Here is a 110,000-nt window from a genome sequence, read left to right as displayed (position 1 = left end):
CCCCGTCTCACACACACACACACTCTCTCTCTCTCTCTCTCTCTCTCTCTCTCTCTCTCTCTCTCTCTCTCTCTCTCTCTCTCTCTCTCTCTCTCTCTCTCTCTCTCTCTCTTTCTCACAGCATGTCCTGCTGTCATCAATGTTTCACTTGTTCACTTTTTTCATCTGCATACTGTGAAACAATGTAAGAGCATTGACATCCACCACCATTATATTATGAAATATCTGTATTTTATTTTATATATAATTGTTTAGATCCTGTGCCTTGACACTTGAACGTCGTAGAGTGTGTGGTTATAACTTCTATGGTTGCAATTGTACCAGCCAGTTGTTGTCATTCCTTTCATTCCATTGGTTGATTCATCTCAGCACCGGCAGACACCTGTGGGTTGGAACCCAATTTACGGTCAGTGGTCTTGGCTGCCAGGGCCGCACATGGCTAAGGCTGTTGCTAGGCAATGGGGGAAAAGGGGGAGGTGCTAAAAGATTAAAAACCTTGTTTCCAAGAGCAGAACCGGGAAATCAGTGCTGGCCATTCCCTACTGAGACGCACGTTTCCCAACCTCCTCTTTTAGTCCTGTAGATATTGATGTTGTATGCTGATCAAAGTTAATAAGGTAAGTGCTGTTGTCGCCATGGTAACAAAACAAACCACCAGGGACAGGGGCAGCATCATGGAGAGCACCAGACCGGCGGCACCTGCAGACCTCACATTGATTCAGTGGAGTTACAGGGAAGGGATACCTTTAAGAAGGGGAACTCGAACCACCATGAGATTAACAGTACACTAAGGTTACCAAGGCGAGACAAACCATTAATCCATGTCACCACTATAGGTCTTATTTATTTAGAGCTCATAAATTCTTGACAAAGTTTTGAGTTAGATGCTGTATATTGTTCTTGTTTCTATCGACAATCACCAACACAAAAGATGCAGCCCACGGTCAACTTTTATTTAATATTATATAATTTTCACTCCACAGCACTTCTGTAAGGCAGAATGAGGTGAATTTATGAATGAAAACTGAAGGTAACAAAACAGAAGTCAAGGCTTAACTATGATGCACATGTTAAATGAAAACACCTTCATCTTGTATTTCAAAATAGCACTCCGAACACAAGAACATACAACCAACACTAACCGTGTGTGATTGCGTGTGTGTGTGTGTGTGTGTGTGTGTGTGTGTGTGTATGTATGTGTGTGCGTGTGCGTGTGCGTGTGTGTGTGCGTGTGTGTGTGTGTGTGTGTGTGTGTGTTTGTGTGCGTGTGTGTGTGTGTGTGTGTGTGTGTGTGTGTGTGTGTGTGTGTGTGTGTGTGTGTGTGTGTGTGTGTGTGTGTGTGTTTTGCAAACCACACACTTTGGAGACACCTGTGTGTTGTGTCCCTCTAGTCTAGATTATGCTTACGTAAAAACAATAAAGAAGCAGGCACACACAAATTACCATAGTGCCATCTGCATCCATGTATGAATAAAACCAATTAAAACCACGGCTATGGTAAATAGCTTCCCCGTGGTTGGAACGCAGCCGTAAAAGGAGCCTATCGTCTTTGAACACCAGTCCTGATATGCTTCCACTACTCAATGATCGTAAGTCTTGAAGGAGCGCCAAGTGAGCACTCCTGTCACATCCCTCACCCTAAACACGGTTCAACGTGTGTCTAAACATGAGTTTACCGTTGTCAGGCGGGAAAGGATGCAGCCTCTGTACACAGCACCATTAAAGAGCTCCAGCTGATTCGCTTTGGTTCTCATCGGCGCAGGTACGCAGCAGGACAAAAGGGTGGGAGGGGGAGGTGACCAAGGCCATTACAGAGCCGCCGTGACCCCACAGAGTCAACAAAGGGCTGCAGGCTGTTGCCAGGCAACACTTTCTCCCATCAAAGCAGGAAGCGGGCAGCACAGAACATTATTCACAGAGTGGCGCGCCGCACAGAAGATGCTGTGCTGTGTTAGTCCATGGTCCGCTCCTGGTCTGGGAGACGGGATCCCACTCCGAGGCTGGTATAAAACGGCGCTCTAATGCAGCTATATTCAGGAGGGGGAATGGGGTGGAGGGTGTGTTTATTAGGTTAGGGAATCAGTAGAAGTTAAGGAAATAACGGGTGTCGTTGTTGTTATTATCATTATGTACATATCATGCACATCATTATTGTATTGTTTTTCCTTTTTTAGGTTTTCTCTACCAATTCTAATTAATCTCAGCAGGAAACCAAAATATGTATACAGTATATACCAACCTGACCAGACAATAGACACCTTCTGCAAAACAAAATGGCTTCTTCACCTTAGAGTCCTTGCTTGTCTTGATGTTGCCCAAAGTCACTCATCAAGATTGGATAGGATATTGGAATGGATCAAGGTACAATCCTATGCGTGTAGAGTGTGGATGTAACTGATTCTCTATGAAACACAAACAACAAGCTCCGCAGTTTATGAACGCAACCGGCCGCCGAGAGCCCTGCATTCATCCACCACCAAACGAAGCATTAGACGGTCAGAGGAGGATTTAATCTGCTACCTCAGCTGGGCCTGGGGGGCTCCATACTGTGAGAAAATAGTGGAAGTCCATTGGCAAAGTAGCGAGCTCTTTGTGGTTGCCAAGCAGAGCACAGACAGGGACACACGCAAACACACAAACACAAATATAGACAGACACATACACACACACACTCATACACACAGACTACAGAAGATATGTGTAAAGAGATCCAAGGCCTACTATCTTCATCATAAGCCTGTGGGTGGGTACAGTTGAGTAAAAAAATTGCATTGTTTCAACAACTATGAAAAAAAAGGAAATAACATGAATGTAAAAACAAAAGCCAGGGTAGTTATCCCAGTCTTCTGTCATTAGTGGAGCAGTCAGAAGGAAGGAAGTAGTCGGAAATATTACCATGTGCACTGTACAACTGCTGTAAATCCCAAGGGGCAATTTGCAGCCATATACCAACATCGATTAAATAATGAACACTGAGTGATAGAAGTAAATCCTCTCAACAAAACGCAGCCTTTGTCGCAGGCGATGTGGAGAAACACTCGCCTTCTCTCCACTCGTGTCCCGATGATGGAGGGCTCAGCGGGTCAGAAGGCTGTTACACTCATTACTAGTGTTAGCCCCTGCAAAAGACCCCCCAGCACTTTGAGTTACACTGAGTGCACCGCAGCGTGAACACGGAAACGCACAGCCAACGACCCCTGAACCCTCAGCCACAAAGCGTTAACAATTCAGCTTTTGTTGTGCGTCCGGATGCACATAAACAACCTCATCTGTTATAAATACGCACCTGTTTTAAGGGAATAGCGGCCCCATAGTGGGGGATGTTATCAGTTATTGCCTCCGCCAATGAGGTGATGGCGGACAGACAGACACTCTGTCTGAGTGTCTGTCTGTATGTCTGTGTGCAGGATATTATGGAAGTTTAGCACAGATTTCCACCGAATTTAGTGGGTAAGTTGGTCATGAGCCAAGTAAGAAGGTCCTAACTTTTCATGCAAAATGACAAAAAAAGGTGTGACGATGGCCGTGAAATGGGTTTCAGGACACAATATCTCCAAAAGTGGAGTACAGTTCTGCACTGCAACTGGTGAGGTTGGTTATGGGCAGATTGGTCCACTTTTCATGCACATCAGCATATGGAGGGTGCTTCAGTGGACGTCACAAAACAATGAGTTCATGATGAGTGTTAGCTGACCTTCCCAGCCACGCCCACTTCCTATTTTCTTTAAATCTCTTTGTGAGGCGACGTCTATGGAAGCCCATTTCTGCCAGTAAAAAAAACAAAAATGTTGACAATTTAGGCTTGATAATAAAAATGTACCCAGTTTTTGCTTTTTCTAATCAAATACGATAAAAATGCACCAATTGCACTCCTGACCATCCCTGGAAGAAGGGCTCCCCTACACTGCGTTTCTTCTCAAGATTTCTTCCTTGCTGATTCAAGGGAGTTTTTTCTTGCCCGTGTGGGGGCATGGGTAAAGGGGGGTGTCACAAATATTTGGCCTGTTAAGCCCTTTGAGACTGTAATGGTGATTAAGGGCTATACAAATAAAATTGAATTGAATTGAATTGAAATATAATATACATATCCCCTAATTTCGGAAATAGCCGTCATTAGTCATTGGAATCAGCTCAGATTCTATAAGTCTGTTTTAGCTAAGGTCTGCTCTAGTGAGCCCATTTTGTGTATTGTAAATTGAGTGTAATACACAATATATGTTACCCAAACAAGAAAAGTTACACAGTCAATAATAGTGATTACAATTCTCTAAATTCTCAATATAGAAATGGACCTGATACATAGCACACATTTTACATCTGCCTACTTATGTTACTACATAGTTATATCATAAATAAATACAGTTTATTATAATACTCTTGCCACAATAAGTCATACTACTCGCCAAAATCAAAGTGTTTAATGTTTTTTTTTAATAATAATTGAGAGCAAAACGTCATAAAATCAGTGAGTTAAAATTAGTCATCTTTAATTAGCCACTCTGCACCAAATGATTGATCATCCACAATGAACAATTATTTAATCATGTTCAGTATTTAGAATGAATCACACAGTGACAGCCCAGTCCACCTCACGCACAGCACATTGCACAAGATTAGCCCCCCATCTTTCACACGTCCACAGCACCGTCAACGTGCATCTTGATCTGGACGTCTCACGTCAACAGCCCAGTGTGGCACATTGCAGCAGGAGCGCTGTACGAAAACGGTGGCACGTTGAACATCTGACACGGGGAATCTCTCGCGGCAGCAGCAGAGCATGCTTGGGCTTATGCATCTCCACGGCCGAGGAGGAGAGGCTACTGGATGCGTGCTGTTGATTATCGGCAGAAAACGTAACGTGAAGGCCGCCTAGATCTGGGGTTTGTGATAACGACGCGCAGTCTAAAACAGGCCCACATTAAGGGAGTTTGTCATTGGTATTTTATGTATTTACGTGTTTTTTTTGGCGTACTTCCCCACCTGGTGTTGGATGCCGCGGCGTGAAGCAGGATTATTTGGCGAGGAGGATATCGGGTGCTCTCCAATCTCGCCGTGTGCCCTTACATGCTCACTGTCTTTTCCAGAGGACCGTCCCCGGGAAACAAGACGGTAAACAGTACAAGCGGCTCTTCAAATTTAAATCGCGGATTTCTCTATCCCAGTTGAAGGTGGGTACATAGAGGCACTGTTGATGTAGCTTACTCTTTCCCCATCACTCATATGTGTTTTCAGGAAGTGATCGTTTGGTTTTGAGAATGGTGCAATGCAGGATAAGAGCCATGGTTATGGTTAACAGGAATCGTTGCATGAGTAAACACACCGTGCAGCATTGCTTTGTTTATTAAGTAAGTAATTCGCGCTCTTTAATTTATTAAAATGTGCTGACATATTTTCTTTGCCTGCATTTAGTTTCCGTAAGGTCGTGAATTGTAACGTGTGTTGTGTATTTATAAAAGTGGTGGAAAGAAAGTATGGATGGAAATGGTGTGTTAACGTGTGTGGCATGCATGTGTCTGTATTTTTCAGGCATGGTTAATGTAAAAGCAGGAGAGCTGGCGTCTGAGTGAGTTCGGGGAAACGAGAGAATATAGAAAATAAATTGTAGGATTTGTAAACAGGTATGCATGTGTCCAACATGCCCGGCGTGTGTGTGTGCGCGCGTGTGTGTACCTACAAGGTATGTAATGTAACCATGACAATACACATCATACTCAACAGCCACGTTTTTCCCTCACGCACATTTCCTCTTTTCTCGCAGCCCTCAATTAGCCATGCCTGGAAAGCCTCCAGCAGCCGCTCCAGGCTGGGAGCGGAGGGCGCAGTAAGAGGGGGACTTCTCCTGTAACCAGACCAACTCGCACCATGTTGCAAACCCTCCACCAGACCGCCGGTGTCGGTTGTGGTATGTCGGAGACCCTGGCCTGCCTGCGCTGGTCCGTTCTCCTTGGCCTCTCCGTGGCCCTGCTGTGGATCCCCGGGGCGGCGGGCTCGGCTCTGAACTGCCACAAGACCTGCATCTGCGCCTCCAACATCGTGAGCTGCTCCAAGATGAACCTGACGGCCGTGCCCACCGAGCTGCCGCCCTACACGGTGGTGCTGGACCTCAGCTACAACGAAATCACCCGGCTCCGCGCCGAATGGACCCACGACAAACTGGACAAGCTTCAAAACCTCCTGCTCAGCCACAACGGCCTCCACTTCCTGTCCTCGGAGGCCTTCCTGAACGCGAAGCAGCTGCGCTACCTGGACCTGTCGTCCAACAAGCTGCGGCTGCTGGACGAGTACATCTTCGAGCCGCTTGCCCATCTGGAGGTCCTGCTGCTCTACAACAACCACATCTCCCAGATCGACCGGCTGGCCTTCACCGGGGTCAACAGCCTGCAGAAGCTCTACCTGAGCCAGAACCTAGTGTCCCGCTTCCCCCTGGAGCTGGTGGCCGACAAGTCTCGCCTGGAGAAGCTGATTCTGCTGGACGTGTCGTCCAATCGCATCAAGGCCCTGCCCGTCGCGGAGCTCCAGGCGCTGCCGGCGTGGATTAAAAACGGCCTCTACTTCCACAACAACCCTCTGGTGTGCGGGTGCGACCTGTACAGCCTCCTGGCCCACTGGTACATCCGGAAGCTCAACTCGGCGCGGGACTTCAGGGACGACTACCAATGCTACTTGCCGGCGCCGGCACCGGCGAAAACCCTAGTGGGCGTTTTCGAACTGAGCAGCGACTACATGAACTGCAGCACCTTCAAGCAGACGGACGAAGAGGCGTTCCTGGAGCAGACGCTGACCCTGAGCTGCGACACCAAGCACAAGGACATGTCCAAGACCTGGCTCATGCCCGGGAACGTGGTGGTCTCGGCGGGCATCAACCAGACGGCCCGGGTCCTGCCGGACGGACGGCTCCAGATCAGTCCGGTGAGGTCGGAGGACTCGGGGAACTACACGTGTTTCGCCGTGAGCGAGGCCCACAACGAGACGCTCTACGTGGTGCTGAAGGTGCACAACTTCACCATGAACGCCGGCGGGGACTCCCTGAACACGGCCTACACCACGCTGGTGGGCTGCCTGGCCAGCGCCGTGCTGGTGCTCATCTACCTGTACCTGACGCCCTGCCGCTGCTTCTGCTGCCCCGACCGGGGCAAGAAGGGCGGCGACGACAGCATCCACTCGTCCATGATCAGCGTCACTCCCACGCACGACGACCCCGCGCTGAAGGCGGAGCTGGACAGACACGTGGCCTTCATAGACTCCAAGGACCTCCGGGGGCAGAATGGCAAGCTCAACCCCAACGGGGACGAAGAGGAGCCGGACGAGGAGGCCGGCATGCTGGGGAAGGGACGGAGGAGGAGGTCTGTCGCCGAGTCGATAAGCTCCGTCTTCTCGGACACCCCCATGGTGGTCTAGGAGAGGAGATGGACACCGCAGCGGGTGGGGTGTCTGTATCTGCTGTGTTTGCGAAGCGGAGATGTAAACCATGTGTGCGGTCGGCGGGACGGACGGCGCGCAGGAGGGGGGGGGGGTACACTACGGTGGTCGACTCGGGGAAACGCCTCGCTCGGCGACAGGGACAACAAACAGGACCTATCCAGCGTTTGAATCTGTAGCACTTAATTATTCATACTGTGAAAGCCCGGAAATGTAAGCGGGCTGTGGAACATTTGAATGGGTGTGAACCGTACAACAGTGGATTCTGATAGATGTTAGCACTCAGGAAGTAACACAAGCTGTTGCTAAAGTGGTGTATTTTTTGACAAGATGGACGGATAATTGAGATTTGTTAGATTGGAAAACAGGAAATCTTAGCACACACGAGAGAGCATTAGCATAGAGGCTGACTCATAACCCCCATTATGAGAACAGTTGGTGTCATAGAGCATCGGTATATATTATATATATATATATATATATATATTAACCTCCTCTCTCCTCTACCAACACGGGCGCTCCAACATCAGTGTTCACCCGGTGGTGAACATTCGTCATTATTTATTAGTCATCAGCCGTAGAACAGCAGCATGCCAAGAGTTATTTTAAAACCCTGGGCCCTGACGGATGATGGGGCAGAGTGTGGATATCCCTCATCATAGCCCCATTTGTTATCCAGTGTTTCCCCTACATGCATCCAGCAGTGGTGCAGCACTGCCCCCACTGGATTAATAGCGCCACTGCAATCAGACATGCATTATATATTATTATATATATACATAAAAATGTTGCTCGTATAAAATGCTATTAGTTTAATTTGAAAACGTATATCATAGTGGCCCCTAATGCACCCCCTTCAATACATTGTCATTATTGGCATTGGAGAAATTATGTGGAAAAATACTGACAGCCACAGCTATAGTTCTGCTGTAGAATAAGAGACGCATGAGGATACTGTAGGGCGCATTAGCTCATGAATGGCTTTAGACTTAATGTAGGAAGCATTAGGAGAAAATGTAAGCCATGAGTGACTTGATAATAGAAAGTAGCCAATATATGTGATGCTTCAGAAGAGAAGACCAAGCCAAGTCCAAAGCCAAGAAGGATTGCGACAAATCGCAGACTGAAAACTATATCTGTGCTAACATTAATCGCAAATACAATTCCTTGTGTTTATGGTGCATTCACACTCTATCTGATGGAAATGTATCAGAACCCTAAGGGCATCTTGGCTTTTACGAACGCTTTTTGCCCTCATAATTCACATCAGCACTGTGCAGATCAGCGCCGTGCACACGCACATCAGAACCCGGCACACGCACATCAGAACCCGGCACACGCACATCAGAACCGGGCACATGCACATCAGAACCGTGCACATGCACATCAGTACCGTGCACATCAGCAGGGTAGTGCACCTCACGCACCCCTCAGCACCTCTGCTGGATAGGAATCCTAGGGGAAGCACTGATATGTATCCAGTTTGACATGAACATAGTAGTAGCACAGACACTTTGATGAAGTAGAATAGGTTAAACGTAATATAGGTCCTATGAAGCGTACGACAGCACTCCTAATGCTTGTTGTTCTTGTATTCATGTAGTCTATCACTTAATATATATTGATTAGAAGCGAGTTTTATTTGCCTCTTATTACTCTTCAGATGTATGTAATAGCTTCCAATGGTAGGCTGATAGATGGATGAGATTTTTGTATTGATCCAAATGTTTTAGTATTTAGTTATAGTACAGCTGCTGGAAACTAAAAGTTAAATGTTAAGCCTTATACAGAAAAAAAGTCACATTTAGAACTTTTACATGGAAAGATGTTTTTCGGAACGGGCCTGTTATTATTTTTTAGAACGTATTAATAACCTTCTGATCCATTCTTTACAGAGTAAGGTTCTGTGTTCCTTCCTATACATCGTAGGAACGGGCTTCTCATTGTGGTAGAGTCCCAGGGAGGTTCCTCCTTGTACAACAGAGTAACTCTCCTCTTAGACAGCTCATGTTACTTTCTTTGATCATGCTATGAAGAGGTTTAAAATACCTAACAAATGCTTAAGGCTCCTGTCATTATTGTGTATTGTGTATGTATTCCCTACATGCACTTACTTCAAATGCTGATATGTCTACTATTTAGAAAGACCATGCTTGCCGGTAGTCAAAGGTCAAATGTTATGACATTTACACATTTCTCATTGGAAACCTATACCTAGTTTCTGTCTGGGCACATCGACTAAAAAGAGCGGTGTCATTTCATGCTTATTTGTGTTATGGTACAGGACTACCTGTGTGACTAAGAGCTAATTACATTGTTTGATAGTATGATCATTCACTTTGTAGGAGCAGAAAAGAGAGAGTCAGTCTTGCTGTCATGAGTCACCGCACATAGCAACGGCCTCCATCCAACGTCTGTGTGTGTGTGCGTGCGTGCGTGCGTGCGTGCGTGCCTGCGTGCGTGCGTGCGTGCGTGCGTGCGTTCGTGTGTGTGAGTTGTCTGATTTGTACATCTTATTACATGCCTATCTGCAAATTCAACAGCGCCAATTTAGCCAGACGATGAATGAGAGTGAAATGCCTGGGGCTCACAAACGCATTGCCTTTTTCTTTTTATCACATCTGGACTGTGTAACTAACAATCCGTTTTTGCTGGTAATCTTCAATTCTAATTAAATCATTCAGAGATAAATGTAACGACGCTGGGAAGATCACATGCTCACCGACTCCAGTGGTCTCCACAGTCTCTTACTTTTAAACAGATTATTCTGTGGCTGGACGCGTGACTGCTCGGTATAAAAATGAAACATCCTTTGGCATTAACTTAGTGTGTGTGTTTGTGTGTGTGTTCCTGTGTGAGACCAAAGAAAGACACACTTATCAGAGAGGGGTCACCTGAGTCATAATGTCCCCCCCCCCCCCCACACACACAAAAGCACAAACACACACGTGTTCGACAGTTATGAGAAGCTTAGCTTATACAATAAGCCTGAGGAAAGTTAAATTCACCAGAAATGTTTACCTGGACGTCTTATAGCAAGGAATCTAAGTACTTTGAACTCCACTACAAAAAACTATCTGCGTGAGCCTATGATTGACCCAGTGTTATACTCCTGAGGAGTCTGGTATGCTGTCAAAACTGTGGGATGTGTGGAATAAGGAGCCTGAGGTTTTAAGGAGTTTTGTAATAGAGATTGGGTTTGTGAATATAGGTTACCTGCTGTAACATTAGAGTTGACATAGAGCTTGTCAAATGGGGGACCTGTTCTCGACCTATCAAGCCAAAGTCTGCCTTGGCTAATGGGTGGTTAAAGTTGTTATTTTTACAGTCGGTTCCCTAATGAGGAGCTTCACCTGTGTGTCGAGTGTCTAGTGTTATTCAAACAAATCCTAATGTGTTCTGTATAATTCCTCTCAAGCAGCTATTCCTTTCTGTGGCCTGTTGACCTATGTGTTGATCCTCACTTTTCCGTGTTCAATGGTTATGTTTGGACAATGTAGCCGACTAAGAGTATTGTTGTTTCATCAAAATGTCAGTCCTTTTGCTTTCTGTCTGAAGACGGGGTAAGGTCAGCTGTTTCTATGGTAACCTTGACTCTTTGGTATCAGTGTTTTTTTCTCTATGTAGGCAAGCTGATTTTGTTTTTATTAGGGTTCTGCAATTAGATACATAAGAATATCTATGAAGAATAATTCTTCAATGATCATTGTTAGTAAATAATAATACAATTATATGGTAAAATGATAAATTACACAGCGTAGGATTGATTTTCAGGTTTTTTTATGACCGATAATCTCTTCTACACCGGTGCTTTGATAATTTCCAAACAATACCAGGGCTTTGAAAAAATAAAGTACAGTAAATCTTCACATGTCAGACTTTTATATTGCTACCCGTGCAGAAAATACCCCTGACCTGGCGTGATGTGTCAATGTGATTACACAAACATTACTAGACATGGACACATTAAACAGACTGTCACACAGGCTTCAGTGTGTAGGCCCTCAAAACACAAACACAAACAGCCTCCTCCTTCCACCTAGAGTTGACTTGAGGAATAGGATATGTAATACCTGTCGATTCCAAGTAGTAACTATGAAAAGATTATCAGTAAAATCTAAAGAAACCTATATTGCCACATCTTCAGTATGAGTTGGTTGGTTTTTGACTTGGTTGTTTTTGGTCTTGCCAGTATAGCTGAATGGCTTTTGCATGGTATGCTCAGGAGCTCCTCGGACTGCGGGAGGTGTGTAAACGAATAGATGATACTGTAGAAGATACTATATTTAATTGAATAAAGGATTTGTGTTTTACAGGTTGTGCCGATCCCTCTGTTGGGTTGTGTTGTGTTGACCCTGTTTGTTGTGCGAGACTAAATCCCAGGCCCTCCCTGCTGACTACGGGCAGCCTATAAAGGAGGCTCTGTTCCGAGTACAGGCTCTATTCGTACCTCTAGTCTAGGAGGACATGTTCCTTCCTAAAGACCTGACAGTCACAAACACACATCATGACAATGAGATATCAGGCAGATGTTTCGTATGCACTACAATGCATGACTGCTGTTTATAATGTCTGCACCTATTCAATAAATAACTTTTAGATTTTACGTGAAGAATTAAAGGCTTTATTCACACAATTTGCACAACTGTATTCAAAACAGTTGCTCTATATGGTGGCAATGCTATATTCTGCCTTTGATCGATGACATGATTTGCAGCTCGACTCAAACTAAATAAATGGATAGAATAATGTCCATGATGTAGGCTCTGCAAACCAGACCTCAATCGTTTTCCCCCAAACATGAATTTCCTTATACAAATTGTATCGCAGAAATTTCACATTTTCTGCGATAACCAAAATAATTCTTTGCTAAAAAGGATAGACACATTTACTTTTTCGTATTTCAAACTAGCTATCATATGATAGCTAGTTTGAAATATACTATATTTAATTGATATGATAGCTATGTTTGAAATACGAAAAAAGTTTCAAACGATGATCTGAAGTTGGATAACATGTTATTTGGCGCTATCTAGTGGCAAACAACGCTTAATGCAATACGTCAACAATATAATGGATCGTATTACGCACGAATCACCAGGCCACGATATTCCTATTGCCTTTAGAAATATATTTGTTATATAACCGACCGGCAGGGAGCAACCAAACAATGGTCGAAATATAACGCACAGCGCTTTATCTGGAAAAAATTCATCGTAATTAATTGCGATGCTCAAGAAACTAAAGAACACGCCCCAATGTGTATCAAGATATCTGGGTGGACTCACGAGGCTAGGAAATGCCCCAAAATCATAATTATAATGTACAGTATAACCAAGGCATCCCTCATCACTGCATGAAATATGCAGATAGTAAAAACAACTGGAAAATACACATTTCAAAATGTTTTAATAGATGACAAGATATCGTAACAATAAATTCAGATAAAGCAAATTCAATTAAACGATTTATTTTACCACCAGATAGCAATGTTAAGCAACAAACAAATGTAATCCTACATTTGTTTAATTCCCTGATAATTAATGGTAGCCTAACGTACACCATTTCAGTCTATTACAACACTATAGTAGAGTAACACTGAAATAAACGTGTAGTAACACTGTCAAATGAATGTGTACAAAGTACTGAGCACCTTATTCTTAGGGATTTTCATTGATGAATAAATGTTTGTTGATATTTAGTTTCCATAGTGAGATTTAACTTTAGCAGCTTAACACATAGATTGAGGTATTTCATGTCCATACAAAATAATCCAGCTATAACCCATATCACCACGTATACCAAATAGTGTGAATCAATAATAAACACTGAAGTGGCTATCTCGAAGATTTCAGTTTCTATCTCATTAGCGACACCTTTGGCGATAAGCAGTATTTTTTTCTCAGAGATACCAACAGGGGTGCAACAAACACCTAGTTCATAATAAACATTCATAATTCTGCAAGTGCAAGGGCTTCCATCAGTGGGACATAGGCTCAATGACTATTGTGTTACCTCATTCGACAATAGATAGACTTCACAGACATTTATTTACATGCAAATCTTCGAGATTACCACTTTAGTATGTTTAGTCAGACCAACATATCGCAGGTCTTGTGAGGTCTTGTGTTGACAAAATCCGCACATGCACTCATGTCAAAATCACAATTGTAAAATGTATACGTACAAACAAAAATATATCACACACACACACACACACACACACACACACACACACACACACACACACACACACACACACACACACACACACACACACACACACACACACACACACACACACACACAAACACACACACAGAGGCTGTCCTAGGCTCTTCCTCCAAGTAGTCGTGAAGGTGAATTTTCTCTCGATCTCGTTTCTTGTCTGCCACTACAACAAGAAAACCAAACAGCCTTCGTCAGTATCAACATTTTTAAGAATCCCAGAACATTGCAACACACAAATATCAGTTGGGAAATATTGGGCCCGTGTACTAGCCTAGGTGTTTGATTCCAAACCAAAATGGCTTCCATCTCAATTCAATTCCGGTTGCTTTTGATGAAAGTATCTCCTAAAATGACTTAATGTCTAGAATCCATCCTTGGCCTACTAGTAATGTGCGCAACAACCAGCCTATAGTACAGCCGGAACCCATACTCCCCTGTGAACTTACCCTGCAGAGGTCCAGGCTAGTCTCCAGGGCCAGCGCCCACCCGGGTCCCCTTCCTCCAGGAGAACAGGCCGGAGGGCGGCTGACCAGCCAGGTGACGGGACTGGGCGGAGCTCCTGGGCTGGGGGCGGGGGCCGCTGGCCAGCCCCTCGGAGCCGCTCATCTTGCGCTTCTGCGTGGGGCCCCTGAGCTCCGGCCCCCCGGCCCCGGCCCCGCGGCGCAGGGTGGAGTGCGGCGGCGGAGCGAAGGCGGCGGCCCGACTGCAGCCGCTGCTCAGCGACGGGGAGCCCGGGTCCGACGGCTTTGATCCTGCGGGGGGTCGGTGTCTGTTGGCCGGTCCGCGAGGGGGCGTGACCTGGGGGTGGAGGGGAGGTGCGGGGGGGCACCGCCGCTGGTCTCTCTTCTCGTGGAGAGGGAACGTCCTGACGCTGCTTTGGGTCACCATGGGAACCGGCGCTCGCACTTTGGGGGGTGCCCGGCCCGGTCGCCCCCCGGGGAGCCGGGTGGGGTAGGGTCCAGGGGCGCGGGGTGACCTGCCGCCCGGGAGGTTCCCCCTGGGTCTGGAGGGTCCTGAGGAGGGGGAGCTGGGCGGGCCGCAGGAGGAGGTTCTGGGTCTGATGGCCGAGCCCTGGGCGGCGGGGGCGGGGTGACGGGACTGGAGCCCAGCTGGAACCTGAGGTATTCTCCTGAGGACACGGGATGGTGACACGTGATGCTAGGGCCCGTCAACACACTGCAATTTGCATGCCATTGAAGCTTAATGAAAACACACTCAATCCCATCACGTGTTTTATCAGCCTTACAGGGCTACAGTATGTATGTATTCAAAAGTCAAAGTCAGAGTCAGCTTCAATGTAAGTTCCGAAATATGTGCCAGACAAATAGAAGAATCCAAATTGCGTTTGTCTCTGTCTCTGATTCAATAAGGAGGATGGGTATTCTAATGGATGATATTTCCATGGGAAGTGTGCGTGTGTACGATGGCTGGTTTATGCAGCCTCACCCGACCCGAGTCAGACTGATTAGACTCTGGGGCTGGGTGAGGCCGCACACCTGAGAAATCAAGGTGTACAGGTTAAACAAGCCATCTCACCACGAACACTGAGGGAGTTCTGCTGCATGGCAACACGGAGCACCAGCTTATGCATCACTGTCAACAATAAACCAGTTGTCCAACATCAGCGCCCTGTGTCCTTGTCTGGAGGACGAGCCCAGTGAAAGTCACCTAGGTGGCGCGTGTCAAACACCTCGTTGCATAAAGCATGGCCCTTGTTACAATCCACAAACCGTATTTGAAGTTTAACATAAACTAGTTATTATGTCAGACATAATCACATCATAATGTGATAATAATAATCATCAGTCCTCGCCGTCTTCCAGCACGGAGAACAAGTGGTGTATTGCGCTCACTTATCAAACGTCAAACTCCCCAACCCCACTACAACACACTGCCCCCCCCTTGAACCAGGGCTGCCGTGTTCCCCGTGACAACAGACTCACTTCCACAGAGGGGCGTTGACGTGCTGCTCCACCATGTCGCTGAGGGCCAACCGCAGGTGATGCAGGCGTCGGTCAAAGGTGAATACGCTACAACCCAAAGTATGGCTTCCAAAAGTGCATAACTAAAAAAAAGAGAAAATGCATAGATCAGTTGGTCAGCAGTCGAGCAGGGCATTATATTCATATCATATTCAAAAAATGGGAAAGGAACACCGGAGCCGAGGTGAGATTGATTTGGTTATCCTAACATTAGCTTTCAAGCCAATGCAAATCACTTTCTACAAACTGCTACTGGGAGTCGGGAGCAGGTTTCAGCACTCACTCCGAGAGGCTTGGGGTGCCAGGGAGTGGCGGGAATATCGCCATTCTCCTCCTCCTCCTCCTGAGGGTCTGCCTCCTCCTCTCTCTCTCCGCCTTCCTCCTCCTCCTCCTCCTCGTCGCTCTCCCCACTGGAGGGCAGGCTCTGGTTGAAGGGGTAGGGGTGCTGGATCTCCACCTCCACCGCGGCGTCCCCCTCCTCCTCGGCAGCCCTACGGGACGGCTCCCTGGACCTGCGGAGCCAGCCAGGGCGACACATGAGCACCACGCCTCACAGGAAAGGTCAAAGGGCGAACCAGAGGAGTGGAGGGGCTTATTGGTAATACACCCTGGTACAAACAGACTCCCCTGGGTGTGTATTAAAAAGAAAACACAACCAGCCATGCAGAATGTACACATCCACTTGTCAATAGATTAAACGTTGAGAGATCCGCTCCTAACCTGTTTACACGTATAACCATAATGTGCTGATTTTCCCTGCCCAGTATCTCAGAACATCATATTCATGAGTATGCGATACCAGAGGATGGGGCAGTTGGTGCCGGGGCCGCGTTTCACGTGCTTGGGCGTGGCCGGGTCCTGAGGCTTCTGGAGATATGGCGTCGGCGAGTCCTCACTGGCTGAGAGTTTGTCCACGTCGCTGCCTGAAGAGCTGGCCCTCTGCTCCAGCAGCAGCTGGTCCAACGGCCTGCTCCGGCCTTCCACCCTCCTCCGCTGGTGGATGGAGTGGATCTACGATGGAGGAAATCACGGTTGGTAAGTAAAGAGAGGCTGGGAAACTTCTGTTTCTAATTTTAATTTCTAATTTCATTAGAATTTGTTTCACCTTAGTCTTTTTGCTTTTTGGGTCTGAGTATTAATCTGCCAAAAAAGGCATAGTTATCACACTGGGAACTTGGGCATACCAAGATACCTCACACAAGAAAATGACGTTCAAGCAGTGCTTACGGGCTGGGATTGTCCCTGCTACGACACCACTGTACAACGGGGTGCATTGCGGAAGGAACCAAGACAGTTCCTCCACTGTTTTAAATGCTCTACGCATGATGATAGCTTGCGATTGGCTTACAGTGAGGATGCTATGAAAGTGTATTTAAGATGCTATAAAAGTATCTTACAGCAAATTGACACTATTAGAGATGATGATAAATGTATTAGAGCATTACAGCTGATATTAAAGTAAATTCTAGATTGATTATCTTAAAGTGTTACAGTATTACAGTACTAGTATTAAATCGTATTACAGCACTACATTAAAGTAATCGACAGTACTACAGATGAGGTGTATTACATTGCACATAAGCTGTCGCGTGCAGAGCGTCTTCCTAGCTGGATCCAGCACCCCGCAGTGTCTGTCCGGATCGCATTCCTTCTCTGGGGAACGAAAAAACAAACACAGTAGCCAGCGGGTTAGTCAGCGAACAGCATTGACCAAAGAAAGACGTGCTGTACTAGCTGAGATGAATCACTTGACACCCCTTCACTAGAAAGATGAATACAAAACCAAATGCTTCATTGTTACCATATAGAGTATTATCCCCAAGGACATGCACAATCAAAAACAGATCCACCCACTGCCACAAAACATACTGTAGACTTTCTTATGAGTCCGACTGTAGGTCCTCAGGCCCTCAGGCAGAGGACTCTGAGTGGCACCTGAGGGCCCCGTGTCCGTCTTCGGTCTCTCCGAGGTTGTGGCGGAGGAGTGTGACGACGAGGAAGAGGAGACGAGCGCCCCCGGGGTCAGGGGTGGGTGGTCCCGGGGAGGAGCCCTGGTATTAGAGGGGGAGGGGCATGGCGATGAGGGCGGGGCTTCCTGAGGACCTGAAGTCTTGACTGACGGTGAACTGAGAGGAAGTAACCACGACACGTGGGAAGAAATACAGATAATACATGGTTGGATCCATTCATTGTACATCACTGTTGGAGTGTTTTTCTGTACATATAAAAATGTGTTTTTATATGATGTACTGCAGCTTCTAACCACCGGCAAACAGGGCAAAACCGGTCATTTTGACAAAACAAGTAATAGTAATTCTTGTCACACAAAATGGTGCTCCAACATTATTGCGGTCCAGCACAGGCCTGTGTAGTACCTGGCCTCTTCCGTCAGGACTTTGGTGGTTCTGTGCTGGGGTGCGGTTGCTGGTTTGGAGAAGCCGCCAGCCTCCTGAGTTTCCACCTTTTTGTGCTTCTCTCTCGAGGATGGTATCACGGACTGGCGCCCGGGCCGGGGGCATTGCTTGTCGGCTAAGCAAGACGATGGGTTGCACATTTTGATGAGGGCACCATGGCGCCTCTCACAGTGAGCCTCGAACGCCTGGGGTTTGACTAACTGCCCACAGTGGCTGCACACCACCAGGTAGAAGCTGTCAAGGGCCGGGCAGTAGCCATAGATTTTCATATCTGTAGAAAGAAAATCAAAAATATGTTTGACTAAATACATTTCAGAAAAGAAAAACCGTGAGGTAATTCGCTTTGGTTCGTTTGGATTAAGTTGGTGGTTTGAAATACACCCCATTACCCGCACCTTCTTTGGAGAGGGTCATCGTGTCGCTGCCTCTGCTTTCATCAACGGAGTCTTCCTCTTTAGATCCACCTGAATGCAAGGGAAACACGTCTGATGGGAGTTGGAAACCCGAGGTCATAATTTACGGTCATATGTTTTAGATTGAGGACCATATATATTCTTTAAACGTTTAAATATCAGATGCAGAAGCGTTGTTTTGATTTGTAGTGTACATGTAGCCTACTTATGTAGTGTGTACATGTAGTTTGACAGCGGGCACAATGTAGGCCTACATTGTACCAATGTAGAAGATGAATTGTCACGAGAAACTAAGTTTGATCAAGGTTATTATAACAGCTGAGCCCTTACCGGCTAGCAAATTCACAATACTTGTAACATATCCTGCACTAGGACCCAGTGGGTCTTTTGTTTGGGTTGTTTACTGGGTATCGCAGACATTAATCACAGTACAAAGACAACATAATGCGATTATATACAGCGTTTGGGGTGTTTTCTTCACTCACCTTTATCTGTTAAAATATTCCATTTATCTATCCAACAACTCCAGTTTAAACCAACATGGTCGATATTAGGATTGAGCCGATCCAAAGTGGCCATTGCTGCTCTTGCGCGTTCACGAGTTGACGCCATCTGTCCACGCGATACCTTTACGTCATTACACCACAGCATGAAACTCGTGTTCGCATTGGATTATTGTCTGTTAATGCAGATATTTCCATATCTCGACATATATTTTGTGTAAAAAATACTTAAGAAATCATGCATAATAGATTTCATACAATTCAGTTAGCAAAAGCAGCTTTCCCTTTTAATTATGAAACCACGATGCATATACAAAGGGAAGTTTCCAAAAAATTGTTTTCCAAAAAAACCACAAACAACTTTCAAGAAATAAACATTCGGTCTCCATAACTAACATATGGATTAAAACAATGTTGATAAATCAAGTAATTAGTTTGTTAGACATTTTGCATCGTTATTACTAACCGCAATTTAACAAGACAATATGTTATAATCCTACATAGGATACATTTTTAATAACTTCGTTTCTGAATACGATTTTACTGAAATGTTCTGCGACTAATTTTTAACAGCTAACATGCATCATATATATATATATAAACACTTAACACTGTTGGCACAACAAAATCTTCTGATAATATTTAGAAAACACCTCCAATCTTTAAATAAACTTACTAAACAAATGTTTATATGCAAGTTAAAACCCTTTGCCTAATCATTAAGCAAGTGACTGTAACTCAAGAGAAATGGCTACATTAATTAGTAGCAATGTAAAAAAAAACACGAAATACTGGGCGAGTCAAACACTTGAAACAATAGAAAAAATGAAAAGCAGTCCGTAGCAGAAGAGTGACACATATACAACGGTTGAGATCAGGAAGTTTTGTGGTTAAGTGGGCGGGCCTCTCGCCTCCGCGTCTTCTGGCTGATTGGCTGACTTGTGGAAAGGTGTTTCCTTATAAATGAACCAACAGTTGCTTCCCCACAGAATGAGGTTGAGGAAGCCAAAAATCTGCCAAATAGAAATAAGGAGACAGGGGGGCAGAAATCACAAATTATTGAGAGTATGCGAGTGTCTGGCATATGATTTACTGCATAAACATTCACTTCATTTAAATTGAACATTGAATCGTTTAGTCACTTTAACGTAAAGCGAGTTACAAGTGAGATTGAGAACAATCGAAGCATACAATCAAACCAGACGCTACAGGGATCATAACTTCAGGGTTGAATTTAAGATGACGCGACGACGTAGCTCACCACCGAGGCGTTGAGACGGCCCATGTGGGGCACACTGCCCGCCGTGCAATTTCCGTCAGACCTGCAGACATCACTAAGTGCCACTATGCTTGTGGGGCTAGTGGCCCACTTGACATCAGTCAGACCTTTGCCCCAAGCCGAAGACGAAACCAACCACAGGAAGGCCAGGGCTGCAGTCACAAACAGATCCTTGCAGAGAAACAGAAAAGTCACAGCACAGATTAAGCAATATAAACAATTTAATATGATGACACTTGTGGCAAGCAGACTTACAGAGCGGGAGATAGAGAGTAAAGGTTAACCAATTTTCAACGTGGGTTCAAGCTTAAGCAGATCTCGCAGTAGTTTTAAAATGGGGAACTGAGACATTTTTCTGGGTTTCATTTGCCAAGCGCTGTCAAGTGCCTTCACTATCTCTCTCTGGCCGGCCCCCAGAATGAAAGGGCCTCACTTGAAGTCCTCTATGAAGCGCATATATCAACACACAATAAGCAGATCGCTCGCCATTTCATGGACCAGAAAGAATAAAATTAAAAACAACGTCAAAGCCGGAGAATTGGCACATACCACAACAGGACCACGGCTTGTCTTCCTGTACAGGTGTTCGAAGCCCAGATAGAGGACCAACGAGGCTGTGCTGTAGAGGAAGGACAGCACCCCGATGGAGACAAAGAACTCTGCTGACGAAGAGTAGTTGCCAATAAGGAAAGACTCAGTGGTGCCATTCTTACAGTCAGGGACATTGTAAGGATGCTGCATCAACCTAAAGTAGGAGAAACATTAACATTGCCATTAAGTCATGAACATATGCCAAACAAATATCAACCAACCAGCCAGGACTTTGGCGAGACAATGAGAATGATTGAAATGATAGCACAAACAAACCTAAATGGGTAGTTAAAACTGGCAAATATTTCCACGTTGACGCTTCCTTTGCATTGCACGTTGATACTTGTGGTACCAGAAAATCCTGCAGTTGTTGCAAATGCAAATATGGAGAATATCTGCCAAATCAAAGAAAGCGTCAGCAGGAAAGGCAACCCAAACCAGGCCATTTTGGGGTTAGGACCACTTTCACGCATTTGTAGAGGAAATTGATTGATACCAATACATGACACCATATTAGTGTTCTTTTTCGTAGTTGTAGGAACAGGATGTACTAATATCAAACTATGGTATGTAGAAATCTAAAGTTAAACTTATCAACATCGGAAAATCCAGCCCTAAAAAAAACAAAACTGTTTTTACCTGCTTGCTGTCTCTAGCGATCGCCAACGGGTGTGCACACTTTATATTAACATTATACAAATGAAGCGTTAACAACTATATCATATCCATCCATTTAAAACTAACTAGCTACCTGCTGAACATTAACACATGCATCCCAGTGCCGATCTGGGTGTGTTACAAGTCACAAGACGAACAAGATAATCCATTTAAATTCTGACTTGTCTATAACAGTGACCGGCCTACATTAAAAGTGAAAAAAACATACCAATTCCAGAACTCGGATGAATGCAAGGGGCTCCTTCAATGGCCCCAAGTCAAGCGAAAATCTCGACGTCAGAATTGTCTGATGATGATGAAAGATATACATTTACTATAATAAACATGCAATACACATTATGTTGCAAAAAGTTGTGTCGATGTTATAAATATTATTACCTGGGCTACAGATTCCATCGCTCTTTATGATGTCAATATCCTCTTATGGTGAATCAATACTTTCGCTTATATCTACTTTTAAAGTCCGCAACTTGTCTTGTCAAACTTTCTTTTCCAAGTGTCTGAAACTGGCCAGTTGGCACATGTCTGTTTAATTCTGACATGTGACCGCTGACGCTCTTAAAGTGATCTTACATGGGGCAAGAAAAGTTTTTGTAGGACTACCCTTTGGGTTTGTTATGACTGCACGAAATGCATGGCCTCGTGAATGCACATCCTTTCACCAACTCGTATTTGTTTTATATTTAACATATAGGCCTTCGTCCCTTCGTCAGGGTGGTTATTTTTTACTCAGTTTGGGAGTTGTTTATTTTTTGGCGTATTTGGTATTTGGATGTAACCTCTCTTTCCTTCTAAATTAAGGTTATATGACATGAGCTATTAAATAATGTATATAATCACATCATATAAATTGAACTACTTATTGAAAGGAAAAACTGTTTGGCGCAATAACTGTAACCAACACAGGAGGTCGCCGTTTGCCGATCAGGGATTGCGTACATTTTTTAAGCAATGTCGATTGAATAATTGCTCAGACAACTTCCTACTCCTCATCTTAGAAGCAGTATTTAACAAGGGATAAGAGCTTCTTTGTTCGCTTCTTAATAGTTGATGGGCTGCCACTAGGGAGGTGATTCCACGGCTCTGTACCGACTTTTATGATCCCAATAATGCCAAACAACAATCGGCTATATAAATGTTAAGATAAGTATAAGAATAATACAAGATAAGATAAAACATATTTAACAATTTATGCAATATGGACAGTGTAGGCCGAACTTAAAAAGAGTAACTTGAGGAACACTGAAAGGGAAATACGTGATTGTGATGCCTCCCGCATACTGGCAGTGGAAGAACCATTAGGCTGACCGTTGATTTGCACAACACGAATCCTTTCAAACCTGTTCCACAAATCTCTTCTTTGTTTGTCTCGATGACATGGTGTGGTCTCTTGTGCTGTAGGCGACCAAACCAGTCAGACCAGCAGTTCCAAAAACATGACCTAATGACAATGTGATACATCTCCTGTCCTGGCCAGTGACAAGGAAAGTTTTAATCAACCTCAACGGCATGGTGTTAATATGTGGCTTGTCTTCTCCCCCCATTCCCCATAATAGTTAGTCTAGTGAGAAAACATATTTATGCATAAGTATGCCCTCAAAACACCACCAAACCATATAATCTGATACTTTCTGAAACTAAGTTTCCTGTTTTCCTTCGTCACACGATTAGCAGTCATGGGTTCTGGCTCCAAGATGCGCAGCGCACTCAATCGCATGCGCAAATTGAATCAGGGTATGAGGCTGTAGCGCAACCCCCCAAATTAATGCTACACATTTTAATTATTTATTTGGTGGAAATACCGAATGCTCGGTTAAGTGTAAAGATAGGAATATCCCTCACTATATTATTTTATATTTGGAGATAGAGATTTGACCACAGCATGAATGACAATATCATGTTTTGGTCTTTACGTTAACAATTTGTACAATAGACTAAATCAATCATAGATTGCCACTTCATGTTGAAGTAGTTTCGACAACCATATAGTCAGACAACGTAAATAAGTAATTATTTTATTCATAGATTATTCGAGTAACAGAAGTCCAAATATATGTTTATTGCACTTTTTTAATACATACATTCATTCAAATGAATGAATGACAAATATAAGACGCATAATTAATTGATTAGACGCATAAAGAAATGCGAATTACACCATTAACTGAATATTTACTGCACCGGTCTTCGACTCAACCAATCTTGACAACCCTTTGACAGCAGCTGGTCAAATCGTTCGCTCCGACTCCAGCCAATCGGAAGAGTCCATACGTGGGTCACGTGAAATCCTGACAAATCCGAGCGTCGTTATCCTGCCAAGATGCATGTCCCATGGACACAATTTGAGGGAACCTTATAGTCCATCACTTTGGCAACGGAGTAACTCAACGCGAATAACCTGCCTGAACATTGCATACACATTTCTTTTGTGCGTTTTTTGGGCATCCGTCTGCTCGGACTAATGCGGCGTTTCATCTGCTTCACATCCGAAAGGAGAGGTTTCACCTGCCAGCTTTGAGTCGTCTGTGACCCGTGCACACAAAGCCCTCGATAGCTCCGCTGTCAGGACTACTGTGTTTGTGTGTATGTGTGTGTGTATGTGTGTGAGTGTGTGTGTTAGAGAGTGTGTTTGATAGTGTGTGTTTGTGTTTACCTTTGTGGTTGTGCGTATGTGTGCGTGTGCGCGCGTGTGTTAGCGCGTGTGTGTGCGCGTGTGTGTGTTGTCAGCAGTAGCGAAGCAGCAGCGACCATCAATTTCTGCGCAACATTAGGATAAAGCGCACTGTCGTATTTTGTGTGTGAAATCTTGTCATTGGCACACATTGAACAATGGGACTTTCGGGCTACTGCGTGTTGTTTTTATTTTTCACTTTCGCAGTGGCTCTAGATGTTCACCTAGAGCGCCGAAACCTACGGCATCATGTTTTTGTGAGAAACTCTGACATGGATAAAGGATTCCGGATTTCAAAAAGGTCTCTTCCTGCATGGCTTGCACCGACCAACCAGCACACGATAAACAGACGGAGCGCCGACCAAGGAGACACCTGTGAAGCGCTACAAGGATATGAAACCAAGTTGGCTGCCAACACCCACAGTGTAAGTTATCGTCGCTGGTCTAGTAATTCCTCAACTGTGGGATCATTTTAGCGGCAGTGTGTTACGCAGGTGCTGAGTAGCAGAAGAAAACAATACAGAAGAGACCCTAGCTTCGTGTAGTTCTCATTAAAACTATAAATTATGCTATAATTTAAGTTCCTTCAACGAAAATTATACCTTTTCCTGTATCTTTTTAAATTAGTAATAGTAGCCAAGTTATTCTCGTCCTAATGTTATTATCTAATGGTGAGTGCAGCAAAGTTATGACATTATCATATTTATAAACCTTAAACACAGAGTTTAGTTGAAACCTTGTGACAGGCAGTGTGGAAGTTACGTTGTAATTGCAAGCTGTGCCTTTGCATGAAAGCTTCAAAGGGAAAATGTCTGGCCACTTCAGGGCTGTGTGTCATCTCTGTGGGTTCAACCGTGTACACATGAGTCATGACCCACAAAAGAGAAGAACGCCAAACTGGATCAACGTGTTCCGCCACCTTTGGGAATACACGGCAGAAGAAAAATAACAACAGTCAAACAGTTCCACCAGCCGGACACGGTAGCCCGGCCTTCCTACTCTACCCCACCAGGCAGACTTCACTGTACCTGGGGAGGAACTAACCCTGGTCAGGGTCTCAGGGTGTGGCTGCCGCTGGGCCTTGATGCCCAAGATGGTTAGATCCACCTTGACCTTTGGCCCCCTGAAGGTCAGAAGTCCTCTCAACTTTCTGCTCCTCTCTGAGGCTGCCCCCCACCCACCCCTTACCTCCCCCTGCTGGGAACCCCCCCAGAGAGCAGTTTCCTAAGGCCACAGCGGAAACTTAAGGCTTTACGGATGCACAGTGACATAGTGAAAGTGGAGAACCATTGGATAAGATTAAGGATTCCCTAAGGAAGATTAAGGGTGTGTTGTACAGGCAGCCATTGGCCTATCTAGTTATCTATTGGTGACTTCCAGGCCCATGGTGATCTCTGAATAGTTGTGTGTGGGACGTACTGCCCTATTGCCTCTACTTTGGTTGGTGTGGCTCTCTGTGGGGGCTGTTACTAAGGGCCCCATCACTCAACCCCATAGCTAAAGGAATGAGTAAATGGTCAAAATATAATATCCAAAAACAAAATATTGACCTGCGTTACTAGGTTACAAAGAGAAATATAAAACTTTGGAGGACTTGCCATTAAGCTTTTGATTCTACCCTATGCTTGTAGCCTATATGTATACAGATTTATTGTATGTGATGATCTTATGGGTTCTAAAACCAATTCAGAGCTGTGTTAGTGCTTCAATGCTAATGTTCTTTGTTAATTTGACTCATTTGAATGTTGTGTTTTCTTTCTTTTCTTAATCAGCACATCTTCAACGACCTGAGCGGATCTGTTTCACTGGCCTGGGTTGGAGATGGCACAGGGGTAAGTGTTTTGTACACTGGTTTCATTATCCCACCCTCTACTTAATAGGCCCCCAGCCAAACCCCCCCGATACCCCCCCTCCCCCACCTGGATAGTTCCAATGGGACAAGTAACCATAAGAAAAAATAATCATTAGAAATAACCGATATAACTCAAGAATGAAGCAATACAACGCTTAATAACAGGGCAATAACTGCCCCTGGTTTAATAGTGTCTGTGTTTACCTATCTAATACTGGCAGAACGAGTCCAGTGGAATATACTTGTGATATGTGTTGTAATGGCACCAACTGACAATAACAATGAGCCAATGTCTTGAAATAAATGTGATACTATGCTTTCTTGGCAGGTCATTCTAGCGCTGACCACCTTTCAATTACCGTTTCTCATGATCAAATTTGGACAGTCAAAACTCTATCGGAGGTAAGTACCCATGTCTTTCGTTAATAAATAAAAATATTTTCATTATATTAATATTTTCACTTACACTAAAGTCTCACTTTTCATTGTGTTTTCCAGTAATGACTACGGGAAAACTTTCCTGGATGTGACAGAACTAATTAACAACACGTTCATCCGAACAGAGTTTGGAATTGCCATTGGCCCTGAGAACTCGGGGAAAGTGAGTCTTGGAAACATGAAGGATGAGATTGACTCTGCGGATGCGGAATCCGATGATACTGATATCCGATTGTATATCAGGGTTATAATGGTGTTTTGCCACATTCAATAACATTGTAATAGATAATCTGCCTATTAACAAACAATTATCTGTCCCATTTGTCTTATAATATTTGCATACTTATCATTATTTCTGTGTCTCAAAGGTCATCATGACTGGAGATGTGTCCGGAGAACAGGGATATCGTATCTTTGCCTCTGACGACTTCGGGAACAGTTTCACCCAGCATGACCTCCCCTTCATCCCCGTGATGCAGATAACCTACAACCCTCGCGATGCCAACGTGCTGCTGGTTACCAGCAACCATGTAGGTGGAGTTGTTTGTCTTAGTGTGTCTCGGTGCTTGACCACCATTTATGGTTTCTGTCATGACCATATAAGGATAGCTGATTACGGGAAGGCCTTTACTTCCTTGTAACTGCATTTCATTATTGGAATTGAATAATTGCTGACTCGTTGTACTGTATCAAGGTCTATGTCATCCAGGATTGCATCTACAGTTCCACAAGTTTGCCCAGTAAAAGGCTGTGAATTTGTATTCTCAGAATCAGTTGTGGTTGTCCAAAGACTTTGGCGTGAACTGGGTGAAGATCCATGACATGGTGTGCATGGTGAAATGGTAAGAGTCGCTGAAAAAGCCCTTTTGTCTTTCCTTCTTGCTGTACCAAATAATTGGGACCAATGGTGCCTTGACACCAAACAAAGCTCAGAGCAATACTGAATTTGAGGTGGAGTGGGCGAAACCAAACCTTTAAATAGTTTATCTGGAATGGTCCCAGTCCAGGTATGTGAGCAATGAGACACAGATATGTTTTAGTATTGTAGCGATCGCTTTCGTAGATATTTCTTGACATAGTTCCTCTTTGATACACACCAGATGGAGCCCATGAATAGAAGATCTTCTGTAACATGACATGAGTTCGGATAACGTGCATCTAAGTAAAGTAGCAGCCTATGTTGCGCTACTTGAGGCCAGGATGTTGTAGCTCCCCTGGAACGCTCGCTGACAAGCGTCAAGGTTTTAATGTATCTTTCTCCTGCATTTCACATTTCCACAACCAAGTTTCTATTTCAATATAAGCCAAGGCAGCATAATTAAACGTCAGTGAAAACCATGACGATGCAGTCTGTGGAGGGCATGGGGCCTAAAAAAAAAAAAAGTTTGGTTCCTGTTGGTTGTCAGTTGAGGTCATGGGTAGGTAGGGAATTTATTTTATTTTTTTATTTTATTTTTTCCAGTGGCAGCGAATGATAGGTAGGTTGTTTTAATTTAAAAACGAGAAAATTCGCTCATCCTTGTACAGAATGAAGAGGTGCTGTACCAAAACGTAATTATAGAGGTGCTGTACCAAAACGTAATTACATAAAAAAAAAAAAAAAAAAAATTTTTTTATAAAACTCATAAAATAATTTGGGTCGCACATAAATTGACAGGGTCGGTCGGAAACCGGAACCAAACAAAAACATTTTTTAGGCCTGGATGACAACACAGCAAGTAACCTGGTTTGTTTGTCTCAGTGTTTCCTGCTGTGCACCGCTGACTGACTATGACAGATGTAAGCGCTTGTATTCACGGCTGCAGCACCAAGGAGGCTGCCCACTCTCGGTTCTCGCTGACCTTTATATCGTTCCCACAAGGCTTGAGTATCCCTGATACGACCAGTCGAGGGGAAAGTAGGTCGAGTTCAACCAAAGGAGGTTTCTAATGATGTGAAACATAACAATACAGGCAACGTGACGGAGTACGCAAAGTGGCTTTATGATAAACCCTGGCATGTGACACATCAAATCAGAGCGCTAGCTATCCTTATAGCCTGTTAGCCTTACCAATTGTTCTTTCAACTGTTTAGTCATCCAACCATTTTAGCCTAAGGGAATTGCGGTGAATTAAGATACACATCAGTGCAGAGCAGGAAAGGGTAAGGCCTTTTGTTCAATGACTTGTAATCAAAGCCTGAACCTTACCTCCCAGTTGGAAGAGTGTGCCAGTAGAGCAAGGATTGCTTATTATGCATTCCCTGTTTACATGCCACAGTGTTACAAAACCCCATGACACATGCATATATGTAAAATAGGTTAGGCTGCACCTTTGGCAATGCTCACTTGCAAAAGAGAAAAATATAAATTCAAATCTACTTATTATTTTACTGAGATTTAAATGTTTCCTCATGTTGACAGAGATGCTTACTTCATTGTGGAAGCAAAATAATGAAATAGTCAAGCGGGTGAATTTCATCCTTACTGCCCAATTAATCATTGTTCCAGATAAATATATTCACTGAAAGGACAATGGTCATAAATGAAAGCCTATTTGAGTGTTTGGCCCTGTGTGTGCGCCCCTCTTCTGCTTACTTGACTGTGACCGTTGTTTTCTTTAGTTAAGGCCTTTAAACAGCCTTATATCTCTCTGATTTCAGGGGGCCGGAAAACACCATCTTCTTCACCAGCCACCCCAACGGGTCTTGCAGTAAGTCAGATGTTCACTTCATGCTTTCCAACTTCCAACGTTTGTTTATTTTACATCCAATGGTTATCAAGGGTTTAGAAAACCTGCCATATGAGTGCCACATGAGGAAACAATACGTCTACACAGGAAGTATGTCTTCTGAGATTCTCTCATCTCGCAGCTGTTTTGTTTGCATGTCGCTTCGAAAGCATGACTGAATGCAAAATGTAGGAACTGAGTTGTTTTTGTTCTATTTTTGCAACATTATTTATCTTCAGTTTGTATACACATGATGGTTATCGTATGTACACGTGTCTTTTATTTAATCTATCTTAATTATTTCAGAGGACCGAGGGATGTTGGATCTGAAGAGGACGACCGACTATGGAAAGACCATCAAGACCGTGGCAAACAACATTTTCTCCTTTGGACTCGGTGGACGCTTTCTATTTGCGTCTGTAATGACTGGCAAGGTCAGAATGAGATCCAACTATCGACTACAAGATGTTAAGAGACGTGCTTTTCTGCTTGTCGTAGCAGTAGCACAATCCTACAGATAGATTTCCTTCCATTTGGTAGTGGGTTAATGGGACTGTTCTATATAAAATGGCTGTTTGAGGTTAAGCTATGGACAAATGTGGTATGTCGTGTGAAGTGTCAACCAGGTTTGAAACCAGGTGACGTGGTTTTACAGGCTGCATTGCTGCGTCACTTGTTTGCCTGAGTTTGCATATATCTGCATGGGCTTTCGTTCTGCCACTGCCTCCTCTCTACCTCCTTTCCCGTAAACAAAAAACACTTTGGAACGATGGTTTACAAAAGTTTTTAAAGACATATCTGACCCAGTTTTAGGCGTCGACCTGTATCCTATTTTAAAGTGTGAAAGTGAAACAAACCCATGTACGGGGAATTATCTAAAAACAATTGGAGATTGCAAGAGCGTAAAACTGTTGGCAAACAGTAGTTCCTGTCTAACTCTATTGGGCGTATGTGTGTTCAGGGCACCTTGAGGATGATTCACGTTTCGGTGGACCAGGGAGAGCTGTGGAACATGGCCCAGCTGCCCCCTGTGGGCCACGAAGAGTTCTACTCCATCTTGGCTGCCAACGATGACATGGTGTTCATGCACGTTGACGAACCAGGGGGTCAGTTACTCTGAGTTTTCTTGGTCACTATGCGATTGTCATGGTTGGTGATCGGTGCTAACAAGCTGTAAAAGCCATGTCCTCTCCCTTTGTGGGAAGGTTAGCCTAAGCTTAAACCTAACCCTAGGCCGACGGCAACTGATTTACCTGATGTACAATGTACCTGAATCACTAAACACACATGACCTGTTTAGAATAAATGTTCAAACCCCTTTCATATCACTTTCAAATCAAACATATTTGAACCTACTATCCTGCACCAATAGTCAACGTCAAGGTGGCAAGATGTCATTTCGTCCATAACATTCAATTCTGTTTTTTTGTTGGGCAGATTCAGGATGTGGCACCATCTACGTGTCCGACGACCGGGGAATTGTGTATTCGAAGTCCCTGGAGCGCCACCTCTACACCACCATAGGGGGCGACACCGACTTCACCAACGTCACCTCCCTCCGGGGGGTCTTCATCACCAGCACCCTGGCTGAAGGTGAGCACACACACAGGCACACAGGCACAGACACACAGACACACAGACACACAGAAAGAGAGCCTGGCCACATACTTGACCTTTTGAGAAACACACACATTAAGAGCATCTCTGTTTCCCACCGGCCCCATTTCAATATTTTATTAGCTTGTCTAGTTATGGTGGATGCCTCCTACCAAAGGATTGAAATCCTCTGTGCTGTGCAATGCAATGCTATACCATGCTAGGCTGTAATAGGAACCATTCTGTTGTTTTCCCCAGATAGCTCAGTGCAGTCTGTGGTGTCCTTTGACCGGGGGGGTGAGTGGGTGCCCCTAATGAAACCAACCAACAGCCGGTGTGATGCTACGGCCAAGGACCCAGAAAAGGTGACTCAGCCAGAATTCTAGGGTTCAATGGAAGACGTCTAAAGATTAGAGTACAATTTCTGCAGTCAAGTTCTCAATGAAAGGTGTTGTACTCTTTAATGGGGAACAAGGTATGTGTTTAAGGAGGAAGCCAAGAGATTAAACAGCTGTGCTGTTTGTGTGTCCACAGTGTAGCCTACACATCCACGCAGCCTACAGTACCTCCAAGCAACTCGGCGTCCCCATGCTGCCTCTGTCTGAGCCCAATGCTGTGGGTCTCATCATAGCGCACGGTAACCACTCACACACACACACAAGCATGCACCAACGGACACACACTAACCCTCACTACTTCAATTCACTCACTCACCCCACCACACACACATCTACTGAAACTTTGTTAGATAAAACAGCAACAAAGCTGTTTTACTGCAAAGACCAGAAGACCTTTCATTTCTGCAACAGTTTTTCTGTTGTAAAGAAATGAAAGGCTTAGTTTTATTAATTGTCAACTCAAAAACAAACTACAGTAGTATGAGTGCTTGGTCACTTCATGTGCGCATAATAATGAACTTTAATTAGAACGAGGGATAGATGGACTGCAGTATAATTTTGTCAGTGCAAATGCAGTATTTTTGCAGAGAAATTCTGAGAAATACCGAGAAATGTCATTAGATCCTTCAGGGTTTGACTGGGTCCTGCAAGAGACGCAACACTCCAGCTCGCTGCGTGTGAGGCAGAGGCTGCAGGCTTCATTATATCCTAAACAAGTTAGGGTATTTTTGGTTGAAACATTAAACCTGCCTGCCCAAACAAGATAACATCGTCAGACATCTGAGAATAACAAAGTAAAAGTAGGATTTACTTTATCATTCTATGTTTAATAGTTCAGGCATTTTTGACCAATATGTTATTTTTTTTAGCATTAATATATCCTCAGTAACATGTACTTTTCCCCCCAACAGGCAGCGTTGGTGACTCCATCTCCGTGATGAACCCTGACGTGTACGTTTCCGATGACGGGGGCTACAGTTGGTTCAAGGCCCTCAATGGGCCCCACCACTACTCCATCCTGGACTCTGGCGGCCTGATTGTGGCCGTGGAACACAACCCCACCAAGCCAGTCAACCAGATCAAGTACGTCCCGATCGGAGAGGGAGGGGTGAGGTTTGAGCTCGATGGAGTTAGAACACGGCCAAACCGATGGAGGTCTGTCTCTACCGTCGACAGGCGGGGGAAGCAGCAGGGGCTGGGGGGAGGTGCCGAGTTACTGATCATGTGATGTAATCAGGACTGGCTGTGTGATCGAACAAGATGAAATGGTTTGATATTTTTGGGGGTTTTAAAGTCTGGTTTGCAAGACAGATGCGAAAAGGGATAATATTGATCAGCGTTTGTTTGTGCTTCCTCTCCTTGACAGGTTTTCTACGGACGAAGGTCAGTGCTGGGGCGTGTACAACTTCACCAACGAGCCAATCATGTTCACCGGCCTGGCGTCGGAGCCCGGGGCCCGCTCCATGAACGTCAGCCTGTGGGGCTACAGTGACTCGGTCTTCAGTCAGTACTGGGTCTCCTTCACCATCGACTTCAGAGAGCTGCTCACCAGAGACTGTGAGCCACAGAATCATTCAAACACACAAACAAACACACACACACATGCACACACACACACACACACACGCGCACACACACACACACACACACACACACACACACACAAAGTCAGTCAAAATGACCAAATGCAAAAATCGATATAAAATCTAATATTTTATTGCTTATGACTTCTTTATTGACTACTACCCAAGTATTATTTAGGGTTATGATAAGTAAATCATAACCTGAAATGCATGATACGAGTTAGCTCTATAATGTTCAGGTGGTGATAACGACTACGTGCCGTGGTTGGCGCACTCGGATGACATCAGCGATCGCAACGACGGCTGCATGCTGGGCTACAAGGAAAAGTTCCTGCGTTTGAGGAAGGACTCTGTGTGCTTGAACGGACGTCAATTCAAGGTCAACCCCGAGCCAACGCCTTGCTTGTGCACCCTGGATGACTTCCTCTGGTACGATTTTACATATTATCATGAGCCCTTTGTGTGTGTGTGTGTGTGTGTGTGTGTGTGTGTGTGTGTGTGTGTGTGTGTGTGTGTGTGTGTGTGTGTGTGTGTGTGTGTGTGTGTGTGTGTGTGTGTGTGTGTGTGTGTGTGTGTGTGTGTGTGTGTTAAATATTTGGACTTGTTTGAGAGGACTTTGAACTTCGAATCATAATCCTTAATATTGCCATCTCTCCTCAGCGACTTTGGTTACTTCCGGAAGGAGAATAGCTCTGAGTGTCTTGAGCAGCCCGACCTCAAAGGTCAGGACCTGGAGTTCTGTCTGCACGGCAAGGAGGAGAAGCTGATGACCAGCGGGTAAGAGGAGGCTTGCTATGCTTCATTTACATTAAATTTACATTGATACCGCTGGTATCTCTGTGTGGACACAAAGGGAGATTCGACGACTCTTTGTTCTTGAACACATGAGCGGACGATCAGCGAGAGCGCAGAGGCTTCAGTGAGCCGCGGGCTTTGGGTTTCGTTGATGGTGGTTGATAATCCAGCAAACAAAGGAGGAGCGGACCAAAACACGGGCAATGAACAAAGAACCCTTGTTCGCCCCTGAATCAATCCTTGTACTATCTAAATGTCCCCTTGCCCTCCTATGTCCACAGCTATAGAAGAATCCCTGGGGATAAATGTGAGGGGGGGGAAACCCCCACTCGCGAGGAGATAGACCTGCGCACGCGGTGTGTCAGTGACATGGTCGGGCCTGAACTACAGGTACACCTTCTCCTCCGGCCCTTCTGTAACATATTTAATTTGATTAATTCCTGCCTGAGCCCTTAGCACTCATCTCCTGTTTACAATGTCTCTCGTCTCTTCAGTCAGATGTGCTCAAGTCCTCCAGTTCGGCGGCCATCATCGTCACGGTGACCATCGTCATGTTGCTGAGCATCGCGGCCGGTGCGCTCTTCATCAAGAAGTATGTCTGTGGTGGAAGGTCAGTGTTGCTCTCTTGATCTCTTAATACCACTCCTGATGCTCCCATAGCAGGGACCGGGCTTATACTGCAATTGGGGCCTAGAGGGAATTCCGGGTTTGTGGAATACTTCCAACGCAAACATAAATTCACAAACTGATTGTTACCGACCTAAACGATCATTACACGCTTCCAGATCCCCGCCGAAAGCAACATTATTGGTTGAAACAAATATGAAGCAAAAGAAAGTGTAACCAAGATCTGAGCTCACCTGCCATCAGACTTTACATAATTATCTAAAGTCTGATTTATGAGACTAATGTGATCGCAATCCTTCTATGATTCAATGTACCTTACACTATTGTGTGAGTGCCCTGTGATCCGACCAATGTGTTGTGTTGTGCAGGTTCCTGGTCCACCGCTACTCTGTGCTTCAGCAGCATGCGGAGGCCAACGGCCTCAACGGGGACGAGCCGCTGGAGACTGACCACACCCCCAACGGCAAGATCGAGTTCCACAACGACTCTGATGAGGTTTGTCTTCTTCAAAGTGGCAATCTCAAAGATCTCCAAACTTTGTCATTTAAATAAATGTCAGTTATGTCACTGTCTATTGCCGAACGAGGTAGCACAATGGTGGTTTAGCCTATGGCGTACTTCTTATGTATTATGAATTTTAAGAAGCATTTTTTATTTGTAGAATATGTGAGTTATTTCATGAGATTTTTCAATAACATTACTGATCACTATCGATCAGCCATGATTACAGTTATATCATAAATCATTTTAAGCAACGGGCATGTTGAAATAGTTTAAACATATTATACCAAATACAAAGGCAGAGACTATTTATTCTAACTAATCTCCCTTTCCCTGTTGATTAGGACCTGCTGGAGTAGCAGACCATGCCTGGAGAGCAGCAGACTTGGAGTGTGCAGTGGCCTGTTCATCTCTCCAGCCCAGCTACGGTTTCCTTTCATCTTTAATGTGACCTTTTGGCCTCTACCGAAAGCCTAAAGAGTTGGTGTTACTTTGCTGTGAGGCATGAGGTGAAGACAGAATGAACCGGGGTTCCCTGGTGTTGGTGCCTCGGTGAAGGGCGATTTGGCAGAAGAGAGGGTAGCGTTGGAAGTGTCACACTGTTGCTATTGATTCCTACTGATTTGATAATTGATTAAGCTTATTAGTGGCGAGGCTTTGTTTTGTTGTTTTGCTTGAGAATGGCTGGACAATACAGTGAATTAATGGCTGCTGTGAACAAGAGCCAGAGCAATAGCGTTGTACTTTCCGAGCGGCAAAGCTACCAGGCGTTGTTGTTTCACCGGAGAATGATTCTAATACTACTGACTTCTGTTGAAGGTGGTGTGATGTGTAACTATCCCTTTTCTCTTCGTGCACTTGTATATAAACCTTATTTTTCATGTTTTTCACGTTCCAGGAACACCTGAAATTCATTTTGCTAAATGCTTTTTACGGTTACTGGTTATTATTGTGGCTTAGGTACCATTTCTTCCCGCCGCTAAAGCCTCGATTTTACTTGTGCTTTTGTTTTCCTCACAGTGATCATTGCAGGTAAAAACTAAGTCCCTTTAGTTGGATAGCAATAACATGTTTAAATATATATATCATCCACATTCACAGACATTATTCATAACTGATCTAACTGATGTTTGAATTCAGTGTGGATCAGTGTGTAAACTAGTATGTAAGTGTAATACCGCCTAAAGCACAAACTCCTTTGAACACATTTGTAGTTCCATGTTCCTTAAAATAGTCTTACAAATGTAACTGTAAATATTAGTAATGTAACATAATTTGTTACACAAAAATGTATCTTATCACCGCCTAAGCAGTTCTTTGCAAATCAGCCAAATCCTGTTCTACACATGACACACAAAAAATCTACAATAAAACATTGTATGGCGGAAACTTAAAATAAGTAATAAGCACATTTAATATCTTCCGCTATTTTTACATCATGTTACTGTGAAAGTAAATGAAGCAATTGATTTAGACTAATAGAACTAATGAAATAATGAATAATATATGAATAACCATTAGTATGAGCTGACACAACACATGAGCTGAATATATTCTGTGAAAATATAGGACTAATCAAAAATTCTAATTGGACCTGTATTTATGAACGACGACCGGGTTCAGAATGCAGTTGTGTGCCACATATTTCGTAGCAAGTGCTTGGTGCAGTATATGACTAGATCAACTGGATCAGACTGGCTCATGAATACAACCAGTTAGATCTAAACTTAAATAGTAGTTGCACAAATTGACGTATTTAGGTAGAAAACGTATCTAAACAAAATAGACGCTCATTGAAGTCCATTGCATGTTTATTGACAAGAAGGAATGTTTGTCTTTATAGGATTAATCAAGAAGCAACGCGAACATGTGTTACCATGAGACGATAATTGTGTCGGTACCAAACTGACATTGTTTTATAGTCTGAATGTTTGAAGGTCCGACTTTAAAAAGCAGGGAAATGTGTAATGTTTTGGCAATAAAATGAATAAAGGTACATACAATACTGTATTTGTATTCAAGTAAACTGAATAAAGCTGTAGTGACATCTACTGTATAAAATAATACATCATTGTGATGGTTACTGTAAATATACTCTGCACAACGATACATCTTTGTACCCGTTTGTTTCTCTCTACTTAAATGTATATTTGATGCAACTTGCTTTGGGATGAACAATAAATGACCATGGTACTTCTGATCTTTTGGATTTTATTTGATGTCAATGTTTAAGTTAATACCCCTGTAGAAAACAGAAAATAAAAGCACAAAACCTAAATAAATACGCAAAATGTTTATTTGTGAAACTGCCAAATAGAAGGAAGGGACACATTGCCGTTTGCGGTTTGTCATACGACATAATCTGATGAATCGTGATATTACGATTATATTAAGAGGAAGTCCTGCAAGTCAGCTAAATTGTATGGTGAGATCCCTAGCGCTGGTTCACTAAGTCAGTTTTACAACAGTTGTGAAGATACAATGCATAATAATCACTTATTACATACATTCAAATTAAACCATGCATGGTATGGTGTACACTGATTCCTTCTTTTAAAGATACAACCCAATAAACTTAATTTATGATATTGCACCAGAAATAATCGATCAGTTTCCAACATAATTTCATAGGAAAAGCAATTAACTTCAATAATTGATTCACCTAAATTCTGTACAAAAAGGCACCCTCTCTGTCAAAGAAGTCCTTACCGACTTTCACCGCAGGGGAGGGCTTGGTGGTGAGCATCAGCCCCTCAAGGTCACTCTCAGTCAACACTTCTCCATCCCACCTCTCCTCCTCCCCCCCGTCGTCTTCCCCCCCTTCCACTGGTGGAGCACCACGGTGGTCTTCCTCTGATACTGAAGGGGCAGGAGTGAGTCTACCGCTCTCCACCACTGTCGTGAGGGACAGTGGTTTGGGCCGAGTGGCCAGAGAAGCATGACCACTACCTGGGGGGGTTCCACAGAGTTCTCCCCCTCCTCTTCCTTCTTGTACTCTGGGTGTCAGCAGCATCCGATTGGCTGAGGGGACTAGAGTGCCGGCGGAACCACTGGCGCCGTCCCCGGCCCCAAACATGGTGGGTGGATTCTGAGCAGGCAACTGCAGCAGGCTACTCTGTGGCGCTCCACCAGCCGGTAGCCGCTCCGGCTGCTGGCCGAGCCTGGCCAGCACCGAGGCGTCTTGCTTGACCTTTCGTGGGGCGGTTGGGTTAAACTTGCTCTTCAGGACCCTGAGGATGTCATCGGGTGGAACGCCGAAGCCCTCGGCCAGACGCTCCACTGTCCACTCCTCCGGCTGCTCCCGCCGCAAGTACCTAGCGAGCCAATGAGAACAGAGGGTACCATTAGACACAGAGGAGTTCATCATACTAATATACACATGGTGGAGTCCAACTGTGTTGGATACAATCATTACTTTACTCATTAAATGTCAGAGATTGTTCTCACCGGATCTGCTCGATGGTGTCCCAGCTCAGACTGCGTTCTGGGGCCCCTGAGGGAGTCATCCGCCTCTTGATCTTGGAAAACTTCACAGCAATCTTCCTTTTCCTTTCCTCGCTGGAAACAACATGTGACAAACCATCTATTGTGAATTTGCTGCTAATAAGCAGGGTTTATATATTGGAGTATGAAACATGGGGGATTGGCTCTACTGCTTACCTGTGTATCGCATCTAGATTGTCCTCTACATCCACCATGGTGCCATCCTCATTTAACGTATTTTGGTCCTGGGCTTGTCTTCTACCAGGGACTCTCTGTGCAAAGTTATGTTTCGTCCATGCTTTGACATCTCTACTGGCAAACCTACAGCTCTTCGAGGAGACGGTGGGCATCAGTGACAGCGCGCATAGCCGGGAGACCAGCGAGACGACTCCGGCGGGCATGACCAACACACCTCTGAAGGTCTCTGATGGTTAATGTTTTAATTAAAGTTTAGACTACAGGGTAAACAAGCCGAATAGAGTTACCATGCAAATACCTTTAAAATATACGAACCTTGACACGCTGACAGATTATGTTTGGTTGACAATAATGTTACTCATGGATGTTTAACATTGAAAACATGTTTAATCATTAGAACTCGTGGATATCTTTCCTTTACACCAAAAGTTCCGCAAACAATCAGGGTCAAATGTAATGCTTTGGTATTGAATAAAAAACACTGCCATCTGCTGAGAAGGAGGGGATGTGGTTTGCCGTTTCTTCATTTGCATACTGGAAAGCGGAATCAGAACAATATACATAATGTAGCTAAAGCATATCAATGTTTTTTTGGGTGGGTTGTAATTCTAGTTTTCTACTCAGATGTAATAAATTTGATTGCTTTATTACCGAGCTATAACCGTTTATGACTGGACTGTAGAGTAGAATGTCTGCCATCTGGTGGCCATTTTGGAGCACTGCTGGTGTAGATCTGGAGGGGAGATTTTATGATTTGAACGGCCCCTCCCCCACAATGCCCCCACCTCCTCCACGCTGCTGTTGTTTCATTTGCGCCATTTTGTTCGCTCACTTTGGTGATTGGGCTTCAGAGAGCTGTACTCGGGCCAATCAGAGGGACACCGGACAGCGAAGATACGGTAAGGGAGACCCGATTGAAGGCATTGGTAGTTGTCAACACGGATTGGTTTGTCATGGACCAACCAAATTACTAATTCTACAAAATGCCTAAATCGAATAGCACAATGATTGCTAATCGAAACTAATCACAATAGAATACATTGTCGACTACAGACCCGTCTGCCCTTCCTTGGCTGTTGTGTAAATATGATTGCCGTGATTAAGCAAGCTAGCTAAATTCTCTCAAACAAAGGAATGGTTTAGATGGCCGATTACGCGTTAAACACGGCCCGGCGTGAGGGTCAGGAGACGTCGTTTATGTTGGGTACATAACAACAAACGATTCCCGCGAACATGTCCGTGAATCAAGCTATTGATAATACGCCACAAGCTGCATTGTTTAACTTGGGCTAGCCTGGCGGGTTCACGAAAATGACTGACCAAAACAACGCCCCCCATATAGCATAACAAGACGAACCATCTAACGTTACCGCTATTTAATATCCCTCCTTGGAAGTAAAGCGCATAACCATCTGGTGTACATATTTTATATTAATCAGCAATCAAACAAGGGGGGACTGGGTAACGCATGTTTGTATGCCACTAATTCACAGTTCATCAAAGATTGGTTCCAGACTTGACCATATGTATTCTGTATATAATTTATTTGATTAGGACTGACGTTAAGTAGCAATGGAGCAGTACACCACTGCCACCACCACAACTGGGGAGCAGATAGTCGTGCAGACCAGCAATGGACAGATCCAACAGGTAAGCATAAGAGTTGAGAAAAAGCAACACGGAATGTCACAATGAATGCTTGATTACAGCATTTATATATACTGCTCTGGTAAGTACAGTTGGAACTGAGCACAGGAGGATTCAACTGATCATACACCTGAACAACAACAAAATCCCCCCACACCCGCTTTAACACGCTGGTAGATTTGAGTTTGTTGCCAGAGACTAGCTCTCCTGCCTTGACTCCAGGCGCAGGGTACAGTGACGGCTGTGCAGCTTCAAACCGACGCGCCGGTGGTGACGGCCTCAGGCCAGCAGGTGCAGACACTCCAGGTAGTGGTGGGACCGCCGCCCTGTGTCACCCTATCACAACCAGTGTTCCACTCTTCAAGTCTGCATGCTATGTCCCAGGCCATGGCTCCATGACCCATTTAGCACAATTTGGTTGTTCAAATCACCCACTCCCCTAGCATGCACAGTAGCTTCTCAGGCTGCATGTCGTGGACTTAGTGCAGCATGTCGCACATGATGTGACGGGCTCCGCCTCAGGCCTCTTTTCAAATGGCTGGAAAAGTCTTCTGCATTCCGCTAAAGTCTCCACATTCTGCTGCTCTTTAAAAACAAAAAACAGATATCAGAGAAGTCAAACCTGCCCCATTGTGACGAGGACACCGCCATTTTGAAGCAGGGCTCCTATTCCATGTTTCATTAAGCGTTTATGAATGACCCAACAGTCTCAGGGTTTTTTCCTAGTGAACACAGGTGATCTGTAATGTGTTTGTGCGTGTTTGTACTTGTTTCATATTCATTCACAGGCTGTCACACCGGACTCATCTCATGTCATGTTATTTTTCCGTTTCATTGCTAAGTGAATGCCGGTTGTGTGTACCTTTTTTATACCAAGCAAGCTGAAATCACAACAAATGTTGAAACGATTTTACCAGCAATTTTAGTTGGTGGTAGTGCTGAGTGATTGCATAGTGTTTCGCTAGATCTTCACCTTTTGATATCCCTTAACATCTACTGCCTCTCTCTGTGTAGGTTCAAGGCCAGCCACTCATGGTGCAAGTGAGTGGAGGGCAGCTCATTACGTCATCAGGGCAACCCATAATGGTACAGGCCATGTCTGGGGGGCAGGGACAGACCATTATGCAAGTCCCCGTGTCTGGAACCCAGGGACTGCAACAGGTCAGTACTTTACCACCTCACATAAATCCCTCAGCTATAAATTGCGATTTGTAAATTGATTAAATATGCTGCACAGCATTTCCTGAAAGATGATGAGATGATATGACATATATAATTGCAAAGAACGAATTGTGTTTGAAGTAGGCCATACATATTATAGACCGTATGTCAAGAAGAAACGTTATTTAAAATTAGCAAAAAAAACTATTCAGAAACACACTCAAAGCTAAATAACATTGACCGTCGTTAGATATTACAATAATTACTTACTTTTTTTTCCTAACAGCCTATTTAATGATATTCAGAGTTGTGATTAAAGGGATACGCAGAGATATCTGTAAATCAGTATTTGACTGTCTTACTAAGACGATTTGTTTAAAGAATAATATTATAAATAATAATTAAATCAAATTAACTATATATTCTCTTCAAAACATATATCGGCTGCAATATAGTTGGTGTGTCTGTGTGTGTTTGCACGTGAGTGCAGGGGGTTAAGGAGGGTGACAGAGAAACATGTGATTTAAGAAAGAATGCTTAGAAGGATAAGGGAAGCGTTGTTTTGGGAGGATAATTTCTCTACATCCCTGTGCTCTGAATGATATATGAAATGGAATTGCATCTGGTCCAACTGCTTATTGCATATTATTAATGTTCCTATTCTTCACGTTTAGAGAACCGGCTGGTTAATGTGTCATATTAATGTTTACATCCTCCTGGTTGATGTGTAGCTCAAGCCGGCTAACTTTTGCCGGCTGTTTTGAACATTCTCCTGTACGAAATGTGGATCCAGGCGGGTTAATGTGTTTTATAAAATAAGGTTAACATTCTCCTATGCATTCGCAGATCCAGCTGCTGCAGCCGGGGCAGATCCAGCTGCAGGGGGGCCAGACCCTCCAGCTGGGGGGGCAGCAGGGCCAGCCCCAGCAGATCATCATCCAGCAGCCCCAGACCGCCATCACCGCAGGCCAGAACCAAGTCACCCTCCACCCCTCCTACACACAGGTGGGGCTTTTGTGAGGGGAATCTGGGGGGGGGGGGGGGGGGGGGGGGGGGCAGGGGAGGTTGTGTTGTCGCATGCCAAACCTCTGGCCATCTCCCGGCTTAAGCTAACATCCTCATGTGTCACACAGGGCCAGCAGATCAGCGTGCAGGGCCAGCAGGTCGCCCAGACGGCCGACGGACAGACCATTGTCTACCAGCCTGTGAACGCAGACGGCACCGTCCTTCAACAAGGTAAACCCATTGTTCGGTTGTTTGATACTTTTAAAATGTTTTTAATGTGTACTTACTAGGACTGGGTAAATATGACGATTCATCAATGCACTGCAATTTATTTGTTCTCGATTCAATTTAGAATCAGACATTTTTTTAAATTGATTTATTTCCATAAAAAAGAAGTATACTCAGTCATTGTAATCTAGAAGCGAGTATCCCGAAATGTACATGCCCTTTTACATTTGTCCATGTTATGATTATTACTTTCATGCTGAAAGTTTAGCTCAGGAACAATACTATACAATGGTGTATTTCCTTTTTGCTAGTTAAAGCACAATGAAATGGTTATTTCTAAATAATATTTAGGTATTTTTGTCATCTGCGCGTATTATTGAATCGATATCGAAGCAATTGGATCAATATCGAATTGAATTGTGAGGTACCTGGCAATACCCAGCCCTAGTATTTACGTAGGCCCTGTGCTACTTAGACTCATTTCCGATACACTTCTTTAAGAAGTAGGTAGGCGGTGAGGCACCGTAGGTGGGCGGTGAACATGGGGGGGGGGGGATTGAACCAAAGACCTTAGGGTTGGGAAAAGAACACCCTCCTGGCCGCAACGCTAGCCTGTGCTCTGTATTTATCTCTCATCATTGAGGCTTACATTCTGAATATGGCGGTCACCAACTCTTCTTCTTCATCGCTCTCCTTGGCAGGAATGATCACCATCCCTGCTTCCAGCCTGGCAGGTGCACAGATTGTGCAGGCAGGGGGCGCCAACACCACCACCACAAACAGTGGCCAGGGAACTGTGACCGTCACCCTGCCTGTCTCGGGCAACATGATGAATACAGGGGGCATGGTCATGGTAAGACCCTCAGAGGGAGCAGAGGTATCTGAAACTTTCTTTTACCCATCGTCTGCACGGCCTCACACGGGGAGCAGGTGCTGGTGGATAAAGACTAAAACGATTAGAGCACATGGTTTTGGACACTTTCATTTTTGTAGTAGTTGCACTTTGGTAATGCTTGTGAACGGTGAGAATTGTGGCGTTCATTGATCACTGACTATTAACATATACCAGAATGACCAAGTGGTTTTCGGGTTATAATACTATTACGTTTCATCAAATTAGCCTGGCATTTTGAGTCATTTAAACCAAACCCAGTCTAAGGGCACTAAAGAGAACCACAATTGTTGCCGCCACATTAAAATCTGCTGTGTTTTATTGTTGGAACTGGTTACTTGTCACTGACATACTGTCACCGTCATGGTGTCCCTGTAATGAATCTCTACCCGTCTTTTCCTGAGGCCGTTGTCCCTCTTCTACCAGTGGCTCTAACGCTCTGTCCATCTCCCCCCCCCCCCCTCTCCAGATGGTTCCTGGGGGTGGGACGGTGCCCACCATGCAGCGTATCCCCCTGCCGGGGGCTGAGATGCTGGAGGAGGAGCCTCTGTACGTCAACGCCAAGCAGTACCACCGCATCCTGAAGCGCCGTCAGGCCCGCGCCAAGCTGGAGGCCGAGGGCAAGATCCCCAAGGAGCGCAGGGTAGGGGAGGAGCTGTTGTGCTGGGGGAAAGCCTCTGTCCGCGCATGCACTGGTCGAACCGCCGCTCCTTCACACCCTCGGGAGTCTTTGGATCTGACTCCCAGCCGAAAGGATCTGGGTTCGAACTCCGATGACTGCAGCCTCCCTGTCAACATCTTTGAGCCGGAGCCATTACTGTTGTTTACGTGCTCCTTAATTACGTGTATCTTGATTCCAACACGGGTCCGTGTTTAACGAAGGGACCTGCTCAATAAGAAGTTGGTTGTTTGCCCTCAGAAATACTTGCACGAGTCTCGCCATCGCCACGCAATGCAGAGGAAGCGAGGAGACGGTGGGCGGTTCTTCTCCCCCAAAGAGAAGGAGGAGATGGCGCTGGCCCTGGCACAGGTACGAACAGCTCTCCTCATACTGGATCCACACGGGGAATAGAGTAACCAAATCCCTAAAGTCGTTTTTCTAAGGGCACTTGCATTTGTGCTTTAATTGTTGGATGTTTTTTCCATTTAGTGTGTGTGTGTGTGTTAGAAGAGCTCTACATGACCATTTAATCTGTTGCCTCTCCTCTCTCTGGCCCTCCGGCACTCTGTCTCGTTCACAGCAGCAGCAGGAGGCGGCCCAGGCAGCAGCAGATGAGACGGTGGCCCAGATGATCCGGGTGTCATAGACGAGCCAGCAGGCCACCGCGACGCCTCTTTGGTGTGAACACCACCACATCGCCACCCCGTTGGGAGAGCCCTCACCACAACCCGGCCTGCCCCGCTGCATCTTCCCATCCATCTCGACCCCCTCCCCCTCCATCTGCCCACACTATTATTTTCTCTGTGAACTCCTACGATGTTCTTCCAGAAAGCTGGCCTGGCCTTAAAGTGTGTGTGTTTGTGTGTGTGTGTGTGTGTGTGTGTGTGTGTGTGTGTGTGTGTGTGGGGGTGGGGGTGGGGGTGGGGGTGTGTGGGTGTGTGGTGGGGTCCACCCTCCAGCCTCCCTCTCAGCCTCGGCAGCTCAGTGGCTTCTCAGCCGAGGGTTGGGGGTTATCTCACACTAGGAGCTATTTATACAGACGTCATTCAAATGTGAAGGTACGCCGCAACAAGCGCTTGATCCAGCTAACTTTGGTAGCATAGGCGACCGAGTTCATACTCTGGTTAATCAAAGGGCCACATTTTCATTGTTTGTTTTGATTGTTCGTTTTTTTAAAAGCTGGTACAGGAAGTGTAAAAAAAGGTATGACATCTGCCCTGAATATTTCTTTTTTTTTTATGTAAAGTTTTCATTTGTATGAACAATAATGTGGGAAAGAATTACCTTGGTCCACTGAGAAACCAACATCTAATAGAACCATATTGTATATAATTTCTTCCTTTTTGTGTGCATCAGTTATACTTGATAAGGTGCCCAATTCTTTGTATGGGCATGTCTTTTTATGACTATTAATGTTTCATCACATTATATCCATGTAGTTACCTATAGGTGTTTTTTATTTAAATTATAGAAGCCTTTTTTTTTTCTTTCTCATCCTATTCAGTCCCTAATGATACTTTTTTTAAATGAAAATAAAAACAAATACCAGATAACTCAAGGTTTCGTTTACATTATACCTAGAGCTACTTCTATTTTTACAAGTAAAAAAGTATTTGCTTAAATGTTAAATTCTGAAGTAGAATTCCTGCTTAGCAGAACTAGGTAGAGGCCTAATAAGTAGACCAAATGCGTTAAGTCAGGACGAGGTGGAAAGTATTAGGTATAGAAACTGTAAAGCCTTAAATGTGGCTTGGGTTTGACTATGCATGAGACAGTCACAGGATATACTTAACATAAAACAATGTAAGGGCTAGGATACAATTTTCAGCCATTCCATTGTTATATCCTCAACTAATAATGTATGACAGAATATACACAGGAAATTGAACAATACGGAAAACGATTGTGTGTCAAAAGTAAACTCGTAGGCAAGCCGAGTTTTGCTTTTGCCCTGTGGGCCAGCTGTTTCCCTCCCGTTGTGATGAATGGCGACATATCATACATAGTATATGTCCTAGATACATATGTATCTAGGACATATACTAAAAAACTAAAGTCCGTGTTGCATGTACACGGTCACGTCCATTTGAAAATAGATGTAGGTCAACGTTGTTTGTTCTGCTGTGGTTGTCTTGGCATGTAAACGTAGAAGGCATAGGCATAAACATTAAGTAATACAGTGTAACAGAATGATAACATTGATGCAATACATCTATCGCCTTAAAAATCTGATGACGCTGATTGGGCGACACCACACAACACACGCACGCACACACACACACACACACACACACACACACACACACACACACACACACACACACACACACACACACACACACACACACACTGGCACGTTCAGGTGATGCCACTCCAACGACACATCGGCCCCTGTGTGCGTGTGTCTGTGTGCGTGTGCGTGTGCGTTTACTGCCGTCTGGCGATGACAGCGAACAGGGACAACATGTGATTCTGCCGGCTCGTACAGTAATGACGCTGGGATACAGGCCGACACCATTTCATTAAACAAATTTCGGCTGAAGGTCAAACTGAAATCACCAGAACCACATCCCATTGGAACATTTCTACAAATCGACGCCAGGAGGAGACTACTAGGGAAGGCTGTTCGCTCCAGATCGAAGAGATCATACAATATTATTTCGTCCTCTTGACCGATTCGCACCGTTAACGCGATGACTGACTCGGTGGTGGAAGTCATGACGGACGTCAAACAGGCGACGAAATATGTGAAAGAAACCGAGAATGTCGCAGAGAAATATTCATCCCTGACTGTGAGCAAGAACAGCGATATGAACATGAACGTCGGGGAGCTGCCGTCTGCAGCGTTCACTGCGGTCCCGACTCTGAAATCCGTCAAGAAGGTAAGCGCCGTGATGTCGGGTCATTTGCTAAGTGTGTGACAGTAATACGGCTCTCCAGTAGGCTTTTATTCCCGGGGAAGCCACAGTAAGTCCCGGGTAGCTCGCAGTGATGTCGTGCAGGTTTTCCATGATCACTGATCTCTCTCTAGAACATAAAAACACATCGCAGGAGGAAACACAACTTTTCTATTGACTGGATTAGATTATCCTAGATGTCAAGTAGGCCGGCACCTTTCGAAGAAACATAGTGCAGACATTTGCGTTGCACTAATTGCGTTCAAAAGTTTTTGACATAGATAAATCAAAATGTATTCATATGACGATGAAAGTCTAGCGAAAGGCAGACCGATAACGCGTCCTTCAGTGGTGGGCACTTGGTGTTCATGCAGTCTGCAGAGGTGTTATTTTGCTTATCGCAGTGTTGCGCTGCGGCAGAACCGTTGCTTTGATCGCCGCTCAGATAGGCTTCCGACGTGACGTTAAATCTCCTGTATTATTTTTTCTTTTTTAAAGAAGCCGTTGTATTAAGTGATGTCCCGCGGACCATGTTCATTTTACTCAACCAGAACCGAGGTAGTTATTTTCAACACAAAGCCCTATGAAGGAATATAAACCAATATCTATTGTTTACATTTCGCCCGTAAACTGTCTTTCTCACTCTGACAAGATAGGCGCACTTGCAGGCTCAGGGAATCAGATGTAAAACGCCTATTCGTTGCTGGCTGCAATATGTTTCTTTGAAAAAACTATTTTTTGTTCAATGAAATGTGAGATCCCAGTTCACACAAGAGGAACAATACAAAGCCCACGAAATATGGTCAAAATGAAGAGGTAGAAAAGACAATGTGGACGATATGAAAGTTATCTGCATCATGTTGCGCTATGTCAGCTCGTCACCCTTGCAGGTCGCCCCAGTTAAACAGACCTAGGTGGGCAGAATCCTTCTCTGTTTCAGTTCAAAAGTTAATCACAGCTGGTTATGGGCCTCAGTGACTGTATATTCCTACAACATCAGTAAGTCTCCTCTGATTTGGCAATCCAGAAACCTGTTGAAATGGTACCACGGATTCGCACAGACTCAGGTATCTTCTTTCTTCAATTATTTATTCCTGTAAACATTATTCTCAACCCATGTGTGTCCTACAGGTGGACATGATATCTTCCAAACTCACTAAGTCAGTTTGAGTCACTATGTAAATGTAATTATTAATTATTCATTATTAACCCACTATATTTATCTATATGATGTGGATGTGTTTCCGCACTGAACTGAGTCAGGAGTCTTGACAAAGGTTCTATTTTGACCATGGATGCTTTCTCAGAATACCTAAAGCACACCCTCAGTAACCTGCGGTTCCCTTTTTAAAGGTTGCCATAACTGTGGCCTAAAGCTCATCTGCACAGTTATACACAGCGCTTCAAATTAAATACTGTGCTTTCAAAGTGTTTCTGCTGAGCTAAGGCAGAAACAATCTCCCTACCCTGATGTTAACATTGAATACAAACATTGTTCTAATGATATAGTGACATAAACAGTAAAAAGGTTGCTGCACAGAGTGAAGGTCACAATGTGTTTTTGGGGGTGAAGTTAATTATATTTTGTGTCCACCCAGCTTGTGTTGAGGTTAACAAAACTTTTTGCCCCGATATCATAACACATCCACATCTCATTGTGCCCATCAGAAACCTAGAAGTGGACCGTCTAAGTATTAAGACGGAGGATAAGTTTGAACAGGTAACTTGTTGATGCAGCAGGAGGTTAAAAGTTCAGTTCCCTTTGTAAACCGCCTTAATCAGTGTGTGTGTCTGGGCTTGTGTGTCTGAATGTGTGTGTTTGAAAGAAACAAACACACAGAGGATATGAACTGTCTATCTCTTTTATCTGCATGATGTTTGGTGTGTCTACATGCGCTGGTGGTCTCCTGAAAGTCCAAACCTTAGCCTATGACCCCAGCAGAGACAGAGAGTTACATGAAGAGACGGTCAAACCAGAAAAAGGGAAAAGAGGGCCTGGATTAGGCAGGTCCCCCCCCCAGACTCCCACTCACCCTCTCCAGGTTGGCCATTAGAATGATGATAATCGAGAAGAACCTCCCACCGGCGCTGGCTGGCTGTGTTTTGGGATAATAGCCTCAGGAACACTGAGTTCCACCACACAATAGACTATAGGCTCAGGGAGGCACATGCATGGACACAGGAGAAAAAACACAGACTCAATCAGAAGTCATGGCACAAAGACACGCGCACGGCAGGGAGCGGGTGAGTCTGGAAGTAATGCCTCTTCTCTGGAAGTTATATATATATATGGTCTGTTGTTTTGTCTATTGTCTGCAATGAGGCTGATTTGTTTGTGATCATTTGTTTGAATGTGTCCTAACAAAACTATAAAAGGCCAAATTATTCTTTCCTCCTATCGAGCGAATTAAGCAGGGTGTCAACTTTCCAGTGTGCCAACAGTGTGCCAACGTTACACCTTCCAACAGTTCACATGAATTTAAAACCTCAATCTTAAACAATTAAGTGGTGAATCGTTCATAAAATAATCAAGCTTTGCGCTCCCATTACAATACATTGAAATGCTGGAGTAGTAGGTTCTTCAGTTACTTGCACATGCAGTACTGACACTGAAACACAAACACTATAGAGCCTAATCTTTTATCCCCAAGAGAGAAAATGGATTCAAAGTAAACGGAAAGTAGTTTTCCACAAGGTGTGAGGAGACATTGCACACCGCAAACCAAAACAGCACCACACAGAGATCACCGTCGTCTACTCGGCCTCCCAGGCTTCTTGAGTTCCTTCAGTGACTATATACACTCCACAGGGTCTCTCCCACAGTACAAACATCTTCGGATGAGTATAATGAGAGATGGAGAACCAGATACAGATTACAAATCTTCATCTTTCTTTTATTTTTCATACAAATATTCATCTTTCAACCAAATCGTATTAAATGTTTTAAATCTGATCATGTCTTTTAGATCGTTTTTAGGTTAAAATTGTAATTTGTAAGTTCTGTAGGCTATGAATTTCCGTTAGGGAAACTCATTTCCCTCTAATTCATTCAAGGAATGTTATTTTCTATTATAGAATGATGGCAGTGAAAACTAAGATGACAATTCATAATTATTGTTAATCATTGTCATTGAAGTTATTGTCTGTATTATTCATATATTCGTATAGCATTAAAAAAATTATGATTTTAAGGGTATTTTTGGTGATTTAAAGTAGAACAATAAGTACAACAATTCTGTTCATTTACAAACAGAATTGGTTTCAATATAGCACGATATTGAAGGAACAAAGATATAATATATGTTTTTGTCAAATTAGTTCAAATGACCTACCTGGCTAGCTTCTTAATTGTTGGCAAGACATTCCCCTATTTCGGATCTGACAACTGTGTGTTGTGTCAACTTTGTAGCGCTGCACATTTGTTTTCAGTCCAAACATGAAAACAAATGTGGTAGGTAGATAGGGGAAATAGCTTACATCTTGAAACTTGGCTGGAAATGTATTTTAAATACAAATAGTTCTTATTCCTATTTTAATCTTGCAGTTCTCAAATTACTATATAAGACTATATTAACACAGAATATTATTTGGAAAATTTGTACGATACTGACTGAGGTCAGTAAACAATACAGCAAATCTACTTCTAATGGCCAATTCATTTATAACAATTACGGTCTCATTGGGTTGAACACTTCACTCACACCCGATAAGCTGGGCAGAGATGATTTAATAATTGAAAAACATTTTTTCTTAATAGCTTTTTAAGAAATGCTCATACAAAAGGTTAATTTCACTATAATTCATCATCATGGCCTTAAATGAAAACATGTAGCATTGATCTATTTATGTGGCATCGATAATGTTTTTGGTCTGATGAAAAAGGCGTGCATAATTCTTCAGGGAATCCACCTGCATATGGCATCATTAAGTCCCCTAATTTCTTACTCAAGTCTAACATGTCGACAGGCTTGCTGCCCTCGTTGACCTGATTTAGAGGGTTTGACAGGACATCTGGCTTACTCTACCTAATCTCTCCAATGGTGACAACTGACTGCTAGTGAGAATGCTCCAGAGTTTCTTAGCATGGATTTGTCCGATCTCACGGCTTATTCTAGCACACAGAGCTTTAAATAAGGCTAATTGTGTACCGGCCACTGTCATTTAAGTTAGCCATATAACCATTGAACCCAATTTGCTTTATATTGTTGCTGGGATACGGCTGTACTAAACCATTACCCCACCTTTCTTCACACAGAAAGCTGTATTTTGTGTGGATTTATCTACTTGGAACTTCTTGGTGGGCAATTTGATAGCTTAGTTTGACATAGTTTAAGGTGTTTAAGCAAAAAAGGTCAACGTGGTGCACTTGTAAATAGGCTTATGTAAATAGTTAGTTAGATCTTGTAAATATTTAAATAGTTTGTTTGATCTTCACTCTTCCCTTTGTAAATAGATATAATTTGTTTTGATACTTCAAATAGCCGATACGATGTTCCTGTAGTGAGTCTGTGATCATTTGGCTAAATATATTTATATCCATGGCTTATGGCTTAGAAACAAAAGCCTATCCTCATGTGAGTCCCGTTTTGCCATCCTGACATTCCGCCTGACTGTTTCTTCCTATTCCCTTGCCGTCCAGAAAGTGATCTCCGTCTGCTGTCTGCCTGAATCCATGTGGTCGCAGCATTCAGGGGACCTCTCCCTCGCTTGGCGAAAAACAAAAAAAAAAATAAACATTATCAATCTGTTGTGAATACACATATGTCATGTTTTAGCTGAGGCACTTTTTCACCACATCAGAGGAGATTAGGAGTGTCTAAAAATACGCACTTTGCGTGACCCCCAATGATTATACCATGTGTTTTATGTGTTAGTAATTAATGTAATAACTGTTAAACCTAACGGAAATAAGACGCATTTCTAATTTAGGGAGGCCTTCCTGGCATACTTAGACATATTCCTACATTCTTTTACACATTTTGTGGAAACATACATGTGTTTTTTGTTTGCTCAATTGACATAGTCTTCCTTTTACACATCCTCATAGCCAACAATAAAAGACAGCTATGACGTTACCATTAGTGAGGCCAACTTACCTGTGTATAACCACAGTAGTGAAAGTCCCAATGTTCTTCCATGGGGCATTTTGTTGTCATTACCCTCTGCTGACATATGGATGCCAGGTAGCCTGACCTCAGCACAGAAATATGAAACTGCATATTAGTCTGGAACCTCTCCCGACTCCCAGGGTGCGCACCGAATGACGTGCAGTGCTCAACAGGAACACATGGCAGAAGCGTCCATTACTACCTATTATATTAAGCACAGAACGAGTCCTAAGGTGTAATCTTCTTCTAAAATGTAAAAAGTGTGTTGTTCTTTTCTACTGTACGACACTGCCTGACTGGCTGGGCCGTAGCCAAGTCGGACTCTGACCAACAATGAATCATCGACAGTAAAGTGGATTATTAAGTGACTATTGTGTGCGTGTGCTGCAGCATTAACCTGATACTTTTGTGTTCTGCAGATCCAGTTTGCCAACGCAGAGGACAAGCAGGAGTTCAGCAAGTACCCCACCAAAGCCGGCCGGCGCTCTCTGTCCCGGTCCATCTCTCAGTCCTCCACTGACAGCTACAGCTCAGGTACTGCAGGGATGTGTGTGTGGGGAGGCTATTAGCGATGAGCAAGCTGGCTGCATTTTCTACAATATCATATTTCCAGGTGTGCTTCCAGGTAGCCTATGCATGTACATTCTTGTTTCTATGCCAAATTAACACTGGCCACAAAATAATACCCCTCACACATGCACACACGCATGCACGCACGCACACACACACCCCTGTATTCATTATGCTGACCTTTTTATGCCCCCGTTTCCCCAGCTGCCTCCTACTCTGACAGCTCAGATGATGAGACCTCACCCCGCGAAAAGACTCAGGCCAACACCCATGGTAGCAGCGACTTCTGTGTCAAGAACATCAAACAGGCAGAGTTCGGCCGACGTGAGATTGAAATCGCAGAACAAGGTAACGGCTGAGATATTCATTCAGAGATGAGGTGTTGAACAGAGTGTGTGTCAGAGATCCACACTGTGTTCGGGATGTGTTGTTAACTAGAGAGGTTATACTTTTGCTAAATGATGAATCTCATAATCCCTATGGATCCATTAACCCCAGTGTGAGAATGCAGGTTCAATATAATCAGGTCAGAGGGAAACTCCAGTTTAGCTTTTTGTAGCGTTCTCAGACGTTTCATTGTTGGGATCCACAATTGCTATCCAAGCTTTTTTCTTCTCAGACCAGAACCATATAAAATGGACTGCCTGGGTTTTTACTTTACCTCGCCATCTCTAACTTTTCTACAGTCCTATTTTATTCGCCTCCATCCGCTGTGCTCTCCCCAGAGCCGGGAGAGTGATGAGCCAGCACAAGTAGCACACGAGTGGTGTTCTGAGTAATATGCTTACACCCCCAGCTGTGGAGGTCGATGTACTTCAACCAACCTGAATTTTTTCGTTGTTAACAGCGCACCCTTCATCTAGAACAAGCCTTTTTACTTTCAGACCTTTCATACAGAACAAGCTTGTTCCAAATTCAGACCTCTCATCAAATCCGTTTACCTCACGCTGCTGTCATCATCATTTTGAACTCCTACTTCACCCTTCTCCTCTCGTCTGCTTTACAGATATGTCTGCCCTGATCTCCCTGAGGAAGAGAGCCCAGGGGGAAAAGCCATTGGCCGGGGCCAAGATCGTAGGCTGCACCCATATAACAGCACAGACTGCAGTATGTACCCCCATTCGCTGATTCCTGCTGTGTCTCTGACCTTGGTCACATTATGCCTGACCACCGGATTCAGTTGTGCTTTTACGTGTCTGTTAGGTTCTGATCGAGACCTTGGTCGCCCTGGGCGCCCAGTGTCGCTGGACAGCTTGTAATATCTACTCCACTCAGAACGAGGTGGCGGCGGCTTTGGCCGAGAGTGGTGAGCCGCGATAAATGTTGTCAACACAGCAACGGCTAATGGATCAGTTCTGTACACAGCCAGGCTGACCCTATTCTCTCTCACTCTCTTTTCTGTCTCTCCTTTTCTGTATCCACATGAGCACACAAAAAGGCAATTTCTCAAATGCTAACCAGTGTTCACTTGCAGGCGACTGAGCAAACAGTGTTTATTTTTAAATTTCTAATCTGCGTTGCAGTCAAGGCAAAGACAGGCATCTGTTTGCATTAAATGACCCAGAGCAAAACATTGACCACCTGTCTCTGGGTTTTTTGCTCAGCACTGTTGACTTGCAAATTCCAAAGTGGTGCATGCATGTCTCTCTCTCTTTCTCTCTGTTGATGTCTCTCTCTCTCTCTCACTCGTGTCCTAGGGGTGTCTGTATTTGCCTGGAAAGGGGAGTCGGAGGACGACTTCTGGTGGTGCATCGATCGCTGTGTCAACACAGAGGGCTGGCAGGCCAACATGGTGCGTGTCTCTAGGCGTCCCCACGGAGGGACTCTTTGTTGCGGCCGTTCAGCGTCTCAACGCCTTCCCTTTGCTTTGTGCTCCTTCCCTTTGCTTTGTGCTCCAGATTCTGGACGACGGGGGGGACCTCACCCACTGGGTCTATAAGAAGTACCCCAGCGTGTTCAAGAAGGCCCGCGGCATCGTGGAGGAGAGTGTCACTGGGGTGCACAGGTCAGTTTGGCATTCACTCTTCTCCACTTATGAAGGACCTAGATCCTATTTAAATGTATAAATATGGGGGAAACAAACTGAATGAACAAGCAGATGAGCCTTTATCGTCCAGTCATTCTAACAACAGCTGCACGTCTGATTAGATCACTATAGTAGGAGAAGGGGTTTGTTGAGGTGGGAGATATAGCCAACTGGGTTGAGCATGTGAGAAAACAATTATCGTTGTTAAAAGGCACTGCCAGAGCCAATTAGTCCACAGTTTACACTGAATTGTAAACTCCGGCCTGCTCTGACTGGAAATTCATTATGGAGATCTGATGGTGTTAGTCTGCAACATCTGCTGATTATCAACTCTCAATAGGACTTATTATTCGCTGACAATAAGTAGGATTTCACAAACCGCATGTGTGGGCATTTGGCTCACACCACCCTGTCTTTCCAGATTGTACCAGTTATCGAAGGCAGGCAAGCTGTGCGTCCCTGCTATGAATGTTAACGACTCTGTTACCAAGCAGAAGTTCGACAACCTCTACTGCTGCCGTGAATCCATCCTAGATGGGTGAGCCAGAGAGAATGTGCTGTTTAACGCAACAATCTAAATGTAATCACCGCTTATGATTCAAGTTGCTAACTTATGTTTGTGAGTGTGTTTATGCATGGGCTCCCTTAATACTTAATGATGGTAATGGGGACTTTCTCTTTGGCTAGATTGAAGAGAACCACTGATGTAATGTTTGGAGGAAAGCAGGTCGTTGTGTGCGGTTACGGGGAGGTGAGTCAAACTCTATTGGAACACATTGGCCTTGTTCACAGTGCAATCAAAAGTGGCCCAAATCATCCTGATTTGGGCATTTTCGTACATGGTCCTAAATCAGATACAGGTCAGATGTTTGCAATCTGAACTCCGTGTGAACATTCATATTGGAAATCACGTGACACTACAAGGAGGATGGAGCGTGAAAACACTAGTTCATATTACTAATGTTGAATGGCGGTTAATAATGATCCTTCCAGACGAACCGTCACCAACAATAGCCCTTGTATGTTTTCACGAGAATAGCACTAGTCCTGCAATAATGGGCCTTCAAAACTTTATGAACCTTATTTGTAGTATACTCTCATACTACGGATGCTATGCCGTCGTTTTTTTTTAATAACCCATTTGTTTTTAAATTGTACCTACTGCTTGATCCACAAAACATCCACCAGTGTGAAAACTTCCACACCACATCAAAGCTACTGCAGATCAACTTAAAAACAAAACTGTAACACTGAAAATGGGAATTCAGCATTTAAGCTTGCAGTGTGAATGAGGTCATCGAGAGATGAACACGGGTTGTGGCTGGGTGTTCATACTCATACTGTGTGTTTGTGTTGTGCTGACCTCCTGGTCTCTAGGTGGGAAAAGGCTGCTGTACTGCCCTCAAGGCGCTTGGAGCCATCGTGTGCATAACAGAGATCGACCCCATCTGTGCTCTGCAGGGCTGGTGGGTAACAAACCAGCGCTTTCATCATCATTCATTCATCTATTCGCAGATCAATGCGGTGCCTATGGATAACCATTATTTAGTACTTTCATCCATGGAAATTATTGAATTGGTACTTCTTTTTCACTGCGTCCGTGGGTGGGAGTTGCTGCTGTTTGTTATGATTTAATTATGTCTATTTTTAGCTTTAAGCATATTTATTATTTTTTTTGCGTTGTTTCCACGCAGCATGGATGGCTTCCGAGTGGTCAAACTGAATGAGGTCATTCGGCAGATGGACCTCGTGATAACCTGCACTGGTAAGCTCACCCATTCAGCTACGCTAATACTGCCCTCCATCATTCATAAGGCATCAAGCCTGGAAATGTTTACTGAACAAATATCCTATTAGCATCATCGTATGGTGACCAAAATAAAATAATCTGTTAACAAATATAATGCATTTATGGAAATGTGTTCCTGCAGTCACCTTTAATTCAAGTCACATTTCAGCCAACATAAAAAACAGAGGAAAAACAATGTTTCTTTATGTAGCGAGCCAATATAACAATAACATTGACCAATGCCATTTATTCTAACAGCAGTGTTTTTTAGCATAGAGTATGGCTATTCACCATGAATCCCTAACCTTGTTACTATCCAGTCGATTTTCTTGAGAGGGAAAGTCAAACAACCCTGTTCACATGTTCATCAATTCAATTGGTGTCCTTTACATTTAGGCAACAAGAATGTTGTTACCAGGGAACAGCTAGACCGGATGAAGAACGGCTGTATCGTGTGCAATATGGGACACTCAAACACAGAGATTGACGTGGTGGGTAACGATGGATCAATACAAACCCTAGCCTGGACCCGTGTGTGTTCAGTTTGGCTTCTGTGTCTACTTTCGGATGCCTTTTTCAGTATAACAGGAAGTAACTAAGTTGTTTTGTATGCATCCACAGGCAAGCCTGCGCAGTCCTGAACTGACCTGGGAGAGGGTACGCTCTCAGGTGGACCACATCATCTGGCCTGACGGCAAGAGGGTGGTCCTACTGGCAGAGGTATAGAACTTCTCTGGAGTGTATCCACTTACTGAGCTGTTGTGCGTGACACAACTTTTCACGCAATGCATGGAGATGAAAGATGATGCCCAGCTTCTTTGTATTTTCCAGCCTGTTCTCCAACTTAATTGTTTTTTGATCAATATGACCCAAAATGACCCATAAGAGCGTTTGCTGATTTAGAGGCCCCTATCAACTGGTCGATGAAACAGCAAACAATATGTCACGTTTCTGCATGCAAAATGGTAATATTTATTTTATTTTTAGATGGACATCTTTTAGATAAAATGCGTTTTAATAAAATTTCTAGCGAGAAATTTTATTTGAGTCGAGAAATGTATTCAGGTTTGAATAAATCAATTTCTTTGCGCTGTTAGATAATCTGAGCTGTTACACTCAAAGTATACTTATGACGCCAGGGGTCGCTTCATCAAAACAATAACAAAATACGTAGTTTTGACGTCGTGCTCCAACGTTGGATCATGGGAGTTGTTGTCTGCAGCACCAATGCCTGTGAAATCTATCTGACGTTACTCAGGCCATGATGCTGTCTTCTGGTTATTCTGGTTTATTCTCAAGCTGCTAGGAAGTGAAACACTTGTATCTTAACTCTCTACAACTGTGATGTCAGGCGTTTGTCTCATGGGTGTCTGTGTCAACATCTCACCTTGTTTGTCTTCCACTCTCCTCTGTTTCTCTTTTCGTCGCTGCAGGGCCGGCTCCTCAACCTGAGCTGTTCCACAGTGCCCACCTTTGTTCTGTCCATCACTGCTACCACTCAGGTGTCTGGTTAAACCCGACTCTCCTTTATACGACATACTTCTTCACTCTAAACAAATATGGCTCCTGAGCTTATACAACCACATTTGAATGAAGGAAGAAGAAATGTGCCCAAAAAAAATGTCCTTTGTCCTGTTAATTATTATTAACAATTCCAAATTATTAATGAATAATTCCAAGAGAACTTTAAACAACATCGATTTCATTACAATTTCTTAATATTATCTGTTTCTGTGAACCCGCAGGCCTTGGCTCTGATTGAGCTGTTCAATGCTCCAGAGGGACGATACAAACAGGATGTGTATCTGCTACCTAAGAAGATGGGTAAGATACCCGGTCTACTATATTCATTAACCTTCATCATAAATCATCCTTGGTTGAGGTCGATTTTGGCCATAATCTGATTGAAGCTCATCGCTGCCACCTAGTGTTCAGACATCAGCAATGTTGGAAGTCAAACTGCATGAACGTTATGGAATAATATATCATTCTTTTCTAGATGAGTATGTGGCCAGCCTGCACCTACCTAACTTTGATGCCCACCTGACTGAGTTGTCAGACGAGCAGGCGAAGTACATGGGCCTCAACAAAAATGGCCCCTTCAAACCCAACTATTACAGGTACCATTGTGTGGTTGACAATGATTAAGATCAATGTAATACTATCTTTAATATTTTTCTGATAAAAAGGAATAATTTTCACAGGTATTGACGGGACTACCTGATGGCCTGGGATTAAGAAAAAGTATTTCCAATGTTAATTTGTTGTTTTAAGTTTTGCAAAATTCATGATTCATTTCACTTTCTGAATGTAACTGCATATTAGCAATATAAGACACTGTGTTAGATGCATTTAGGAAAAAAAAAAATTCTTATGTATAACATTAAAGGTCTGTCACATGTTAAAAAGCCTGCTTGCATGCTGTCATCCATGTGTATTAATTTAATTGCAATTGCAAGATCAAACCATTGTGTTGTTGTTGTTAATTTGTCTATACACTCCGGATATATGCATCATGCCAAACAATGGCTAGAAGTTGATTCCGGAGATATCTATGTTTTCATCTGTGCATGCCATTAAATCATCCTGTATGCTGCCAGAACTCTTAATACTCTAATCAATACTGTAATTTACAATTTTTACTTATTCTGAGTTATAGGACTGGTTGACATTGAGTATTTTACTATCACAGAACATCTCTGCTGTCCATAACATTGGAAAGACTACAGTCCATAAATGCAAATCATATATATTTTAAAAGAAACCTCTTGATTACATATATATCACCCCATCTGAGTGTATGATTTTGACAACATCCATTCATAAACATGTGCTCTTACAAACAAATAGATGGTTTTGAACAGCTGGAGAGCAAAGGGACATATATAAAGTGTGCAGAACCCTTTTGGTATGTGGGATTAATTTCAAAGGTCACGCACTTTGCAACCACTCCTAGGGTATAATCAGTGTGTAAGAATAAATGAAGTGTTAAACGCAAACAACAAGGACATTTTCAAATTGATGCTGCTTACATGGACGACTCATTCTGAACTTTAATTCCTGTCATTTGAATTCCTCTTTGTCATACTAAAATGTATTGTATTGCTGTTGTGTCTGAATAGCACATTTGTAGTATTGGTAAACCTTAAATGGTATAAATGTGCCTTTTGATAAGATTCTAAGGAGTAGATTGCATTTCCACATTACTTTAAACCACTTGGGGTTATCCACATAAACACTGTCTTTTTCTGACTGCTTCTGCATAATATATTAAACATTCCCTAAATGTTAATAGATTTGAGACTATATTGTCATGATTTAAACTGATTTTTTTCAACAGAGTAAGCTCAAATAAAGTAATTATTCAAATGTAGCCCATGTACCATCACGTATGTAAAATCATGTATTCAATTAGCAATAAAGTCATCATTGTCTTTCAAGAAATCAAAAGAAAACACATTCAAGCACAGTGATTTTGTGTGATTATAACTTATAGTCTTACAATGATTGGAGACAAGCTCAAATCTGAATGAGCCACTTTCTTTTGCTTCATATCAATGTAAGCATGAATTTGGCGTACACGACTACATCATCACTAGTAAACTGCAAAAATGTGTAATGGTAGAAGCAACAGCGTGTAGCCTGGCCACTTTAGAAATACAGCTTATAAAATTCCCTTTTGAGGGCTTCATCCACTCACGCTAATTAGTTTTCCTGAGAATATCTCTGTATCGAAACAGGAAACGGGGCCTATCGAAATAGGAAAGGGTGTATCGAAACAGGAAACGTGCTGTATCGAAACAGGAAACGTGCTGTATCGTAACAGGAAACGGTGTATCGAAAAAGGAAACGGGTGTATCGAAATAGGAAACGGGGTGTAATGTAACAGGGCGTAACAGGACCTTCATTCCTTGCAGTATTTGATATCCGTCCAGGTTCTGAGCCGTTTTCCCCCAGAAACTGCTGTAGCATAGTAGCACTGCTGGATCTGACATTACATAAGGTAAAAATAGTGAGCAAGAGAATTAAAAGGTCAAGCAAGTTAAGAGATCTAGGGTAAACGTCCATTATTCTCAATGAAAAGCTTAGCCTACATATAATATGCTAAGGGTGAACCCCTTCATGAAAGTTGCTGAATGTGCTTTACCTAACATTCTTTGCATACCGGTCATTCAATTTCTAACAGCTAGGCCTATTGGCCGAGTGACAGTAGGCCGGGCTTCAATGCTCACTGGCCTTCTCTAGAATATTCACTGGCCCAGCCCCCACTGCCTCATCTGCTAATATTAACAGTTGACTCACTGAGGCTGGGGAGCTGAGAGCATTCTAGAAACTTGCTTTTGACTATATAAGCAAAGGGTTGGAGTCAGTTTAGGTGTGACTTTTTGGAAGAATCAAGAGGACAGACCAGCTTCAAGCGACATCTACTCTAGAGGACTCGACTGAGATCCTTCAGGCGATTAAAGGAGTTTTCAGATATAGAGTAAGTAAGAGATGGTATGAAAATGTTATATTACACTGTTGATTTAATATTATTATCATTATAAATCCCTGGCGAGAGCTCGACAGAATCACAGGACATATGAAGTCAATCATTATTCGATATATTGATTTGAGATTAACATCTTTATGATAGCTGTAATGATCATTTCTCGTATTACGAGATAAATTCAGTATCATGCAAGTTCTTTAAATTATTAAGCTATAGTTTTCTCCAGATTACAAGATAGGTTAGTTTTCCGTCATGACAAGAAAATTCTCTCATACTAAAAACATAAAATGTTCTGTTGTGGCAGTAATGCACTTCCGGAAAGACGATATATACATACTATATAAAAAAATCTCAGACAGCGTAACATTTTATGTTTTTAAGTATAAATAAAATGATGGCATCATCAAAGATTTATATTAACACTGACATATTAATAATTTCCCCAGGTACAAAACCAAAACAACCAAGATGTCTTCAGCGAAGGGAATATCAATAGGCATTGATTTGGGCACCACCTACTCCTGTGTGGGTGTATTCCAGCATGGCAAAGTGGAGATTATCGCAAATGACCAGGGAAACCGGACCACACCGAGCTATGTGGCTTTCAACGATTCAGAGAGGCTCATTGGAGATGCTGCGAAAAACCAGGTGGCCATGAACCCTTCCAACACAATCTTCGATGCCAAGCGCTTAATTGGTAGAAAGTTTGATGACCAAATTGTGCAGGCTGACATGAAGCTGTGGCCTTTCAAGGTCATCAGCGATAACGGAAAGCCCAAAGTCCAAGTGGAGTACAAGGGGGAGACCAAGGATTTCTTCCCAGAAGAGATCTCCTCTATGGTTCTGGTCAAAATGAAGGAGATAGCTGAGGCCTACTTGGGGCAACGGGTGTCTAATGCAGTCATCACCGTCCCAGCTTACTTTAATGACTCCCAGAGGCAAGCTACCAAGGATGCCGGGGTTATTTCAGGCCTGAATGTGCTACGGATCATCAATGAGCCGACAGCAGCGGCTATCGCCTATGGTCTTGACAAAGCCAAAAAAGAAGAGAGAAATGTCCTAATCTTTGACCTGGGTGGAGGTACCTTCGACGTGTCCGTCCTCACCATTGAGGATGGCATCTTCGAGGTAAAGTCCACCGCAGGAGACACGCATCTGGGCGGGGAGGACTTTGACAACCGCATGGTGCAACACTTTGTCGAAGAATTCAAGAGAAAACACAAGAAGGACATCAGCCAAAATAAGAGAGCAGTGAGACGGCTTCGTACTGCATGTGAAAGAGCCAAGAGAACCTTGTCCTCTAGCTCGCAGGCAAGCATCGAAATCGACTCTCTCTTTGAAGGCATTGACTTTTACACCTCCATTACAAGGGCCCGCTTCGAGGAGCTCAACTCTGAGCTCTTCAGGGGAACGCTGGATCCGGTGGAGAAATCCCTGCGTGACGCCAAGCTAGAAAAGGGGCAGATCCAGGAAATTGTCCTTGTCGGCGGCTCCACCAGAATCCCTAAGATCCAGAAGCTCTTGCAGGATTTCTTCAACGGCAGAGAACTGAACAAGAGCATCAACCCGGATGAGGCCGTGGCCTATGGGGCCGCGGTCCAGGCGGCTATCCTCATGGGGGACACTTCGGGAAATGTCCAGGACTTGCTCCTGCTTGACGTGGCTCCCCTGTCCCTGGGCATAGAAACCGCCGGTGGGGTTATGGCCACTCTCATCAAGCGTAACACCACCATCCCCACCAAGCAGACCCAGGTCTTCTCCACGTACTCTGACAACCAGCCGGGGGTTCTGGTCCAGGTGTATGAGGGCGAGAGGGCCATGACTAAAGACAACAACCTCCTCGGGAAGTTTGACCTGACTGGCATCCCCCCTGCACCGAGGGGGGTGCCTCAGGTGGAGGTGACCTTTGACATTGACGCCAACGGCATTCTGAACGTATCTGCGGTGGACAAAAGCACTGGAAAAGAGAACAAGATCACCATCACGAACGATAAGGGCCGCCTGAGCAAAGAGGATATCGAGCGGATGGTGCAGGACGCAGATAAGTACAAGGCAGAGGACGACGTTCAGAGAGAGAAAGTAACAGCCAAGAACGGCCTGGAGTCCTATGCCTACAGCATGAGGAGCAGCGTGGAGGACGAGAACCTGAAAGGGAAGATAAGCGAGGAGGACAGAAAAAAGGTCATCGAAAAGTGCAACCAGACTATCTCCTGGCTCGAGAACAACCAGCTGGCAGAGAAGGAAGAGTACCAGCACCAGCAGAAGGAACTGGAGAAAGTGTGCAACCCTGTCGTTTCAAATCTGTACCAGGGGGGAGCCTCAGCAGGAGGCAGCTGTGGGGGACAGGAGGGAGCCAGTTCAAAGGGCCCCACCATTGAGGAAGTAGACTAGTTGAAGGGCCTTTAAATGAACCACACATGTAGGCCTAATGTTTCAGCAATGGTAGGACTGTTGATGACACTTCTTATTCTTTTCAATGTGTATTTTCTGCTTTGATTATCCTAATAAAACCAACACAAACTAAGATGTTGTTAGTTTCATTTTCCACCACACCTTTAAACGTTCCATATGTAGATGGCCGATTAGTTGCATTTTACGTGATGAATTAAATCTGCCGTCGAAATCCCGTAATTACATCATACAGCACCTGGAGACAAATTATAACAAGGTATATTTAAGCCACATCTGTGAAGCTGTCAAACAGAAAATAACAATTCCACTAGATGGCGGTCTTTAGTTGACAACCAGTTTGCCTCACACTCGGATAGGGATGTTAGGTAGTGTGCCCATGATGTGTATGGAAATGTATTGTAGAATGCCTTCAAATCAATAACTTACCTTAAAATGAATTGTGTATAAATTAATGAATTAATATGCATCATATAAAAGAATGATGCATACAAATCATGGTACACCTAGACTATATTCCCCATCACGTTTAGTTAAACTGTAACAGACAATTATAATTACCCACACCGACGAAAAAATGTTATGAGAGTGGTAATGTTTTTAAAATATCTCTAGATATGCCCAAGCCAAACCCGTATAACACCTGTTTTATATAGCTTCATACATTTCCAGGTTCAATAATTGGTCAATAGCCATATTTAGAATGAGCCTTTCAATAAAACACCAGTAGACGGGTCGGCCACCATAGGGTTAAGCTAGACAGCGGCTGTGTTGCCTGGTGTGAGTCGTTGAGGGAGGATACTTGTTGAGAAGCAACAGATTCTCTGAAGGAGAGAACCCTTCATCCCTCGAGTCGACCCTTTGACAATTCCAGAATGCAGTCGGTGTCTGATGAAGCAACGCAATTTACATCATTGGGTCATTTTAAGTAAAAACGTTTAAAATGTTTATTATATTTTTTCGCGTGGATTAAAAGAAACACATTTTGGATAATATTTTGGCGAGAAAAGGTGCACACTGGTAATCTATCTCCCTCTCATCCCTGATGGACTACGGGGTAGGATTCAGTTACCTCAGTAGTATCCTCCGGTCTTTTTGTTTATCATCTAAGCAGGAGCCTATTAGTCTTTCGTAGTGTGATGTGTTTTGAAGTAGACAATTTCCTTCCATCAAAGCAACACACTGCACTAGAGGATATTACTTATTTTTTGTGCGCCATCGCGCTGGAACCGTTTTACGCGGAGTTATATTGTAACAGGTGGTTTTTACAGTCGCGCCTTCTTTTCACTCGGGCTAACAAGTCAGTTTAACAAGTATTTTTTTAATAAATGATCCCCAACAGCAAGTACAAGGATTTTGGTCGCCATAAAAGGTGGGTTCACCATTCATTTTATTGCATTTTCCACGCGGAGAGATCTGTCAATAACCAAGGGAAGAAAATCAAAAAGTCCCTCCATCTAAATGATCAGCTCCGTGTGTGTGTCGTCTTACCGAGGACGCAAGTCAGGTAACAAGCCTCCGTCTAAATCATGTCTAAAGGAGGAGATGTCGAGAGGGGAAGACTCAGACAAAATAACTATCAATGTTGGTGGCACGCGACACGAGACCTACAAGAGCACCCTCAGGACCCTGCCGGGAACTCGCCTGGCATGGCTGGCGGACCCGGCAAATAAACCGATGGCTTCAGACACAGACTCGGCGCCGACGAGCACCAGCGAGTTGTTTTTTGACAGGCACCCTGGTATCTTCGCCTATGTGTTGAACTACTATCGGACTGGTAAGCTCCATTGCCCCGCTGATGTATGCGGACCTCTTTTCGAGGAGGAACTGGCGTTTTGGGGAATAGACGAGACCGACGTGGAGCCGTGTTGCTGGATGACTTACCGCCAACACAGAGACGCGGAAGAGGCCCTTGATACCTTTGAGCCCCCTGATCCTGAAGAAACCGACGACGACAGAGAAATGCCAAGACGTTTCGGCATCGAGGACTGCCCCGACAGGTCGAGGGGCTGCTGCCAAGTTTGGCAACCCAAGATATGGGCCCTATTTGAGGATCCGTACTCATCCAGGGCTGCAAGGGTAAGTTGACTAGTAGAAGCATTGTTTTCTATAAACTCAATTAAAATGTACATTTAAGTATGTCCATTTAACGTTTAACAATTCAGGATACATTTTGCTAGGTCAATTTCAGTTGGCGCCATAAAATAGCGCGCGTAATGCGAGCCGCTTCAACAGCTGATTTTAAAGCATGACACGATTCATCTCGGTATCATACATTGTAAAGTAGCTCTACTTTATTTTTATTATTTTTTTACACGCTAGTGTCACCTATGCACATTCGGAAGCAACAAAGGTACAATAAAGACTAATGCATTCACTTCAAGGACAGATGCAGTGGCGGTTCTACATTGAATTACACCGCGGGCGAGACCCCCTCTGAGCCCCCCCCCCCATATGAGTGAAAGAGAAACTTATATTTCCCAATTGCAAGAAATTCGAGGTGTGTGACTTTAGCCAATTAATTCCATTAGGGTATTACTTTATATAGAGTCCCGACGTGTGTCTGGGTGAGAGTCCTAGAATATAATCAGATACCTAGAATAGAATTTGACTAGAATCCGGGTTGGAGTCCCAGAGAAAGGACCAAGTTCCTTTAGGTCGGGTTGGAGTCACGACTAGGGTACCAATTTCCTTCAGGTCGGGTTGGAGTCCCGACGTGGGTACCAGAGAGACTGTTGATCTGATCTTAAATACATTGCACTTTCTTTTTTACTCATTTCTTTGCATATGTTTTCTTTTACTTATCTATTATTTTCTTTTATTGTATGACAATGTTTATATGTGAGGCACTTTGAGTCACTTTGAGTCTGCCCATAAATAAAGTTGCCTTGCCTTGCCTATACCAGGCGCGTGCCGTCCATATGGGCAGGTAAGCAATGTGTGGTAAGCAATTCCTGACAGTGAATTCGTTTTTTAAGGTAAAATTGTATCGGATATTCAACAAATATTAACACATGGTGTAAGGATGACAACCATCTCTAGTTGACTGCATCCAAGCCACACATGCATCTTGAGTGTTTTCATCTGAGAGTATAATTGAGAACACAAAGCATTCAAAAGTGGTTTGCAGCAAATGGCCGTGCAACAAAGCGGGAGAGCAGGATGCTCATGGAGGTAAGTCTGAAAGCACAGTTAGGCAATTGAAGGACATTAGCAGTTGGCTGGCAAATGGCAGTGAATAGCTTTCATGTGTATCGGTAAAACATAGGCCTCTCTCAATGATCAATAAGCGCCTAATTAGCTCCTAATTAGCTTGTAGTGATGGCAGCTGCAAAAATACAGCAGACATTAGAAAGAGCTAAACAAAATATAATGGCATTGTGGTCATAGTTGATAAGCTGTATTAGACTTAAACGTAGACTTCTTTTATCGTCATTCAATAAGTGCACCCGTGCACATATTAAATTGTGTTACCTTGGCTCACGGTGGAGTGGACAAAGAAAATAAAAAGATGGCATGAAGTAAAAAAAGGTTCAAATACTATACTATCTGACTCTAAAGTCCTGAGCCCACCCTCCTCTCATTCACATGTACAGTATGTGTGCTCAATATGTGCACCCTTACAGGCTGCAGAGTGCCTTTTCAGAGACTCATGTTACCTTTATGGCCTTTTTATTTTCCAAGAACCTTTAAGTCCATCTCACGTAATGTGATTCTTAAAAGCGGATGTCCATCATTTACACGCCATATCCGCTACAATATCAACAAAGACTGGTGTCTTCCAGTGTAAGGGGAGCTACCACTAAAGGCGGTTTTCCCTAATCCCATAGGTCTGGAAATGCTTTCACATCAGGGAGTGTAACACGTACATGGGCAACGGTATTGTACCACTTTGATTCATTCACAAAGGCTAAAACTCTATATCTGATTACTCTTGCTATGTAATCAGATATAGCGTACATCTCAGAGTCCTATTACAGCATAAAGTAATATAGACAAATACGTGGATAAGACCGAGCTCAGATTGTAATGCCGTTGGTGTTGCATTGCAACCAAGAAGATAAAGAAATCCATATGGAAACTCCAAATCCATTATATTTGGCATGTCCGAATGACACCTGTGTCACCACAATGTTCCAACTTTAGAAAACATGCAAAGTAAACGGTTATCTAACACAGAAGTTATTACAAAAAGTCAGCCCTTTTTTTAAACGTGTTTATCAGAATAGCCAATATACAGTATGTGCACGCATCCAGAGAAGCAATGATAGTGATAGTACAGGGGCAGTGTAAACAGAAGAACGCTCCACTGTTTACACTGCCACTTTAGAGTGGAGCCAGACATGCCATGCTGGTTAGTGAAAAATAATGTCTTGGATCGCAGCAAGAGATTATATGATTAGGCCAGTGGCCTGCCTCACACACTCCAAAAAGAGGTTACATGCAATAAGGCACAATCTTTTTCAGAAAAAGAATATCATTATGGCCCACTACTGCCAACATTTCTCCATCTGTATTTGTTGGTGACTCATTGTGAAAAAGACTTTGTGAATCTCTCCAGTCTGCTAGCCCTCTCCTCCTTTGCCAGTTTCTATACATAGAAGGTCTTTAGGTCCAGTGCTTGGTTGTCACCTACCGATCCCTCTAGAGACTACGGACTATGGATGGTGTGTGTCTGTGTGCGTGTGTGTGTGTATGTGTGTGTGTATGTGTGTGTGTAGGTGTGTTTATGTGAGACAAAGGGGTGGGGAGGGGTTCTAATCCTATGTAATTATGTTTGTTTGTTGTGCCTTAGCCTTCAATGTTTGCGGAGAAGAATAGGGTGCCTCTTGCTGTGAGAGCAGCAGATGCATTAGAGTGCGGCTTGATTAAATGTACAACTCTCTCCTATCACCCATAATTCACATTCATAACAAGCCTTTCCACTCGAGCAACATAGCTGCTTTAACGGTCTTTTAGGATCTGTATCAGAGCTGGGATCTTGAGAACAAGTCAGTATTTCTGAAAACATAGTAGTGGTTTTGTGTCTGACAAGTATTGTAACAGAAACAGTCAGGTGCACTCACATCACACTCTTCCAGAGGTGGGTAGGAACGCGCTACATTTACTCCGTTACAAATACTTGAGTAACTTTTTGGATAAATTGTAATTTTAGGAGTAGTTTTATTGCAACATACTTTTACTTTTACTTGAGTAAATATTTGAAGAAAGAACGGTACTTTTACGCCGTTCCATTTGGCTACGTGACGGTCGTTACTTTGTTTTTTTTAGATATTTTCTTTTATTACATGCGAGATCTATTTCTATCACGTGAATATTCCTTAGCCCAAGTGAAGGAGTTCAAGTACCTCGGGGTCTTGTTCGCGAGTGAGGGTACTATGGAGCGTGAGATTGGCCGGAGAATCGGAGCAGCGGGGGCGGTATTGCGTTCGCTTTACCGCACCGTTGTTACGAAAAGAGAGCTGAGTCGCAAGGCAAAGCTCTCGATCTACCGGTCGATCTTCGTTCCTATCCTCACCTATGGTCATGAGGGTTGGGAGATGGCCGAAAGGACGAGATCGCGGGTACAAGCGGCCGAGAGGCAATTGAATAACGCCTGCACACACACACAGGCACGCACGCACGCACAACGCAGAGTGGTAATCGGGAGAGTTGGGAAAATTCCCTGTGGCCCGTTAACGGGGGGCGCCGGGTCAACATCGACTCGCAACCAATTCGGTTTTGTCTAGAGGAGTAACTGAGCGCCCCCTCCCGAAGTGGCACAGCCCAGGTCGGCCTTGAACTGCGATTGGTCAGAAAGACGTTACAGCTAATGACAACATTGAACTCTCATGCAGGCTCGAACAGAGTGACACACAAACACACACACACACACACACACACACACACACACACACACACACACACACACACACACACACACACACACACACACACACACGTTGATGTATTTAATTTTGCAAAGATTTAATTTGTTATTGTTTTAGTTCAAGGGTTATACTTTTTTTTTTTTAAAGACCTTATTTATTTAATTTAAAAGGATGTTATTTACATTATCTTTATTTGAACATTGCTGTTTTATATTTTGTTGGTGTCTATTTTGTACCGTTTGTGTTGCTCTGTTTATTTAAAAAATAAATCGGAGAAACTCAGTACTTGTACTCTTGAGTACTTGAGTGGTCTTTTCACTGCATACTTTTTTACACTTGAGTAATTATTTTTACGAGTACTTTTACTTCTACTTGAGTAATTCTAATCTTAAAGTAACAGTACTTTTACTTGAGTACATTTTTTAGCTACTCTGCCCACCACTGCACTCTTCTGATGTGGAGTGTAGATTGGCTTTTAAGAAAATTCGGTTTTTCTAACCACACTTGATCAAATCTATCGTTTTTGCTCATTTGCTTTAACCAGATAAGCCGTCTATTTTCAGCTGTGTGACTTCAATTGTCTTTGGTATTGAATAATATGAGGATCTTTCGCTTTTGTTATCCCCATGGCAATGACAACTGGAACTCCACCCATCCGCTCATCTTGGCGTTACAATATGGCTGTCGGAGGAGCTTCTCTTGGACACACAATCATGCACAAGCAGACAAACATACCCCCACACACACACACAAACACCGCCGTGGCTTGTATGGAACTAAATACTTTTACTTTAATAGTTCACGGAACCGGTGACTTGTTCCGCTCTGTGTGGGGAACCGCTCTGTCTTTATCAGAAGCAGCTGTAGGGGACGGTCCACAGCTGGGGGAGATGACTGTGGTCGGACAGCTGCTCAGCTGCTGCTGTTTTCCGGCCATGCCTCCCCAGCTGCCTGGCTTGGGTCATGCCATCTTTGCACGCCTTCTCAATAGCTGGTTGGCCCCTGACATGTGTCCCCTCTAGGGAATCTGCTGGAACGGTGGTTGGTATACAGACTGCTTGGGCACCCGCTGACCCTCTGCAGGCATTAAAGCACCTTCCACTGCATCTCTTGTATGTATCCTATAATGTTAGGTTAGTAGGCATGCGCTGGCAGTTAATCATTGATGCCATTTTACTACCTTGCTATCTTTGTTTTTTATTGGAACATTTATTAAAGATTAATGCATTTTAATTTTGATCGCACCAAGGTACATTTTACTTAAATATATAAATATATACACTTAAATATAACGCCACAGTGTGTGTGGATGTGTGGGTGGAGCGCCATCTATGCAGCAGTTGTGAGTTGATGTTCGCTTCCGAGTGAGCTTCTAGGACACTTATAGTATAACGCCATGGTGAATGCTCAGTGGAGCCATTTGTCCATTCTGAGCTAGTGTAGAAACATGGCGGTGCAACATGGCGGCCTCCATGAAAGCGGACCTGCTCCCGATGTACTGTAGATATAAAGACTACCGGTACAAATTTGAGGGTAACGAAAACACAATTTTTTTTATTTTCATAGGATTCAAATGTTCGGGCTCAGGCCCACACTGCAAGAAAACATTAAAAATATATATGAAAAGAATAACGTGCTTGAGATGACATGTTAAAAAAAATATCAACTAAAATCTTAAAAAAGTAACAAATTATAAGCAAGAAAGTACATATTTGCAATTGTTTTTCAATGGGCTCAGGTACTTATACATTATTAGGCTAAATTATATTGTTACAATTCTGTATATTGCAGAATGCATAGTACATTGCACATTTTACATTATCTTCTCTTGCATGACCTGCTGCAATAGCTAAGACAGACCCCAAAGGGGGAGTATGTGCAGGAGATGATCTTGAAGCCTTCTCCCACATGTTTGCATGGTGGCATATTGTCTGAAAGTTTGTTGAGTTGCTTAGTGTGACTTAGCAGTGACGCATCATATATACGGGAACATTTGGAGACCACCCTGAATGTGAGGCGATTATAAATGACCATTTCCCGGGAAAAGTTATTCTGTGAACTGTTTCAGTATTGTGACAATACAGTGGCGGTGTTTGATGGTTCCATAACTAAACAGAAAACCTGATGTAACACTTAGAAACAAGCACACAGACGGTTCAGGGTCCCCGAGGTAACACTTTTCAGATCCAGCCAGGTCATACAGATCAGTGCCATAGTATTATTTTTATCAGGTATCGGGTTCAAGATTTCAGAAGCCAAGTATAAATCTTAATAGCACTTTACAAAGTAAAAAGTATAATTTAGTTTTGGTTGGCTACCCCCTTTCTCTCAGCGGTGCCTTTGGAGAGGATAGTGTGCAGATACGCCAGTTTGTTTAGGTCTGGTGTAAATCGTTTGCCATGGAGATAGACAAAATACCGCTGGGACCCAATCACACACACACAGACACACACAAAGACAGCACAGTTGAGGTTTGGGGATCCTCCTTTTTATCGGGCTGCGCAGGCGTTTCCTACACTAGCGTTTACAGAATGTGCGCATGTCATCCATTCCGAACCTTCAGTCAACGTTCATTGTGCACACAGAAGTCTGATAAGTGGCACTAAATCTTCAAGATGTATTGCTTTGGTAGGGTGAAATAACAGTCGCATCGCATATGCAGGGATTATGGAACAGAATCATATTGAGTTCTTTGAATGAAGATTAAATATTCATTTCCCAAATCAAATGGTATTTATAGCCCTTTTAACGACTGTAGAATAGCATAGCGTCTTTGTGGGTAATATATTCATATGTCAACCTGCATAAAAAATGCGGACATACTACATTCAGTCAGAAATGGGCCTTCCTTAGTTCAATTCTAAAGACGTTGAATTTGAATATGGTTATGAATCTGTCCATCTCTCTCAAGCCATCTATAAATCTATAAATTATCGATCAATGTTTTGTATCTGCACATTATCCTCTCCAAAGGCACCGCTGAGAGAAAGGGGGTAGCCAACCAAAACTAAATTATACTTTTTACTTTGTAAAGTGCTATTAAGATTTATACTTGGCTTCTGAAATCTTGAACTATGGCACTTGTCTTGAGCCGTGTGCTGTACCATGTAGATCTGTTCGGGGGAAATCCTCATGAGAGACACATCATGATTCCAGACAAAGTATCACTTGATGTACATGCTTTTTCCGGCATTTTCTGATCATACGGTTCATGGCTTGAAAAAAGACCTGCATCTCGTGTTCCTTGTTAGCGTGATTATTCTGCAACCTGTTGCCACAAGGCAGCGCACAGGAGGACAGGAAGGAAAGGATGTAAAGGGGGGAAAGCAGAACTGCCGGTGATGAGCGCGTCTCTTCTGATGGAGCGTGTCTGGCAGGGGCCTGTTGTGATGAGCTGTCCTACAGGGTTAGCACTAAGTGCCGGTGCCGCTAGACACGTGTGGTGTTCATATGATTCACTCCTCAAAATACTTGTTTGTCTGCCTGGACCGCCCTCATTATCTGGCCCCAGCTGCATGTCCGTCTTCGTTGTCTGAGGAGCTCCAGGCTAGGAAATTGCGGATCAGTTGAACATAATGAAAATGTGTGTGTTTCTGTGTGTGTTTTGTGTTTGTGTGCGTGTGTGTGGGAGGGGGGGGACTGTGTACGTGTGTGTGTGTGTACGTGTGTGCGTGCGTGCGTGCGTGTGTGTATGTGTGTGTGTGTGTGTGTGTGTGTGTGTGTGTGTGTGTGTGTGTGTGTGTGTGCGTGTATGCGTGTGTGCAGACGTTTTTGTACGTTTTGGTTCATGTGTGTCTATGCCTTTGCGTCATGCTTGTGTCTGATAGATGCAGCCTAAAAATACCTTGGAATATAAAAAAATACTACTAGTATTTGTATTGGTATCAATATAAATGAATACAAACTACATTTAAAACCTATCGAAGCCTGCATGGAAATTAGACTTTTTGTTTATTTGTCTAGAAATGTCCTTTAATTTAAAGGGCAGGAATGGGTGTTGTAACTGCATATTCACGGTAGTGATTTGCATGCATCATAGAAATATCTTGAAACATCTCAATTCTTAACCTTTTCTTTTTTATTCTCAGAATAGAATGCAACTTGGATTTGAAAAACATATCTGCATCGCGCATTTATTATCGGCAGTTATCGGCAGTTATAACCTACCGATGCACACGGTAAATGTTGTAAATTCGTCACAGCCTGTGCCAATTTTCCACTGTTTGGCACATGTGGCTACTCTGTATCTCGGCTGCATAGTCAAACTTAATTAGCCTACACGCAGAGCAACAGTTCCCACGTGGGCACACAGTGGGTTTTGTGATGCTCAGGGCAACCGTAGTTATGGAACGCGCGGGGGGGGGGGGGGGGGGGACTCTTGTAAGGATGGGGCCAGGGGGCAGAAGTCTCGTACTCTGGTCTTCATAGGCCCACTGGGTACAGGAGCTCTTAATATAATGGGCAGAAGCAATCTATGCTGTACTGGAAACACCCCGCATGGAGCCACAGACAAATTGTAATGGTTGAGGGTAGGGTTATATATTATTATCAAGAATATACAACATCCTTATCAATACCATCTCGAAATGTGTCTCTCGTTATAAGCCAGGTTATAGGTTATCTGGCATTTACCGGCCATTTGCCGTCTAGAATTTAAATTGTCCTGTTATTAAACATCTGGACCTGGAGTACTTTGGATTAAAGTGAGGCCTAAACGCAGTCATATCACTGAGTGGCAAATGCTTTTTATTGATCTCTTCCACTCGATGGCAGGAGGCAGAGTGCTCCAATTCAGATGGAGTCTACTTGCGCTCTGTTTATAGAGTAACTTGCAGCCATTGCTCCCCTCGTCTCCTGAAAGCAAGCGTTCATATGTTGAAATAATAAAAGGTTGGCACGCCCAATCTGTTTGCAGGGAGTGGAAACGGAACGCCACACACACACACACGCACTAGCCTGCTATCGCACATCGGTGCAACTCATAGGAAATACAGATTAAAACACTGTCATTCTTAGAGCACTGGTACTAATAAAATGGGCTATAGTGCAGTTTTTTGGTATGCATGTTGCTTGAACACAAGCGGGAACACAAACAAAGCAGTGCCGTGTTCCAATACCCGTACTTCCATGAGTATACTTAAAGGAAGTATACTATCCGCACTGGCTACTACGTTATTTTTTCAGATGTGAGTGCTGTTCCAAATCGAGTACTCCGTGGTGCACTAACCGGAAATTACGATCACGACTGCCGCCGTGGCTCCTCCCCCGCAATAAACATCCCACTTTAAACGGTGAACTATTTACGCCTAGCAGCTATAAAAAGCTATAAAAACTACAAAATGACTCTATTAATGCAGGCTATGTGGAAAATGCGCCGACTTTGGCTCAGCCTGGCTCCGCCTCTTCTGCTACGTAGCTAAGAAGGCTGCCGTTGAGTACGGGGAGTATGGCGTCACATTAGTGCCATAATTCACTAATGTGATAAAAGATGCATTCGGGCGTATTACATTATTCCACACGCGTAGATATTAACTGCGAGCGCCCAAATGATCTCTGCGCGCGCAAAACAGCCTCTCGCGCGCGCAAATTACCTCAGCGCGCGCAAAACAGCCTCTCGCGCGCGCAAATTACCTCAGCGCGCGCAAAACCTCTCGCGAAAGAGGTTTTTACGCTCTCGCTCGAATTTAATTTTGGCACTATGGGGGAGGGAACCAAGGCAGGGCGATACGTGAAACGGCCAAACGTGATTGGCCGTTTCTGAAGCGCGATATTTGATTGACAGCCCTCCTCACATTCAATTCTGAATTGTACAGTAAATGGCTGAACGTATTGTAACTCCCGATTCTATGAATATAGGCGCAGCCTTTGAAGTGTCGGCCTCATTGTCCTTTAAATAGCTGAAGAAAAGCTGTTTATTGGGAGCAGAACGTCCGCCGGCGCCCGACTATATCTGCGAAATGCGGACGTCGTTGAGGCACGCCGCACGCGGACGTTATTGAGGCCCACGCTGTTGGTGGTCGGGGATTACAAATTTTCAGTGCTACGGCTCACGCCTAGGGATAACCCAATATCGATAGCCTTAAAAGGCTGCCCCTATACTCATAGAATCTAGAGTTACAATAAGTAACTATCGTTTCAGCCATTAACTGTACAATTCAGAATTGAATGAGAGGAGAGCTGAGGAGGGCTGTCAATCAAATATCGCGCTTCAGAAACAGCCAATCATAGGAAAGCCCGCCCTGCCTTGGTTCCCTCCCCCATAGTGCCAAAATTAAATTCGAGCGAGAGCGTAAAAACATCTTTCGCGAGAGGTTTTGCGCGCGCTGAGGTAATTTGCGCGTGCGAGAGGCTGTTTTGCGCGCGCTGAGGTAATTTGCGCGCGCGAGAGGCTGTTTTGCGCGCGCAGAGATCATTTGCGCGCTCGCAGTTAATATCTACGCGTGTGGAATAATGTAATACGCCCGAATGCATCTTTTATCACGTTAGTGCATTATGGCACTAATGTGACGCCATAGGGGAGTGTCCTTCGATCCACACTTCACGATTAGCCCGTTTTGAGTACGGCATCCGGGTCCTTGAAGTATACTTCTTTTCGCCGGATCTGAATTGGAGTACTGCGTACTCAAATTTTGGCTAGTAAGTACGGACAGTACGGGTATTGGAACACGGCAGGACAAGACAAACGAAAAGCGGGACACTGACCCGATGAAGAGGGCAAAACGGAGTGCAGTATGGAGCCACTTTAAGTTGGTTAATGACGACAAAGACGCCAAATGCACAATATGTGGAAGTATTTTAAAGTACAACAACTAAACGACTTCGTTGAATTACCACCTAAATGTGTCACATTCAGAAGGAAATTCAGCTTCTCAGAAGAATTGCCGCTTATCAATTAATCGATCATCGATCGATAAGATGAAACAACTATCGATTAATGAATTACTCGATAATTTGCATCCCTACTTTGGATCCTCAATTAAATTCTAGATCCAATTCTCCTTCTTCAGCTTCCCCAGAATTTGCCCTATCTTTATGGCTTTATGGCTTGATGGTCGATATGTGTGCAATGCTATATCAACAATTATGAAAGGGAACTACAGTATAAAGTGATGGTCGTATTTCTTTCTTTCTCCATAACCCTAAAAAGCAGGTAAGGTGAGCGGGAATGGGTAAGGTAAAATGATGTCTCAAACTATATCAGCATACATGCATTATACGTAGAAAAAACATGAAATAGGCTGCGAGTCAGGGGTCAGAGCATAGCAGAACAGAGTAGAGTGTAGCAGCCCATGGTACATTGGAAACAGACTTCATAAGATGCACTCCTGCTTATTATACAAGATGGGGTTTTTGTTCCGATTGAACCGTAAAGTCTAATGTGTCAGGAAGAGGTTTCAACGGTTTTAATAAAAGGATTTAACCCAAACCTAGTTAAGTGCAGATACCTTCACTCAGCCAGTATATATAATCTTGCCTGACAATGGATGTTTCAATTACCACTTCACCCTGAGTATAGTTGTGGTTTTGTCTAGGTGAGAAACACTTAATATCAGACGACTTACTAAAATCCATACTTTAATAGAGGCAGCCCTTTATTAAATCCCTATTGAATGAATGAATTAACTCCATTGAATGAATAATCAGTGGTGAAAGCAGATGACATCCCAAGATATGAATGCAGGAGGGACCCGGGTTATCAGCATAGCATTTAATGGCTAGGCAGAATAAAGAACTAAATCACTTGTCATTGCACAGTGTATACATCTCACTCGCTCCCATTGTGGGGAGGATTAGCTGTCCCACAATGCGTCCGGTGTAATGGGCATTGAAGCCATGCATGCGTGCTTTATTAGCTTTTCATACAATACCCGAGACCCAAACACTATAGGACTGATTGATTTGTGTGCGGCAGGAGACTGGAAGCTAAGTGCACCCATGGCACAGGTACATATTTAACCAGCTGGAAGAGGATGGGGCACGGCGCGGAACTACAATCCGGCCAGACTATTGTGATCATTAGTGACAGACTGCGTTTTAGTTTGCACAGAATGAATGACAACACAAACACAGACTGCGGTGGCTTTTGTGTTGGATTCACAAGCAACTTGCCTACAAGGCAAGGCAACACCTGCCGTCGGATGGAAGAATTGATTCACTAATGTTACGAGGTAGAAAACGCAGACTCTCATAGAGGCAAGGGAGGGTTTCCATTGTGTCCAATGATTTGGATTGTTTCCCTCAGATACTTCGTTATGATGTAGCAACCCTGGATACTTCCTGTAGAATGCTTTGACAACATGCCACTGTCCTGTAGCAATCCGATTTGTTTATATTTTTGGAAACCCTTCATTACCCTAAGAGATGGAATGGACCATTGTTTCTGTAATGTGACGTGTGAAACAGGACATTTTGTGATAGGACGTTTAAAAAAATAATAATTGTGACGTAATTTTTATTTATTTGAATGTACAAAATCAAATTCAGGCGATACATCCATAATTCAATTTCAATTATTGTCATCTCTTTTTTGACAAAGAGGCTATTATATTTAGTTGTCTTGGTCTTTCATTTGAAATGCATCTTTTTTTACCACTTAAACAAAACATATGTCAGTGCCCACAGCTGTATCCATGTAGCCAGCTCTCTGCTGTCAGTGAGTGGCAGGTTAGACGATGGCTGGACTTAATGGAATCCCATTAGTCTCACAGCGTGACTCTGTGAGTGTGTGCATAGCTGTAATTGATTTGAAACGGGGGCTATTTTCTCAAGGAATCTTGTTGAGCTTTCTCACAGACATAATCGCTAATCTTGAAATCACAGCTTTTGTTCTACAGCTTTTGGCCAATCAGAAGGGACGATTGTTCTCCTGACAGCTAAAACACCATACAACAGCTGCGCCTGGCTATGCATGGTAAATCTGCGCCCATTAACTTGTCCTTCCTCTTTCTTTCAGGGAGTCGCGTTTGCCTCCCTGTTTTTCATCCTGGTGTCAATCACCACCTTCTGCCTGGAGACCCACCAAGCCTTCCATGACATACACACCTGGACAGAGCTGGTGGTCGTGGGGAACATCACCAGGGAGGAGGAGAAATGGGAGATGTTGACCAAGCCCATACTGACCGTGGTGGAGGGCATCTGCGTGGTGTGGTTCACCTTCGAGTTCCTGGTGCGAATCATCTGCTGCCCAGACAAGGTGTTGTTCATCAAGAACCTGCTGAACATCATCGACTTTGTGGCCATCCTGCCCTTCTACCTGGAGATGAGCCTGAAGGGCCTGTCCTCCAAACCGGCCACCAAAGTGTTGGGCTTCCTGCGCGTGGTGCGCTTCGTCCGCATCCTGCGCATCTTCAAGCTGACGCGTCACTTTGTGGGGCTGCGCGTGCTTGGCCACACGCTGAGGGCCAGCGTCAACGAGTTCCTGCTGCTCATCATCTTCCTGGCGCTGGGCGTGCTCATCTTCGCCACCATGATCTACTACGCCGAGCGCATCGGCGCCAGCCCCGACGACCCCACGGGCCACAACCACACGCACTTCAAGAACATCCCCATCAGCTTCTGGTGGGCGGTGGTCACCATGACCACGCTGGGCTACGGCGACATGTACCCCAAGACCTGGCTGGGTATGATCGTGGGGGCGCTGTGCGCGCTGGCCGGAGTCCTGACCATCGCCATGCCCGTGCCGGTCATCGTCAACAACTTTGGGATGTATTACTCGCTGGCCATGGCCAAGCAGAAGCTGCCCAAGAAGAAGAAGAAGCACAACCCCAACCCGGAGGCCCCCACGGACTCTGCGTCCCTGGGGATGTCGGAGAGCATCTCCCACAGAGACAGCACCCAGGGCGACACCTGTCCCCTGGCAAAGGACGAGACAGTCGCCAGGAATCGCTCAGGTTAGAGCATGAGCACGACACTCTTGTTCCCAAGCCGACGTTGACGTTATGATTTAAGTTACTGACTTACTTAAAACTTATTAGGATTTTGTGGGGGTCTGCACATACTGCTAGCTTGTCTCCAATAGTATTTACTTGATGAGGTTAATCTTAAATGAGCTTCATATGTTTTATTGATTTATTGGTTGGTATGTCCTGATGCTTATTTCCTAGAAACCAAAATGAACAATCTGTTCTTCAGTAATCACTGCATTAATTACCCATAAATAAGAAAAAGGTTGATTCATCTAAGGTAAAAGTCAACATCAGTTTAATGTCTCTGCTATCCAGTTATATGGTCCCAACAGAATATCTCTAATATATTCAAGCACATCGGCTGAATACAGTGTGTCTGGCGCCTTTACCCCTTTCTCACGTACACCTGTAACACCCGTGCACCAACCAGCCAGCACTGATGTTAATCAAATACAATCAACTCAAAAGGGATGGGAGGGTGAACCTTTATTTCTAATTTAAACCAGGGGTGGGAATCTCTTGGCACCTCACGATTCGATTCGATTCTGATTATGAGTTCAACGATTCGATTCTAAAACGATTATCGATGCATCTTGATGCATCGATAAACATCTGAGTTTGCTACTCAGAGTTTGATAATCACTTCCTACTTTTGTGATGATCATTAAAGACATCAACAGATTAATTAACTTATCTAATATTTTATTAGAGAAAAAGCTTTTGTCACAAATATGACTTTCTATGAACAATCAATGCATCTTGCATTACAACACAATATGGAAGTATGTAAAAAATAGGTTTCAGTTTTCTTTTCTTTCTAATCTTTCTTTTCTATGTCATTAAAGAAAAAGCTGCTCTTGAATTAGAAGGAGTTCTTGTGTCTGGCTGTGAGTTTGCGTGCATGCTATGCAGAGGCTGAATCGCAATCGTGTCAAGACAAATCTGATTGGCCAATACACACTGAAGATAAATTAAATCATTTTAAAATTATCCCTCTCTGGCGAACAAAATGTTGCAGCAGGAGAACAAATTCAAATTATAATTATTTTTTACATATTTTTTATTCCGATTATTAATTTATCTGCATCGATTCGAGACGAAATCGTACTAGAGAGAATCGCGATGCATCAAAGAATCAATTTTTTTCCCACCCCTAATTTAATCATAACAAACTATGCCATGGTGTGTGTGTGTGCCTGTGTGTTGGTGGGAAGGTTAATTGATATGACGATGTTTATAATTGATGCAATCAATCCCTAGTTTTTTAATGACGGGGTAAGGTATTGCCACAACGGCTTTGACAAATTATACCAGCAGGTGTGAGTGTGATTAGCCGTTACAATCCGCCTTGAAATTCTGCCTCCTCTGATATCACAAGTGGGTGTGTCCACCCAGATGTATGACAGATAGATGAGCAACATTTGCTACAGTCCACTGGATAGACTGGTAGACCCATCTATCCAGCACCCATCTAGGCAGACACGCCCACTCGTGACGTCAGAAGAGGTCGATTTTCAAAACGGCTTGTAACGGCTAATCACACTCACACCTGGTGGTATAATATGTCACCTTTCAAATCCCCTTCCAGGCACTCCAGTATGTGGATATCGATGTTACTTTGGATGTCATCCCAGCAATACACATTCCTTCAGATATGTAATCTACCCTTTTCCTGCGGAGCCGCCGAGGGCTGCTTGCTAAAAGCTTTGACATTTACACCGGCGGGCGTGTGTGTTGTCGATCCGGCCAGACTCCAAGCAGAACGGGGACGCCAACGTGGCGCTGTCGGAGGAGGAGGGCTGCAGCCTGACCCAGCCGCTGTCCCCCAGCGAGAGGTGGTCCCTGCGCTGCTCCCGCCCACGTGAAAAGCCCGGCAAGAAGGAGGCGTCCTGCTTCCTGCTCACCTCCGGGGACTTCTCCTGCCCAGGAGAGCCCACCATACGGACTGGTGAGTCACACGCACACCCTTTGAATGTATAACCGCACCACTGCACGCGCGCTCACGGCACGGTGCTTGAATAGGCAGAGCTGGGATGGGGGTGTGCTGAGTGAGCGAGTGCACCGGTGGTTCGGTGCTCTGCTGGTGTACCGTCTGTGCTCTGGTAATGTGTACCATCGTATCGGTGCTCTGCTGGTGAACCAGCGGTGCTCTGCTGGTACACCAGTGGTGCTCTGGTAGTGTACCAGTGGTGCTCTGGTAGTGTACCATCGGGGCTCTGTTAGTGTACCAGTGGTGCTCTGGTAATGTGTACCATCGTATCGGTGCTCTGCTGGTGAACCATCGGGGCTCTGGTAGTGTACCATCGGGGCTCTGGTAGTGTACCATCGGGGCTCTTGTGGTGTACCAGTGGTGCTCTGGTAGTGTACCAGTGGTGCTCTGGTAGTGTACCAGTGGTGCTCTGGTAGTGTACCATCGGGGCTCTGGTAGTGTACCACCGGGGCTCTGGTAGTGTACCAGTGGTGCTCTGGTAGTGTACCAGTGGTGCTCTGGTAGTGTACCATCGGGGCTCGGGTAGTGTACCATCGGGGCTCAGGTAGTGTAAGAAAAATATTTGCTGAGGCCTTTTTGTTAGCTTCATAATATTTAAAAGTGCAGTGTGTAGAAATTAGCAGCATCTAGCGGTGATTGCAATCAAGTTAATAACCCCCGACTCCTCCCCTTTCCAACGACTACGGAGCCAGTAAGTACTACCAAAATTATGTCATCTTCAAATCAAGTAGCCAAGGGTCAAGTGATTAGGTTCCTTGATAGATTCTAAATTATATTTACTAATTTTGTCTTTCAATGCAAAAACTATAGGGCATAGCGTACAAGTAAGATAGCGTTTATGACTTTAAAGGGGAAAAATCAAATTTCTTCCCTTTGTTGAAGGGGCTAATATGTCGTATTTGACGGTAAACATAGTAATCAATGCTATTTTGTGACTGTCATTAACATAAGACCATAATATAGAGAAAACTGCTCTCTGCCAACCAAGCTGTGAATGTTCCACTCTGCTCTGAGAACAGCAGGCGTGCTGTGCGTGTTGTGTGCGCAGTGTTTGTGGATGTGTTGAGCTCCGTCTTGTCAGTGGTGGATGTTGACGGCCGACATGGCAAATTGAATATATTGCCAGAGAATCCATCCACACACAAACGAAGCCTAGCGCGTTAAATTTTTTCTTGCATTTATTCTTCCCTCCATTAAAAAATGATTTAGTATTACAACTTCTCCCTCAAAAGCCATCACACTAGGACTGCGGTTAAGTGTGTTGTAAACGCTGCATCTTAATAGTATGCCTTCACATGAAGACACACAACACTCCGCCAGCAGGTAGGTGTGGTGAGAAGGTGGCTGTGTTCTGATTGGACGGCTGGTGATGGGTGGTGTTGGTAAAAGGCTGGGAGCCATGTTATTCAACTACGGCTATTGATGCCATGAAGGGCTAAACCTGACAGAGAACAGCACTTGCAATGGAAAAACTCAACAGAGAATATAAGAGCAAAGACTATAATTACATTTATGTATTTAAGACAATGATCTCTGTATATAGTATAAATTAAGCTCCCTTGTGTATGGGTGCATCTGTATTTGCAAAAAATATAAAAGCATCAAACTTTCTGTAATGCATCTGCATCCATCTGTCTTTCATTATTGGGTAAACCATGCAGAACCCTGTAGGCCTACAGTCTTTACAGCTGTTTTAAAACTGGACAGGTTCAAAGGGATTATGACTGCCTGCCAGAACCTGGGCCCGTAGGGGATGTGTCTAATTCTTGGATTGCACAGGATGTAGGTTATGGCTGATACGCTAGCCGCGCACTTTGGCAGGAAATAGGGGATAAGACAGATGTATGCAGGCAGCTCTGAAAATACTTAAATGGTTATCAGTTACAGGAAATGGTTGCCTGACAGCAGAGTAGCTGTGGAAGCCGCAAAGGGAGTTGAAACAGTAGAGCTTACATACATTAGGTAAGGCAGCCAGTTACCGCCGTTAGCAACCACCAACACAAACAACCCTACCCCGACAGTAACGCCCCTGCTTTGAACAGTGTGTTCAGTGTGTTGATGTGTACAACACAACAGATGATTTAGAGTGCATAATGACCAACAACTAAGGAGATGCCCATTGACTGATCAACAGGGCCAAGATGGATGAGCATAGGAGGGTTTCCATGATCCCATATGCGAGGATGTATTAATATGCATTAGACTTGTCTATTTATTTAGTTAATCCGCATTTTCTTTGCTAGTTGGTTTATAAATATATACCCATTCTCTTTGCTTCTTTTTAATCTTGCCAGCATCATGTTTTTGAGGTGAACCATGCACAGGTGTGAGTGATCAGACCTTAATGGACTGTGCCAAGTGGAGCTGGATGGGGAGGGGGGTCCAGAAGGGCTCCGGTTTAGTTTGGATGCTTCTGAATGTTTGTTTGGCCATTTATTTAATGCAAATGTATAATTAAATGAAAAAGCAATGACGTAATTAAAGGATCAATTTATTTTACTGATTCCCCCTCTTAATGATGGCAGGGGGTAATGCATGCATTTGTATTCCGTTAAATCCTGCCCTTTCGGGGCATATTCATTGAACATTGTTTTGTTTTTGTTGATCCCTCCACACATATACCAGCTGCTTGCTACCACCCCAACAGTCTTACATCATCCCCTACTGCATCATATAACAATCGCCTCCAATAGATAACCATTAGCGTCATGCTCGATCAAAATCCAAACCACTTTTGTCTCGGCCCATTTAGATCTGATCTGCGTTCGTCCAATATGCTTGATCCTGTTCGAGACCGACCTATCTTAGCAGCGATGAGATTTTGGTGTTTGTCATCTTTTCTGTCGTATCGCTGAGTTGTATTTTCTGTGCCGTGTGTTTCCCTCCACATCAAGAGAGCTGTAAAGACATCCTGGCTGCAACGGGAATCTATGCCCAGCCCGAGGTCACGACTCTCACCTGATCCGGATCAAGAAAGGACAACCGCGATCTGTTGATGAACCAAGGACCCTTCGGGAAATCAATGAATGAACTGTGTGTGTGTGACGGGATTTTGTGCTTTCTTCTTTCCCGTGAACTACCAAGACATAAAATCACATGGTAGAGGAACATGTGCTTAATGGACACGCCATCACTATTTCACTCATATCACTCATTTCTATGTTTTAACATTTATTAAATTAAAGCATGTTTTGCATGTCTAACATTGTACAATACATTACAAACCATTTAAGTTCATATGTGCATCGTTTATGGATGTGTCGAAACTGGTCCAGAGCAATGTTAGTCTGTTATTAGCGGTTATAGGTTTCTATCCAGTGTGTTTTTGATTGGGATCACGTTGCCTTCATACATCCACAAACTAAGCACTAGTTTACAAAATAGCGTGCCGTTACGAATACAACAAGTTTGTTTTTGAACTTTTCTTCAAGCTAGCTAGCTCCATAAATGTGTTATACAGTGTCAAAAATAGAATATATATATATATATATAAATAGATACGCTTATAGATTTGAGATCGAACACAAGCATCCATAGTACTGTGATCTCAAAGTCAAGCCTGAGATTGGTGTTCAAAGTCAAGCAGCTCAAAGGTCATAATTAACACAACAGGCCATGCACGCGGGTGTGTGTGGGTTTGTCTCCTGCCATTGCCACCCTTCACACCTCGACACAGACCACCGCGACCAAGTTCAGACATTTGTCAGGAGAACGCCATCTGCACGGATGTGCTCAGGAAATACCTGTGTCAAAGTAGGCTTGTAAAAGAAAAACTGTTTAAATAAGAAATATATGGGAACATCTATGGAATGCTATTGTCAGTCTGTTATATAAAGTGTGTCTACCATTGACGCGTCAGTGCTGGTTGAGAGAAGGACCAAATGTACAATAGACTCTATGGAATAGCATTGTATAATTTCATGAAACATCAATAGTGCAGTATGGGAGATTCTGTGACCGGTCCATCCGGTTCAGACGTGCCTAATGTGGAGAAAAGCAGCTTAAATGTGTGCAGTAGCCTAATGTAATTTGATTTGTTCCCTGACACTTTCACATGTGTTAGATCAGTGTAAACCATTTCACATGGAGTCCAAGGAGTACTGGTGACGTATATTTATCATGGTCTACCATAGTTGCCTTATGTTTAATAAAGAAAAGGAAATGTAATTGTATCTCGATTACTTTATGGCCAATTGTTGTGCTGACACAAAAGTCTGTATTTATGTAGAAGAAATTATATGTAGCAATGTATACATATATTAAATAATATATCTAAAAAACGTTCTCCGTATATCAATCATAACGCAAACAAGTGCATTATTTCAACAAACAGAAAGGGAAAGGTTATTTTATTTATGTATTTTTTCTTAATCTTCTAACCTCGGATTTCTAAAGGGAATCATGCCGTTTGTTTCCATGTTTCCACATGGGACTCGTTACATCTTTGGTTTCTAATTTCGTGTGTCCAACACCTATTAAGCAGTTGCCTTTCTCCAGTATCTTGTTCCATTTAGGCATGTGTTTCTATGCAGAAGTGCAAAAATAAAATGATAATTCTCCATGTGGATGCTGAACACCTCGCCATGGAGTCTTATTGTGGAATCTCGCTCGTTGGACATTTCGATTAAATAATTCAACATTTCACATTTTTCAACTTCCTGCACACTAGGCCACACCATCAGTGTGTCGTTAATCACCTCTATTTTTAGTGATGATGAACTATAGCTGAACCGACTGTAATAGAAGGGACATCATAGCCATGGCTCCCTCGACATGGCGCTTGGATTATGAACCAGAGATGTACAGATGGAAGCGGAGATTCTGGAATGACAGGCAACATTAATTAACGTGATCTAGGGAGTGTGGGGGCCCTAGGCAGAGGATTGTTGCCGGGGGGGGGGGGTATGGAGCGATTTTTTTTTATTTTTTTATTTTTTTTGGCTCTAGGGGGCCCCCTAGTAGTGGCCCGGGGCCCCAAGCAATTGCGGGGCCCCAGGCAATTGCCTGGTATGCCTAATGGGATGCAGCGCCTCTGCCCACCCACCTATCCACCTTCCCCTTCCTCACAACCACCTCACCTTCCCCCACACACAACGCACGTAGAAACACTTTGTCGCTTCCAAACACTTCGTCGGAGCGCATTCGTACGCAACCATAACAAACCTGCGAGTCAACCCTGGTGAGGACGTGTCAATTGAGTCAAGCACACACACACGCGCACACACATGCACAAAGCCCGCGCGCACACACTTATGCACACACTGACGCCAACACATAACTGTGCTCTGGGCGTGATCATCATTAATGCTGTTGCCCATGGGGAGTGTTTTCATGTAGAGTGATGAGAAGTGCACAGTGGTGCACTGTGGTGTCAAGGAGATGGGGAGGGGGGAGGATTAACATGAGCGAGTGAGTCCCAAAAAAAAAGACGCATGCATATGAAAGCGACAACGCTTCTACAATAACAACATGTCACAGACTTATGCTGAATGAGAGTTATTTGGCTAAATTGACAGGGTCTCGGGATTCAGTGTAGTTATTTTGTCGCTGATAGAAATAACACATTTTGCCTAATTAGACAAGTGGGACATATTCACAACATCACATTTTTTATTATTCAACCACGCTGTACTCTTGTGCTAACTTTCAAAGTGACTCCAACTTATTAAACCTCTGCCTTTATATTGTGGTAAATAGCTGTCAAGGGAGCTATTATATACCCTTAAGTGTTGTCCTGTGAAGCAAATTCACAGATTGGAAAATATCTAGCAAAGAATTGGTTGTGCGTTACTTAGCAGTCACACTGCAATTTATGTGATCCCAATAGGTTAGCTAATTCCAGTGAGGATATATTGTGTGTCTTACACAAGTCACACTGGAGATAATTGGCTGACTAGAAGCCCCGGCATGGTTGATACCTCCCCTATTGTAACGACACCATCAAAACAAGATGCGGCACTTCATCGTAGCATCTGCCCATTTTCCACAGGTTTACTAGTAATTACACCCATTCCTGCCAACAGGTAGATTCAGCATCAGGGATTGATCAGATGTTATTTTACATGAATCAAGATAGGGTCAGAGGATAGAGTATGTCTGAGCTGGATGTCAGGGCAAGGACAGTGAAGGAAGGCATAAGAGGGAAAGTGTGAGCGAGAGAGTGGAGTGGTGAGAGAAAGAGAGAGGGGGCTGAGAGGGTGAGAGGGATCGAGAGAGAGAAGGAAAGAGAGCAAGTGAGAGTGTTTGAGAGAGTGATGGAGAGAAGGAAAGTGAGGAAGAAAGAGTGACAGAAGCCGACATGTGATTCCATGATTACTTCCTTTCACTCGTTTCCCTTCATTTTTATTGTTTTCGTGTTCACCCGCTGTTGAAGGTTGTCATGACGATATTGAACAGTTTCCATGGAGAAATCCCCCCCCAAACCCACCCCTAACCGCCAACCAACACTGGCCTTTAGATCCCCAAGTGTCTGAATGCAGAAGGTGTAAGGCAGTGGGAAATAAAATAATTGAAGATTGTAAAACTGATCATTTCTTTCCAAAGAACCAGAGTTAAGGCTATCTACATAAGGGGTTTGAAATGTATTAAAGATAAGGAATCAGGAGGGATGCCAAAACAAGGAAATTAGTTAAAGCAAAAATGGAACTAAATTGAGAACTGGAACTTGTAATTGAAATACTAATCTTATCCATCAAACAAAAGATGAACAATCATTCACTGCTGACTATACTGCTATAAAAATACCCTAACAAAAAACAAAGGCATCCACAATATATATATTGTTGTATATCGACAAAACATCTGCAAATATCAGTGAACTGAAGCAAATCAAAACTACTAGCAACAATATCTAAACGTAATGGTTAACAAAGAAAAAGTAGCGCATGAAATATCCTTTACAAAGCATATCTATAAAGATCTTGTCAACACAAAATAAGGAGAGAAACACTAGATTAGTACACAGATACATACTAGTCAACGTATATAATATTACACAGTTCAATTGATATGTTAGCATAGAGAGTAAAGGGAGCAACCTGTGCAGCTCTCAAAGACTGGTGCCGCCCAGTCTTGAAAGAAAGTCTGGGCTATCCGGATCATTGATTCCTCCACTGCAAAGAAGCATGCTCAATACATTATTGAGTTAACTTAGTTAGGGCTGAGCTTAAATTTTGAGCTCAACCTTTGTTCTGATTTGCATGTCATTTCTCAGGTGTGTGAAAAGAAAAAATCTGTCCAGTCTAATATTTGAATGGCTTAAAATTGTCTATTTTTTTTAGCTTACTTTGGGATGGAATGCGATAAAAATGAAGGCCATATTTTTGCCATTTCTATTCTGACTGCCAACAGCACAAAAAGGTATTTCATCATTTTTGTTGTGACCATTCCGACTCTCTCCGTCTGTCTTTACACTGTACTGCCACTGGGCTTCTGCTAAGACATAATCATGACGTCCGTTCCACATTGAAGGAAGAATCCCTGAACCCATAGCAAATACAGTTATTTATTTATTTATTTATTTTTTAAGCACTGCCATAAGGAAAAACACTTTTTGATAATGCACTACTGGTTAGATGTAAGCTGCATTTCGTTGTACTGGTTCTCCTTACTTGTGCAATGACTATAAAATTGAATCTAATCTAATCTGTCCAGCATAAAACTGGAATTTGAAAGGATGGTTGTTTTTGGTATCGAAGAGTGTCCGAAGTTTAGAAACACAATAACAAAATGTTATCACTCTATTAAACAGTGCTTATCTCCCCAGTAATTCCCCTAAAAACTATTTACATTCGTGTTTTTGTCTCAAATGACTGCGGCAGTTGGCCGTAAAGATGACCTGCTCTCAGAGTCTGACTCATCCTAACCTCAGTAAAGGTTAGGATATCTAAAAGAGACTTCTCCTTGGGCGAGACTTACTTTATTTTTTCAGCATACCTGAAAACAAATGTTACTGTCACAATATTGAGGGGACGCGAGTGCAAATGTATAAATGTTAAACATGGAGGTTTATTCCAGACGTTTTACCAAAGCATCCCCATAATGTAAAGGGCCCACGCTCAGCATCGTCAGCCTCATCTCGCAAACACTAGGCTATATAAGTGTGTTCACTCGATTTTCCTCAGAGCGAGCATTAAAATGACTCGCTAGATGAAATCTTTCAAAACTCTGTATCCATTAGGCCCACTCTTGTGGTTTTGAAAGGTCGAAGGACTGTGTTGGCTGAATGCCCTAGCACTCTGTCCTGCTGCTCTCTGTGCAACAACCGCTGCCTCCTCATTAGCGGTTCCTCCCTCATTCTGCGGTTCTTTGCGGCAGTGCCCCAATTCTGTGATCCGCTGCTTCTGTCTGGCTACTCTATGTGGAGTGTAACCTTTCAGCAGCGCGTCACAGGTAGCCTTATAATAATGAGTACAGAGCCGAAAATAGTGTTGGATTATCTGTGGCTTTGTAGACAAGCTCCAATCTTGTTGTGTTATAACTGGTAGGGAATTAATCTTTCGAAAGTAATTAAAAGAGTATTCCCCTCACGTAAACAGGAGCTATGCTACAGGGAACTCCCCTTCTGGACACACAATTATTAATTCAGAATTAAACAGATCCTATTAATCTGGGTGAGAAAGGCTCACGCTAATTTATAGATATGTTGGTGTACCCCTTTAAACATGGCGGTTCATTTAAATCTGCCTATGGGCCAATGCTTGTCAGACGTTATGAATCAAATGCAACATTATGGTCTCAGGAGGCAACATTTAATTAAAGTCCACTTTTGGGCCGATGCTTGACAGAGGTAATGAATAGAATGCAACGCTACACTCTCAGGTCAACATCCGCAGGTCATATGTGGACTATCTGGGATATGATGTGCTGCACATACTTGATGAAGACGGACTCCTTGACATCTCCCCATTGCACCTCCGCCGTGCTCACTTAATCTGTCCATCGTGTCCCCAAGCATCCCTCAAAACATTTGTAGCAGACTTGATTGATCCTCCTCTGCAGACAGTGCAAGAGAACTCCTGATTCGCTTTGGCAAATGGGTCATAATTTCATATTTTTCCCCAGACACAGATGGGAGGGTGGGAGGGGGCAGTGATGACCCCGGACACTTCAGACAGTAAAGTTCTAGTCCCTGAGCTTTGAGTCACCGCTCCCTGACATAGAGATGAAAGGGCTTGTTCTGGGGTGGACCCCTTATCACAGTGAGATTGACATGGCCATGATTTGTACTTGAGATCATGAGTTTTTCCCACCAAGCATGGAAAGAGAAAATGTTCTGTAGTATCACTCCTGTTAACATTTGTGCCCAGATTTTGTAAATGTCAAGCATATTATGTCACATGTTTACATGCACAGACAGCAATAACTAAGAAAGAGTACATAAATATAACAATAACCTGAGTACTGTCCATATTTTGGATATTCTGGCGAGGCTGTTCTGAACCTTTTGGAAAACGATTCTTTAGAGAACCAAAGAACCAGAAATGGTGCCTCAAATAACCATTTTTTAATGGTTCTTCCAGGCACCTTTGTCGGTTCTTTAAGGAATAATTTAATTAAATGGTCTGAAAGGTTCTTTGTGGAACAAGAAATGGTTTCTATGGCCTCACTCTGAAGAACCGTTTTCGGTTCCTGTTGGCACCGTTATTTCTCTGTGTGTACCCTGTTTTCTTCAAACAAATCAGCCGAACGTTCCTTTGAAACTTGGTATCCTGCCCACGGATAGAATGATACAACTCAAAATGTATAACAAGATTAAACCGGCAGCTGCCCTCTCCCTCTTCATATAGGTTGACTGTTGTGCACTGTTTAAAGAATCATCTAATGTGGCCGAGATGGGCCCCGGAATCACTATGAAACATTGACACTGGTCTGGCGCAATAACATCTTGAAACCCCTCCCCCTTTGTGACCGGGGTCTCCATTAAACAGCGTTTCTACTAAGAAAAAGGAGTCACAAAATGCAGAAGACGAAAACGCAAGGGAGGGACTGAGAAATTGCGGACCAAAAAAAGACAGGCCCTTCAGGCAGACGCTTACAAATGTATCACACTGACTGAAACGGCAGCCTTCAGCACCCATGATGGTTGTGGTGGTGGTCAGAGTGAGAAGGATGAGGAGATGGAGAGGTAAGACAGGGAAGGTGGAGGGAGAGCAGGAATCGCAGTACGCAGAAGCCAACAATGAGTCTGCCTAGCTTAATACAGTGCATTGAGAGATGATGAAATGCATTAGAAGCGATATATCATACTCTTGAGTCCAGGAAAAAAATCCTTCTGAATCATTACATTTAAAAACGCACAGCAACTGTGTTTAACATCTCACTGGTGCTATCAAAAAGTACTCAATACTTTACGTCCTGGTTTTTAACGAAACTTCCATGCGATACTTGTTGCTCTGAACATCTGAGCTACCATGTGCACTGATTTTGACCACAAGTTACTGTTCACAAATGATCATGCCTCCTACGAAAAATAAGATGATTCACCATACATTAAATGTAACCTTTATAGCTGTAAGTTTTAATTGCGTAAATGGATAAATAGACTGCATTTATAAAGCGCTTTTCTAACCAGTGGCTATTCAAAGAGCTTTACAATTATTGCCTGGCATTTACCCATTCATACACACATTCACGCACCGACGCTGTTGTCAGCTACAAGGCAACAGCCAGCTAGTCGTGAGCAATTAGGGGGAACAGCTCTTATTCAATTCAATTTTATTTTATTTGTGTAGACCTTAACCACCATTACAGTCTCAAAGGGCTTCACAGGCCGAATATTTATGACACCCCCCTTAGCTACCCAAGCCCCCACAAGGGCAAGAAAAAACTCAAAAAAAAAAAAAAAAAAAACTCTTGAAATTAGCAAGGAAGAAATCTTGGGCTCCAGGTGACACCTGTGATGTGTGATGTTGAACATGGTTCAAAGGTGAACTAAATCCGTCAGAGACATGCAAATGATTCCCTTCTAATGCAAATGATGTAAAAAAATAAATAAAGAAATGAACACATAAATACAAAAAAGAAAACAAAGCGCTGTTGTAATTTGCATTTCAAAACATTCTCTAAAACCAGCAGTAGTGGGTATAGGCAGACAGACAACATCACATGGTGAAACCGTAATGCACAAGTGTGTGTCCGTGTCACGTGAGAGAAATTAATCTACAGGTGTAATTGTTTTTTTGTTCCCGTCTAGCATATCAGTATTCAGAGGCTCGCACCACCGGTGCAAGGCTCTGTTACGCCGATTCCCCGAGACGGCAGACAGGGCACAATAGGGTTGCTATGGTGATGCAGCTCTCCCTCTTCCTCTTCCCCGTGTCCATCCCCATTTGAAACAGCTAACCCATATTAGCCTTTGGGACTTGAGTTGATTTGTAAGCACGGAGTCTCCGCGCTGACGTCGCCTCAGGCTCCGCCATAATGGACACGGGAGGGAATCAGGTGTCCGCTCCTTCGTTAACAGGGATGGGAGCCGGTTTCTGGGGGCTGAGTGGTAAATCGTCAGATGGTTTACAAAAACCAGCATTTGTAAACCTTCAGACGGTTTATAAATACCATTATCATACCCCAAAAAAGTATGCGCCGCCGTGTAGGAAAATTTGGGACTTAAAAAAAGAAGCGCAATGTACTATTTTATTATTTTTCTATAGAACAAACATACTTTAATGCGACACAAAACCACATCAACCACATATTCTCCCGAGGACATTCACAAATTTAAAAAACCACTGAAAATAAATCACCACAGGCAATTCAAATCTGTGAATGGGGATGGAGGAGTAACGATCCATGAAGACCAAAAGAACGATTCTCGCCCAACACTCCTACAGGGAGGGCCGTCCGCCGCAGACGCATTATGGCGGCAAGTCTCTTCGGGGTTACTAATGGACATCAGCACTCACCGACTCTACTACGGCACGCTCCGCGTGAGTGAGTGAGTGAGTGAGTCTCTGTAGTGGCTGTTGTTTTTTTGTGTGTTTGTGTGTGTGTGTGTGTGTGTGTGTGTGTGTGTGTGTGTGTGTGTGTGTGTGTGTGTGTGTGTGTGTGTGTGTGTGTGTGTTTGTTTGTGTGTGTCTGTGTGTGTGAGCAAGATTACATTTTTGTGTGTGTGTGTGTGTGTTTGTGTGTGTCTGTATGTGTGAGCGAGAGTACATTTGTGTGTGTTTGTGTGTGTGTGTGTGTGTGTGTGTGTGTGTGTGTGTGTGTGTGTGTGTGTGTGTGTGTGTGTGTGTGAGCGAGAGTTCATTTTTGTGTGTGCGTGTGAGTGTGTGTATGTGTGCACAAACTCGCCGGTGTTCATGGACACATGTTTTTCCATGTGCAGAGGGAGTGTATGCACACAAAAAGATGGTGGGTTCTACGCGCACACACACACACACACACACACACACACACACACACACACACACACACACACACACACACACACACACACACACACACACACACACACACATAGCCGGGAGAGGTGATGAAAGTCAGAGGCCAGCACTAAGTGTGTGAGGGTTAGACATGCTATTGGCCTTCGACTCCTCTCCCCTGCCACAAGCAACGCACCTTACACCGCCTCTATTTTTCACCATAACCCCCACCAGTAATTCATCAGACCGACCAGAGGTGAGCAGACTTCTCTGTCCTGCAAAAATAGAAGAAAAACCCTGTGTTTGTGTATGTGTGTGCGTGCATGTGTGTGTTTGTGTGTGCGTGCTTTTTGTTAGAAAAGTAACCAACCTTTGAAGTAAGAAGCCTTTCAAGGGTTGACATGGTCACCTCTACTGATGAGTGTAAACTTAGATGCAGTAACAGGTGCCCGTCATCGTAGAATGGCTTGAGAAGCCTAATGGAGAGATGCGTAATAGTTTGTGATGGTTGACTGTGCTCAGTCACAAAAACTGCTTTCAAAAGCGATTGAAACCTTTAATTCAATCAGATCAAGTGCATCAAATAGGTAAATTGGCTTCAAAGGATGCCTATTTCTATGTTTTATATTGCATAGAATAAATCTGCTACACCAATGCTACATACATTCCTAATCGGTACCTAAATACATAATGTTTAAATAATTAACAGAGACAGGTTCCTGGATTACAGGTGGCTGACTATTCCAAAGATAGGGTGCTGCATAGGCGAACAATCTCTGTCCAGCGGATTTTTTTTTTTTTAATTTTTTTTTTCACCTTTGGTAGTGAAAGAAGGCCAGCTCCTGAAGACCGGAGGGACCGAGAAGGACTATCAGGAATATTAAGGTCCTTCAGGTAGGATGGAGCTAATCCATGCAAGGCTTTATAGGTTATCACTAGCACCTTAAAATCCGATCTGGCAGTTATTGGTAGCCATTTGAGGGAGGTGAGAATAGGGGTTATATGATCAAATTTCCTCGTTCTAGTCAGTAGTCTACCTGCAGTATTCTGTACAAGTTGTAGACTTCTCGTGGTCAAGTTAGGTAGAGCCGAGAAGAAGGAATTACATTAATCCAGTCCAATGATAAATGTGTGAATCAGTAGCCGCGTTTACATGGACACTTCTGATCCGATTAGATTTCTAATTGAATAGATCTATTCCCATCTTGCGATCCGAATGTACTGTATATATGGCATTTACAAAATTGGTAAGCGTACCTTCGTATGTCTCTCGCTCACACCTGACACATCTCGGCCGGCGGCGACAATTTTATGTATTTAATTTTAATGAAAGCCAAGCAGGAGAGAGCTTTTCTCTGCATGCTCCTTCAATTAACAAAAAGGAGGACAGCACAGCGACGTCAGTTACTCGTCCGGTCTTTATATCTACCCTAGCGGGCTCCGCCCGCCTAAGTACTTCCGCTCAATTTTAAATTACCTTCAGTACTAGGTCTGGGTCTGCGGTATGTTAGTGGGTTTTCTGCGTCTACATTTTCTGCATCCAATCAGCGAATAGAGTGAGTGGCTGAGATCAATGACGTTAAAGTCAGCCCTTGTTGACGGACATCTTCACGCAAGGTGATTGGTTTGTTTACAGCCTGCACGCAACGTGATTCCCGGCCAAATGTTAGCGATCGGTTATGGCAGATCCAGAGTTGCACAGGGCAGATCCAATAGTTTTAAACTTCAACAGACACCCGCCTTCAAGTGAGTTAACGTTTGTCAATTGAGTAGGTCCAGACTGTCTGTACAAATGAAATGAAGTACGAGAGTCTGGTAGGACCAGGCTATACCCCCTCCTCCGCCACAAACAATAAGTAATTGGGAGTGTGCAGTCAAGACTGTTGGGAGAGAGAGAGAGTGCTGTTATGTAAGGGATAATGTACAGAATGCCGGTCATTATCGGGAAAATAAGCCCCAACAGGGCGAACCGGAACCCGACGCGGAGCGGCGATGTATTGCTTCGCCCTGTTTCAGGTCTCTGGTGCTCCCACACGCATACAAACTTTGAAAAAAGTCAGTGCATGATTTTTTGAGTGAGATAAACGGCAACAATCCCTTCTCTTCCATGCTGTGGTTCAGTCTGAGCAGCAGCTCATTTGCATTAAAGCTACAGACACCAGAAACAGTGCATTCTGAAGGGACTGAAATGGAGGGGAATAACGGTAGGCAATATTTTTTTTCCTAAAAGCTATTTCCAGCAAACAGCTTCAAAAACATGTTTTCTGGAACTCAAATACTATGTTTACTTGTTGTGAAAACGTCATAATATCTCTCCTTTAAAAAAAAACCTTTGGACACTTGCAAGGAGACATCAGTACATGATGGCCTACCATCTTAGTTCTCCATTCTTTTTTAAACCACATCAACACACGTCACTCTTTTCCCCTGTATTTGTTTCTGAATAACCCGAAGTTGCCAAGCAGTTTGTTACCGAAAGGAATGACAGCCCTACAGTTGACAGCACACAACAGATCACAATTGATGGTACTGCTTTCTGCACTTGGTCATATCTTTAAGTTGGCTTTGAAGCAGGACTACCTCAGTTTTGTAAGATTGACAAAATTATTTTGGTCAACAGTGAAATTGTCTTCATTTGCATGAAGCTGAAGTCAGATTATGTTGAACACTTAAGGGCATATAAATGATGCCCAGGTTACATCTCTGTGCACACTGTCCTGGATTTAAATGACTCATGTCCTCTCTCTGCATACCATACTTCAGGAAGATTGTTTTTGACACCAAGAAGATTTCTCTTGCGTAGAAAGAGATTCACATAAGCAAGAACAAAGGTACTGCATTTTGCACAGAAATAATACTTTTGGTAATTGAGAATTACAGATTAATTTTACTTTTATGTTTTTTTCTTATTTTTTAGATGTTCATCCCTCACAAGGTCATCCCACCAACCAGACCATCCACATTAGAGGAATTTATATCATTTATGCGAGAGAGATTTAAAGGCCCACTATGCAACTTTTTTAGCCAAAATTACATTAATTATTTTGGTTGAGAGTTATTCTGATGGTTCTGCAACCATTTCTGGGTCGTTTGGTGGGTGTGTCATTGCCCCATGTCACCTCTCCAAGGAATAAGCGCACATGCAACTTGCTCTGTTCGGACCGACACAATCCGGATGTGACGCAGCGGAAGTACCTCGAAAATGTAGTCAGATTGTAGTTTCGAAAATACTTTACGGCACAGACACACACCCAAACATGGCACCGGCTAGATATAAACAGCCAGTTGCGAGGCAATTGTTGCATTCATCATGGATCAATCGACTGATAAGGGACCCAAGAGGCGACTGTCGGTGGAACAAAAGAAGAATGGACCAGAAAAGAGATCTGACACGAGTGAAAGGGGAACTATGCAACTTTTTTGGCTTGATTTACCTTAATATAACAGGCTTAGAGTCATTGCGATGGTTCTATTATACATTTTTGTTCGATTGTTGGTTGTTTCGACTCCCCCTTGCGCATCTTGGCGGAGAAAAGGAATATGTTTCTGCCGGCGACCCGCCGTCCACTCTCGCAGGAGTCTCGGGTCTGGTGAAGTAACGAATTGCTTTACGGCACAGACCCCCAAACACGGAACCGGCTCGATATAAACACAAGTAACTAAGGGATTGTTAAATTCATCATAGATCAGCCGACTAAAAAGAGACAGAGAAACTGATTATTAACATAGATTATTATGTTGGCAATGTCGGAGGAACAGAAGAAGAGAAAAGGGAGACTGACCGACAGAGAGGCCAGACACGAGTAAACGTTGGGCAAGCTTTTCAGGAATAGCGTGAACTGAAAGAAAAAGAAGACTGCAAATCGGACGCCGACTTGGCCGTGTTGCTTTTGAAATTGAAAGTACCCTTGGGTGAACTTTGTCTTTGTGGTATTCTTGATATTGATATTCTCTGTACAAATGTGTTTGCTCAACCATTTTGTTGTGAGCCCTGTAAAAATTGTTTTCTCGACCGTTTTGTTGTGAGCCCTGTATGTTTCTAGCTTGCTTGGTTGCAACCATATAAACACCTTTGTTTCCATGGGTGTTTTGCTGTTCGTCTGTCTCGTCCCGCAGATACAGACTGAATCCCCGAATCCAGGTTCTTGTTTATTTAGATTATTATGTTGGCCAACACTCTTACACTGATTGTTCTGTTCAACCTAAGATAAAACAATTATAATCTAGGATATAAATTCTCCCCGTCAACTATAAAAAAGGATGGATATATGTTTATTGCAATACAAATACACCATTTTAAAAATGTATAACCTTGCCTACACTTTATGAACATCTACTTCGGACATGGCTCCACGCATTCACCGGCTTCTTTGAAAACAAATGCACATGGCTCGCGTAGAAGTGCATGGGGAAGGGTCGTCAACGAGTTGTTACGACAGTGTTGTAAAATATCTACTACGAAGCTGTAGGGGGCGCTGTGTAGAGAAATGTGCGTGCCAAAACCAAGAAAACAGCGAAGAAATGCCCGAAGTTGCATAGTGGGCCTTTAACTTAGAAGGCCATTTTACTCTACGTCTTGACAGATGTCAAAGTTGCCCTCAAGGCTGTGGTCAGGATAATAAGACCGGACAATCTAAATGACTCCCCTCCTACAGAATTCACTACCCAGACTCAGGAACGCACTCAGAGACGGCCTAATGATTTCCCAGTTCCATAATGTTCCTATGATGTGGAACACATACTGGAGGCAGGTAACACGGCATATAATACCATACAAACACCCATAAAACGTACAAATGGACAGAAACATGACATTTAGAAAAAACGGGGGTGAAAAAATAAGTTCAGTTTCAACGCCTATGCCGGTGATGAGGAGTTGGCAAAAGCTGGAGAGGAATTAGTGCGCAAGCACCCTTGCCTAAAACAGCGTGGGAGTGATCGTTATTTTTTTAAATGGGTAACTATCGTCACAAGTTGAGTACAGCTCGGTTTCTAGAGGTAGCAGTTAACTCAGGCAAAAGGAGCCAGTCTAACTCTGATGGAGCAGCATCCCACGCGAACATCGAAAAAGGGTGCAGAGCTGAGTTGAATTACTCCCAAACTTCCCCGAAGGAGAAAATGCCACAAGTTCTGAACAGTTCAGACTGTATCTTCTTGCAGAAATTTCAAGGGCTGAGACAGATCTAGTTTTAGTTGATAAGGCTTTTGAACACTACCATTGCACTGCCAGAAAGCAAATTATTGTGGAGAACTAGTCACAACCTGTGAGTGAAAGACTGGAAAATTGGCCTGCTCTTCGAATGGAGTGACAAGTAATTTTAAGTTATTTACGTATTATATCAGGTGTGCTTAATTGGGGGCCTAGCAGCAAAGCTTGGAATGCACTCACTGTGTTTTTATGTATTCTACTTCTTACTATTATTTATATCTCACTGCACTAGTAAGACAATCGTAAGTTGCACACTAATGGGCGCAATCGTAAGTTGCACACTAATGGGCGCAATCGTAAGTTGCACACTAATAGGTGCAATCTTAACCATCACATTTTAACCAATCATATGAGTGACCGCACTGATGGGGGCAGTGGCGATCCTAGGTCCACTTCCGCCCCGGGCAGCGACTGTTGACGGGGGGGGGGGGGGGGGGTATCGTGAACCAACGGACTTCGGTGAGGGTTTCTCTCCGTCTATACGAACAAGTCTGCGCCTGCAGCAAGAGGAGGCGCCAAAATACCTATTCCCCACGCAATATTATGTCGTACTTCGTTGATAACCGCTGCGCAACGCTTTTTTTTTTTATACTGCTCGTGGCGCCCCCCATGTGATTTGCCGCCCCCCGCAAATATGCCGCCCCGGGCGTCTGCCCGGGTCGCCCGTGCCTAAAACCGCCACTGGATGGGGGTCAGTCATATGATTCATCTCACCAAATTGCGTTTTTGCTGCTGAAGAGCTTGGCTTTTCACAAATCTTAAAAAACGGGACGCCATTGGGATTGTTGAACCCCTTTTTTTTCCATAATGGATAGAAAGTGAAAAAAAATTCTGCGGTTGCATAATGTTTCTACATTTACCTGTAGCAGTTTCCGGCATCAAAATCGTACATCTTCTATGGCCAATAATATTTAGCAGTAAAGCCAGGAAGTGGACTAATTTCTTGATTTTTTTCAAATCCAACTTGGCCCACACAGCCAGTTGTGAGGAAGCGCACTGTTTTTTGTCGAGAGAACTGATGCCATGCAGCGATTTTTAACTTAATGGGCCCTATCTCTTGCATCCAGCGCAATTGCCTTTCTACACTGACGCATGTATCGTTGCTAGTTTGCAACTGGCGCAGAGCATTCTTTTCCCTCCACGCCAGGCGTCGGTAAATCAGGGAATGATCTTGTGCCCCGAGGGGCGGTTCGGCGAAAGGAGGAGGCATGTTCTGGCGCAAACATTCCCTGGTGCTATTTTGCAGTTTCAGAAAACAATTTAGCACAAACCAGGAACTACCTGGTGTAATGGCAGTGGCGCGTTGTTCAGATGCTATTTTAAGGGTGCATGCAAAATGTTGATTGTGCACCTCGCGCATACACTTTGCTTCTCTCATCTACCCAGGGGCGATTCTAGGGAGTGTGGGGGCCCTAGGCAGAGGATTGTTGACGGGGGGGGGGGGTATGGAGCGATTGTTGACGGGGGGGGGGGGGGTATGGAGCGATTTTTTTTTTTTATTATTATTTTTTTTTGGCTCTAGGGGGCCCCCCAGTAGTGGCCCGAGGCCCCAAGCAATTGTGGGGCCCCAGGCAATTGCCTGGTATGCCTAATGGGATGCAGCGCCTCTGCATCTACCTAGCCACAAATTCTTGATAAATTATTTGGGAAAGAACAGCTGATACAGCGGTAATAAGTTGTACATTTAAATCAATGCATCTGCAAACACCGTACAGCAAACACATATTTCCTTAACACAGACATCATGTACGTGTGTGTGCATCCATCTATTCAAACAGTGGAGGAAAAGCCCACGTGGGCTAAACCAATCAGAGATTGAGTGAAATAATTATTTGACATTGTAATCATCTGTTCTGAAAACCGTAAATCCCGACATTGAAGGAAAGCGCTGGCGCTTGAGTCAGAGTTCTGGCTTAAGTTTCCTAACAGGCTGCTTGAAACGGGCCACAGATCCACTCACTTATTGATTCACTCAAAAACAATATGTGTTCAGGTGTAGGCTTGACCATCACAGCCAAACACTGTAAAGTGCTGCTCAATAAACAAATGGCATGAATTAATAATAATAACCATCGTGAATAATTGACAATAATACCATGCAATTATCAGTGTCACATTCTACTTGAGCTGAGTCAAAGTGTATTAACCACTTAGAGGTTTCATTTTAACCGACCTTTTAAGCAAATCAAACATGAGATTATGGCTTGCCTGGCAGAAGTCTACTCATTCATGCTTTTTCCTGAGAGCTCCACTACTCTCTCCATAAATAAATTCTCGGCATTGGATATCCCGTAGCAGCTGAGGGTTGTGGAGGGAAAAAGACCACAGGACTGTCGAAACTTCATTGCTTCATAATTTACTGTACTGGGTCTCCAAAACCATAGTGGAATAAAAAACGCTGACCTCATCACCATCAGTGAGGTCCCACAGCTAAATATCCTGAATAGCTCCATACATTTTGGGATATATATATATATATAAATATAATATCCCAAATGGATATCCATGCTTTGTCAATGCACAGCATTTTAAACAGGTCGTGGGGTCAAGTGTGGTCTAGGCAGATTTTCATTAGACACAACTCCTTGGAATAAAACGGATGTGTCCCATTAGAGCTTTTTCTTTGGTAGTCACGTTTTCCTTTTCGATGCACAATATGTCCTCCCAATGATAGATCCATTTAGATACATTCCCAAACAGTCAGAGCCACTTCCTGCCTATGTGGGATTTAAAAAAGGAAGTGTTTTTCTATAAACAGTGGAGTTATGAATAGGAGCCACTCACAAAAGTTTCTCAATCACAGTTCACTCACAGTCCATCATTTAGGCGGCTCCCAATTTTTTTGATGTTGTTTCAATCATATCCGTCAGATCTATTCCAATCCTCCAGGCGGTCAGAAACTAAAGTGGTCTGACCGAACAGGCGCAATCATCCCGTTGAAGGGGGGCCGCAGACATTAAGTGGCCGATGCATTAGTGATGAGGCAACGTAGGCGGTGGGCAGGTCATTACGTCTCATGCATTGGTCAACCCAGGATTAACTGCACTGCAGTCCACTCTCTCGAACGCATTCCGGTCTCAAGGCAAAGCAAAACCATTAATGACCCCTTTGTGGCAAACATATGAGTCCCGCTGAGGAAGTAATAGAGCATTGAGGTCTGAAGCCATGAGATCCCACCAGCATACCACAGCTTGGGTGCTGGAAAATACCCTGCAATATTCCTGGACTAGTGAACACAACAGAGTGTAGAAGAATAGTGTGCATGTCATGAGCCAAAAAGAAATAAGAAATACATAAAAACTACATTGACCCAGCGGGATCTGTGTCTGCAGCTTCAGCTCTGTTCCACACATCAATCTAACAACTCGACCGTATTAAAGTCAGACTTCATTCAACTACACTACATTTGCACATGGTAGAGTCAACATGGCAGCGAGCTCGGACGCAACACAATGAAACCAAGGCTAAACTCAGGCACGGCCAAGAGCCGAGGTCGGGGAAAATTAGGGTTTGGATATATGTGTTTGTTGGTGTCGCACTCTTCTTTGTGTGTTTGTGTTCACGTCAAGCCACTAGGGTTAAACATGGGTGGCTTCCAGTGTCCAACGGTAGATGAAGAGAGGATTCTCATGGTTTGGTAAAGCATTTTTACAAAAAATAAGAGTGGAGTAGAGCCACACGTACACGCATATGCAAGCGCACGCATACATACACACACGCACACGCAAACATACACACACGCACAGACACACACTCATACACACAGACACACACTCATTGCAAAAAAGTAATTGCCCTGTGATTACTAAATATCTATAATTAGCATGAAGCAATGCAATAACTGGATGCGTAATTGTGGATGCAACTCAATCGCTGTTTTTGGGGACGGGACAAGACGGGGGGGGGGGGTAGTTATTGGGAGGTTACTTTCCTCATCCTGGTGGGTAAAACAAAACATAGGGGAAAAAGGGTGGTGGAAAGAAAAGCACCGGGACCATTTTTCCATGGAACCGACCGGGAAACCACGGCAACCCATCATGTCCCCTCCGCCGTCGCTATATGAGAAGCTTCAATCAGTAGACTGATCAATGCGGCAGCCAATGTCACGGCGCTTAAAGAGCAACCACAACACTTCCCCTCTGTCCCGGCCTCCTCAATCTAAACTAATCCCCATGTTCAATGCATCCTCAGGAGAGGCTCAGGAATGGCTAAGCTGACAGAGCAACCAGTCCAGCTGACAGAACAGGCTTCAATATTAATGAGACATGTCCATTTTTGTCGAGCATGAAGAGGAGCTATAGCCTCTCGTCTTTATTAGACTTTATCCATTATGGACGGTGCAGCCAATAAGCAATTTATTGGGTTTATAATTATCATGGTAGTGATAGTAATCAGACTCAGCGGAAGGCCTGCGTATTGATCAACAGGCACCCCTGTGTGTCTTCAAATTGGCCTGGCACATGTCATTTCATTGTGCAATGTATTCTCCAATCAAGAGGACAGATTGAATGAGACACATATGGCGAAATCGAAAAATAATAACCAGCTCCCAGCTCGCATTCCATGTCATTCCTGCTGACTGCCAATGTTCCCACTTCCTTATGCCATGATGTCAGGAATTATTTCCAAATTCTAATGTGTTTGGTCTGGATGGTTAGACTGGGGCCTTTATTAAAACAGTTTTATCTCTATCATGAATTAATTAGTGATTAACAAACAAGGATAGCGGCCTATGGTGTAGGATTTTCAAAACCTTTGCATTGGTGCACAGTGTGTCTTTGATTATCAGGGCAACCAACCTTTGCTCAAATGTTTGAGAACAATTGTGGTATTAATATGTTTCTATGATAGAAGATTAACACATGCCAAAGGTTTATTTTTTATTGTATAGATATATATTGAGGGTGTTTTAAGAGTCCAGGTGTCCAAGAGTCCATTGTAAACATGGCTCTTTTCAATATAAAGAATCAATGGTAATAAAAGCCAAGTCAGAAGGCAGTGTTTGTCTTTGGCCCTGTTTATTTAATTGAACCCAGGCGGCTTCACAGACCCATTGGCCTGCGTCTTTTTCCTGCAGCATTTTTGGAGTCCTTCCTGTTTACCTGCGACCTTGCGAGTCATCAGGGACAAAAATAAGCTTTTTATGTCTCGGTGAATTATTATATGTGCGAACGTGTGCAAATGTTTGCGCTTGCTTCTCCCTGTCTATGTGCTTTGTGCTGTTTGTGTGTATTCAGGTGCGTGAACATGTTTAAAAGCTATAGCTCCCGAAACAAAAGGAGGAGAGACTGCTGGCCTGCTGCATTTACTCTCTCATTAACACGGCAGCATGCTGAGTGTGCATTGCTTCTTGTCCTCAGAGAACACTAACACTTCAAGCTTGCTCATTGATCCAGGCATATTTGAAGATTCTCCTGGTAGACTTACCACGAGATTGGCTTAAAACAGAATTACTGACAAAGGCACTTTATTTCTCAATGAACAACCAACAACAACGACAACAACAACAACCCAAGAATACATTTTTTCCCAAGGCTATTTCTTGCACTTCTTTGTCATAAGTTGCGGTACATGAGCAACATTAGAGCAGAAGCCCTGTTACACGGTGCTGGCTTGGCTGCACTCATTAGACCCAGTGGCTGTCAGTGCGTGTCTAGGCCCACTGACTCCTCCGCCCTCTAATTGGTATCCAGGAAGACAGAGTGCATTTTGGTTCACTTGGAGCTGGAGAGCGTTGACGTATTGGCTGATGTCCATTCTTCCCTGTCTGACACCCCTGGCCACATGCAGTGGTGTGAGGTCAGATGATGGCTGCCATGTTCTCATACAACCATGAGGTCATTGGTTGGTTTTCACTTACGTATCATGGCTGATATATATCATGCGTGTATGGATTTATATCCTCAATTTCCGTCCAGGGATTAATAAAGGTTTATGTTATGTTATCTTTTCTGATCATCTTTCACGCTGTCATATATCATCATCATATCGTCATGTATAGCTATATTAAGAGGAGGGTATCATATAAAGTCCCGCACATTCCAAGCCGCCGTGTTTGGGCCTTCTCACCATCGTGATAACAATGACCCTTCTGATGACCCCTTCAAAACCCTTCTAATCCTTCAGCTGTGCTTTCGTCAATGTTGTGTCAAGTGCACGTGGGAGATGTTCCCCCTACCCCAGGCCCCCAGCAGGTTCCTGGAGCGGCTTCAAGGAGGCCTAACACATCACATCCTGCCTGGACATCCTGCGTGACGCGAGCTCACGACTGACCCCTGCCATCAAATGAACCTTTCTCACCGCCACACACACAAAACCCCTGCACAGCGTGCCAGACGGCCCCGCAGCCCGACAGGAAAAAACATATCAGGGACCAGTGAGCCGGATCTTGTGACCCGTTCTAAACTGTTTTTTATGTTTTTGTTTGTTTTCTTAAAACCTGTGTGTCCCAAAGCGAGTGAGGCCCGTATTTCCCCCTCCCCCCATCGTGTCCAGAGATTTAAACAACAATGCTAGGTTAGGTTAGTTTTGCAGTGGTTACAAAGACATCTCCCATTTCTACTGCAAGTTGATTCAGGCATAGTCCAAGGCAGCAGGTATGCTACATTAGTCAAATCTCCACGCTATAAATAGGTCAGCATTAAGGAACCAGGGCTGGACAATCGGGGGCCGTTCCAGGTCTAGCAGGAAGAAGCAGAGAGCCAGACATATATCATTAATCAATTACAGGATCGTATTACAGAACCTAATTTATCCGGGGCAGGATGGCTATAAGCGTTGAAGCTCTTTTCCAGCAGTTCTCGCCCTCAGAAGGCACACAGTTCGGAGACGTGAACTCACCCCAGCATTATCCACTCAAGCAGGGAGACAATTAAGCGAGTAATCTGACAACGCACCCAACCTCCCTCACACAATGATGACTTCTGAACATAATTTATTTATGACAGTGATGACAGAGATGGCTATTTGCAAAATGCATTTATCCACCATTGTCATTCAGATAAGCAGCCCCCGGGCGTGTGGTGGAGGTGGTGATGGTGGTGGGCTCGGTGTGGAAGCTGACAGCAAGAGGAAGGAGTGTGGGGGAGGAAGTGACGCACGCACATCCTCCCCCACAACCCCGTCAGCTAATAAAGCCTCAACTTCAACAGGTGGGAGAGGGTCCTCCAGAGAGGCCCGGCGTGCACCTCTGCCTCTCTCTCTCACCCTCTCTCTCGCCCTCTGTCGCTCTCTCTCTCTGGGAAACTGGGAAGTGGTGTGTTTATATTTACATCTGAAGGGGAACCTCACCGGGTTGCATCATCCTGTCTAATCAGCGGCCATGCACATGTCTATACCTGTGTGCGCGGCCCAATGTGTGTGTGTGTGTGTGTATATCCGTCCGGGTCCTTTGAAGGTTTGTATGTGTTTAGATGCTTGCGTGTGTGTTTGTCTACATGCGTGCATATGGGTTTTGTATTTGTCTAATTCTGTCTTTCTATGTGTCTCTGTGTGACAGTTTGCTGGCATGTTGACAATAGTGCTTGTGTGTGTGTGTGTGTGTGTGTGTGTGTGTGTTAATGTGTGTGTGTGTGTGTGTGTGTGTGTTAATGTGTGTGTGTATGTGTGTGTGTGTGTGTGTGTGTGTGTGTGTGTGTGTGTGTGTGTGTGTGTGTGTGTGTTTCAGCGTGCTTAATCTGGCAGGGGACAGGGGTTGCGTAGTGCCGCTATATTAACGTGCACAGGATGGCCAAGTGTGAGATGGGACGGCCGGGGTTAGGAGAGGATAACGTGACGCAGCGCAGGAAGAAAAACAGCCGTGGACAGCCTCCGCAGCCAGCGTCGATCTGTTGATCTGCTTCTTGCTCCGCACAGGAGCCATCGGGACTTATTGTGCGACCCATCCATTAAAGACACGACCTGTCCACGACCACCACTTGATTTAAGACCAGTGGACCATCAGACCAGGCCGGCGGGGACATTTATTAAAACCACAACTCACAGCCGGGGGTGTCAACGGAGCGCCACGAAAACAAACGCTCCCTCCTCAGCGTTTCCTCTGGCCTCTGTGTCTCTTACCGACACCGGGACATAAATCGTCTCGTTTCGTGGAACCTGCATGAGGAATCCTCCACTTAGGAAAGAGCTGGTAACGGGGCTGGAGAGTGTGGGGTGACTTGCACCCAGGAAGACAGATGCTTTGTCTGTCAGTAGGCAAACACCAGCCTGTCCGCTTGAAAAGGAGCAGCCTTGCTCAGTGGAAGCAGGCCTAATTTGTGTGGGCTGCTGTAACATCTGAGCTAGCCACGGCCTAACCTAGGGCCAGGGACAGAATGGTGCCATGTGATGATAATGGCCGGTGAGGCCACCTAACCTGATTGCTGAATCCATTACCAGCCAAGTTTATGCCACAATTGGACATGTTTCAGACACTTTTATTACATTACAGGGAGCAATGCATGTTCGCCATGGCCTGTGTTTAATGATAGGGAGAAGGATGTCAAAGAGGAGGAATAAACTGATGTGCTCTAATAACGGTGTGTCATATTTGGACGAGGGGGCTGTCCATTATCAACGAGCTCACCATCAGGAATAGGAAATAAAGCTGAAGGACAACGATGAGATAATATGTGGGTTGAAGAGGTAAAAAATTATTCCAACTCATACTGCATAGGATGAATTCAGACAAAGTGTTCATTTAAAAACACAAACACTAAGAAAGAGAAGTTTGATTACATAGCAGATAGTAAATGCATTCATTCAGCTCTATTCTCTTAATCTCCTTCTGCCATTTTGCCCCAAACTATATTTTACTGGTAGAGAGTTACGCCATATTTAGGATGGCGATGCAGGCAAATCTGTTATAGATAAACTTCGCACAAAAAGTAAGGAAATTTGTGTTTGGTCAATTATTTCTCTGTGGTAACAATGCTTTTTGGCAATAAATCTTATACCGTTGGAAAGCCTGTTTAGTTCCCTTTCAAATGGTGCCCCATTTGTAAGGAACATGCATTTGTGGCGTGAGCAGCAGCGCTGAGTATGTGGGTTGCACCAATGAAAAATTTGCCCAAATCTTTTCTGCCATTGCCAAACAGGTTATTTTGCTGTTGATATTGACACTTGTCAATATCATTGACAAGTGTCGATTGGGCAACTTCAAGCTGGTGTTCCGCAAAACCAAGTTGCGGCATTATTTGGAGTGAGCCCTAGTACCCTCTCCAAATTCAAGGCCAAGTTCCATATAACGGGGGATGTCAAAGACAGGCCGCGAAGCGGGCGTCCCAAGAAGACGCTTTCATTACCCTGTCAGCATTCAGTCTTCTACAGATTTGCAGTCAAGGTTTGCAGGACGATATGGCCGACGGCTCTCTGCCCAGACAATCCGGAACAGACTACAAGCAGCCAATCTCTGGTCTCATAGGGCTGCCAGGAGTCCTGCCATGACTGCCCTTCACCGTCAGGTCAGTTTTCGCTGGTGTCGGCAACACGTGCACTGGAACCTGAACATGTGTAGAAACCTTATGTTCAGTGATGAGTCCAGATTCTGCCTACGGCAGTTTGATCATAGGATCAAAGTGTGGAGAAGACGCGGAGAACGCTATGCTGATTGCTGCACCGATGGAATAACATCTTTTGATGGTGGCAGTGTGATGGTGTGGGGTGGCATCTCCCTCACTGGAAAAACGAGGCTTGTCATCATTGGAGGCAATCTCAATGCAGTGAGATATAGAGATGAGATTCTACAACCAGTGGCAATCCCATATCTCCACAGTCTGGGACCGTACTCTCCTCCAAGATGACAACGCGCCCCAGCAGGGCGGCAAACTTCAATCATCCAATCCACCAAACACCAAACGAGTCAATAGCAGAATAAGCTGTTTAGCAATGGCAGAGAAGATTTGGTAAATTTGATTGGGAGCAACCCACATACTCAGCTCTGCTGCTCATCCCACAAGTGCATGTTCCTTAAAAATGGGGCACCATTTGAAAGGGCACTATACAGGCTTTCCAACGGTATAAGATTTATTGCCAAAAAGCATTGTTACCACAGAGAAATAATCAACCAAATGTGGGTTGCGCCAATGAAAAATTTGCCCTAATCTTTTCTGCCATTGCCAAACAGGTTATTTTGCTGTTGATATTGACACTTGTTTTGAGCTTCTGGTACCCCCAGGTGCTGCCAATCAGCATGGCACCTGATTTTTTGTCCTTACTTTTTGTGCTAAGTTTATATATATATAAACTACAACTTCCAAAATGCCTCCTGCCTCTAGCGTACCAGGTCTGTAACAGCAGGAGAGGCAGATCGTATTAAAAGATTGCATTTGATGTATGTATATATATATATATATATATATATATATATATATGTATATATTATATATATATATACTCTAGCCTTAAAGACGTGTTTTATGTAAGGGAAGGGTTTTTAAAACAATTATTCTTCTGAGAAATTTAAGCTTTAGATAATGTCGAACAAAACCAAAATAAATGACGCAACCCAATCATTTTTTGTAAAAGTGTAACTTTAATTTCCTATTCTGCTCCTTCTGTTAGTAGAGTAAACAGCCCTCCCAAGATTGCTTCAGTTCATCATTGTATTGGCTTGTTTATGATGAAGAATATTTCAAGTTTGTTGAATGTGTGATGAAACCAAGACGTTGTTCGGGTGAGAAGTGGCCCATCACACAGAAGAGTACATCAGGGGTCCCCAACTCATCATGACAACGCTACTGCTCTATAGATTAAGATGACAACACTGAAGGTAGAGAGGAAAACACACACGGACACACTTTAATCACCAAGATCTACCTGTACTATTTATAACCACACACACACACACACACACAGACACAGACACAGACACAGACACAGACACACACACACACACACACACACACACACACACACACACACACACACACACACACAGACAGACAGACACCAAAACCTCATTACTTACAAAAAATCTGGATTTTTCAAAATATACAGATATTATTTACAGGTCAAGTATACACTCTGTCACTCTCACATTTGATATTCAACGATCATTGGTCAAAATGTACATATATATTTTCACACAATAAATACCACTAATTGCAATTCGTTTATGAAGATTTTGCACAGTGAAATAAATACCCTATAGACCTATCTGTTGTTTGACTGTGCTTTGAACTAGAATTACATGACATAGGACACATTGACAACACAAATAGACCCTGGAGTCACAACACTAACATGGCTCAACTATGTCTATTTTTAATCAACATCAGCTTCAATTGGTTCATTTGGTAACAATGGTGAGAACAGCAGGCCACACAAGGTTCACCAAAACAGATTTCCTCAATTATAGATTTAATATGTCTCTGAAATCTGAGTACTTTCATGGCTCTGAATTAATTAAGTGTTCTCCATTATTTATCCAACAATGAGTAGG

The 110,000-nt window shown here is 43.8% G+C and overlaps 9 protein-coding genes across 18 annotated transcripts; 6 read left to right on the top strand and 3 right to left on the bottom strand.

The window, feature by feature from the left end:
• Nucleotides 1–4,452: 4,452 nt before the first annotated feature.
• On the top strand, nt 4,453–11,288 carry amigo1 (adhesion molecule with Ig-like domain 1). Its single transcript, XM_030368592.1, has 3 exons — nt 4,453–4,853; nt 5,085–5,168; nt 5,759–11,288. Exon 3 carries the CDS (start codon nt 5,863–5,865, stop codon nt 7,396–7,398), a length of 1,536 nt encoding a protein of 511 aa, XP_030224452.1. The 5' UTR covers nt 4,453–4,853; nt 5,085–5,168; nt 5,759–5,862; the 3' UTR covers nt 7,399–11,288.
• A 1,585-nt stretch (nt 11,289–12,873) lies between these two features.
• On the bottom strand, nt 12,874–19,125 carry atxn7l2b (ataxin 7-like 2b). Of its 4 annotated transcripts, none has more exons than XM_030368467.1 (10): nt 18,945–19,125; nt 18,442–18,531; nt 18,008–18,317; nt 17,502–17,758; nt 17,203–17,285; nt 16,432–16,643; nt 15,916–16,144; nt 15,594–15,715; nt 14,097–14,779; nt 12,874–13,813 (listed from the first exon to the last, which is right to left on the bottom strand). In XM_030368467.1, exons 1-9 carry the CDS (start codon nt 19,108–19,110, stop codon nt 14,113–14,115), a joined length of 2,136 nt encoding a protein of 711 aa, XP_030224327.1. In that variant the 5' UTR covers nt 19,111–19,125; the 3' UTR covers nt 12,874–13,813; nt 14,097–14,112. The 4 variants fall into 4 exon arrangements, with proteins under 4 accessions (XP_030224327.1, XP_030224344.1, XP_030224355.1 ...); XM_030368484.1 differs by having other exon boundaries at nt 16,474–16,643; XM_030368495.1 differs by having other exon boundaries at nt 17,502–17,683.
• A 102-nt stretch (nt 19,126–19,227) lies between these two features.
• sypl2b (synaptophysin-like 2b) lies at nt 19,228–22,120 on the bottom strand. 2 transcript variants are annotated; one of them, XM_030368818.1, is made up of 6 exons: nt 21,889–22,120; nt 21,719–21,796; nt 21,109–21,227; nt 20,791–20,986; nt 20,224–20,412; nt 19,228–19,975 (listed from the first exon to the last, which is right to left on the bottom strand). In XM_030368818.1, the coding sequence occupies exons 1-6, from the start codon at nt 21,904–21,906 to the stop codon at nt 19,853–19,855; spliced, it is 723 nt and encodes a 240-aa protein (XP_030224678.1). In that variant the 5' UTR covers nt 21,907–22,120; the 3' UTR covers nt 19,228–19,852. The 2 variants fall into 2 exon arrangements, with proteins under 2 accessions (XP_030224678.1, XP_030224687.1); XM_030368827.1 differs by lacking the exon at nt 21,109–21,227 and having other exon boundaries at nt 21,889–22,041.
• Nucleotides 22,121–23,226: 1,106 nt separating this feature from the next.
• sort1b (sortilin 1b) lies at nt 23,227–36,879 on the top strand. Its single transcript, XM_030368445.1, has 20 exons — nt 23,227–24,606; nt 25,954–26,013; nt 26,362–26,435; nt 26,532–26,634; nt 26,840–27,001; nt 27,240–27,313; nt 29,112–29,161; nt 29,486–29,613; nt 30,141–30,285; nt 30,617–30,772; nt 31,034–31,140; nt 31,310–31,412; nt 32,085–32,256; nt 32,540–32,730; nt 32,996–33,185; nt 33,417–33,533; nt 33,833–33,941; nt 34,046–34,161; nt 34,547–34,673; nt 35,024–36,879. Exons 1-20 carry the CDS (start codon nt 24,340–24,342, stop codon nt 35,036–35,038), a joined length of 2,466 nt encoding a protein of 821 aa, XP_030224305.1. The 5' UTR covers nt 23,227–24,339; the 3' UTR covers nt 35,039–36,879.
• ngrn (neugrin, neurite outgrowth associated) lies at nt 36,473–38,843 on the bottom strand. 2 transcript variants are annotated; one of them, XM_030368801.1, is made up of 4 exons: nt 38,676–38,843; nt 38,340–38,586; nt 38,127–38,237; nt 36,473–37,993 (listed from the first exon to the last, which is right to left on the bottom strand). In XM_030368801.1, exons 2-4 carry the CDS (start codon nt 38,561–38,563, stop codon nt 37,342–37,344), a joined length of 987 nt encoding a protein of 328 aa, XP_030224661.1. In that variant the 5' UTR covers nt 38,564–38,586; nt 38,676–38,843; the 3' UTR covers nt 36,473–37,341. The 2 variants fall into 2 exon arrangements, with proteins under 2 accessions (XP_030224661.1, XP_030224670.1); XM_030368810.1 differs by having other exon boundaries at nt 38,340–38,491; nt 38,676–38,828.
• A 283-nt stretch (nt 38,844–39,126) lies between these two features.
• nfyal (nuclear transcription factor Y, alpha, like) lies at nt 39,127–45,507 on the top strand. Of its 3 annotated transcripts, none has more exons than XM_030368731.1 (10): nt 39,127–39,259; nt 39,915–40,010; nt 40,230–40,313; nt 41,022–41,168; nt 42,015–42,173; nt 42,302–42,404; nt 43,103–43,254; nt 43,763–43,936; nt 44,213–44,323; nt 44,538–45,507. In XM_030368731.1, the coding sequence occupies exons 2-10, from the start codon at nt 39,933–39,935 to the stop codon at nt 44,598–44,600; spliced, it is 1,071 nt and encodes a 356-aa protein (XP_030224591.1). In that variant the 5' UTR covers nt 39,127–39,259; nt 39,915–39,932; the 3' UTR covers nt 44,601–45,507. The 3 variants fall into 3 exon arrangements, with proteins under 3 accessions (XP_030224591.1, XP_030224583.1, XP_030224598.1); XM_030368723.1 differs by having other exon boundaries at nt 44,535–45,507; XM_030368738.1 differs by lacking the exon at nt 40,230–40,313 and having other exon boundaries at nt 44,535–45,507.
• Nucleotides 45,508–46,328: 821 nt separating this feature from the next.
• On the top strand, nt 46,329–59,717 carry ahcyl1 (adenosylhomocysteinase-like 1). Of its 3 annotated transcripts, none has more exons than XM_030368554.1 (17): nt 46,329–46,836; nt 52,379–52,493; nt 52,734–52,877; nt 53,536–53,636; nt 53,733–53,835; nt 54,227–54,321; nt 54,428–54,534; nt 54,977–55,093; nt 55,243–55,306; nt 55,933–56,021; nt 56,250–56,320; nt 56,741–56,835; nt 56,966–57,064; nt 57,778–57,846; nt 58,090–58,168; nt 58,344–58,464; nt 58,549–59,717. In XM_030368554.1, the coding sequence occupies exons 1-17, from the start codon at nt 46,648–46,650 to the stop codon at nt 58,553–58,555; spliced, it is 1,665 nt and encodes a 554-aa protein (XP_030224414.1). In that variant the 5' UTR covers nt 46,329–46,647; the 3' UTR covers nt 58,556–59,717. The 3 variants fall into 3 exon arrangements, with proteins under 3 accessions (XP_030224414.1, XP_030224436.1, XP_030224425.1); XM_030368576.1 differs by lacking the exon at nt 46,329–46,836 and adding an exon at nt 48,913–49,095; XM_030368565.1 differs by lacking the exon at nt 46,329–46,836 and adding an exon at nt 48,981–49,107.
• Nucleotides 59,718–60,578: 861 nt separating this feature from the next.
• Nucleotides 60,579–63,360, top strand: hspa1b (heat shock protein family A (Hsp70) member 1B). Its single transcript, XM_030368508.1, has 2 exons — nt 60,579–60,827; nt 61,283–63,360. The coding sequence occupies exon 2, from the start codon at nt 61,305–61,307 to the stop codon at nt 63,225–63,227; it is 1,923 nt and encodes a 640-aa protein (XP_030224368.1). The 5' UTR covers nt 60,579–60,827; nt 61,283–61,304; the 3' UTR covers nt 63,228–63,360.
• A 663-nt stretch (nt 63,361–64,023) lies between these two features.
• kcnc4 (potassium voltage-gated channel, Shaw-related subfamily, member 4) lies at nt 64,024–85,590 on the top strand. Its single transcript, XM_030368542.1, has 4 exons — nt 64,024–65,324; nt 78,069–79,005; nt 80,771–80,968; nt 83,905–85,590. Exons 1-4 carry the CDS (start codon nt 64,707–64,709, stop codon nt 83,970–83,972), a joined length of 1,821 nt encoding a protein of 606 aa, XP_030224402.1. The 5' UTR covers nt 64,024–64,706; the 3' UTR covers nt 83,973–85,590.
• The last annotated feature ends 24,410 nt before the right edge of the window (nt 85,591–110,000 follow it).

Source organism: Gadus morhua, chromosome 1 (genome assembly GCF_902167405.1).
Source record: "Gadus morhua chromosome 1, gadMor3.0, whole genome shotgun sequence".
Classification (NCBI taxonomy): Eukaryota; Metazoa; Chordata; class Actinopteri; order Gadiformes; family Gadidae; genus Gadus; species Gadus morhua.
This window is presented reverse-complemented; position numbering and strand designations above follow the sequence as displayed.

What these genes read in the sequence shown, in the direction of transcription:
- ngrn (XM_030368801.1), bottom strand. Translation starts at nt 38,563, where the DNA reads ATGCCCGCCGGAGTCGTCTCGCTGGTCTCCCGGCTATGCGCGCTGTCA. An exon ending in AATCTAGATGCGATACACAG is followed by an intron (nt 38,238 to 38,339) that starts GTAAGCAGTAGA and finishes TGTTGTTTCCAG; the next exon opens with CGAGGAAAGGAAAAGGAAGA. An exon ending in GACACCATCGAGCAGATCCG is followed by an intron (nt 37,994 to 38,126) that starts GTGAGAACAATC and finishes TTGGCTCGCTAG; the next exon opens with GTACTTGCGGCGGGAGCAGC.
- sort1b (XM_030368445.1), top strand. Translation starts at nt 24,340, where the DNA reads ATGGGACTTTCGGGCTACTGCGTGTTGTTTTTATTTTTCACTTTCGCA. An exon ending in CGTCTGTAATGACTGGCAAG is followed by an intron (nt 29,614 to 30,140) that starts GTCAGAATGAGA and finishes ATGTGTGTTCAG; the next exon opens with GGCACCTTGAGGATGATTCA. An exon ending in CGGCCAAGGACCCAGAAAAG is followed by an intron (nt 31,141 to 31,309) that starts GTGACTCAGCCA and finishes GTGTGTCCACAG; the next exon opens with TGTAGCCTACACATCCACGC.
- nfyal (XM_030368723.1), top strand. Translation starts at nt 39,933, where the DNA reads ATGGAGCAGTACACCACTGCCACCACCACAACTGGGGAGCAGATAGTC. An exon ending in TCCACCCCTCCTACACACAG is followed by an intron (nt 42,174 to 42,301) that starts GTGGGGCTTTTG and finishes TGTGTCACACAG; the next exon opens with GGCCAGCAGATCAGCGTGCA. An exon ending in CGGCACCGTCCTTCAACAAG is followed by an intron (nt 42,405 to 43,102) that starts GTAAACCCATTG and finishes TCTCCTTGGCAG; the next exon opens with GAATGATCACCATCCCTGCT.
- ahcyl1 (XM_030368554.1), top strand. Translation starts at nt 46,648, where the DNA reads ATGACTGACTCGGTGGTGGAAGTCATGACGGACGTCAAACAGGCGACG. An exon ending in CACTGACAGCTACAGCTCAG is followed by an intron (nt 52,494 to 52,733) that starts GTACTGCAGGGA and finishes CCGTTTCCCCAG; the next exon opens with CTGCCTCCTACTCTGACAGC. An exon ending in AGTGTCACTGGGGTGCACAG is followed by an intron (nt 54,535 to 54,976) that starts GTCAGTTTGGCA and finishes CTGTCTTTCCAG; the next exon opens with ATTGTACCAGTTATCGAAGG.
- kcnc4 (XM_030368542.1), top strand. Translation starts at nt 64,707, where the DNA reads ATGATCAGCTCCGTGTGTGTGTCGTCTTACCGAGGACGCAAGTCAGGT. An exon ending in ACTCATCCAGGGCTGCAAGG is followed by an intron (nt 65,325 to 78,068) that starts GTAAGTTGACTA and finishes TCTTTCTTTCAG; the next exon opens with GGAGTCGCGTTTGCCTCCCT. An exon ending in AGTCGCCAGGAATCGCTCAG is followed by an intron (nt 79,006 to 80,770) that starts GTTAGAGCATGA and finishes CGATCCGGCCAG; the next exon opens with ACTCCAAGCAGAACGGGGAC.
- hspa1b (XM_030368508.1), top strand. Translation starts at nt 61,305, where the DNA reads ATGTCTTCAGCGAAGGGAATATCAATAGGCATTGATTTGGGCACCACC.
- atxn7l2b (XM_030368467.1), bottom strand. Translation starts at nt 19,110, where the DNA reads ATGCTGTGGTGTAATGACGTAAAGGTATCGCGTGGACAGATGGCGTCA. An exon ending in GACTCATAAGAAAGTCTACA is followed by an intron (nt 17,286 to 17,501) that starts GTATGTTTTGTG and finishes TTCGTTCCCCAG; the next exon opens with AGAAGGAATGCGATCCGGAC. An exon ending in ACCAACTGCCCCATCCTCTG is followed by an intron (nt 16,145 to 16,431) that starts GTATCGCATACT and finishes CTGGCTCCGCAG; the next exon opens with GTCCAGGGAGCCGTCCCGTA.
- amigo1 (XM_030368592.1), top strand. Translation starts at nt 5,863, where the DNA reads ATGTTGCAAACCCTCCACCAGACCGCCGGTGTCGGTTGTGGTATGTCG.
- sypl2b (XM_030368818.1), bottom strand. An exon ending in TCATCCGAGTTCTGGAATTG is followed by an intron (nt 21,228 to 21,718) that starts GTATGTTTTTTT and finishes TTGATTTGGCAG; the next exon opens with ATATTCTCCATATTTGCATT. An exon ending in CAAGCCGTGGTCCTGTTGTG is followed by an intron (nt 20,413 to 20,790) that starts GTATGTGCCAAT and finishes TTTCTCTGCAAG; the next exon opens with GATCTGTTTGTGACTGCAGC.